The sequence below is a fragment of the Emys orbicularis genome, chromosome 5, assembly GCF_028017835.1.
Source record: "Emys orbicularis isolate rEmyOrb1 chromosome 5, rEmyOrb1.hap1, whole genome shotgun sequence".
In the NCBI taxonomy this organism is placed as follows: Eukaryota; Metazoa; Chordata; order Testudines; family Emydidae; genus Emys; species Emys orbicularis.
Genome location: NC_088687.1, coordinates 83,098,400 through 83,220,295, shown reverse-complemented (window position 1 = coordinate 83,220,295; position 121,896 = coordinate 83,098,400). Strand labels below are relative to the sequence as shown.

The window sequence follows — 121,896 nt, the reverse complement described above, 5'->3', positions numbered from 1 at the left end:
TTCTATGCCCTGGAACTGAAAGCTCTTTCTGTCTCTCTCTGCCTTTAACACACTAACATGCTGCTGCTCGCTGCCGCTGCTGGAGGGAAGTGAAAATGAAATCGACTTTTCCGAGAAATGATGAAAGCGGCTGTGTCTGCCAATGAAAGGCTGCGGTAAACTTCCGCACCTCTCCCATCTCAGCCCCCTCCCCCCCCTTTGCACAAACAGGCCGGGGAGGTGGGGGGAATTTCCAAGCCTCAGCTCCTCGCAGTTTCCTCTCCTTGTTTTGCTTTCGATCTGGACTCTTCTCAGCCAAAGCTGAGGGAGTAACTTTTAGTTTTGCTCCTGCGATTATTCAGCTGAGTGTTTTCATTTCCATTTTGCATCCCCTGGCAACAGCGTTAACCTTGAGGAATTATATAAATACCGCGCATAACACATTAAACAAGGTAATTTTTTTAACTACTACTGTCTCTGTATGTGGATTTACACAAATGTTTGGCAAACAGGAAGTGCCCGCTCTCAAATAATTAATATTGATTTAAAAATAAAAGGTCAGCGGTGTTTTGGATCATATGATTTTAGGTGAAGCTGCTGCTAGGGAAAGGAAGGTTAATTTCACTTTTGCATTTGAAAAGGCAGAGAAGGTGATCGACTGGAAGGAAGGACGTGTGTTTGTCTCGGACCGCGGCGAGACCGATTGTGTACAGATCGGCAGGGTTTTGGCTTTGAATTTATTTTGAGTCTAATGGGGGGAGATGATCAACAACGGAAACAAAGGAGGGAAGCATTTAATTCTCCCGCTGTGACGGATGGGAAAGCAAGCGAGCGAGCGAGCGAGAGTTGGACTGGGAAAAGAAACAGGCAAGAGGAGAAAAAAGACGCCAAACAACACAGAGGGACATACAAGCAGCAACTTCCACCCCCGCGGCGCGAGCCTGACACCCCGTAACTGCGGCACACGGAAAGTTAATGGAGTGGCGGAGCTGAGCGGGGTGGGGGGGGCTGCGGACATTTCCTGCAGGTGATCAGCGCCCCCCGGCCGCGGGGGATCCCGCTCGGTTCGGGGCTCGATGCTGGTGGCAGGGAAGCCGGGGTGAGACATGTACCGAGCGGGAGCAAGTGCTGCTAAGCAGCCGCGGAGGAGGGAGCCGGAGTCACAGCAAGGGCGCAGGGCAGCGGCTGCCCCCCGGGCTGTGCACGTTGGGCGGGGCAGGAGGGGCCGAGTAACCCCTTCCCCGCCCGGCCCTGGGAGCGAGCGGCAGACGGGGCCGGGCCGGGCCTGGGTTGGGAGCGGATCCCCGGATGTGCAGGGCTCGGCCGCGGCACTTGTTGCAGCCCGGGGGCCTTGGAGGGGGATGGGGGCGCAGTGAGTCCCGCGGGGCCGCTGCTCCCTGCGGAGGCCTGGCGGCTGCTGCAGGCCCGGGCTGGGGGCGCATGGGCAGAGCCCCCGGCCGGGCCTGCAGACGGGAGCTGCCTGGCGGGGACCGCGCTCCCCCCTGGGGCCCGGTGCTCAGGTCAGGGTTGGGTCGGCGGGTGCGCGTGGGGGGGAGGGTGTCACTCACCCCCCCACCCCCCAGTGTTGTTATACAAGCCCTAGCACTTCCTCCCCCCGGCCTTTCCCCCTCCCCCCGGCAGGCGGTGACGAAGCCGCCTCTCGTGCCCAATGGCGGGGCCGAGCCCGGGAGCCTCCCGCGCGCCCCTGGCTGCTGCGGGCGTTCGGACTCTGGCAGGCGGCGCGCGGGCCGGCGCAGCTCCCTGGGCAGCGACACGGGACAGGGTTCGCAGCGCGCCCCTCCTCCCACACCGCCGCCCAGCTGCTGCCTGGGTCTTTTCCCCCTTCCGCACCGCGAGGCCAGGCTCGGACTCCCTGTTGGTGCCTCAGCTGCGGAGATGCTGACCCTGGGTGTCCCCTACCCGCCAGCCGGGGGGAGAGAAGAGAGCGTGGGCACTGCTAGCCGTGTAGTTAGGGCCCAGCCCCCTTCCTGACTCGCTGCAGGCCGCGTGCTGTAGCCCTGGCCTGAGGGGCTTGTATTCCAGCGGCACCTGATCAGGGCTTCCTTCCTCCTCCGGGCATAGCCCAAAAACATAGGGGGAGAGTCCCCTCCCTGTTAGAAACGCACCTACGTGCACTGGGCCTAGAGCACCGTTGGCCCTGTCTGTGCTACCAGCCAAACAACCTTTACCCTCGAATAGCCCGGGCTGTACTAGCGGAAATGATCCAGTGGTGTTAGCAGTGTTGGGAGCCCTCTTGTGACTGTTGGTCTACAACTTGGGCCTATAACAGCTCTGCCTGGTGCATGTAAACTGCCATTTCCTACCACTGTTCTAGGCGTGGTTGTCAGTAGACCTGCCTTGAGCCATTTAGGTGATGTGGTGCTTAAAACAACCGTGGCAGATGGTGGGTGCCTATATACTAAGGCTCCCAACATTGGTATGTCTAGTGGGAAAGCTGTGAAAAATGCCGTTCAAGGCATTACTGCTAATAGCTATAGTTGTAGGAAGTCCCATCAAGGAAGACCTTGGAGAACCTGCATTATGCATTGAGTACAGAAATAGTGCTTGGTGGTATGCAGAACACAGAGAAATTCCTAGTTCATTCCCCAATGAGTTTAAAATCTAAGATGCTCATTGACAAGTATGGGTAATTTCCCCAGTATAAACAGAAGCAAAATGTCTTTGAGACATGGGTCTGTAGATGTGGCCAATTGCCTTATAAGATTTTTATATGAAAGTAATACACACCTTGAGAATCTTAAGATTTTTCTATAGCAGCTATTACTGTTTCAGAGTAGCAGCCGTGTTAGTCTGTATCCGCAAAAAGAACAGGAGTACTTGTGGCACCTAAGGGCTTGACTACATTCGGGACTTCACAGCGCTGCCGCTCTCGCAGCGCTGTATGTACTCCACCTCTGCGAGCAAGCGTGCAGCGCTGCAGGCACTGATTACCCTGGCGCTTTACAGCGCTGTACTTGCTGTGCTCAGGGGGGTGTTTTTTCACACCCCTGAGCGCAGCAAGTTGCAGCGCTGTACAGTGCCAGTGTAGCCAAAGCCTTAGAGACTAACACATTTATTTGAGCATAAGCTTTTGTGGGCTACAGCCCACTTCTTTGGATGCATAGAATGGCACATATATTGAGGAGATATATATACACACATACAGAGAGCATGAAAAGGTGGGAGTTGTCTTACCAACTCTGAGAGGCCAATTAAGTAAGAGAAAAAAGCTTTTGAAGTGATAATCAAGATAGCCCAGTACAGACAGTTTGATAAGAAGTGTGAGAATACTTACATGGGGAGATAGATTCAATGTTTGTAATGGCTCAACCATTCCCAGTCTCTGTTCAAGCCTAAGTTGATTGTATCTAGTTTGCATATCAATTCCAGCTCAGCAGTCTCTCGTTGGAGTCTGTTTTTGAAGCTTTTCTGTTGCAAAATTGCCACCTGTAGGTCTGTCATTGAATGACCAGACAGGTTAAAGTGTTCTCCTACTGGTTTTTGAATGTTCTGATTCCTGATGTCAGATTTGTGTCCATTAATTCTTTTGCGTAGAGACTGTCCGGTTTGGCCAATGTACATGGCAGAGGGGCAATACTGTGGTATTAAATGCTTGTAAAAGCAGCTCTAGATAATAACACTGGGTTTGTTTGTGTTTCTGTTGTATGTGTTGGAATTGTGGTCTAAATGGGACAGTGATATCCTGTAAAACATGACTGAAAAAGTATTTCTGTCATGTGCCCTTCATGCACTAAGGTACCAAGTTGATCCTAATAAATGCAGGGAGCCTTACTGAAGTCAGGGGGGCTCTGCATAGGCACAGAGTACCAGCTACATGGATCAGCTTGCAGGATTGGAGTCTTGTATTTTTAAAAAATATATTCCACACTTGCACTACTTGAAGTTTCATCTTTCAGCTGGTATTGATGTTTGAAATGTGTTATTTATATTGGTTGTCACTAAGCACATTCTGGGTGATGTGCTTAGGATCTGATTATTAATCAAAGTGAACAACATCAGGCTAAGGGCCATGTCCTGGACACTTTTCCCCAACAAAATTCCCTATGAAAACAATAGGAGTTTTGTTTGTGTACAGCATGCAGGATCAAATTCTCACTCAGATAGAGCAGTCTTACTGTTTTCAGTGTCAAAGTCTAGAACTTTGCGCTTAATTAGTATATGATTATAATTTATAACACAATTTGATGTGCAGAGATTTTTAGATTGCGGTCACTTAGATATAGTAGGAATTGTAAACTAGCACTCCAGTTTGTTGAGATGAAATATCAACTTCTATATTTAAACATACATTTAAAATAAATCTTTTAATAGTTTTGCATAGTTTACCTCTTGCAGTAAATGCTTAACCTAGTACTATGAAAAGAGAATTCACTACTGCACCAACATTTAAATTCACTGTAACTGGAAAAATGGTGACACAATTATGAAAGCAGCATAGTTAAGATTCAAAGTCTCTGTGAGACAGATCAACATTCTGAATGAGTCTAAATCTTTCCCTGCTGTCAGATGTTGCTTAGGGCATGAACAAGGCCTATCTATCCTGGGCTGCTCTTTGCATGTCCCTCTATGTGTTAAGTACCATAAGTTTGTCTTCTGAGTAATCTTCAGTGAAAGTATTCTTTTGATTGGCCCCATCTAAGTTATCATTAATTTATACTGGCATAAAACAGCAGAAGAGCTGAGTGTTCAGTCTGAGAGCAATGGTTTTCTTGATACAGTATTCACTTGCATTAGCAATGAATGTTGTACTCCACACTGCAATTTTGTAACCAGGAAACAAACTCACAAAATGGAAAATAAACAGTGTATTATTACCTTTTTCCTTCTTTGCTAATCAATATCCATATCCTTTAAACTTGCATATACATAGCTTTAAGCAAACCAGTAGTCCTATCAATGGCAATGGAACTACTCGTGTATAAAAGTAAGCACGTGTGTTAAGTGTTTCCAAGTGTTTCCCTGCTCTTGAGCTGTTTAGATCTTTAAACACAAAATTTTAAATTAGAGCTATAAAAGCATGGTGGTGTCTGCTTTGGTATAAATATTACAAATTGCTGGTGGTAGGCACCAGATTCACTAGTACATTTTAACTGCCTTGCACCACTTCAGTTATGTAAAGCTGCTGTTAGCCCAGATTAACTGATCATTGATAAGTTGCTTGAATGGCATAAGCAGTCAGGCCATATTGGTGAATCTGACCCATACTGTATTCTTTTTATCAAATATTGCAGAATATTTGATGAAAGCACATTTTGAATTCGCAGTTGTGTGTGTCCACAGTGGTGGCCTAATTCTGAGTTATGCTTATCTAGTCAGAGAGGAGAAACTTACTATGTGACTTATGTGTCCATTCAGAGCAGTTCAATTTCAAATTTTGAATACTAAATATTCACAGTGAACTGATAGTGAACAAGCCACTGACTAAGACTTTCTGATAACAAATAATTGTAAGAAAATCTTGGTAGACAATTCCTGTGCCGAAAATGAAGCAAAAAAAATAATTATTCGTTACCAGTTCCTTGTCCAACATTAGTATTGTAAATGAACAGGCATATGGCTCTTATTTGGTTCCTCTGACTGTAACTGTAAAGTTGAAGTTAGGGATTTAAGTACAGATTAGCATAATAAAAACTCAGTTCTTCAAAATCCTGTGACGACTGTAGATTTAAGGACATAAGAGTTATTTAAGGTAACCTGACCATGCAGTATTGAAGGTATACATACTGAGGCCCCAGTCCTGTAACCACTCGTGAACTTGACTTCAGTGGGACTATATACACATAACTAATGTTAAGCATGTGTGTAAATGCTTGCAGAATCCGGGTCTGAATCATGCTGACAAGAGGAGCAGGTAACAAATGATACATTGTATAGAATTTTCATTTAAAAAACCCCCAAACTTGCCAGATGTTCAGTGCATTAGAAGTTTATATTGGAAGAAGTAGTAATGGAAAGACTGTTGATTAGTTTAAAACCCCTTCTAGTACGTTTTGGGAAATTTACAAGTGAAAATAAATAAATTGGGAGTAATAAACCAGAATTGGTCTTTGTTAAATTGTGTGTTAATTATGCATGGATAAAATCATAGGCCAAATGAATAATCAAATTAATGAATTTACCCCACTGTTTCAAAAGTTTTATTGAATTATTAATTAGGATCCCTACTAAGTTGCTATGAATTGTTCTCCTGATAGATATTTTTACGCTAAACAAAGTGGGTGAAGTCACCCAAGAAGAGCTCTCTGGAGCCCGAAAGCTTATCTCTTTCACCAAGGGAAGTTGGAGCAATAACAGATATTACCTCACCCACCTTGTCTCTTTCATATCCTGGGATCAAGGCAGCTACAACAACACTACAAACAATATCAGAAAAACAGGAATTGACATTAAAAAAAAAAAAAAAAAAGCTAAGCAAACTTTTGGGGGAGAGTTGTGTGTGTGTTTGTGCACCTGTATAACATATATATAATCAGTTAATGATTTACACATAATAATTATACATTTAACACTTACATAGCACTTTTCCTTCATAGAGCTCAAAACACTTTTTTAATTCCTGTAACCTTTAAAAACAGGATGGGACTTTTCAGATGTAGCCTCTTGTAAATTATTGAAGTATTCTAGTTCTCTTACTGATCTAAAGAGAAACTATTACAGAAATTTTGAACTTTAAAGAAATGTTTGGGTTTTTTTTTAAACATAATGATAGTCAATTTTGTTTAAATTAGTGATCTACTGACATGTTTGTTTGTTTGTTCGGGGCTGGCTTGCAGCAAACAGAACACTCATTAGTTAGACATTTTAACTTGAAGTAGTTTGAATTCATGTATTAAAAAAAATCTCTTGCATGTGACATTGTTTCACTCAATGTAACATTATACAAAACTAAACTCTAATCATACATAATGTTTAAATTCAGTTGTTGCAGCATACTTCACCTGATTTTGTGGTGCAATTAGAAGAGCTAATTCACTATAAACATAGATTATTTCTTGCTACACGAGAAGAGCAGATTGCAGAGTTACAACTAGCACATCTGTTTTCAAGTAACCTTCAAAGGTTAGTTTGTGGATATCAGTGAATCCTGATGTCAGGGATGGAGTTAAATTTTAGAAGAGACGTGAAGTTTTAAATGTTACTGGTAACTGCAGTTAGACAGTAGGCTACTGTAAACAACCACCTACCTTCCTTTTGCTAGTAAATTAGAATTGTAGGAGTCTTTACATTTTCAGAGGTATTAAAGTTCATGTAAAACTAAAAGGATAAATAATTTCTTAGGGGATGTCCAAAGAAAGTTGCCGTTCAAAGATATTGGCCACATTCTGTTCTGTGGATATGTACACTGGCTTTCCATGACATTGAAGGGAGCATGTGTGCGCATGCAAGGGCAGATTTTGCTCCATTATATTCATATTGATATTGTACATTAATTGCAGACATTGTAGGCCCAGTTCTGATACCTGTATTCATGCTGTGTAACACTTTACTTCACAAGGAGTACCATGTGGCAGGGGAGAAATTAGGTGTCCAGCTAGTTTACAGAGTTTGGCTATGGCTACACTACAGCTTATGCCAGCATAATTTATGTCACTCAGGGATGTGAATAAACCATTCCCCTGAGTGACGTAAGTTACACCGACATAAGTGCTTATGTGCACAGCGCTGTGTTGGTGGGAGAGATTTTTCCCATCGACATAGCTTCTGCCATTCTCAGAGGTGGTTTTATTATGCTGACTGGAAAGCTCTCTCTCGTCAGCCTAGAGCAGGGGTCGGCAACCTTTCAGAAGTGGTGTGCCGAGTCTTCATTTATTCACTGTAATTTAAGGTTTCGTGTGCCAGTAATACATTTTAACGTTTCTAGAAGGTCTCTCTCTATAAGTCTATATTATATAACTAAACTATTGTTGTATGTAAAGTAAGCTGAGCAGGGCCGGCGGCCGGTATCCCAGGCTGGCAGCGGGCTGAGCGGCGCCGGCAGCAGAGTGCCACTAAAAATCAGCTCGCGTGCCGTGCCGCCTTTGGCACACGTGCCACAGGTTGCTGACCCCTGGCCTAGAGCGTCGTCACCAGACATGCTGCATTGGTGCAGCTACAGTGCTGTACATGTAGACATGGCCTTTAAAATTTTCCCTTCCTGCAGCAAACTTTGCCTGCATTGTGTAGGCTGGCAGGTCTTAGTTTCAAGATCACTTGTCAAATGGTGAGAATGAATGTTGTTTGAGCAGATGTGAATTCAAGTCTCTCTTAAAGGGACATTGTTGACCTAAATTTGACTTGAACATTAAATTTTGTAAAAACAATTTTTTTTTTTGTTTAAAGTCTCCACTCTTTTTCAAAAAAAAAAAAAAAAAATGTAAGAGAGAAAAGAAAACAAAAACAGATTCTAATAATAAACTTTCCCTGCAGTGTCAGAAATCCAAACATTGCAACATTAAAAACCTGAAAACAAAACTGACTATAAACAAAATTGAAACTAACTATAAATAAAACTGAAACCAACTCCATTGGCTTTTATTTTCCAGCTGACAGAAGTGAAAAAAAGAGAACACAGAGCATAAGTAGCACAAAGAAAATTGGGTTTAAAAATTGTAATTTTAAATAATTTAAGGTCATATTAGGTGAATAACTGTGAGTGTTTGCATATGATTTTTACGTGACAATGTCCCTTTACCCGAATACATGATAAAAGAATTAAAGGAGTTGTCATCTAAATAGTTTGGCCAGGACAAGTTCTCTCTCACCTGAAGGTATATGCAGTGACTCTAGAGTACTAAAAGAGAAGTTGTTGAGGTGTATGTACCAATTCACTTGTGGAGGTAACTTTTTGAAATGCTATGGAAAATGTTTATTGAGTAAAATGATAGTAGTCATGTCAGTCTGACGACAGTGAGCCATTCAGCTGTTTTGTATAACTAAAATTTATTCAAAATTATTGGCATGTTGAGAATGGAATAGTTAATAGGACTGGTAACAGGATATAGAATTTTTCACCTGTGGTCACTGATTCAGATCCAGGCCAGGTCAGTAGTAACAAGTGACATTTTTACATCTGATGGTGACTGCTAATTTCACTCAATTCCCTGTGGACAGGTGTTCACAATAGAAAACTCACCACACCACCACATCTGGAACTAATTAGCATGCTAGCTGGGGTCTCAACAAAGGGGCAAAGTGCTGAACGGACGTGAAGCCTGACTTAGTCTCCCCTCTAGAGATGAACCTTCCAAGTCTATGTTGAAGGACAGTGCGGGGAAGCTCACACAGTTTATGTTGGAGCTGTTCTATGGATAATCGGAAGACTTCTATTTCCAGGGATTTCAGACTGACATCTTTGAGATGCACTAAATTCAAACACCCCAAAATTAAATTCTTGGCATGCAAAGAATGTTCTGGAGAGTTGAGATTTGGAAGAAAGGTGGATGAAAAACTTTTTAGTTAGATTTTTTTCCTTATTAGATCATAAGTGAAATAAGTTTGGTGGTCTCTATCTAATTAAGTGGATATTTGCCACTTATAGACAATCTCTACTTAGGAAAGTCTCAGGATAGAAATAGCTGTCATGTTACAAGTTAGGCTGTGTCTATTGCTGTTAGTCTCTGAAGAACACCAAATTTGCTTAAAAAAAAATAACTTAAAAAATACAAACTGTAGGAGGATGTTCTTTATCAGTGGAAAGAGCCATTGCTGTTACAACAAGGAGGATTACATTATGAGGTCTGAGTAAGAGACAATATTGAGTATTTCTCATTTGGTGCTTCCTTTAATGCAAATCTTTAACTATATTCATGAAAAGAAGCAGTTTTCCTATAAATTTCTCAGTAATTTGAGTTAACCAGTAGCTTTGTAATAACTGCACTGGTTAAATCAGTCTTTTGTGTACACATCTGCTTCTTTCATGTGCTGTTTTTGCAATCATAAATAAGTCCATGCATCAGAAACATTTTCAGTTTACAGTCTGGGTGATTCAAAACATTCCAGGCCCCAATTATGGTATGATTCTGTGTTCATCTTTACTGCTTAGTTAGAATGCTAAGCTTAGAGGTGGAACTCAATGAGCAAGAATAAACATGTTCTTATCTTTAATAATGAAACTTCCAGACAGGTGTCAGGAAAATTACAGTGCTTTTCAGTTAAGTGAAGTGAACCCCAATCTCATGAGCGGATTGTGTTTGATACCCACCCATGTGGCCAGGCATTGGTGGTCTAAAGATAGGAATGCCTACCTTTGACAGTAGTATAGGTACAAGTTATTTATTAACTAGAATGGTAGACACAGCCCACACCCAGACAATAAAACGAAACCTTTAAGCAAACATTAGATTGTACTTTAGTATAGGGTGCAAACAGTCCTTGCTGTGTATTGCAGGGAAAGGTATGTTATGAAAACAAAGCAAAGCATGAAACGCAAGTGCTGTTTGAATGAGTTATATTCTTACATCAGGTTCAGTCCATGGCTAAATTACTTGAAAACTCCTCCTTCAACATACTCCATAGATTGCTTCCACTGAAACTGGCCTTTTCTCTCCTCCGGTATCTTCAGAAATGTAAACATAGCCTTCCTCATTCCCTCTGAGCTGCTACAACACCACTAAGGGGAGACTGAGATCATGGGTTTTTTTTTGTTTGTTTAAACCCTATTTTATCCTTGATAGTGTATTAAACATTGACAGTGTGGTTGGTGCTGGACAGGAGACCAAGACAGAAACAGTCCCTACAGTGAAGAGTTTCAGTCTAAAGCTGGGATCCTGCAAGTGCTTATGCATGTGATTAGTCCCAATGACTTCAGGGAGCCTATTCATGTGTATAAAGTTAAGCAGATGCATTGTTTCTGGAAAAGGGCCTGAAAAGCCAGTTACAGAGAAGACAGGATGTACTGGGATACAAGGGAGTAATTTAAAAAAGTTATTAATTCAGTTCTTGTGGGCAGCACAAAAGAAGCGATTCTTTAAAGGGATTTGAGCCATAACAAAATACTTCCTCATTTTCATCAGTCTGGGAAAATTCTTGCACAACAGCCATAAAATACGGTGTTCTCCGAATGTGTTGCCACTCTAAGAATATTTTCCTTAGGGTGTGGCTACACCGTGAAATTGACTGGCATAGCTTTAGCATCTTGAGAGGTGCTGAGCACTTGCAACTCAAATTGCATTTAACTGGAAGGATCAGGCAACGACTTTGGCCTGGTCTACACTAACCCCCCCACTTCGGACTAAGGTACGCAAATTCAGCTACGTTAATAACGTAGCTGAATTCGAAGTACCTTAGTCCGAAGTTACCGCGGTCCAGACGCGGCAGGAAGGCTCCCCCGTCGATGCTGCGTACTCCGCTCGCCGAGCTGGAGTACCAGCGATCGATCCGGGGCACTTCCGGGATCGATCCGGGATCGATTTATCGCGTCTTAACCAGACGCGATAAATCGAACTCAGAAAACCGATTGCTTACATCCGGACCCGGATGTAAGTGAAGACGTACCTTTTGAAACACCGTTTTCTAAAATGCCTAGAGATTGAGGGATAAGGTGGGTGAGGCGATATCTTTTATTGAACCAGCTTCCATTGGTCAGAGAGACAAGTTTTGAGCTTACACAGAGTGAGGGATGTAACATAATGTAGGAAAGAAAGGTAAAAATATTATTAAGGCACATAATTTTAGTAGCATGGTTCTTTGTTTTTGGGACCTGCTTCTGCTCCCAGTAACGTCAGTCATTAAACTCCTCTTTTGGGAAATTGAAAAGCTTGAGATTTTCCTCTTGATTGAACAAATTTTTCCCCTTGGTTTCTCCATGTCAGGGATGAAAGAAATTGCTTCTGCATATACTTACCAGTGGAAAATAATCTATACCCTCTTAACCCAGGCAAGACTGGGGATCAAGGACTTTAAGAACTCTCTTTCTTCTTTGTGCCTTGCTTGGATATGAATTCCCAAGGACTATCTTTGGGTTCAAGTCAAAAGGAGAGGATGGAGGTCTTGTTTATGCTATGAATCTATTTTCCCAAAACTTATGATCCTTTGGGCAATAGTGGTGAAATTTACCTGTGGTGCTGAGGGCCAGTGCAAGAACCAGTGTGTACAGGCTGCACAAAGAGGGCCCAATCTAGCAAAGTATTTAGGCATGTACTTAACTTCAAGCGTGTGCTTAAGTGCTTTGCAGGATTATGGCCAGAGAGGGGTTGGGAATGATGCTGCACTGGAATGCACCACAAGAAGGGTATTCTTGTCAGCCATGTATAGGCTGGCACAGAAGGCTGAAATGGGGATGGGCTTGGAGATCTGCAACTGCTGTGCAGGGGCTGTGGATGCTATCCCAATTCGGGGAAATGGAGTTCACCAAATCCTCTGCATCTCACCTGCATAGAGTCCAATGACTTGGGTTTTATGTAAGTGGAGTGCATGTTGTTCCAGGTTACTGTTTTCTTTGTTAGTTTGTTAGTATATCTTTAAAACCTCTATTGCTCCATGGTATTGATTTTATTCCCTCAAAAGGTTAGTAAACTACATTTCTACAAGTTAAATCCCTTCATTTTTCATTACACCTTATATCACAAATCAAGTTGAGACTGATATGATCTATAAATATAATGTAAATATTAAGGGTGAAATCCTGATTCTGTTGAAGTCAGTGGGAGTTTTGCCATTGACTTGGATGGGGCCAGGATTTCACCCTAAATAATTTAACATTTTAACAATGCATTTAAATGTGTATTGAGCCAGGTCTTCAGCAGATGTAAATTGGTGTAGCTCTGTTGAAGTCATTTGAGTTGTTGTTTCTGTATTATATATGATTTAATGCAAGTGAGATTATTTGTTTAGATAATTGGGAGAAGATGAGGTACGCTGCGTATTTAAAAATTGATCAATTTAATTATGTGAATGAGGTGTAGCTGTACTGTATTCACATAGTGTGGGTTTTTTTCAAGACAATTCTAAACTCTCTGTTAATCCAAGGGCGCTCTCTAATAATGCCTGAGATCACTGTAAAATAACAGCTCTGTCTTTGCTGCTGAGGGAAAATGAGACTTTGCATGGAAACCAAATGATAGTTTGTTTTGATGTTTAATGTCTGTATCCCAGCTAGGGAGTGTTAACATCCTTTAGGTGGAGCAGAGATGCTATTGGACTGATGAAATAGCCTCTCTATGTTGTGGGAGTCTATTGGTAGTCATTGTACAGTGTCTAGGACCTGTCTATCATGCAATCTGTAATGTGTGTGTTTCAATATAGGCATGGGATATTTCCTTCTTTGCCCCTTCACAGGTGTTTTTTATTGTTTAGTTTTTTTTGTTTTTTGTTTTGGAGGGAATGGGAGGGTTTGGGGGTTGGTTGTTTTTTTTTTTTTTTTACAAGAAGGGGAGGGGGTTTTCAAGCTACCTTTGCCTTTTGTGTGTGCATGTCTCTGTGTGTGTGAGAGAGAGCTTGAGGTTCACTTCTCTTTCATTTATTTTGTATTTCCAGCTTTGATATCCCTTAAAGTCTTGATGCCATCACTGTGCTGTTCTAAATCAGCCTGTACCTCTGCAGTGCTTTTCCCTTGATCAGTGGCAATCCTGTTGGAGTACTTCTGTTAGTATTTAACTTAGGACCAAAGGAAGCCGAGAGAACCTTTATAATTGTTTGGAAGACTGATTCTTTATTAAGGGTCAGAGTGTGCCTAACCCTAGGAGTTGTCAGGGGTCAGCCACCCTTCCCACCTGGTTGTATTAGGATTATCAGGATCTTGGGTTCTTGGGGCTGCTCCTCCCTGCAAGCAAGTGGAGTGGCAGATAAATGAGGAAGTAAGATGCACCGTTTTCTGGGCTGCAATGAATGATTTTTGTTGGTGATGCACACAAGGTAATATAATCCAGCTTCATTTTGCTGCTTCTGCAGTACTAACAAGAGTGAGAAGCAGGAAAAATATATTTGTATCACTGCAGTGAGGAGCTAGAACACTGACTACACACGGGGAGTGGCTCTGTAGAATGAGAAGATGCCACTTGTCAGGGTAGAATTGCACTTCAAACTAATAAGAACCCAAAGTGAGGGTTCCTTCCACCAGGAGTTATAAGGAAATCACCAAGGGATTAATGAAGTTTCCTCAGTGCGTTTTTGATAACATACCAATAATATTCCTCAATATGATGAGAGGCACCAGCAATGGTTGAGATTAACAGGCCAGATAACATAGCTCCTGCCTTCAATCTTGACCTCTGTTGTCCAACAATCCAAGGTCTTTTGCAGTAGATTGTTTACTCTCCTTAATCTTATCTCCAGTTTGACAGTCTCAGGAACTTCAGACAACTTCATTAGAAATCTTAACCCCTGCAACACTGAGAATGTGTACACCCACGTGCATACCAGATTTTGCTGCCACTTATTTGTCCCATGCTGCTGGTTCCACAATAGATCTTCTTTCAGTCTGTTTGCAGTGTTGTAGCTGTGTTGGTCCCAGGATATAAGCAAGACAAGGTGGGTGAGGTAATATCTTTTATTAGACCAACTTCTTTTGGTGGAATGTACAACCTTTCAAGCTACACAGAGCTCTTCTTTGGGTCTGGGGAAGGAAGCAGAGTATTGTCAGTTTGACCTTCTAGGATGGTTTTCTTTACCACTGAAGAACAGGTCAAGAATTGGTAGTAGAGGGGAGGCAGGTGAGAATGGGAGCACAGGCTTATACCTAAAGTTGATCTATGTATATTTTCATCTCTTTTGTTTATTCAAGAGAAAGTATGTAACTTGACTATTGCGCAAGATGCAACTTCTCTCTTCTTCGCTGGAGCACTAGTTATACAGGGGAGGTAGGGGGCTCCCTTTTTTAGAGGTTTTTAGGGTCAGGAAGATTCAAATGTCTTAATTCAGTGTACTTGAAAATTGAAGTTAAATGACAATGTGTGTAACAATTAAAATACTGATTTATATCTTTAAAATACCTCTAATCCAGGTCATTATAGTGGGTCATATTACCTGTGAAAAATCAAAATTTCATGGGCTAGAGCTTGTTTTGAAAGTATTTGCAAATACAATATACAAATATATTCATTTGAGGGGGTAGAAAGTATGTTGATGATGCCACAATCTTAGGCCCTGATCCTTAAAGGACTTGCGCTTGTACTTAATGTTACGCACTATAAGTGTCTCATTGACTTCAGTGGGACTATGTGCTGTATATAAAATTAAGCATGTGTATAAATCTTTGCAGGATACATGCCTGGTGATACATGTTTCCCTATCTAAGCAGGATCATATCTGTGATGTGATGTTTTAGGAACTGCCCCAGACTGGTAAGGGGTCCTGTCACTGCCTGCCCTGTAACCTTGGGGGCTTTTGTGCTGTGTGGCTGTGGTTCAATTGCCTGACATCAGTAGCCAGCCCACAAAATGTCTCTCACCAGCCTAATTACTCCTTGCAAGGTGATGCCAACAGCCTTCCAGTCCCAGGTCCCCCCAAATACAGCCTCCCCAAGTTCTTAATTACCAGACACCCAGAATGTTCCCCCTCTGGTTGGTCACAGCCCCCAAGGTGTAAAACCACCTTCCAGATACCAGCTTACTTTGGCACACTCCACACAGTTTGCGCATCTGAGACCTGCTTGGGGTAAAAAAAACACAACAAAAAATGTTTATTTAATAGAAAAACCACAAATTCAAAGATAAAATAGTGAGGGAAAGCACACAGGTTACACAGAAAAATATAAAAATGCAATCTTAACCTTTACACTTTAATAAAATCCCTTTTCTAATGTAAGTTACCTATTGCCTTGAGTTAGTTTCTCAGCATACTACAGGAGGGATCCAGCATTCATGAACAGTCATTTGCCATAAGACTGTCCCTCATGGTCTAGATAAAAAAACTTCAGGGCAAGTCTACACTACAAAATTAAGGCAACTTAAGTTATATGGACATATGGCCACCGCAGTAATTAAATCTTTTTTGTACATTCACACTAGCTCCTTCTGTTGGCCGAGCACATCTTCACGAGGAGCACTTGCACTGGCTGTCAGCGTGGGGTATTGTGGGGCACAGATAGCCAGAGCCCCCGGTGTGGGGCTCCACTGACACTGCGTTGACCTAACTACATTTACCTAAGTGCTATGCCTCTGGACCTAACTGTAGTGTAGACCAAGCTCAGCCCCGAACCTGTTTTTGAAAGACTTTTTCCTTTTTTTTCTTTTCTTTCAGTCGATGGAGACTTACGTTTATGTGGAGTGGGGAAATTCCCTTCTGACTTGATAGCCTGGATGTCTCAATGTCTTCCTATTAACTCTAATGGTCCATCATTGTCTTCCCCGGCGGGACAATGGATCGTTACTTGAAGCAAGTTTTGTGTAAATCCCTGTCTTGGGAGGTGCCTCTCCCCTCTTGACTGCTCACCCCCCTGCTGTGAGGTGTAGTGGATTTTTGAGTATAAATTCAGAGTACAATTTTCTATATATGCCTATACATGGATTCATAACCTGAGTCTGTATACATATCTCATAATGACTAATCAAATTCAGAACATTACATGCTTTCATAGAAGACCTTACTTGGTATAACAATAATATAGTATGCTAGGCAATCAGTTGGTTTAACTGCTCATTTTTGGGGTTTAAACATATTTTCCCTTTGGGGTGTCTGGAGTCGATTGTTACACACACACACACACACACACCCTCCCCCATGTGTCTGATGCTGAAGTTTTGGTCACTGACCATGATGTAAGCTTCACTTCTACTACACCCTCTTTTCTGGATAGGACATCATGCCTTGTTCTCCAACCCCTCAATATGTTTAATCTCCATATTATATGCCTGCAAAATTATACTCCATCATAGCAATCTGAAGTTTTTGTTCTGTGGAGCCATACTAATAGGGAATGATTTGTTAACACTCTGATCTGCCTATTGAAGAGGTAGGGTCTGGGTTGTTTTACAGCACATGCAATAGTATAACACTATTTTTCTATTAGAGTAATTCTGTTCAGTGGGAGACTGCATTTCTAAGCAAAAAACTATGAGCGTTTCTCGTTATCTTCCCATTTCCATTAACACAGCTCTGAGGCTGTGTTGGATGCATCAGTACACAATTTTTATTTATTTATTTATTTATTTATTTTTAAAACCTGGATTGGCCAAAACGGACGTCTTTGATAAAATTTCTTTTACTGTTATCAGAACCCTTTTGATAGGCATCTGACCAAGCCACTTTTTCTGGTTTTGTTTTCTGGTATAGTCTTGTGATAGGAGCAATGATGTCACTGGAACCGCCCACAAATTTTTGGTAATAGTTAACCAGACCTATAAATGATTGAACCTGTTTTTTCATTTTAAGGACAGGCCAATTCACAGTAGTTTCCTATTTCAGGGGATCTGGGTGGATTTGGCCTCCACCTATCCAATGACCCAGGTAAGAGGTATTTGCTGCCCAACTGTACACTTTGACACCTTGATTGTGAGACCTGCATCCCTGAGGCTTTTCCACACCCTTGCCACATGTGTTTTGTGTTACTCCCAGGTGTTGTTAAATATAGTAATATCATCTACAGTGGAGTGCAAACTCCTAGAACCCATGTAGCACCTGCTTGATCAGCTTCTAGAGTGTGGCTCCTGCATTTAATTATTCTGAAGGATAGTACCTTAAACTCAGAAAGTCCAAAATTGGTAACGAATGCAGGGTCCTAGAGCCTGGGCTCTGACCCAAGCCTGGAAGTCTACACAGCAATGAAACAGCCCCGCAGTTCCAGTCCAAGTTGACTGGGATGGGCCAGCCAGGAGTTTTTCTTTGCTGTATAGACATACTCTTAGGGGTCTTCCCCTGACTCTCAGACATTACATGTAGGAGAGGCAATGCTCTGTGGTCCTCATCTGTGTAGCATATTACATTTGCTATAAGCCTCTCTGTTATAGTAAATGTTCAGTCAGTTAATATGTACAGTTTGGGGTACACTCTGACTATAGGGTTTCTATACATTGCAAGCGTTTTCACTTAGGGTAGGGGTTCTCAAACTGGGGGTTGGAACCCCTCAGGGGGTCACAAGGCTGTTACCTGGGGGGTCATGAGCTGTCAGCCTCCACCCTAAACCCCGCTTTGCCTCCAGCATTTATAATGGTATTAAATATATAAAAAAGTGTTTTTAATTTATAAGGGGGGTCGCACTCAGAGGCTTGCTATGTGAAAAGGGTCACCAGTACAAAAGTTTGAGAACTACTGACTTAGGGCTTGTCTACACTTAAACTTTATAGTGCTCTACCTTGCTGGATCGGGGTGTGAAAAATCACCCCCCTGAGCGCAGCAAATCTGAGCGCTTTAAAGCGCTAGTGTAGACAGGCTCCGAGCGCTGGGAGCCGCGCTCTCAGCGCTTGGAGCTAATCCCCTCGTGGAGGTGGATTACCAGGAGCGCTGAGAGACCTCTCTCCCAGTGCTCGCGTGCGACCACACTCGCACTTCAAAGCGCTGCTGCGGGAGCGTTCCTGCGGCAGCACTTTGAAGTTTCCAGTGTAGACATACCCTTAGTCTCTCTATCTCCTCAGAGGACCCTCCTGGGAGTTCTGCATTTTATGCTTTATAGAGGGGCTAATACCAGAACCAAATCACCTGCATCAAAGGCTCTTTCACCTTGCTTTTTGTCATACCACCCTTTTTGTACAGCTTGGCTTTTTTCAAGATTATGCAGTACTAGCTCCATACTGGTTTTTAGCTCTGCCGTGAATTTAGATTCCAGTTCATTCACTTGTTCCCCTTCAGAGTCAGTGTTACCTTCCCACAAATTTCTGACCAGATCTAGGGGGCCTGTGACCTTCCTTCTGTATCGGAGGTTGAATGGGGAAAACCCTGTCAATTCTTGGGGTACCTTTCTGTAAGCAAACAATAGGGAAGGCAGTAGCACACCCCAGTCCTTTGCCTTCCTGTCTACAGATATTGTTAGCATGGATTTAAATGTCCCATGAAATCTTTCAATTAACCCATTTGTTTCTGGGTGATATGGGGCAGACTTTAATTTTCCACAGTTCAGAGAATATGTGGGCCATGAAATTTGACCCCCAATCTGGCAGTATTTCTGTTTGAAAATGCACCCTACTAATTATGGAAACAAGTGCACTTGCCAGTTTCTGCTTCTATATTAGCTAGGGCCACTGCCTCTGGGTATCTGCTGGTGCTTTTTGGATGGTTTAGGGCAGTGTTTTTTAACCAGAGGTACGTGAACCGCTGGGGGTACACAGAGGTTTTCCAGGGGGTACATCAACTCATCTAGATATTTCACCTACTTTTACAACATTCCGCATAAAAAGCACTAGCGAAGTCAATACAAACTAAAATTTCATACCAACAACAACTTGTTTATACTGCTCTATATACTATATGCTGAAATGTAAATACAATATTTATATTCCAATTGATTAATTTTATAATTCTATGGTAAAAATGAGAATGTGAGCTATATTTCAGTAATAGTGTGCTGTGACACTTTTTTGTATTTTTAGGTGTGATTTTTTTAAGCAAGTGTTTTTCAAGTGAGGTGAAACTTGGGGGTATGCGAGACAAATCAGACTCCTGAAAGGGGTATAGTAGTCTCGAAAGGCTGAGAGCCTCTGGCTTAGGGAGTGGACCAGTAATGTCCATACCAACCCTAAGGAATGCTTCTCCAATTACAGGTAATGGTTGCAATGAGGCTTTGCGGAGACCTAAAATCTTTTTCCACTTTTGGTACAAGTCACAAGACTGACAGTATTCCTTCTAGGTTTATACCAGGCCAATGAAAATTTTCCTGAAGCCTTTCAAATATCCTCTCTACCCCTAGATGTCCAGTGGCCAAAATGGATGAACATCCTGTGTACCTCCATGGGTTCAGACTGTATACCCCCCTCAGTGTCCTCAGCTCATCAGAGCTGTGTTAACTTGGGCAGGATGGGTTTGGGTTTGGGGCAATATCTCTCAATGTAAAGCTCAGTAGAGTTACACATACAACATTTTCTTGGGCCCCTGTCCTGGGTCAGGGGGTTGTAACTGGGATTACTGGGTGGGTGCCTGTTGGGATATATTTGGCCTCACTTCCCCACTCCTTGTTTTCATGAACAGTTTGGGGACTCACTTTTACACAGGGCCTTTGCCCTTCCCTTTGGGGCTTTCGTTCAATACCCATTCTGGCCCTGAGCATGCAAATCAACAGCCCAAGCAGCCACCTGCACTTTATCAGGAGACTTTTCCCATATGGCAGCTCTGATTTCATCTGAGAAAGCATTAAAGAAATGTTCTTGGGTAAACAAATCAAACAATTTCCCATAATCCCATTCTGCCCTTTTACATTTTACCCATTTTTTCATAAAATCACACATTTTATGCATAAACTCCTCATGACTGATATTATCATGCGTCTTTAGATTGGTAAACATGGTATGATTCTGGAGTAAGTTGAAACCTTGACAATATAGTTTCCTTATATTTATCATAGTTTGTGGCTCCCCCCTGGCCCATGCCAGTAAAGACTTGGAAAGCTATACCCGAAATTTTGGGAACCAGTACAGACATTCATTTCCCAATGGAGATGCCATTGCCCTGGCATATATTTCAAAAGCAGTAAAATATTCTATGCAGTTTGCAGTCATATATGCAGTTCTTAAAATGTGGACACAGTCTGTCCCAGCTGAGAGAGTTCGGGCAGGGATTGCCCATGGGTTGTGGAATACCTTTTTGCTGCTCCAGTACTCTGAGCTGCATTTCTTGTGTCTCCATTTTCCGCTTGTGTGCGCTCTCTTCTGCGTCAGTCACTGCCGTTTGTCACTGCTGGGCTGCTCCTCTGCCTCCTTGTTAGCCTTGGTTGTGTGGATTGATTCCATTTGCAGCTCCTCTGCCTTGTTGATGACTGCCTTCTCTTGGAGTCTGAGCCATCTGCACCTGGTACTCATATGCCTCCTTGTCCCTGTGGAGCTGCAATTTAATCAGCTGTACCTGAGCACCAATTCCTGCAGGAGATTAAGGTCTGGTTGGTGTCCCAACTAAGGTGACCAGATGTCCCGATTTTTATAGGGACAGTCCCGATTTTGGGGTATTTTTCTTATATATGCTCCTATTACCCTCCACCCCCGTCCCGATTTTTCATACTTGCTGTCTGGTCACCCTAGTCCCAACTCTGGTTCATCTCCATCTGTACCCTCCTCCTTCTGCTTAAAATGCTCAGTGAGCATGGTTCTCAGATCCTCTACTGATTTTCCCTTATGGGGTAAACTATATTGCAAACATAGTTGTTTTTTATCCATTGTGTCCAAGGAGACTCTCTGGCTCATTTCCCCCCTTTCCTGGTTATACTTCTCTTAACCCGAAATAAACAAAAGAAAATAATAAACTTTAAGCTTGTACTTTGCTCCCCCCACAATTGAATCCATTAGGGTCTGTTTAGCAAGTATTTGGAGTGTGAACCTCAGTTCGCTGATATTGGAGTGCAACTTCTGTAATGACTATGCGACTCTGTTTTGGGGACTAGTAAGGGGTTCTGTCACTGCCTGCTTTGTAACTTTGGGGGCCCTTGTGCTGTGCATATATATTTCAATTCCCTGACACCAGTAGCCAGCCTGCAAGCATAAGATCTCACCCTGACTCTCACCAGCCCAGTTACTCTTTGCAGGGTGACACCAACATCCCTTCCAGTCCTGAGGCTCCCCAGATCCATCCTTCCTGAATTCTTAATTTCCAAACATTTGGACAGTTCCCCTCTGGTTTGAGTGCCCCATTGATGGGACTACTTGCAGTACATAAAGTTTAGTATGTGTATAAATCTTTGCAGGACTGGGGTGTTTTCAGTAGACTGTTTTAAAAGATGCTTGGGACACATGTTTCTATATCTAAGCAGGATCAAGTCTGTGATCAAGGGGCAGAATTTTCATCCAAGCGATGGTCCTTAAAATAGGATCAGTGCTCCTTTCCACCTTGGAACAGTCCCAGAACAAGGACAAACACAGACCCAAATTCCCTGAATCCTATAATTAACAGTGTGGACTTATCTCAGCATATCTGTCTGGTCACACAGGGTGGTTTATATGCTTATGAAGGGAATCTACATCTTAAAATGAAGGAAGCACTAAAAAGAATATCAGCTAATAAAGTTATAAAATACATCTCACTCTTTTAATATATTTAGTTCTTTTTGTACGTGTGGAATCTGTGCAAGAAAAATATTTCTCCCACAAAGCTCTATACATCTTCCCTGAAGAGTAGGGTTTTTTCAAAGCTGTCCCTCCTTAACTACCTCTCTTGAACCATTTACAGTTTTTTCAGATATCAACAAGCTTTTTAAGGTGTGCCTACATATACAGCACTCCAGTAGCGCAGCCGCAGTGCTTAGTGAAGACGCTACCTGTGCTAAAGGGGTAGCTTCTCTTGTTGGTGTAGGACCGGTCCTCCACCTTTCGGAGAGGTGGTAGCTATGTTGACAGGAGGAGCCTTCTTGTCGACATAGCACTGTCTACACCATAAGTTCGCTCAGTATAACTGCATCACTCGGGGTGTGGATTTTCCACATCCCTGAGTGACGTAGTTATATCAACATAAGTTGGTTGTATAGACGAAGCCTAAATCAGCTAAATTTTGCACTGAGAGGAGTAGGTAGGAAACTTGCAAATTTTTTACCTTTAGAGAAATGCAGCAACTTAATCAAAGAACTAGAATCTCATCCAGTCCCCTGCACTCAGGGCAGAAGTAAGTATTATCTAGACCATCCTTGACAGGTGTTGTCTAACCTGTTCTTAAAAATCTCCAATGATGGAGATTCCACAACCTCCCTAGGCAATTTATTCCAGAGCTTAACTACCCTGTCAGGAAGTTTTTCCTAATGTCCAACCTAAACCTCCATTGCTGCAATTTAAGCCCATTGCTTCTTGTCCTATCCTCAGAGGTTAAGAAGAAGAATTCTTCTCCCGCCTCCTTGTACCAACCTTTTAGGTACTTGAAAACTGTTATCATTAATAAGTTAACCTGGGAGGACAAAAGAGAAGAGGTGTATCAATTGTGCCTTTCAATTATTGTTGCAGTGTTTCCAGTTAAATGCATCTTATCCAGTTGCTAACGAACAAAAAATGAAACTGACGGGATTGGAATATCTTGTATTGTTCTGACCTAATGTACGCTGTACTTTAGTTTCACTTTCTTTCTACTTCTGCTCTAGTTCTGATGTGGAGATCTTCAACCATAGAGGTCACACTTTCTGTATGGTGCTAATATTATTGAGTATGTGCTGGTCAACAGGTTGGTCTCTTGATTTTTCCACCAAGGTTTTAATCAAGAATGAAGGGAACCAACAAGTTCTCATTGGGCATGAGAGAGGAGATGTGAAAACATATTGAAAAGAACTCAGCCATCTTACCTTTTTATTGTTTAGTTTGTCTTTAAAGAGGGAGGTTTTCTCAGAAGAGCTAGAAAATAGTCCCATCACAGTTTTATCACCTGTTAAGGCCTTGCAGGAAGACCGGCCTTGCCCAGAAATATACCAGGCAAAATGAGTACAATGCTGTTGTCAACAGAGCTGCACTTTTTCAATGAAATCATAGGTACAACTGTCCCCAGAACTGTCTAGAGATAACCATGTTCTTAATGATCTTAGCATGACCGTGCAGGAAAATACAGCACTCATTTACACCTGCTGTCACTTACACCTTTGAAGCCACTTTGTGGTCACCGGAGAAAACTGTTTTCTTAAGCCCCGTCTATGTTAAAAAATGGACCCTGCTGTCATGTTTAACCAACGACCGGTTGTTGCTATTACGATTTCAGTGTGGACAGGAATTTCATTTTTTAAAAAAATCTGTGTTAGCAGAAACTGTGCTATAGACTGGCCTTCTATCAACAAACAATCTGATCCCACAGGCCTGACTCAAGCAAAACTACTGACGTCTTTGGCAATTTTGTCCGAGTCAGGCATGCAGGATTGGCTGTGTCAAGTGTGGACACGTGTGTCTAGCTGTAACTTTGTTTGACAGTTGTTTGAAAGACTGACTAGATTGTAAAGATCTAGCAGTATTGTCAAACTATATGAGCCTTCAAGAAATGGTCAAAATAATCAGTTTGTAAAGGAGGGGTCACACACTCTGTTGCTCATTGCATGTCATGGCCTGCTGCCATGGCTAATTATTTTAAATGAGCAAGTTAAATGTTTGTATTTTATTAACACCCATTAATATATTAAATTCTTGAATCTCACCAATGAGAAGACAAAAGACTAGCCTATTACTGAGTCCCTTTAGGGTAGAGTTGGGTGAGAGATGGAGGAGAAAAAAGAGAATTTTATTTTCAGAACCAGCAGCTTTAATTCACTTAGAAGAAGTGAGATATGGGTCAGAATTCTGGTTCTTTAAAACAGAAATTCTTGGATGGATTGGTTAGCAAAGGGAAGCACTTTTATAAAATTTAAGATCCCAAAAGATGGGCCAAATTCTTCTTTCACTTATACATGGGCTATCTCATTGGGGTCTGGGTAAAAAAACTGCTTTGTTGGGCCCCATGTACGCTACGAAGCTGACCTGTTGCTGACTGTGGTAGTCGGCAACGGCCTCCCCATTATAGGTGTAAACCAGAAAACAAACAATGTTTTCGACAGCATTTCAAAAAGTTTGGTTGAAACATGGGGCCATGTGAATGTGTACAGCATTTCCCTATCCTGTTGCAATGGGATGCTAAAGGTTAATATAGGCCGAGTTTGAGAGCATCATGTGTCTAACATTCCTGCTTCCAGTTGTCTACCTGAGCGTGTTAAGAACAAGATTGTACTCCAACTTGTCTCCCCCATAGCAGTGCCATGTGGTACCAACTGAGCCAACAAATTGGCCGGAAGCTTTTTCTTGCAGGTGGCTTGAGCTCTGAGGGGCCAAATGTACAAAGGTATTTAGGTGCCTAAGGATGCAGATAGGCACCTAGAGGGATTTTCAAAAGCACCCAAGAAAGTTAGATGCCTAACTCCCACTGACTTGAAGTGGAGCCAATGTGACTTGAAATCATTGGGAGTTAGGCACGTAGGTGCTTTTGTAAACCCCTCTTCATCTTTAGGTGCCTAAATACCTTTGTAAATTTGGCCCTGAGTCCTTAAATTTAGTGTAAAGTGTAAAACAGATCTCTTGTCTGCTCTATTTACAGTGCAAATACTAAACAAAGGCTGGGTAGTGGAGATGGTATGGGAAAGGCTAGAGTGAAAGAACTTGTCAGACTTAGTGTTACATAGGCCTCGTGTTAGTTCCTGGTTTTCATTTCTTTGTTTTGAAATTGATATATTCCAATGAGGCCAGGCTGGAGTTATGACAGGCAATAGTACTTCCCACTTCTATGCTGCTTTCATTGAAGGATTTCAAAGTTCTTTGCATGCTTTAATTACCTAAATGACACAAAGTGGCTTTCCCATTCTTTATTGATTGATTGGCTTTAAAGCGCTCCCATTGGAAGCTCTAGGCGCATGTACAAAAAAAAAAAAGTAATAAAACAAACGTACAGAGAGCCTTGGAGAAGAGATGAAGCTTTGCAGCGTGAACTAAAAGCCCCCAAATACAGGCTCCGACACTTATGGGGGAAGCAAATTGCAGAGTTATGGACCCTTCTCTAAAAACACCCTGCCTCCCTCAATGAGATGCCATGAAGTTACTTTGTCATCACGAAGAGAGTTACCTGTTGGAAGAGGAGGATGTGTCTAGTGTTCTATAATTTCTGGGATACAGAATTTATGTTAGGGATTTCCCACAAATTCCTACTATAGATTAATTACTTACTGGTAAGATTAAGTTTCTTACTGCATTGTTAATTTAGCTGAGTTGCACATCCTGTATATTTTTATGGTATGCACATGACATAAACAGAATTATTTCAAACTATACATTTAACAAGAAAAATAGGAACACAAAATATGACATTTTATGGCCTAGTTAACATTACAGTAGAAACTTAACTTTTACATTTCCTGATTTTGTTTTCCACTCTAACTATGTACCAGTACCAATGCCTTAGTGTAATTTTTCTATATTTAAATTATTTGTTACCTGAGCTAAATTAATCCTGTGTTAATACTGTACTTTTGTGTAAAGGAGTGGTGGACATGCAGCTGTTTTAGAAACCACAACATTCTGTCATATCAGATGTGGTCAGTGCTCTGGTTCTGAGAAAGAACTGCCTGGAGATGTTTCTGAAAATGTTACAGCTTTGTTTTCTATAGCAGAACTCTGAATATTGCCTCTGAGAGCATTGCCTGGGCTTGTATATATTTTGGTTAACAGAACTTTAATAGTGCCTGTGTTTGCTCCTCTGTGGAAATGTATCCCAGACAATGCCCACAATCTCCTCCAACTGGACATTATTTAGAGGGTTTTGGTATTTTGGTTTTTGTTTTGAAATAAATAGGCCTTAAATCCTCTCTCCTAAAGACCTTTGATCAGACTGAGTGGGTGTGGCCTTATATACGTGATACTGTATATGCTACCAACAGCAGATAGAGTTCTGCCTTAGAAGATCCCTAGTCTGGAGAAGAGGAGAGAGCACTGTACCTGGAGAGGAAAAGCAGGGAGACCCCTCTGGGGGCATCCATCTCCATGGGAGAAAAGAGAGATCCACACAACTTTGCACTTCCATCCCACACAAGACCAGCTTCTCTTGAGCAGTGGTGTTGGCAGCTGCATCTCTTCTCCTGGCTAGACCCAAAGTGGAGCTCACTGTATTACCAGGCCAAGGGCTGGGCACTTCAAGTGAAATTAGTTGCTGCTCCCTTGAGGATGCTGATGGGCTCCCTCCTCTTTGCCTCTTAACTAATTAGTTCCCCAAAAGTAGGCCTGCAATTTTTGTCCTGGATATTTTGGCTTTTACGCAAATATATACAATATGTCCTCTTGCTGAGCTTTAGTGCCCACGGTTGGAACATTGAGGGCTGCATTGCATCTTGCCAGGATATATTTACATAGTTTAAATGAAGAAATGCACCGAACCACAATATTTGCTTGTGCTTGTATCTTCCTTGACAGATTAATAGAAAATGCGGTTGGTTGAGTTCACCAGCAACAGAAATTTTCAGTTGCTCAACTTTTGTCCTGCTGCAGTTTTGGGGAGATGGTGTCTGTAAGGGGGCTACTTTTAAGGCTCTCCTGGGCTGCATCTTGTCCCTGATGTATAAACAAAACATGCAGTTGACTTGCGGGAAAGCTAGATATTGCATTTAGGGTTCAGTTCAAACAGTTCTGTCATTTCTGTCACAGAGGATTCAGTGAATCAGCCCTGAGCACAGCTTAAGATACGTACGTGGTGTTTCCTGGGTCTGAATTCTTCATGAACTCATAGATACTGTTCCTGTTCTGCAGACATTTCTCAAAGCACCATACCATGTGAGCAGGTGAACCTGCTTTGCTGTGACTCACATGCCAGCTTTGTTGGCAGGTCTCTGACACGAAGACTGAAACTTTGTACATGGATTCAGCTATGGTCAGTTTCTGGAGATTTGGTTATTTTTTTCATATATGAAGCTGGCGGGGCTAAGCAGTTATTAATTATCTGTTATTTTGAAGTTCTTAGTCATTTTAGTTAGTGACTGTAAAGAAGGCTGAGGTTGAAACATTTTGTGGCTTGCTCTACACAGCCCTTCCAAGGTAATAAAATGAGGCAGTATGTTTGCCAAGAGCTTAGGGTGATCATGCGTGTTATAAATTTGCCTTTCTGTTTGCTAAACATTTTAAAGAGCCATATTTTGCCCTCAGATTTTAAACATAATTCCCAAGTGGTTTCAGTAAACATATCTCCTTTGGGCAGTGAGAGGAAACCTTAATTGTTAGCCTGATATTTGTATAGGAAAATCCTATAGGAAAAAGAACAAACCCATTTACACTAATCTGATTGCTGTCCACTTTCAAATATATGGCTCTGGCCCCTTTAAAAGTGTGATGAAGTACAGAACAATAGCAGAGTGGGGAAGCTGGAAGTAATGCAAAGTTCTTTCCCTTTTGACATAAAGAGCAAACAGAGAAAGGGGAGGAATTTGGGGTGAAAAAAAACAAGTAAAAGTCTTTGAACATGGAAGTGATTGATTGCAGGCTCCTTAACAGTTTTAATGTGACAGTGGGGGGAGGGATAGCTCAGTGGCTTGAGCATTGGCCTGCTAAACCCAGGGTTGTGCATTCAATCCTTGAGGGGGCCACTTAGGGATCTGGGGCAAAATCAGTACTTGGTCCTGCTAGTGAAGGCAGGGGGCTGGACTCAATGACCTTTCAAGGTCCCCTCCAGTTCTAGGAGATAAGATATCTCCATTTATTTATTTATTTATTTATTTATATCTAATATCTAGATCTCATGGTCACTGACACCTCAGAAATGCCTGGGATAGGTTAAAGTTTTCTTTAGCAGGTTCAAGACTTTGTACTCTGGTGTGACTAATTTACAGGTACAAACAATGAAACAACATCAAGTTTGTGTGGTGTGTGAGAGAAGCAAGTTTGGGTCTAAACTAGCTACACTGAGATACAGGCAAGAGGCTTGAAGAGCACTGATTCCTATGTATTTTAAACTGTAAAATGGTTGCTAAAGAAATCAGGAGACCCAGCTTGCCCTCAGGTAGAGTGACAATTGCTTCCAGATGGTTGCCCAGTGAATTACAGTATTCTCCCATTTATACAAAACCCTATTATTCAAATCTCTTCCTTGTCCTCCATCATGAGATACTTGAGATACATGCTGTCTGCAGCATGTATCTCATGCAGGGGGACAAAGGAGGGATTTGGATAATGCAGAGGTTTGGATAATAGAGCAGAGAGCACTGGTGACAGCAGTGGAGGATGCCACCCTGCTGCTGAATGGCACCTGCGTGGCTGCAGGGCCGGTGACATCTGATCCCTGCAGGCACAAAGTACAGGGAAAGCTGTGGTCCTGGCAGGACAGAACAGAGTCCTGGCCAACTGTCTCTGCTCTGCCCTGTCAGGATTGCAGCCTTCCCCTGCACCTTGCGCCTGCGGGGATCGGGAATCACTGGCCCTGCAGCAGCGCCAGAAGCCCTCTGCAGTCCCACTGTCACAGGAGTGAGTGAGCAGGGTAGAACAGACATCCCCAGCCAGGACTGTGATGAAGAGCCCCCTTCCATGGGGGAGGCCACCCTGCAGCTGAATGGCTCCTGCCATCTTGATTATCTGAACTTCCAATTATTCAAATGAAATCCATATCCCCCATGCTAGTTGGATAATCGGGAGTACACTGTGCTACAACATAAAACATGTTAGGAGTCTCAGGGGGGGAGGGATAGCTCAGTGGTTTGAGCATTGGCCTGCTAAACCCAGGGTTGTGAGTTCAATCCTTGAGGGGGCCACTTAGGGATTTGGGGCAAAATCAGTACTTGGTCCTGCTAGTGAAGGTAGGGGGCTGGACTTGACTTGACTTGATGACCTTTCGGGGTCCCTTCCAGTTCTATGAGATAGGTATATCTTCATATTAAAAGTTCCTCGTGGACAGGTTTCCACACTACAGAAAGAGCCCTCTCAGAGGGATAGAGGACTGACTAAATAAGAGTTTGAATTGTTCGTTCAGTTTAGAGGTGATACTGCCACAAGATCAAAGTTGAGGCATGGGAAAGCTTCACTGCTGCTGTCTGGGCTGGACCTGATGGGTGGATAAACAGAACATCAGTCTCAAGGACTGTCAGGCAGATGCTGTTTACCAGCCCTGTGTTCACACACTTTTAAAATAAACAATTCAAATTAGCCTGTCATCGCTAAGAAAGAAAAATCTAATTTTCTGCCTAGGACACAGTTAAGTACCTGTAACACTGTCCCTCATTTTCTTCATCTTCTTCTATTAAGGTAACGATGCCTGTGGAAAGAATGCGGATGCGTCCATGGCTGGAAGACCAAATAAATTCAAACACAATACCAGGGTTAAAATGGCTAAATAAGGTAAGATTTGTACGTATTTGAAAACAGATCAACTGTAGCAGGGTCTGAGGTTTGGTTCCTTAGATCTAATTCTCATGGCTTCCTGTGAAACAAAGCAATGAGGGTAGACAGAGTTGAGCTGTTCTTGCTGAACCTGTTCTTCTGGCCCTGCATTCAGGATTTGAGGAGTTATTTTTGCTTATCAGATCAGTGACTCTTTTAAAAACCATTTTTCTTCCTCTGTCTTCTTTTGTGGGAGCAGGTGCTATGGAAACTCCATTGCTTTACGCTGGGAACAAAGTGCAGAGCCAAGCAGCTGCAGTGGGACTTGAGCAGAATGTTCTTCTGAATTGTAACAGTCTACTCTGCATTAACCCCTGAGCTGATATGCTGATCCCTGCTTGGAGCATGGATACTTACTTGATTTCATTGCTACGGGCCGTATGGTAGAACTTAGAAGGGTAATGGGTGTCTTTTCCCATATAAGTCCCGATCAGCATTCCGTACTTACCCAGAACTCTCAGTGGGAGGTTAAGATGTTCAGAGAATATAGGATCAAGCACGAGAACATTGGAGAAATGGTTTTCTTGAGCTAATTTTAAAAAAGTTCAAAATAAATGTAAGGCCTAAACAAACCCAAGTAAAATCACATGTATTCTTACCATGGAAAATATTAATTTATCTCACATAAAAGCGCGAGTCAGTTTTTTTCAGCCATGGTGTGCTAATTTGTCATTTAAAGGCATGGAAAATGCATGTTATTAAGGCATGTTCTGATGTATAGAAATGTAGGATTTGCCATTCAAGGTCAGACAGTGATCCAATTAGTTTGGAACTCTGTTTCCAGTAGTAACTTGTTGCTTATGTGATCTGCTTTTGAACTGATGTGTGATATTTAGCTTCTATTATTTTTATCATTGCTTGCATAACTGTAAAGGCTAGCGGTCACCAAATTATCAGGTACTTTTTAAAATTCATCCATAATATTTTGTCTCAATAGCCTCCTGCAGCATTGAATTTCACATGCTGTGACTTGATGTTGGGTAAATAAATATTTTCTTTTATCTGTCCCCAAATTAGCTTGAGAGTGCTAGTTCTTGTATTATGGGCCACAGTAAAAAGGAGGGACTGATCAGTTTTGAAAGTTCCCTTTGTAATTTGAATACTACGTTCAGGTCCCTATGGCATCTTCTCCTTTGCTGTCTGTAGTCAGTCATATGTCACTTCTTCCATACCTAGGATCATCTTCATTGCCCATTTCTGGAAATGTTCATTCTCCGCTGAATCTTTCTTAAAGCAAGGCTGTCCATACAGGGCACAGTACTCCAGATGCAGGCATACCACTGTTCAGCGGCGTATTATCGCCTAGGCCAACAAGGCCTAGGCCTAGGGCGGCAAATTTGCTCTTGCTCCCTCCCCAACTCCGCCCCTTCCCCAAATCCCCGGCCCGCCTCCTCCCCCAGGCATGCCACGCTTCCCTCCTTCCACCTCCCTCCCAGGCTTGCCGCGCTGGGAGGGAGGGAGAAGCGAGTTGCAGTGTGCTCGGAGGAGGCGGAGCAGAGGTGAGCTAGGGCCCACGGGCGCGGGGAGTAACGGGGGGCCGGGAACCGCTCCCCGGCCCGCCCCAGCTCACCTCTGCTCCACCGCCGCCGCCATCCCCCGAGCCTAGGGGCGGCAAATTTGTTAATCCGCCCCTGCCACTGTTCAACCCAGTGCTATTGTAGCATTTTCTATATTATGTTTCACACCCTTGTTTAATACACCAAAAAAACCTGTTTGCTCTGCACTGAGAAGACCTCTCTATTGAGCTAGTGGACTCCTTAGTGTGTTTGTTCAAACAATCCTGTGAATTCAGAGCCCATAAGCACATCAAGGTAGACTGTAAGGCACACTGTTGAGTTGTTTAATATTTGCAACTATTCTGCCTAGATCAAGGTGTTACAATGGTTATCTGCCCTTGCGCTTCTGGGCATAAGCAGGAGCCATAACGTATTCTTTGTTCCATTATATCATACTACACAACTGGGCAGGCCATGTCGTGCTAATAAAATATTTTGAATTTGGATTATTTTTTTAAAGCAGAAGGCATTGGCTGCTACCAGGAGCAGAATACCAGATTAAATGACCTACATCTTCAACGTTAAGTGCAAAGTGATGCACACTAGAGAAAATAATCCCAATTTTACATACACAATGTTGGGTTTAAATTAGCTGTTACTACTCGCTCAAGAAAGTAGTAGTTGGAGTCATAGTGGATAGTTCTCTGAATATATCTACTCAATGTGCAGCAGCAGTCAAAAAAGCCAACAATGTTAGGAACCTTTAGGAAAGGGATAGATAAAAAGACAGAAAATGTCATAATGCTACTACATAAATTCATGGTACGCTCAGACCTTGAATACTGCATTCAGTTCTAGTCACCACATCTCAAAAAAGATATATTAGAATTGGAAAAGGTACAGACAAGGGCAACAAAAATTATTAGGGGTATGGAACAGCTTCCATATAGGGAGAGATTAAAAAGACTGGGACTTTTCAGCTTGGAAAAGAGACAACTAAGGAGGATATGATAGAGGTCTATAAAATCATACATGGTATGGAGAAAGTGAATAGGAAAATATTATTTACTCCTTCACATAACACAAGACCTAAGGATCACCTGTTGAAATTAATAGGCAGCAGGTTTAAAACAAATAAAAGGAAGTACTTCTTCACATAACACACAGTCAACCTATGGAACTCATTGCCAGGGGATGTTGTGAAGGCCAAAAGTATAGCTGGGTTCAAAAAAGAATTGCTTAAGTTCATGGAGGATAGGTCCATCAATTGCGATTAGCCAAGATGATCAGGGATGTGACCCCATACTTCGGGTGTCCCTAAACTTCCAATTGTCAGAAGTTGGAACTGGACGACGGGGGATGGATCACTCGAAATTGCCCTGTTGTGCTCATTCCCTCTGAAGCACCTGGCACTGGCCACTGTCAGAAGACAGGATACTGGGCTAGATGGACCATTGGTCTGATCCAGTATGGCTGTTCTTACGGTCTTATGGCATCTGATCTTGCCCCAAAAATTCACATATCTTCATAGTTGCCTCTTACAATGTGAAATGGCTTCCTGAATCCACTTCAAAGTGTTTCTAATTGCAACTGATCACTCCAACAATGAGTCATTAAACCAAAAGTAATTCCTATCATTAAGTGTAAATCCTGACCTTAAACAAGGCAGCACATGCAATCTGTGATACATAAGGCAAAGATTTTTGGCATGGGTATTTTGATTAGAAATAAAGGACAGGACACGGGCAATAAACAATAAGTCATGGAAGTTCCAGCTTCGTGGTAGCGGGGCTGGAGTCCCAGACCCACTGCCTGGGGCTGAATTACTGGAATTTTCAAGAAGACAAAGAGGTCTCCTAAAATCACGGAATCTGTGACAGACTCGTAGCCTTAATGATACAGTATCATTTGCACCCACAGCTTTGTTTATAGACTAAACCAGGGATCTCAAACTCAAATGACCACGAGGGCCGCATGAGGACTAGTACATTGGCCCGAGGGCCGCATTACTGACACCTCCCTCCCGCCGCCCTCGGCCCCGCCCCACTCCACCCTTTCCATGAGGCCCCGCCCCTGCCCCACCTCTTCCCACCCCTTCCCTGCCCCCGTTCCAATCTCTTCCCCGAAATCCCCACCCCAACTCTGCCCCCTCCCTGTCCCCAGGGGGTGCAGGAGGGGTGTGGGGTGTGGCAGGGGCTCAGGGCAGGGAGTTGGGGTGTGGGGTGCAGGAGGGGCGAGGGGTGCGGCAGGGGGCTCAGGGCAGTGGGTTGGGGTGTGGGGTGCAGGAGGGGTGGGGGTGCGGCAGGGGGTCAGGGCAGGGTATCGGGATGCAGGAGGGGTGCGGCAGGGGGCTCAGGGCAGTGGGTTGGGGTGCAGGAGGGGTGCGGCGTTTGGCAGGGGGTTCAGGGCAGGGGGTCGGGGTGCAGGGTGCGGCAGGGGGCTCAGGGAAGGGGGTTGGGGTGCAGGAGGGGTGCAGGGTACAGCAGTGGGTTGGGGTGCAGGAGGGGTGTGGCAGGGGGTCGGGGTGCAGGAGGGGTGTGGGGTATGGCAGGGGGCTCAGGGCAGGGGGTTTGGCTGCAGGAGGGGTTTGGGGGGCGGGCTCAGGGCACCCTGTCCTGCCCTGCTCCCGCGCTGCTTCCCAGAGCGGCACGGGGGCAGGGCAGGCAGGCAGGGAGCCTGCCCTGCCCCCGGTGCGCGTTGTGGCGGAGCCGCTCTAGGTTAACGCTGTGGGAGGGCGGGGGGCCGCGAGGAGCTCGTGGCCCGCGTGTTTGAGACCCCTGCACTAAACCTATGGTTTGCCAATTGTAGAAGTTGTGGGGTTTAGGTGCTGGTTTTTTTTAACCATAGTTCTGCAATGGTTCATGGTAAAGAAAAGAATCTGCGTAGAATAAACAGTATACCTGCTATTACAATACACAGCTTTTAAGTTGTATTAAATGTAAAACCTTAAGTTCAGTATTGGGACTTTCATAGTTCACTTTCATGGGGAATATTGTCAGTTTTCATTCACAATATTATGTTGGCTAAATGGCATCTCAAGAAGTTACATTTTACTTACCTAAATGCTCCCTGCACTTTCAAATGGAGAAGTTTTTTCTTCACTTCCTGTCCTGTCCTGTCCTGCTGCATAAGGTTACTGTGCACTGTTAAATAGTTACTGTGTTCCACTCTAGAAGTGGCCACATTTCAGTGGTAGATGAAATGACTCCTGTGTACTGGACTTGAAAAATCCGTTTGCCGGCTCAGCCAGGGCAAGCAGAAATTTTGTCAGCGTGAGTGGCGGAAGGGTAGTGGTTGTTCACCCTTCTGTTGAGACAAAGTTGGGGTGTGTGACATGCAGAGCTGAGGGTGGGGTAGTGTCCCTAATGCAGCTGGAGAGAAGGGCTGCAATGACAGGCATGGGGCTGGGAGCAATCAGAGGACCTGTAACAAGAGCAGGAATTGAAGCACTTGGCTCTTTGCACATGTTTGGGACATTACCATCAAGACAGACACAGCCTATTTAAAACTCGCCCTGCAACTCTCTAGTTAGGAAAGAGCTGACTTCATGCTCTGTTGTTACCTGTTGTGACAACATAGCAAGAGAGCATTAAGTCTTCAAAGTTGTTTTCCTTTTCTAGTTTGTTGCCAGATTGCAAGCACTATTTCTACTTTTCCTTTGATGTCTCCAAGTGAATGTGGTGTTAGCAATTTTTATTACACTGCTTTACAGTAGAACCTCAGAGTTATGAACACCTTGGGAATGGAGGCAGTTCATAACTCTGAAATGTTCGTAACTTTGAACAAAATGTTATGGTTGTTCTTTCAAAAGTTTACAACTGAACATTGACTTAATGCAGCTTTGAAACTTTACTATGCAGAAGAAAAATGCTGCTTTTAACCATCTTGATTTAAGTGAAAGAAGCACAGAAACAGTTTCCTTACCTTGTCAAATCTTTTTTTTTAAACTTTCCCTTTATTTTTTTTAGTAATTTAAATTTAACACAGTACTGTACTTATTTGCCCCCTTTTTTTTTTTTGGTCTCTGCTGCTGCCTGATTGCACACTTCTGGTTCAAAATGTGGTGTGTGTGGTTGATCGGTCAGTTCGTAACTCTGGTGTTCATAACTCTGAGGTTCTACTGTAGTTAGTTAGTTTATGATTCACATATTTGTTCTACATTTTCTAAAGATTACAGTGAGCCTGATTCATTTATTCCCAATCAGATTCAGCATCCTGCATAAATGCCTGAAAGACAAAATACTGTGTGTACAGTACGTGAGTGAGCAGGGCTAATAATCTTTGGAATTTTCAACACAAATGAGAGAGCATCATCTTTTCCATGGAAGAGTTGCATTGAATTTTAATAGAAATTGCTGGGTTCTAAATTAACTGCAGTCATTCAGGGCATCATTTTGGAAAGCTCAATAAAAGCCTATGCACAGCATCTGTCAAAACAGAAGACAATGACAGGATGTATAAGGAGTAGGATGGAAAATAACATTGATGATATAATGCTATTATATAAATCAATGGTATGCTGTTACCTGAAATATTGTGTTCAGTTCTGGTCTTAAAAAATATGAAGCAGAAATACAAGTGATTCAGATTTGGGTGATGATAATTATTAGATGCAAGGGAGATTTCCATGTGAAAAGACAGAGAGAAGACTGCGACTGTCGAGAGGTGATTGGTAAGTGGGATCATAGATGGGTACAATATAACAAAGAGCATAGAGAACATAAACTGGGGGCTCTAGTTACACTTTTTCATACTGCAAGAACAAGGGGACTGTCCCAGGGTGACAGTGTTTGCTGAAGATATCACCTTCTTACCAGCCATTGATCCTGATGGGCAAGGTTTAAGTAGGTTCTGCTGATTCACTGAGGCAGGTGGTTCATTACCTCTCCCCAAGGCATCTCTGAGGGGTGTGAAAGTGGCTGTCCAGCAAGAGAGAAGATAGTATGGGCTGAGCAGTTCTCCAGTAGGACCTCTAGGTGCAGCCAAGCCTAAGGAAATGGCTCGTGATTGTTTGTTTTATGTCTTCGTTAATAAAGCAAACTCCAGGAAAGGGATAAAGTGAGTTTTTGACTCCACCCAATGTGGATTTTGCTTTAGAACAGATGGATGCGGCCACCTGTTCACAAGGGCTTTCAATGAAACTGAAAAGACACGTTTCACATTGAAAAAGGGTTATTTCTGGTATCCAACCTATATTTAACATATAGAACTTGTGGCCACTGATATCACTGTAGTCAGAAGTTTAGTAGGCTTCAAGAAAAGATTAGACGATTCTATGACTAATGAGAACATCTATGTTTATATTGGATAGGATTGATTTTTACCTTACATGATATAAATCCTCATGCTTCAGGCCACAAACTGACTGCAGTTAGGAAGAACCTTCCCCTGCAGGCAGACTGTTACATAACTGACAACTAAATGTTTTCTTGCACCTTTCTTTTAAGTTTGAAGTGTTAGGTACTGACTGCTGTTAGCAACAAAATCCTGGACAAATGGACCAGTGATCTTAGTCAGCAGGACAATTCCTATAGGGCTTTTATGAACCATCCTATAGAATGGAAGTAAATGTAAAATCACTGCTCATCAACTTTGCTGATGACACAAAGATTGATGGAATGGTAAATAATGAGGAGAACAGAGCAGTCAAACAAAGCAATCTGGATTGCTTGGTAAGGTAGCTGGGTCTGTTCAAACAAAATGTGTATTAATACAGCCAAGTGGAAAGTTATACACCTGGGAACAAGGAGTGCAGGCCATATCTACAGAATGGGGGGCTGTGTCCCGCAAAGCAGTGACCGTGGAAAGGATTCAGGAATCAGAGTTAGAGCCCTGTGAAATTCTTCTTGCTTTTTTTATATATATATATTTTTTGGGGGGGGGGAGAGGATTTTGTTTCATTTCATTTCATCTGTGGGGGTGGAGGAGTGGGTCTTGCCCCCCAGGGTGGGGGGTCTTTGCGGGATTGGGTCCTGCTCTGGGAGGGAGGTGGGAGTGGGAGGCACTTTGGATGGGGTCAGGCCCTAACTCGGAGGAGTGGGGGTGGTGGGAGTTGGAGGGGGGTTGCAGAGCGAGCCTGCCTTGCACTCACCCTGCAGTGACGGCTCCTACAGCTCCTGTCCCATGAGGCTGGGCCTGGCTCCTCACTCTCGGCACTGTGACCTGATGAGGGGGTGGCAGAGCAAGCCCATCCTGCAGCAGCAGCTCCAGTCCTGTGGAGCTGGGCCCAGACCTTCCCACACCAAGCATTGCAACTGGCTGTATGGGATGGCAGAGCCACTCAGGTTTGGCCCAGCTGGCCCTCCATTATGACAATGAGGTGGCTGGGCAAATCCTGAGTCGTGCTGCAACCCCATGTGCCAAGTTGCAACACTGCTCACCAAAACTGAGTGGTGCTGTGACCCCACATGCCAGGTTGCAATGCCCAGAGCAGGGAGCTGGGCCCGGTCCTGAGGATAGGAGTCATTGCTGCAGGGGAGTTTTTTGGTTTTTCTTCTTATACATTGATTTTCATTTCATGTCATGTTATTTCAAATTTTCCAAAACCAGGGGCTCTAGCCCTAGTGGACAAGCAACTCAATGTGAGCTTCCAGTGAGGAGATGTGGCACAAAGGGCTAATGCGATCCATGGATGTATAAACAGGGGAGTAGTAAGCAGGAATAGGGAGGTAGTTTTGCCGCTGTACACGGTCAGAGGAATTCAAATTGGAAATAAGACAAACACTTTCAACAATGACGGTGATTAACCACCGTTTCTTGATGTATTTAGATCAAGACTGAATGCCTTTCTGGAAGATATGCTTTAATCAAACACAGTTATTGTGTGCAATGCAGGAGTAACTGCAGGAAATGTAAGGACCTGTGTTATGCAGGAGGTCAGACTAACACAGGTGCTGGAGCTAGGGGTGCTGGGGGTGCGGCAGCACCCACAGGCTTGAAGTGGTTTCTATCATATACTGAGTTTATAGTTTGGCTCAATGGCTCTCAGCCTCCTGCTATACAAATTGTTTCAACACCCCTGCAGACTAGATGATCTAATGGTCCCTTCTGGCCTTAAAAGTCTATGTATCTATGAATATAAGCACTCTTAAATTCTATAAACGTTAATATAAAAACCTAGAGAACTTGATTAATTTTCTGTAGTACACCGTTTGTTTCATCCCTGTTAGATTGTATAAGACATTTCCGTAAAGTGTACTTACTGCCATCTTCAACATGCTCAAACATCTCTCAGGCTCAAACCCATCTTTTATTAATGTAGAAGGTGCACAGTAAATATTACGCAAAGAAAAGAAGAGGATAATTATATATTTAAACCAGCCTTGCAAAAATCCACTCACTCATCTGGGGCAAGTATTTTGTTAACGGGCAAGAAATATATTATTAGTATCTTCATTGTTGTTAAGTTAAAGGTAGGCTAATGGAATTTTATGCTTAGGCTGATAAATTTTCACAACAATTTTGAAATGATGTTTAGAAAATACATCTGGCCCCAAACTTTTATAGTGTTTTGCCTTTTTTCATTCTCCATTGGTTCTTTTGGTTTCAGTATTGCTTTGTTGATTCACTTGAGTATATTCCCTCTTGCTGCATGACCATCTCTCCCTTTGATACTCCTTAGTTCATGACACACACATTGTGTATTATCACAGGAGAAAAGGTTCAGGCAAGCATTGAGCTGGAGCTAGGGATTGCTAAATCATTGACTTGAACCATTACTGCTGTGTCTTGCATTGCAGTGCTGTTTGTGCTTCCTACCAGGATGGTGCTGGTTGGGAGCACGGATAGTGCTGACAGGCATTAAAGCTTTGGGCCTGTCCTTGCTGGGTTTGGATGCAGTGATGCTTTGGACCCGAGCACAGCAGGGGTGGGCAAAGAGCTTTCACCTTAGATATGATCAGTTATAGCTGTGGAAGGAGGAGAGCTTCTTTTCAGACTGATCACTGTTTTTCAGGGGAGAAAATAAGGAGGCAAAGGGAATAAATGAAAGGACATGGCCTATGTATAGAGAATGAGTGGGAAGAATGAGAGCGAGAAATGGACATCACATGTCAAACTTCTGCTTTTACCAAATTAAAGGGAAGAGAGAAAAAAATGAGATTAGAAGAATAAAAATGAACATAACTATATGGTCCTAACAAACAAGAGAGAGAAAAGTTTGAATGGAATCAGAAGCTGAAGTAAAAGGCAGAATCAGAAAAAGAAAATATCATTGAGAGATGAGAAAAGAAAAAAAGTAAAACTTTACTTTTATAGAGATATTCGTGTGAGAGAGAATACATATGGGACGTAGACTAGGAGGAGAGACAGATAGAGAAGGAAAAAAAGTGGCGCTGAAGGAAGAAGAGAAGACCACACACGAGCTACAGTTTGTTAATTTTTAGATTATTTCATAGAAATGTATATAATGCATTGATCACAATGTTCTTAGATGTAACCTTCAGAGCAGTAAAGAAAGAGTACATTCTTCTGTTCTATACTGAGATACTAAAATGATCCTTACTCCCTCCCCTTTTGCATCCTGCTTCCTTAATGACCTTTGATTCCTGCTGTGAAGGAGTCTTGTACATTTCACTGTGTTATTGTGTCTGATTTGCTTGCCTCACCCAATTGTAGATGTCATCATCTCCTACTGTGCTGGTGCCTCATAGGCTAAATTTTAAGCCCCTCACCCTCCTACAAATTTCTAATCGTAAAAAGAAAAAATTCTGCACTGCCAAAAGTGCCTTGATTTGAATATTTATAAATGTGTGGTGCAGCATGTGATATACATGTGTCATCTTGGAAACCTGCCCAATTTTTAGTCCATAAAGGGTAGGGTGACCAGATGTCCTGTTTTTAAAGGGACAGTCCCGTTTTTGGGGACTTTTTCTTATATAGGCGCCTATTACCCCCCATCCCATTTTTTCACAATTGCTGTCTGGTCACCCTAATAAAGGGGCATCTGAAGGTTTCACAGATTTATGGCTCTATCCTGCTCCCTCTGATGCCAGTGGATGTTTTGCCATTGACTTCAGCAATAGCAGGATTGGACCATAAAGGAGCAAATGAAACAAAACACTTGCAGATGCTGGAACTGTAGATGTGTTTTTAAATGAGTGGATTAAAGTCCTCAGAAAATCTGTGAGTCAATCAGTGTTTGTTTTTCTTTCCAGGAGAAGAAGATTTTTCAGATTCCCTGGATGCACGCTGCACGACATGGGTGGGATGTTGAAAAAGATGCTCCTTTATTTAGAAACTGGGCAATTCACACAGGTACTGGAACTCTCATTTCTGCGGACCAGATTTTGTTTGCCTTTGTGTTTCTCCCGGAGATTTTCCCTTTAATTTTGTTCGCTTTTGCAAATGCGGTGAATGAATGTAAGGACCTGAATCTGTGAGATGCTGAGTACCTCTTGCGACATCCTTGGTACTCTCCTAACTTTATTGAAGGGCCGTAACTTGCTTCCATTGAAGACAACAGTGAAACTTCATTGACCGAAATGGAAACAAAATTGGTTCAAAATCAATGGGAGTAGAGACGGCTCAGCAGCCCTTATGCTCTTAAATTTTAATACAGGTTTGAACCAGGCATAATAAAGGTAAGTGCTGTAAAAGCTTACTCGCACTACTCTAGCATTGCATCTGATCTGCAACACCCATACTATTCCAGCTCGGGGCCTTTCTTGAGAAGAAGCTGTCAATCATATAGTCTAGAGATGTGCATGAAAATGAGATCACCAAATGAGCCTTCTCTTGTAACCTAAACTGTGGTTTGAACTTGTGTCTCCAGAATCAAAAGGAGTGCACTGACACTAACTCATGGTGCTACTAGCTCTCCCTGGGCTTTGAAAAAATGTTTAATATGTACCTAACTTTCTTTATTTTCTTGCTTGTTAGGAAAATTTCAACCAGGAGTAGATAAACCTGATCCAAAGACATGGAAGGCAAACTTCCGATGCGCTATGAACTCCTTGCCTGATATAGAAGAAGTCAAAGACAAAAGTATAAAGAAAGGAAACAATGCCTTCAGGGTTTACAGGATGCTACCCGTATCCGAAAGGCCTTCCAAAAAAGGTAGACGAAGGGACCCATGAACATGAAATCAGTGTTAGGTACCTAGCTGGATCTTAATTTGATGATGGAGACTTCTACTCCAGTATCTGAGACCTGCAAAATATGGCTGTTGTACCTTGGCTTCTGTGAAGTCACATGTATTTATACAAAATATTTCCATGAACAATAGACAGACTGCATTCATTTAAAGGGATAATATACTTTTTTTTTGAAAGAGAGAGGATACACAGGATATGATGTTTGAAGATCAAGTGTCTGGTATAAATTGGTTTAGCTTCATTGAAGACAATGGAGCCATATCGATTAGCAGCTGCGGCTCTGACCCCAGATATCTAGTCTGTTTCATATTTGGAGCAAAAAGGAAACCGTTATGGTCAAGATGGGACATGGAAGTTCTGATTTTTTGCTACATTTTAAAGGGAAAAACCAATCTACTTCTACAATGTTACAATCATTTCATTTCTACTCCCAAAGAGAAACAAATTGACATTTCCCCCCATCCTATGAAGTGTCTGACTAAGTGTCCTACTGGGTGACACTTAGCACTGGAACAGGTATACATGCATAGGTTGGAGATCTGTGCTTTGTAGCAGATCCTTCCCTCCCCCCCTGCTCCCCCCCTTTGCCTGTACAAAAAAACTCTTTCTGAAAGAGGTGCAGATGTGGATTATTCAAGAAACATTAACTTAGGCACAGGTATCTACCACCTTATAGGACATGGGAAAGCCATGGAGAATGGCGCCTTCTTCTCACCCATGGTTCCACCTTCTAAAGCCTCCCATAGCCCAATCTCCATAGAGTGTCCACAGGGGAGAAGATAGCATAGAGGCATCTCCGCCCTCTCTTTAGGCCTTCTGGGAGATTTCTGTCTGATCAGGGTATCCTCCTTTCATGGAAGGAGATTAGGGAAATAGTGGATATGATTATAGTTAACAGAACTCATTCAGAATTAGGAGGCAGACATCTTGCTGCCTGCTGGCTAATTAGGTTAGGAAAAAACCCACTCTTGGTTGGATTCGGTGGCAGAAATATGGTACATCCAGACTGTAAATTAGCTAGGGTCTGTGTGGACACACCTTTTTCTGTGTTGTTTTTTTTAGTTCTGTTTTCTTCATAAATAGATAGTGGCTAGGAGTCTCAAAGAAAACAGAAAATACACTCCCTAGACCTAGTGCTCCTCTGCAGTCTGCTTCATATCCTACACCGTTCAGACCAGTTCCTGCCCCAGATGGCAGGTTCCCTGCCTGAGTCCTCTACTCCTATCTGCCACTAGGCATTTACAGCTCCTGTTGGCCACTCTGCCCCTAGAATCATAGAAGATTAGGGTTGGAAGAGACTTCAGGAGGTCATCTAGTCCAACCCCCTGCTCAAAGCAGGACCAACCCCAACTAAATCATCCCAGCCAGGGCTTTGTCAAGCTGGGCCTTAAAAACCTCTAAGGATGGAGATTCCACCACCTCCCTAGGTAGCCCATTCCAGTGCTTCACCACCCTCTTAGTGAAATAGTGTATCCTAATATTCAACCTAGACCTCCCCCACTGCAACTAGAGACCATTGCTTCTTGTTCTGTCATCTGCCACCACTGAGAACAGCCTAGCTCCATCCTCTTTGGAACCCCCCTTCAGGTAGTTGAAGGCTGCTATTAAATCCCCCCCACTCTTCTCTTCTCCAGACTAAATAACCGCAGTTCCCTCAGCCTCTCCTCGTAAGTCATGTGCCCCAGCCCTCTAATCATTTTCATTGCCCTCCGCTGGACTCTCTCCAATTTGTCCACATCCCTTCTGTAGTGGGGGGACCAAAACTGGACACAATACTCCAGTGCCAAATAGAAGGGAATAATCACTTCCCTTTATCTGCTGGCAATGCTCCTACTAATACAGCCCAATATGTCGTTGGCCTTCTTGGCAAGGAGGGCACACTGCTGACTCATATCCAGCTTCTCCTCTGCTGTAATCCCCAGGTCCCTCTCTCTTCTTCTCCACCCAATCAGAGATTCCCACACCAAACACTCCTTCCACTACTATCAAGCACAAGCCCTCCCCCTTTTTCCATTCCTCATGCTACCTGCAGCCAAACACACCCAGTGGTGGTTGAAAGGCAAGGAGTGGCTGAGGTGATGCTATACTTGGTAAGGTGAGTGTGACTGGAGGAGAAAGACAGGGAACCTGGCACTTATAGGGGAAGGACTAGACTGAGCTATGTATGGCAGATTGGGCACAGCAGATAATTGGTTTTAAAGTTACTGGGTGTCATCCGCCTATGATGCATTTTATAGACTCTGGCATACCTTGTTGCACTGAGTTACACTCCATTCAAATTTGTAAGGTTCTCTTCATAGCCATAAAGGCTAGAAACATAACTTGTCTTCAAAATGACAGCTGAGTTTCTGGAGCGCAGAGCTGATTCTGGAATACACAGGGTCTTGTCTGTAATTGCATAATGTGTTGCCACCTTCCTGCTCTGTCTCTTAAATAAACTGAGGCACAAATAGGGGCAAAAGAAATTGGCTGCAAGGATTTTTAATTCACAGTGATGCTCAATGTCCCAGTACAAGGGATGGCTGAATCTCATGGAGTTCAAGGTTTTGTGAATATGGTAATCTATTTGGATTCTCAAAACAAGTGTGATTTCACAAACCATTCTCATTCTAATTGAAATCCATGTGTTTTTTTCCAAGTGTGATTACATTCAAACAAACATGTTTTTCTAACTAAAGGGACCCTTGTACTACATATCAGGGGAAAAAAAGGCCAGTCATGGGTGCTGGAATTAGGGATGCTGGGGGTGCTGCTGCAGCACCCCCTGGCTTGAAGTGGTTTCCATCACATACAGGGTTTACAATTTGGTTCAGTGGCTCTCAGCACCCCCACTGTACAAATTGTTCCAGCACCCTGGGGCCATTTAATGCCTCCTGCCTACAAGCTAGGCTGAATGTGTGGGCGATCTGTGTATGGTGTACTGCATAGACTGTGTTTATTTTTAATTAGGAGTGTGCTTTCTCCCCCTCTGCTCCTTTTTTCAGTCCCTGTTTTTCAATCTGTCCTCTGTGTTCCATTTCCCCCCTGTTTTTCCACTGGATTTCCCCCCCCCCCTCTCTGCCCCATCAATGCTTCTTTTTTACAGTCTTTTCAAAGCAGACTATGTACCCAAAATATTGAAACTGAACTTTTTGGCCCCTCAGTGCTGAAGTATGTTCAAAATTAAGCATAATGAGTCCTCCCATCCCTACCAGATCCTGATGTTTTGAGGCACCTCGTGATATTTCCTAGTTTAGTTTTTTTTTTTTCCTGCCAAGGGGTAGGTGGGGGTTGATTGGTTGTTCATCTCACAATTGGTTGTAACAAAACTTCCTTCCTTCCATTGCTCCAGGAAAGAAACCAAAGACTGAGAAGGATGACAAATCCAAACAAATAAAGGTAAGAGTTAGCTGTTTCACAATGAGTGACACTCTAGCTTGTGTCAGTTATTCTGTTATAACTTTTCTTATACCCACTCTAAAATAATATCCGAGCTACTTGTAGTCCATTCTGCCATCTTTCTTTGCCTGTGATTTCTCGCCTAACGTCTTTAGAATGGCACACATTGCATTTCTTTAACATGAAGCTTGTTGCAACTGTGGCTGATGTGATCAGAGTCGCATTAGCTTTTGTGTTGCAGCTGGATATTGGAAAACAGTCAGCTTGTGGATATATTTAGCAAGTGTACATTTGTGTTGATAGAAATAAAATAACTATGTAGGGAATGGTCCTAGGCAACAACAATACCCTATGTAATTAATTCGTGTTGCTGTTGTGTTGGAAATGAGTTTGTATTTAGGTAAGAACGGTAGCTCTAATAGGGTTGCAGTCTGTGTTCATGACTCCTTTGCACATCCTGGAACTGAGCGCAGAGCTCCTGCCAAAACGTACTATGGGCCTGAACTTGCCAATCCTCACTAGCAAGTGTTGTGCTTCCTAGCTGGAGTAGTTCCATTGAAGTCATTAGAGAGACTCTGACGCATGCTCCAGAGTAAATGTTAGCAGGACTGGGCTGTAAGCCAGAAATAAATCCGAAATCTTGTTCAGAAAAAACAACTGAAAACAAAGTTTACCGTCTCAAATCATTAGCAGAACATGGGGCAAATCGTGCAACTTTTTCTCTGGCAAAGCTGTCATTGAAATCTGTGGCCACAATAACAGCTCCTTTGTAGTGTATGAGTTGTAGCAGTGTGCAGCAATGAGCCGCCCCTGACTTCCCTGCCACTCCCTATTAAAGAGAGACCAAATTCAGTCCTGACATTAGCAGGTTCAGCTGTCCCTGGGGTCAGTGGTAATTTCGTCTGCTTACACCAGAGGAGAATTTAGCGCCAGCTGTTGTGAAGTCAGTGGGAATTCTGCTTGAGTATGTACTGAAGGGTCTGGCCTTATATTTCTCCTAATTAAATTGAAATTTTTGAGAAGAAACTGTAGTTCTTATATATGTGTGAGCTATTCCACTTAGCAGGCTCTGCATGCCATGGCCCCCCTTAAGGACATGGAAAGGATTTTATGCATTGTGAACTCAAAGACCCTTTTTGAAATGCACCCTTGTTAAAACTGAGTTCAGGGAAAAATTCTCCTGATGCATCACAGAATCAAATTCTCCACAGTTGGACTATGGCTTTCAATGGAAGGAGGTGGCAAACAAAACCTGTGCTGGCATTTGTCTCATTTAATACATAAGTATACTTAATATTTCAAGATTTTACTTTATTGTATTTTTATTGAGTTTAAGATTGTTTTAAGACAGCACTATTTAACCCTGGTATCCAGATTACATAGCCACCAGTATTCATTTTAATGTAAGTGCCAATCATAATTAGCAGCCAGAGGGATGCAAATTGCCAGCAGAGAAACAATTCTCTACCCATACCTACTCAGATGGGTCCAGTCCTCTGAGCACTCATTACCAGAGTACTTCAAGTGAAGTCAGTGGGATTATTACTCATGGCATTATGCCTGGTAATAAGTGTTCGTAAGAGTAGGCCCCAAGTGTTGGGAGCAGCATCTTCCGGATATTATATCCTGTAACACTGGAACATGTAAGCTGTTTGTCCGTGCTTCCAGCCCACTCTCCCATACACCAATGAGCTTAGAACTCACCAGCCCCTATGAGCTGGAGCCAGGATGCTATCCCAGAGTATTCTGGTTTATTTCAATAATTGTGCATGTGCCGATTTTAGATTGTTTATGTTTTAAAATGATTGCAGTCTCTGTACTCAACAACTATTAGAATGTCATCAATTATTGCAGAAGTAATAGTGATTCTTAATTCAGACACTGCCACATAGGTAAAGGATGAACTAATTTACAAATATGTTGTTTGAAAATTGAAACACACTTACAATTTTCAAGTCTACAAAGGTGTTTTGTTGATGATTTGGATTCTTTATTTATTTTTATTTTATTTTAAACGAAAGCTTTGCACTTCACCTTTAAAACAGTGTTTCATTCTCATGAAGATTACTGGGAAACTTTTCCATGACATGATGCCTGTTAAAGTGCCTGAAATAATCCCGTGGTCTATACTTTACAGACGGAGAAGACTAAGGACTGGAAGCTGAGTGCTCAAAAGGAGTTAGGTGTTGTGACACAGTGCATAACTTTTAGATGCTCAGAAAATCACAGGGACAATGCTGCAATTTGCAAAGCCTGAGTTAGACATCTAGATTCCCTATACAATGAATAGGAAGAGATAGCACCTTAGAATGATATTCTCAAAAGCCAGTATGTAAGGCAGGGAGACACCTAAGCTAGACAATGGGAGAAGCAGACAAGAGAACTGAATACTAAGCGCTGCCCCCTTACAGAGATAGGTGCACAAAGATGCAAGGAGGTGCTGATCTCTGTTGCTGTTGCTCACCTTATAACTTTTGGCCCTATGGTAAAGCGCTCACCTGGAATGTGGGAAACCCAGGTTCATTTCCTCCCTCAGGCAGAGAGGGAGAGAGGAATTGAACAGGGGTCTCCTACCTCTCAGAAGAATATTCTGATGTGGGGGCTCCCTCAGTCTCTCCTGCTGAATCTGTCCCACTGTGGAAAACAGTGAAAGAGAAATTGGAGCAGGGGTGCTGGACCCAGGGTCTCCCATGTCCCAGGTGAGTGCCCTAACCACTGGACTGTAGAGCCATTCTCTCTCTTCTCCCCCCCCCCCCCCATGACTGTGGATAAATATTTAAATAGTCATTGGGCCAGCAAGATTGGGCTCCCAGCTCCAATCACAGTTTCATTATTTTTCCACACTGAAACAGCTTCATCAGGAGAGACTCAGCGAGCCCCCCATCAGAACATCCCATAGTGTGGTGGCTAGAGCACTCTCCTGAGAGGTAAGAGACCCCTGTTCAAATCCTCCCTCTTCCTCTCTGTGTGAGCGGGAAATTGAACCTGGGTCTCCTGCATCCCAGGTAACTGCTCTAACCATGGGGCTCTTCCTCCAAGTGGGCTTTGGTTGGGACCTGATCTGGAAGGCAGCCTCTGAGTATGCTTACCGGTCAGCTCCCACATGCAACTTAAGCATCCCAACACCTCTGTATCTCCTGGTTTGACAGTCGCTCTGGGGCTCAAGTGGGAAGTAGGCATCCAGACACCTAAGGTGAACCAGCAGTGCGAATGCCCAAAGGCAGAGACATTGGTCCTGAGGGAATTTTTACCCTGAAAATGTAGGCATTGAGTGTGTTTAGGTATCTACAGGGGTTAGGCAGGAGTCTTGTGCCTCACAGTGGAGCCAAAATTGGGACATAGATGCCTAATTCCTTTTGAGCAGCCGGCCCTAGATCCCCAGCTCTGACACCTTCTGTCTCTGCAGTTCTACGGTGCCAACGGCTGAAACAGCCCATCGTGTAACTTAGAGCAACCTAATTCAGTCTGCTTCAAGTTACACTGTCTGCTGCATTCCCATAGGGATTGCTCCACTGACTAAGTACCAGCTGGGACACAGTGTGCTCCCTTCCTGCCCCCAGCATGCCCCTCCTATCCCTGCCCCTGACAAACTCCTGCTGAAAATCTGCAGCTGCTTCCTTAAAGTGACTTTAAGATCCTTTTTGTACCAATGAGGTGCTGGTGCAGTGCAAAGTGGACTTAGTCAGGGCCAAGAATCTGGCCCTAACTTCAGTGTTATCTATTGCTGATTATTAGTATTAATATTGATAGTACACTGGTGCCCAATATTGGTAGCCCCCTTATGCTAGGCATTGTACAAACATGCAAATGTTTGTTTTGTGGCTGCAATGTTAGGGTCCCATTGGAAAACTACTGCCTAACTTTTACAAACACATGATAGGCAGAAAAGCATCTGCGATGGCAGAAAAGTACCACTTTTATAGTAACCACTTGCACAGTTTGTTCTGAAGATTTTGTCTTGGATCAGTTTTTGCTGAGTGGAGGCAGAATTTAAGGCAGAGAGAGAGAGGAATTGTCACAGTTCAGGGCAACTCCACCTGTATTTCCCCTCCATGGTCCACCAAGGGCACCCATTCTAGGCTTCTGGCTCCCAGCTATCACCTATCTTGGGTGGAGACTTGTGTCTCTCTCCCTCCTGACTGAGGGTTTTCTAGGCTGCACATTTCCCTGCCTACACTGTGATATCCCAAGCAAGCTAGACTGCCTAAACAGGCCAGTGTCTGTGTTTTGCTCTGTCTCCAGAGGTTATGACCAGGTAATTGCCCACAGTTTTAAGTTACCACACAGTCCTTTCTAAGCAGGCTACATTTATTCTTAAGGTGGAAGTATTACAGAAAAAAACATATTAAAACAATAAAAGAGCCTATACACATGCTAATAAGTTTACCAGAGATCACCCCTTTCTCTTCAGCAGGGCTTTGGTAGGAGTCAGTCCTACAAACCCCACCAAGGATTTTTTTCTGTGGTTACAAGTTCATATCTGCTTTAGCTCAGAACAAGCACACTGACACTGGGCAAATTAGCCTGTTTCTTTATATATAGTGTGGCCTTTGATCATCAGATTCTGAGAACAGGAGACCATGATCCCTTCCTGAGTGCGTAGCTTTAGAAAGCTGGGTTTTTGCATAAGTAGGGGGAAGGAATTTGCATTCACCTCCCTCTAGCTATTTCCCAGGAACTCCACTTTACATGTATTGTCCCAAAAGATCATTTTTGTCTGCCATATTGTTCAATATAGTAGTCTGATCATCCAAGCCCACAATAATACAGAACCTTTGCATTTAATACAGTGGACTCCAAAGATAATTAATTCAATAAGGGTTTTCAAGGATATTTCAGGAAATTGCCATATCTGTCACATCAATTTTAAAAAGCTCTTTAATGTATTTGAACAAACAATGGGACAAATTAATCCCCATTATAGCACCATTTACTTCCCGATTTACAGTAGGGATGGATTTGTCTCTATCTTTTAGACTCTTCCTATTTAGCATTTTTCAATTTATGGTACTTTATTCAGCTTCCACTGCTAATAAGAGAAAATTTGTTTTTCACTTTAATTTCCACAATCAATTCTGATTTTTAAAAAATCACAAAAAATTGGTGCATGTCCCCAGATAATTTGGGACCATTCTGATCTTTAGCTCTTGCTGTAAATTCATCCTGCTTGTGTCCATCTGACTCGGTTTTCAGACAGTAGGCCCTGTCCTGCCCACAGTGAAAACGAGAATTTTCCCATTGATTTCAGTAGGAGCAGCCACAGCCCTGCTGTAGTAAGAATAAATGGTGGTTTTATAACTTGTTTCATAGCTTATCAGGTATAGCGTATGGGAACTGTAACAGGGAAACACCCCACTGGAAACCTTCCCAAGACCAATAGATTATAACCTACCAGTGCATGTTCTCACATGCACACATAGTAAGTTATCCATTTAGAGAGATTTATACAGTTTACAACAAGGTAGCCAAGCTTTGAGACGGTCTGAGTACAAGTAGTACATGTTATATACATTATATAAGTAAAAACATTTGCCTCATAATGACATATATCCCCAGGTAACAGCCCCATATGCTTCATCTTCTCCACAGTTCCTGTGTGTGTGTGTGCGTGTGCATAGACCAAAGGCCTGATTCTCTTCTCACACTCATTTAAATTAGGAGTAACTTCACTGAGTTCAGTGGAGTCTTTCTGGTATTAAACCAGTGCATGTCAGAAGAGAGTCATGGCCGAAGTAACCTGGAACTTTTTGTAGTCCTAATTTTTCTTTGCTGTCCATGGATCCTTTATGAAGGACCAGTGAAAGTTATCAGAATTCATCCTTTCCAGTAGTGGACTGAAGACACTGATGCTTTGATTTATGGGACTCACACAACTGACATCACATATAAAGGGCCTGATTCTCATTTATGCTAAGGGCATTTTATACAGCTCTGGCAGAGTAAAGGGCCCTTCAGATGGGACTGAATTATATTGTCACTCACTTTAAGGCCCCATTGTAAAGTCAGAAAGGTGTAAACAAGAATCAGGACCAAAAATGGTAACTACTTGGTTGGTAGCACTGCAGCTATGACTGCCAAAAACTATCCAGTTAGAGCAAGCTCATTAGAAAAGGGACATCACACTGTCCCTACAGTCTCTCTGACACCATGTCACAGAGTTTATTGGATTTACAGAGTGAAGGGCTGGGAACAGAAAACTTGAAGCCCAGTTCACCTTTGCCCTACACCTTGCGTGTTCTTTTATACCCATGCAAAGTAAGTATAAAACACTACCAGATCTGAATGGTATCATGTTACACCTACTTTGCACGCAGTTTGCTCAGATGTAAATGATCACACAAGTTTCAGGGCAAAATTGAATCAGGCCCTTACTATTAATCCTGGCATTGTCAGTCCCAAATCAAATTATATCTTGTATGATTTATAGGCCTTGTCAGGCATCCAGCAGGGAGGAGGGCTGATCTTGCAGTTAATCCCTTGTTTTAAAAAAATGATGATGGTCTGTTAAAGAACTCCCAAGTTTTTGTAATAACTTCTACAGTATATTCAAAAGAGAGTTACATAGATTCCCCAGCTGACACGCAGCAAATGCATAGAGGTATATTGTGTATAGAACAGGGGTTGTTGTTTTCCCAACAGAATTGCCCTATGGCAACAGCTATGATGAGATCTAGAAGGTTTGATTTAGTATAAATGCTTTGTTTTGTTTTGGACTCTTGTGATAGAGAAAAATTAAGGATAGAATTTAGTAATTACTGTACAGACACCTCAGGCGTTCTTTCAGAAAGAATTCAGTGCTGCAGTATGTTTGGAAAGCACTGAGGATGAATATTTAATAAAATGCTGTTTTAAGGCAGTGTGTCAGCCTCATTACCCCCAATGTTAATCTTTTATAACAAATAGTGTATTAATTGATTTGTTCTTTGGAGGCTCGCTGTCAATGTAAAGAGTGACTTTTAACTTCAATTTAAATGGAGAAGGCATGGAAATGTAGTTATCTCTGGCCTCCTTTTGGAGAACATAAGTATTGATCTTCATCCTGCTTCTACCTGGGAGCAGTGGGTATGTGTCTGGCAGAAACTGATTTGCTATGTTGTGATCTTGGCACAAAGAGATGAATAGGGAATAAAGTCAAGGTTCCTAAAATAATCCAAAACTAAATCTGACACAACTCCACTGTTTTCATTCTAGCAAGAACCAGTTGAGTCATCTTTTGCAGTGACTAATGGAATAACTGAGGTCTCTTCTGACTACTTCCTACCCTCCACTATAAAAAGTGAAGTTGACAGTACTGTGAATATTGTAGGTAAGTGCTTCCAGTGCGTACTTCTCACAAGTAGTAAACCAGTATGCATGTGTCTTTAGACTTTAAACTCCAGTTCATGACATAGATGGTATCAGAATAGCACATATGACTGCATGAAGCTGACTCTAGCAACAGTATTTTACATTTTGGAGTATGCCAAAGTTATAAAACATGCTTCACAGGACCAGGTTTGTGATCTAAAGGTTTGCCACAAACCCAGAATGTGAGTTCAGGTCTCTAGCTCAATCCCTTGCTCCAAGGCTAGCAGGGGTTGGGAGCAACAAGCTCATCTTCTGAGGGGGAAAAAGGTATTTCTCATCACTTTGGTGACCCTTCCTGACATTAACCAACTCCAGAGAGAACCACATACAGCGTTCCACAGCCAAGTTGATATTTTATCCAGTGCACGGTGAGTAGTAACATTGGGGCATAGAAGTTGAAAGAGTTCTCATGATTCCAAGATGGCTTGAATGGCTTTTGACGGGTTGCCATTTTGGTGGTAATTTAAAAATATATATTAAAGGGTTAAATGTGATGTGACCCAGATTATTTTAATCAGCACTTCAGTAACGGAATGTACTGTTAACATCAAAATGTCAACAGCGAAGATGAATGAAAACTGCATTTAAAACTGGTGTGTTAGGAGTTAGCTGACAGAGTAAAATGTGAATAATTGGTTCTTAGCAATGTAAGTTGGGTTATGTTTTGACAGCTCTTTGGCTGTAGTTATTGTTAGAGTGAAATGAAATCCAATCACCACTTGGCCTAGAATGTCTTTTTTTCTGTACAAAGTGAAGTGTTTGAAAATACATTAATGTTCTCTTTGCAAAGATGATAGGTTTTAGTTGCAATGACTTGTTTTTTGTCACGTTTATTTTGCTGGCTAAGTTGTAGGCTTTTTCACTGAGAGACTTTTCTGGATGGAAAATTTATGGGTGCTTCTGCTCTCCAGGGAGCAGTACATTTAATTGCACTGTGTTTTTGTGAGCATGTTTAGATTTCTACTCCTTCTATTACAGAGGGTCTTAAAATTAGCCTTGGAGGAATTCCAGCACTGTAGTGAAACATTTTTCCCAAGTAAATCAGACCCAAGTGCAAAATTGAAATCTAAAATACCCAAAGGTTGATGTGGAGCCAGTGGGAAGAAACTTTATACATTTTTGCTTTATTTAGAAAACTATAAGTCAAACAATGGACAATTTAAACCCTTTTGGGGGCATATTGAGCCTGATTCCAATTAAGTCAAAAGAAAGACTGACTTCAATGGACTATGGATTTGGACTAGGTTTATAGAGCTCAATTCTGGGAGGTACTGAGTGCTTTCAACTTCCATTTAACTTCACTGGAAGTTAAATGCACACTGCATTGATAAGAGGTTCTCAGTAGTTCATAGGAAAAGGCTAGTAGATGACACTAATATTTATCAGTCTGGTCTATGTGCCATAATAAAAATAAGGAAAGTTCTTCTTCGAGTGCTTGCTCATATCAATTCCAATTAGGTGTACGTGTGCGTGTGCCTAATTGGAATGGATATGAGCAACACATCTCGAAGAACAACAGTTACAAAGGTGAATTACCATTTTTTACTCCGGCAAACAGAAGCGAATCCAAATGTTGTAGGGCTTTATTTTTGCCATTGTTGCCAGGTATACATCATTCATAGCAGGAATACCTAGGGCCAAATCCGGCTCCCTTCGCTCATGTGAGTAATCTTTATTTCACGAATAAAGCATTTGGGATTTGGTCTATAATTGAGAGCATCCTGTTTGTGTGAGTGTGCTTTCTAGTTTAATTATCTAGGCTGTGTAGTTCAGATAGGCAGCAGACAGGGAAATCCTTATTTACTACTCCAAGGAGTTTTTCAACACAAACAGCAAAAAAAAAAAAAAAAGGAGAGAGAGAGAGAGAATAGATTCATCCTGTGTGTGCTGGGGAGGGGAAGGGAAAGAGGGCGATGGTGCAGCTGAGGCTAAGCCCATGGCATTTTGTCCAAGCTACCAGTATTTTTGCTGATGAGCGCTGAATTTATCTCTCGGGGTTGGGTAAGAATTCTCCAGGTACTGAAGAGAAAGATAAGGCCATCAAGGCAGAGTGTTCTTAATAAGACAGCATTGCACAATACAGCGCTTTCACACTGATAATGAACATGGGATGCTTTTTCCCCCTCTCTGCTCTTATTGAGAGCTTGCTGCAGAACCAGGAGGAATGTTGTTTACAGTGGAAATAAGTATCTGGAGCAAAGTGGTAGGAATTCTAAACCAGGCTCCTTTTAAAGAGCCTAGTCAATGTCTGTTTAAAGTTATGTTTGCTGGGATTGCTTCATAAAATACTGGTTTGGGGAGGTTTCCAGTTTAGCTACTTGTCATTTTACAAATTTATATGCAACAAAATTATATGCAATTATTTTAACTGGGGAAACAATGCTTCTTTCCTTTTTCTTGTTTAACACTTTTGTTAATAAGAATAGCATCTGCAGTTATGTCACCTCTGAGAAGAATTACTAAATCTGTCATACATCAGTGTATAATCTTGGCGCCAGTTTGGGGCTAGAAAAAATGTCTCCCCTGCATCCCTCCTGTTACAATATTGTGTAATTTTCTACATGTGTTATGGTTACTTTTTAGCTTGTTTTGAAGCATCCGATATTGGCCATTGTCAGAGACAAAATTCAGACTACATGAACTATTGATCAGATCCAGTATGGCAATTCCTATTCCTTAAAATAGGCAAAGCAATCCATCATTTTATATCCTTCAGTCTAACAGTATATCACTCTGAACCAAATCCCGCAGCGCACATTCCCACAAAACTCCCATTGAAATCCAGGAGACTTTTGCCTGAGTAAGGAGTTTTGACCCGCTATGTTCAAATGAAAGTAGAACATAATTTTCTCTTTTGACTTTGATTATTGTGAATTCTGAGGAACACTCATGAGACTAGGTCTAACCCTGAGCTTTTTATCACCTGCTGGTTATTTTAGATTTATATTTGTGTACAACTTCTGCTTAGCAAATGTATTTCACATCAGTGCTGGAATCCCTGTTAATTTTAAAAACCTTTCCTAGTGTAGCGGGGAGCAGACCACATACTGTGGATATGCTCTCTATAATATAATGCCCCCTCCATTTACTAGACAGAGAATGCATTTTATTAATGTAATTGTTTTATGATTATATTGTTGAGATAAAGAAGTTGAACAAGGAGGAAGTATTTGTCTGTCTGTCTGGGTTGAACACATGACTGGAAGTTCAGGGTTTTCTTCCTGGCTTTTACCTTTGTTTCACTGTCAGTTAACCTCTGGGTGCCTTAGTTTACTCATCTGTAAAACAGGTGTAAAAATATTAAGTTGTCTCACAGCTGTGTTGTGTGGCTTACCTAATGTCTGTAAAGTGTTTTGGGATCCTTGGATGAAGAACTTGCAGAATATTACAGGCTGCCTCAACTTTGTAGAGAAAAAAAATGGAGCTTTTTCTAACCAAAGTGTGGAGTAGCATTTACCTGCCGAAGTGGGAAACTCCTTTGTTAATATTTAACCAAATTGCAGTGCAGAGATCATGAAATACATTTCAGTCACAGACCCTGGTGCTTAGAGGCTAACAGCTCAACATTGCTTTTTACATATGGTAGCTGGTATTGCAGGGGATGGCAAGAAGTCCCTGCTTCATGCCTGTCTCTAGGAGAAACTCGGCCAGATTCATTCCCTGTTTAAAACCACTGAAGTCAGTAGAATTACCCAGGGATTAATTTGGGCCACTGTCTGTAAATGAGTTTTGAACCACTGTGCCTTACAGTACCTGATGTGTATCAGGGCATCCAAAGTCCACAAAGCATTGGCAACTTGCCAGGCGCTGCATCTGACGTACATTAAGAGGGATGTATTGCAGTTACCCATCATCATTAATACAGAAGTGTAGCCTACAGTAATCACTGATTCTAGCAAGTAATGTTCTGATAAAGATGGAGCCCTGTATACTCTGGTAAGGCCTCATTTCTGTTTTAAAGATTAGCATAGATACAGGCTGCATTGTGGAACTGTGGGCTACCTCTGGCTGGGAGCCATACTTACTGATCTGCTTAAGCATTTCCAGTGGTGGCAACTGGAAAGGAAGGCGGCAGCTTTGAAGGTGTTAGAGACTGAAAACGTCAACCAAAATTTCCTTAGAAGGCTTGCTAGAAACAGTCAGGCATGGAGTGAGAAGACCACAATTTAGCTATTAACGCAGGGGTGGGCAAACTTTTTGGCCCGAGGGCCACATCTGGGAATAGAAATTGTATGGTGGGCCATGAATGCTCCAAAATTGGGGTTGGGGTGCAGGAGGGGGTGAGGGCTCTGCCTGGGGGTGCGGGCTCTGCGGTGGGGCCAGAAATGAGGAGTTCACGGTGCGGGAGGGGGCTCCGGGCTGGGGTGGGGGAGTAGGGTGCGGAAAGGGGTGCAGGCTCTGACTAGGGGTGCGGGCTCTGGGGTGGGGCTGGGGATGAGGGGTTTGGGGTGCAGGAGGGTGCTCTGGGCTGGGATCTAGGCGTTTGGCGGGTGGGAGGGGGATCAGGGCAGGGGGTTGGGGCATGGGGAGAGGCTCAGGGAGTGCAGGCTCCAAGCAGCGCTTACCTCAAGCGGCTCCCAGAAGCAGTGGCATGTCCCTTCTCCATCTCCTATGCGGAGGTGCAGCCTGGCCACTCTGCACGCTGCCCCGTCTGTAGACACCGCCCCTGCAGCTCCCATTGGAGCGCCGGAGGGGGCCATTGGAGCATGTAGGAGCCGGGGGGGGGAGGGGCGGGGTGCAGGACCATGCCGCAGCAGCTGGGAGCTGTGTGGTGTGGCCCCTGACCCTGTGCCCTGGCTGGAGTGCCAGAGCGCGGCTATGCTGCGGCTTATGGGAGTCACGTGGAGTGGTCCTCAACCCTGCTCCCTGGTTGGAACGTTGGAGCGGGGCAAGCCCCAGACCCCACTCCCCAGCGGGAGCTCACGGGCCGGCTTAAAACAGCTCACGGGCCAGATCCAGCCCATGGGCCATAGTTTGCCCACCCCAGTACTAATGCAACAGTTCAATGTGTCTGACAAATCAGGGAGTCTTGCAATAACCTATCTCTTTCTTCTCCTATGGAGTTGTAGGACAACCCCATCTTGATGGCAGTACTGAGGAGCAGGTGATAGTTGCCAATCCTCCTGATGTTTGCCAAGTAGTAGAGGTGACAACAGAGTGTGATGAGCAGCCCCTCAGCATGAGTCAGCTGTACCCTCTGCAGATCTCCCCAGTCTCCTCCTATGCAGGTAAGTCATTCCTCAAAAGAACTTTCACAAGATTCAGGAGAGCTAACAGGGTAGCGCTGGAATGTTACATAGGCCTAAGCAATTAGGCAGATACCACAGTTGGGGAGGTGGTGGATGGTTTCTTTGCTTTGTACCAATGGTCCCCAACCTTTTTCGTCTGGCGGGCGCCAGACGACGAGCCACGGAGGACCGTGGCGGCGGATGAGCATCCGCCGAAATGCCGCTGACAAGCGGCAATGTCAGTAGGCGTTGCCGCCGAAATGCCGCCAACAAGCAGCAGCATCCACAGGCGTCGCCGCCGAAAATCGGCGGCATTTCGGTGGCGATGCCTCTGGATGACGTTGCTTGTCGGCGGTATTTTGGCGGATGCTCGTATGCTGGCCAGTACGCGGGCGCACTTAGATGGCGGGGACCCCTGCTTTGTACCATAGGGTACTTGACAGAGATTCTGAAACACTTATACTTCGCTGGTCATTTTTTTGGACCTGAGTTCTAATACTTCCAAGTATCTTCGCTAATTTCACACTGGGAAGCCAGAAAGCAACATCTATTTTAGGAGGGAAACATAAGTGCCAATTAAGTAAACCTTTGTAGGTGCAAAATCAGTTAGGGATGCACATCTTTTATTAGAGAGACCGTGTCAATTTAAAACAGAGGTCGGCAACCTTTCAGAAGTGGTGTGCCGAGTCCTCATTTAATCACTCTAATTTAAGGTTTCGTGTGCCAATAATACATTTTAATCTTTTTAGAAGGTCTTTTTCTATAAGTCTATAATATATACCTAAACTATTGTTGTATGTAAAGTAAATAAGGTTTTTAAAATGTTTAAGAAACTTCATTTAAAATTAAATTAAAATGCAGAGCCCCTTGGATCGGTGGCCAGGACCCGGGCAGTGTGAGTGCCACTGAAAATCAGCTCGCGTGCCGCCTTTGGCACACGTGCCATAGGTTGCCTACCCCGACTTAAAATGATGGGCCACTTCACCTTGAATGGTCCCTTAGAATAAGTGCTAACTACTGATGCTAAACTATCTGTTTGACCTTGTATTTAGCTATGACTCTGAGTTCCTTTCCCAGACCTGAGGAAGAGCTCTGTGTAAATTGAAAACTTGTCTCTCTCACCAACAGAAGTTCATCCAATAAAAGATATTACCTCACCCACCTTGTCTCCTAATGCTGCAAACAAATTTATTTCTCTATAACACCTTTGATTATAAAAGGTGAAAGAGTTAAAAATCCAGTGTTTCTGCCACTATTTATACTGGTGGTTTGGGGTTTTTTTTGGTATTTCTCTCAGCTTCAACTGAAAATCAATGAAGTTAGTTTCACTTTGTTGACATTTTAGTATTGCTTTCAGATTCTTAGTGCTGCAGTTTTGGGGCTTTAAATGCTGATGGAGAAGGTTTGTTTAAAAACAACTGTTTTCATTGGATATTTTCAATATGAAAACATTTCTACATTTTATAAAAGCTTGTTTTTACAATATGTAAACACTGGCCCAAATTTAAGTTGACAGTGTTATTTTACTATTACTGCCTCATGGCACTGATGTTGATTTTAGAGTTATCACATTTGCTCTTCATCCCACGATTTCCCTTGATTAGTCGCTATCATTGGTTTACAGATGAATCCTATTTTAAGAGGCTTGGGAAGCATAATGGCCTGTTTTCTCTTCCCCTTCTCTCCCTGCACAGCCTTGTTTTTTCATATTGTATCTCCCACTATCCACTCCAGTTTTCTTTAACATTTATCATACTGTAAAGCAAGAAAGTTGTATGTACAGTATATTTTGTCCATTTACTAATTGTCCCATGGATTGTCCCATGTAATAATTACAGGGAACAAAGAGCCAGATACTGCTAGCCTTACTCATGTGAATAGAAGCTTGTTCCACAAGTGGCTTCAATGGAACAATTCCTGGAGAAAGGTGCTATTTAACATGAGAAAGGCTAGCAGAACCTATCCCTGAATAGTCTAAACTACATTTCATTATTACTTATTTTTAATCAACCAAAATATTAAAATGTAGTTATCAGTAATCATTTAAAAATGTACAGTTTGTTGTTCAATCTGAAGGCACATTTGAAAGCTTTAGTTTCCTAGGTGCCTAAAGTAAATACTAGACTAAGGAAATCTATTAGATAAAGTATTTCATAGTCTCTTTGGGTGTGCATGGAGATACATTGCCAACATTCCACTAGTGCTCTTGCTCAGTGGGTCTAAAGTTATAGTTCGTGGAGCCTCAGAACAGATAGAGAGGGTGGAGACTTGGGAGATGGGCCACAGAACTGAGCACTATAGATACTTTGACACTGAGACCCACATCCGCAAAGGTATTTGGGTGCTTAACTCCCATTGAAATCAATGGGATTTAGGCACCGATATAACTTTAAAGATCTGGGCCTAAACTCTTTGGGGTGGGGACTGTCTCTTTGCTATATGTTTGCACAGTGTCTAGCACAAAGGAGCTGGGGCCTCTATGCACTTCAGCTGATGATAATGTCACTGTGCAAGTGTGGAATTGGGAGTTTCAGAGGGGAGGCTGTCTCTGTTGCAGAGGTCTGCAGAATGGCAAAGCTGGACAATTATTGATCTAAACATACTTGAAAGGTGGCAACAGTCTGAGACACAACATGTCCTTCATTTTTGCACTGTTGTCAACGAGCTTACAAGCCTTCGGAGGGCACGGGTAGAAACAGAAATGTTTGTCCTTTTAAACAGTCATTAATATTACATTGGTCTGGGTGTGACTCATTACTCTCTCTGTGGCTTTATCTTTCAACCATTAGGCAAATTAGTTCCAGACATATTTTTATAGAAAATATTTTTATCTTAATGTCAGGGTGAATAGCATCATGTTCTCTTGGAATCACCTCCAGCATTGGTCTGTCACATGCTGATATATGATCATCATGGCCACTGTGGTTAGTCTGTAATGGCCAGAGCTTCAGAGGGGCTTTGGGAAGAGGATGTTATAAAATGTATTACTAATGGAAGATCGGGCCTTAGAAACGTTTGTCTGTCAAATGCTTCTTGCACAACTCTCCCAGTATAACTGAACATGACAAAAATGCTTCTCTTAACCTCAGCCAAAGAATAAATAATTTGAGTACATAGAAAATATATGGAACTAGATCTTTGGATGTGCAGCATCTGCTTTGCACCACTCCGTTGTCATGAAGCAGCCCAATAGCCAGCATAGCTGACCATGGGAGGATCACGCACGTGTAGGCATATCCTCCAGTGTTCGTGTAATGGCTTTTATGCTACCCTCCCTGGCACAGCATTCGGGGCATGCATAGGGAAAATGAGGCACAGTTGTGGTGTCCCTATGCATTGCTGATTCTCCACTGTTGTACTGGCATTGTGGGTGTCTTCAGGATGCTCTAACTCCATGCTCGGGGATCAGCCTGGTTCACAGTTAGTTCAGGCTTGGCTAAGCACAAAGGTAATGTAATGCCACCTTTCTATTTCATGAGTGCATTTCGTGGCAGCAGACAAGGATCTGGTCCAGGACTTTTTTTAAGCATACAAATGATTCACAGGATAGGAGGATAGGAATCCTGTAGGTTTTATGTAAGCACTGCCACCAGTCCTGAAATTCATAGGATAATCTCACTTCACACTTTGCACTGTGCAAATCCAAATGGTACAACCATTCAAGAGACCCAGGTTTGTTTTGGACCTTGCAATAGCATGGTGTGGCAGAGTAATGCACAAAGGATGCATCAGGCACCTCCCATGTGTAATATTGCATGGTGTGAGAAGGCCACCTCATTATGCAGTGACTTACCATGATAACAATTATTTTATCATTGCTACCAAAAAGTGGTCTGAAGTACACAAAAATGTTTTCTTGCAAAAACCCATCTACCTCCTTTTTGAAGCTGTTCAAGCTAACACCTATTATTGCGCTCACTTGCTAGCCTCATTCTTTGCTGACCTCATCTTGTTGACAATAATTCAAATAGTCTTGCAGCCTCTCTTTCCTTTAGAATTTTGTGCATCCCAGTTACCTTCTGCCTTTGCCAGTGCTGAAACCATCTCTTGCTCAGACTTTGATAATATATAAACAAGAAGGACTGATTCCTTCTTGTTTGCATTACAAAATTCTTTATTACCACACATTTCTGTACATTGGAGTATCTGTTTCGTGTCTGCATGTGAATTCCTTCTATCCATGTCATTCTCAAATTGTGCCCCTCGTCTTCTACACAGATTGCTTGTAGTTTGGCGTAATTGGAAGAAACACCTTGTGGCAACTCTGTTTATCCAGGTCAGCACATGTGAAGCTGTGCAAAGTCCTAATCTTTATCAGAATAACTATTCAGCTGTTTTTATATAACTCCCACATGTGGATAGGTTATGCTGCAATAAAGTGACATTTCCAGAATGCAATGATCCCATCTATTTGCTTAGCACTGTATGTGACACAGAGGAGGGTCTATGGCCCACTCACCTCCATTCGGTTAAGTGTGTGCATTTGGGTTAGGAGACAGGAATACAGATGTGATGAGAAGTGTGGAGGTGGAGGCACTGTGTGTGTGTGTGTGTGTGTGTGTGGGGAGATAAGAGGCATGTCAGGGTACAGTGCTCAGGGGAAGTATGGGAGGGGTATATGTGTGTGAAGGTGCAGTGGTTGGTGGGATTATGGCAGGTGTGTGTGTGTGTGTGTAGGTGCAATGGTTAGGGGGCGAGGAGAGGGTGTGTGTGCACGCTTGTGTATAGAGGTGCAATGCTTGGGGGAGCTGATGGTGGGTGTGTGTATGTGGAGGTGCAGTGATCAAGAGGATGATCATAGATAGGGGCAAGGAAGGTACAGTGGTTGTGGGGATCAAAAGGGACGTGTGTGGAGATTCAGTGATGGAGGGGCTCGGGGTGGGATATTAAGGGCAAGAGAAGGATGAAATAAAAGTAAATGAGAACAAATTCTATAGTAGCAGTAACAAAACATGTTACAGAAGACTAGTCCTTGAGGCTGAAAGTTTAGATAGAAATTATCAAATGAAAGCATTTTTATCTCTCTTTGGGTGCGGTTGTGAATAGTGTTGCTTTGATAAAGCAAAGGAAAGGGCTTTGACTGCAACATTTTAGCCATGCCATAAAATGGTATTCTAGGTAGCAAACACGGTGGCGAAGGAAAAATAAAGTCTCTCCTTTTGCCCGTAAGGTTAAGCTCCTTGTGCATCTGCTTCTCTTTAACATTTCCTACACCTAGTGTAGTCTGTTTCCTTGTTTTAAGTGCACAGGTTTGTTTATCATGTTAATCTTTTTGTTTTTCTCTGTTCAGGCGCTCACAGGTTCAGCAAGCTGCTTTTTATATAGGCCTCATGTTACAAGTCTGGAGTCAATTCATGCATGACAGGGAATGAAGGCTCTTGTACTGTTTATTTAATTTATTTATTTATGTGTTTCTTTTAATCTTTTCTAGCTCTAGAAGAGGTTATAGTGACCTGTTTCTTAGCAGTGGATATTGTCTGTTTAGATGGATTTTGATACTTCAGGTAGAATGATGCCCACTTTCATTTTTACTTCCATTTTGTCCAACAGAAAGTGAAACGACAGACAGCATTCCCAGTGATGAAGAAAATGCAGAGGTAAGCACTTGGTTTTATAGTGCTCAGGAGAAATTCTTCAAGTACTAGTGACACATATTGTGGAGTTTCTTTCCCATTGTCCACATCAAAATACATTTCTACTCGGACAGTATTAATTTTGTATGGAGACGAATGTTCAGATGCTTGTAGAATGAAGTTGATGCCTGTTTTAAAAACAAAAAACAAAACAAAAAACAACTTCATGATCTCTCAAATTAGAAGTAAACTAATTTGTATAGGAAAATCAAATATGTGCTTTGGAGAGATGTCAACTGTGGAAACAAACAAACAAATTTATTTATACAGAATAAAGCAACGGAGGGGCTTTGTGCATGCATGCGTGTTATGGCTCAGTGCTTTCTGGGTAGCTTAGTATTTTATCTTGGTTATGAGCAGCCTTGTTTGGATTTTCTTGTATGTTGTCTGGGCTCACACAATAGCAGGAAATGGTGATCTTAATGATGGAGAGACTCTTGCAAATGTGGTGCACGTGAGCTTTCCTGACGAGTCTGTTCTCATGCTTTGAATGAAAAGAAATCAAAGGAAATAATATATAACCACCAAATGTTGTGTGGAGCTATTGCTTGTGACCTAACAGAACCCATGGAACAATTTTTCATTTCCAGCTTCTAATTTTGCACCTGCTGAATAGATGCATGCCATCTATTTGTGCATGTAAATCTCAGCTTTATATATGTAGATCATGTAATTGGACATAAAAATACATATGTATATTAGAGATGAGGCTAATTTGGCTTCAGGATTCCAGCTTCATATTCATGAAAGACTTCCCTGCAAGGACCTTTTCTTGCTCGGTTTAAAACAAAAAAAAAAGTTGGAATCCCTTTGGCGGGAGAATTCTGTTATGAAGTAAAAAATGAGCAGCAACATTAACTCTGCTCTCAGTGTACATACTTTAACGTTAAATAAGCTCTTCATCTCTCATCCTCCTGAAGAGGGAGGGGAGCTTGGGGGAAGAACTTACCCAGCTAATGACATTTAATACCATAAAAAGAAGTGAAAATTCTCTAAGGATGTAAAAATAGCACCTTGCAGGGTAGTGTGCTGGAGTACGGCTGAGCTGCTACTTGCTGCCAGAAGGAGGGTTGGCTTTAGTAGGGCCTGAATAAGGAAAGTGACCCTAAAACATTGCTGATCCTGTGGGCCATATTTTCCATCCTGCTGCTGCAGGCAGAGGAGAACAAAACTCAGCAGACTCCCCTAGGACAGTCTGAACAACCTGGGAATGAGAAATGCCTCTACTAGCTTCCCAGTGCGGGGCTTAGCACTAGTTCTATAGTAAGATTACCCTGCTCCCCGGTCTCATAGAATTCCCTTCCTGGGTGTGCACTGATGTTCTGCATGCATTAGGGGATGGAGCAGATGCTCTCTGTGGCATGATCGCCTAGAGGCCGCGTAGATATCAGAGTGGATAGCCCATGAAAGAATAATGCTAGCAGCTTTAACAGCTGCTGGATTCTGTTCTGTGCTGGCTAAGGAAAGATATCTATGTTTAGGCACTTGACTTCTGTGGGTGACCAAACTTCCCCTGGATTCAGGTGCTGAAACCCTTGCCCATTCCAAGGAGGGGGGAACCCCCTGATCGACCAAATGGGAGAAATTTTGCACTTTGAAGCTCAGAGTTCCTTGTCCCCGTGCCCATTTTTCCAGAATAACTGAGAATATGGCCTTTGTTTTCCATCAGCAGGGTAAGTTATGCAGAGGAACATCTAGACTTAAGAGAGTGGGATTCTGGAGGGAGAAGAAATCACAAGGTCACACATAAAAGGCTAGAAGCACAGGTTTTAATGGCCATTCCTTAGTACGTGGTCCTTTATTAGGCTACAACACTGTAATGCAATTTAGGGCATGACTGAGAGAAGAGAGCAGCCTCTGTATCAGTTATATTAGCAGGAGTAGTTATAAAATCACATTCACTGACGGTCTTTTTCTTTTCAGGGTCGGCTTCAGTGGCAAAAGAAAAACATTGAAGGCAAACAGTATCTGAGCAATCTTGGTATGAGGAACACTTCTCATATTCTTCCCAGTATGGCTACCTTTGTGACTTCCAACAAGCCTGACCTCCAGGTCACCATCAAAGAAGAAAGCTCCCCACTGCCTTACAACAGCTCCTGGCCCCCCTTCCCAGCTATCCCTCTCCCACAAGTAGTGTCTTCAGCTTCTGCCAGCAGCAGCAGGCCAGACCATGAGACACGGGCTAGTGTCATCAAGAAAACATCAGACATCACCCAGTCGAGAGTCAAGAGCTGCTAAGCCTCTGACTGTGTCTCTTTAGTTTTGGTTTGTTTTTGTATTTTATGTTTCTCTAGAAGAGGTGCAACTCTGACGCACATTAGACAAATCTAAGGGAAAGCCTTGACAATATAGAACATTGCTGTGTCCGACTCCAGTACTGGAGCTTTTTAACTCAGGACTCCAGCCATCAGTATGTATACCTGAAACCAGATGGATTTCCAAGGTTACTGCATAGGAAAAACAGAACTTTGGCCCACTTATATAAGTTCCAGTACTTCATAAGAGGACCAACAACCACAGGGGAAGTGGTATTGCTGCACTTCTTGCAGTCAAGGCTGTGATGGAACTGAAAGCCTCAGAATGGAAGAGAAAATGTGAACTAGCTGGAATTTTTTTTTTAAATAAAAAAATCTATTGTGAATATGTACATAGTGCAGTACTAGCAATGTTGCAGTCTGCTTCTGCACCTTATTAAAAAGCACTTACGAAAAGGCCTTTTATTACCTTGCTCTAATTAATGGCACATTCAAAGCCCCCTCCCATCTTTATTCTTTTCCAAGGCTATTCTTGCTAACAAGTCTTGAGAAGTAGGGGAAAGAAAAGGAAGGTAAACCTTCCTATATGGATTTCACACATTGTAAGACTGCTTTTCTCGTGTTTGTTTCTAATCTGCTATGCTTGAATGCCGCGTGGTACAATAGGAAGAAAAATATTACAGAGATATTATGCAAATTCCCAGATTTCAAGAAGAAAAAAAGTAATCTAATTCTAACCAGAGCAAGTTTTTTTATTTTTTATACAGGGGAATATTTTATTCAAAGTAAAATTCTAAAGTGAATATAATTGTTTTTTTAATCTTTTCTACAGCAAATTTATAATTTTAAGATTCAGTTCTTGGTGGGTTATCAGCAGTTATTACATCCTTGTGGCACATTTTTTTAATTTTGTAAAGGTGAAATAGCTTTTATGAGCTCATGTAGCAATCAAATTATCCTGTGGATTGATAATAAATATGATATAGAGTTAAATTTTTAATAATCCTCTTGTTTGTCATTTTTTAATCTTATCCACACAGCTTAGGCTTTTGGTATGAAAGATGAAGGTGAAGAGGGTCACCTCTCATCATGGAAAACTGGGATTAGCCTTTGCTTTAGAATCGAGAACTATCTTGTACATTGTGAATGAAATGGGAAGTACTGTGAGACAACTGCAGCACAGCACAGATAGAAAGAGGAACTCAGACTTAAAGGCAATATGGTCCAATGGTCAGGGCACCGGACTGGTAATCAGGAGACCAGGGCTCTGTTCCCAACTCTGCTACTGTCCTGTTGTGTGTCTCTGACTCTGTTTCCCTGTCTATAAAATGGGAATAGTGATATTTTTTTTAAGTCCTCTGAGTAGTAATAATAATTATTATTAGTGGACTGAACACAGGATTGGCAGCCATGTAACCGCCATGCTGACTTCTGATCCAGGTCATTAGGAAAAGGAGGTTTGGATAGTGGGGGTTCTGATCTGTAGGATTCTGCTATATCAGTAACTCAATGCCACGTCACACCCTCAGTTCTTAGCACCACTTTCAGTGCTGCTTACAAATCCATGGCACAACACAGCTGATGCTCTAATGAGTGATCTTGGTAAAGAACTTATTTTGCCTCAGTAAACCCAGATGAGGAGTTGGAGGAGGGTTATAGAAAAGATAATGCAGCTCAAGGCTTTTCTGAGATAGCTTTGTAGGACCTCCCCTTGCGTGATTTCAGCAGCACAGAAAAAGTTCTCTTTGGAGTCCAAGGAAGAGAGGGCAATGGTGCTGTAAATAGTGGGGGAGATCCAAATCCAGAAGGCTCCCTCCATGCATGGATCTAGGAAAATGGACATGGGTCTCCATTTTTACTAAGGCCCAGAGCCACAAAGCTGCTTAGGCACTTACATGTGGGGTTTAGTCACCTACATCCCAGTTGCAGCCATCACTGTGCTCCAGAAAAACCTCTGTACAGCTGCTACCTCACCCTGTAGGTGCCTAAATTTTCACTGTAAAAGTTCCTTAGATACCTACGGTTCTGCCTGTGGGCATGAGCGCTGCTGCCTTACGCTAGGCATCCAGATGCCTATCTCCCCCCCAGGGCCGGCTCTGGCTTTTTTGCCGCCCCAGAAAAAATGCCTCGGCCCGCCCCCCCGCCCCCCCCACGGGGGGGGGGCGGCGAGCCCCGGCGGGGGCTCCGCTCTCCCCCCGGCGGCCAGGGGCAGGGCGGCGAGCCCCGGCGGGGGCTCGGCTCTCCCTCCGGCGGCCAGAGCGCCGGGGGCAGGACGGCGAGAGGGCGGCGAGCCCCGGCGGCCAGAGCGCAGGGCGGCGAGCCCTAGCAGGGGCTCGCCGCTCTCCCCGCCGGGGGGAGGGCGCAGGGGGGGAGGGCGGCCAGAGCGCCGGGGGGAGGGTGGCGAGCCCGGCTGTGGCCCCGCCCTCCCCGGCGGCCCGAGCGCCGCGCCGCCCCCCTCCAGGTGCCGCCCCAAGCACCAGCTTGGTTGCCTGGTGCCTGGAGCCGGCCCTGCTCCCCCCTAAGCCACAGCACAATCCTGAAATTGGGCTGCCAGGCAGGGCAATGCCCATGCCACCTGCAGAACTTGATCCAGTAGGCATGCCCAGAGCATGGCAATGCCCAACTGCCTTTGTGGTTCTGGGCCTAAGTCAGTCACTTCTCAGGGGAAATTCCCATTGAAGTGAAGCAGCTGAGATTGTGTTTCTTTGATTTTTGGAAAAGATTAAGAATAACCAAAAAAACCACCTCACCCTGAATCAGAGGCAAGTTCCCCCTCTCACCAAACCCAAGTTTCTTTAGCAAGTGGGAAAAGGGACAATTAACCAGATTTTGTTTTTAAAAGGAAGGCATGTGATGACTCGCTTGTTAGAGTAATTCTACTTCCCTGCTGCTCTGGTTGCAAACACAGAGCACGAGGGGAGGGGGAAAATTATGGCAGTATCTTGACTTTAGCCAGCAAAACTATTTCTCAAATTAAATTACATTTCCTAATAAGCAGAACATGTATGGAAACCTAATGCACAGCGTAACCAGCTGAGGGAGAGGAGGCTAACTGTCCACAGATGGAGTAATAAACAGGGTTTTGTATGGCACCTTCAGGCCTTCATCCAGGGCAGCTAAAATCAGTGCCACCTGATTGTCACTTAGTTTTACAGCTGGGTTAAAGAAGGCAAAAGGGTTTGTTTTGAGCTGTTGAAGTGACTTACCTGTGATCATATGGTGTGCTAGATTCAGCCCTGGCATAACACAACTGATGGAACAAGTTGCACAGAGCTGAATATGTCCAGGTGTGTATTGGTCATTCAGGTCAGATTCCAGATGCTGCTGAGTCCCAGGCCTTTGCACTAAGCACTAGCCCAGAGGGTCCCAAACTTTTTTCTCTCAGGCCCACCTGTGCAGCTGCAATAGGCACCGTGGCCCACTATTAACACACATCTGTCAGGGAGAGGGGTCCCATGGGGCATGCGCGGCCCATCGCCTCAGCAGGGATCAGAGCCAGCAAGCGGACGAAGGGGCCAGGCAGGTGCCACAGCCAGCCCCTGCTGACATCCTCCACCTCAGCAACCCACTGAGTGCCTTGCACCTGGCAGCCCTGCCCTAGTCACCCACCCACCACCCTGGCACGTCTCACAGGCACCCACCTGCCTGAGAATGAGGGAAGGGCTTGAGGTCCGCCAGTGCTGGGCAGAGCTAGGCACTCTGGCTGGGCCTGACCGTTACCTTGATGGTCCCAATCACAGCGTTGTAGACTCCAGGCCATGAGCGGTGGGTATCGCAGGCCAGGAGAAGCTAAGCCTCCCCGAAAAGCCACGTGTGACCCCACCCATGCTCTGCCCCGAGGCCCCCTCCTCCTTCCCGCGCTTTCCCCTGTGGCCCCAGCCCAGGCTGCTCCTTTTCCCAGAAGCAGGCTGGGGCTGGGGCTAGGGTGGGCCAGCCTTTGACCCGGGACTTTGGGCGGCTGGAGCCAGTGCTTGGGCTGCCCGGTGCTGGGGCCGCCTGGTGCTCATGCCGGCCGGAGGGGCCTGGGGATGGGGTGAGGGGGCCAGTGGCTGCGGCTCTGGCAGTGGCAGGCGGGGGCGGTGCCTTGGGCAGAAGGTATGGGGGCTAGCTTCCCCTTCATGCACTGCCCTTACTACAGGCAGAAACAGCAAAACCACCGAGACCTGGTCCCTAGGGCAGCGGTGGGCAAACTTTTTGGCCCAAGGGCCACATCTGGGAATAGAAATTGTATGGCGGGCCGTGAATGCTCACAAAATTGGGGCTGGGGTGCAGGCTCTGGGGCGGGGTCAGAAATGAGGAGTTCAGGGTATGGGAGGGGGCTCTGGGGTGGGGGGTGAGGGTTCTGGCTGGGGGTGTGGGCTCTGGGGTGGGGATGGGGATGAGGGGGTTGGGGTGTAGGATGGTGGTCTGGGCTGGGATCAAGGGGTTCGGTAGGAGCTCAGGGGGCTGGGGCATGAGGAGAGGTTCAAGGATATAGGCGCTGGGCAGCGCTTACCTCAAATGGCTCCCGGAAGCAGCGGCATGTCCTGTCTCGAGCTCCTATGCAGAGGCACAGCCAGGCGGCTCTGCACGCTGCCCCATCCACAGGCACCGCCCCCGCAGCTCCCATTGGAGCACGGGAGGGGCCATTGCAGTGCGTAGGAGCTGGAGTGGGGCCATGTCGCGGCTTCCGGAAGCTGTGTGAAGCGCCCGCTCCCCCCCCCCCCGACCCTGCTCCCTGGCTGCAGCGCTGGAGTGGGGGCCATGTGGCTGCTTCTGGGAACCACATGGAGTGGCCCCCAATTCTGCTCCAGGCCATGAGCGGTGGGTATCGCAGACCGATGAGGGGCAAGCCCCAGATCCCACACCCCAGGGGAAGCTCGAGGGCCGGCTTAAAACGGCCCGTGGGCCGTAGTTTGCCCACCCCGCCCTAGGGCATGGCAGCTCAGTGCAGGACCGGCTGGAGGGTTACCATACTTCAAGTTCCCAAATAGAGGCCACTGCTGGAGGCAAAGGGCGGGGCCGCTAGATGGGGGTGCTGGAGGGTGTGTGTCCCTTGGGAGGTGGTATTTGGGGGGGTGCTGGAGGAAGCATTTGGGCCTCATTCTCAAGGGGGTGGGCAATGTCGCTCCCTGTCCTGGTAGCAGGATAGCTAGCACATTCCCAGGACGCAGCACCAGCCCATTAGTCAGTGCCTCCCTACAGGGATCTCCCCCTGCCCAGGGTGGGGAGCTGGGACCTGGCCTTGTCATTTCTTCCGGCCAAGTTCTGGGGCCCCACAGCGAGGCAGGTGGCCTGGCTGAGAGGCGCTTGGTGGCTCTGCTTATGGCCACAAACCCTCCAGCCTCCTCCAGCTGCTGTGTCTCGGGGCCAGCCACGTCTCCTCGCCCACCACTCAGCAGCTCCGCTTTGCCCTCTACCGCCTACCGCTGGTACTGGGCTCCTCCAGCCCTGGGTGGGGACCAGCACTGGCCACCACTACACCAAAGTATACAGGGGGGTTTCAGGTATTGCATTCCCAAAAATCTGGGTAACATCGTCAAATCACGTTAGGCACTTCCGTCCCATTTTCACTCCACTTAGGAGTCCAAGGTAAAGGCTGCAATAGAAGTGTTTCCCCAGTGTACGAGTCCCAGCAAGGCACTCCTGGTGGATGCTGTTTATACTGGCAAAGCTGTGCTTTGTAGCCGTTTAGTAAAACCACCCCCACCCTGCAAGTGAAACAAACTATACTGGTAAACATGCAGTGCAGGGTGTGCTGTATAGCTGCCGCTACACAAGGCGCATGTGTTAGCTCAGCTAGAGTCATCAGAGATCACACCCCAGCTGTCTGGCAGAAGGCTACAGTGTGGATGTGGCCTCAGTCTCACTGATGGGCAGTGGGACTTTGCATGCCAGTTTTGAAAATGAGCCTTAAGCCCATCTCCTCAAAGATATGTAGGTGATTGACTTCAACGCGAGTTACTCACCAAAATACAATTGAGGATCTGCGCCAAAGTTACTTAGGTGCTTTTAAAAAAATGTTTCATTCATCAATAAAGCACCTGATAAGACTTTTCATAGTCCAGTCCATAACTCAGGTAATAAATAATTTATGCTGTCCAGCTGCTATATCCTAATTATTTTCATTGTGGCTTTTGGATTATTAGGCTGCATGATAAAGTGCTGCCCCCTGAAGCATTTCCATGTTCCCGCTGGAGTTTCCCTGAAGCACTACTATGTGGGGCTTGTAGGCTGTTTTTTTGTATTGCTTGCAGGAGAAAAAAAACAATGACCATTTGAGCAAATGTGTAAAGGTGGTTGCCTTCTCTGTAGTAATATTAACATGTGCAAGATTTTTTTTTCAGTCAACAATGCTGAAAATAGCTATTGAGAGGAAGGAAACTGCAGGGGCCAACAGCTAGTTCTAGCACCGAAAGCATTTTGTCCAGGAACTTGCTTGTTGTATGTAGATTAAGCTGCTCACAGTAGTGCACCATTTGAGTTTCACCCAGCTTGACAAGCAGATGTAACTGATAACCATCCCAGTCATTCTGATATGCTGCAGCTTTAAATAAATCAGTCATGTCTGAGGCAATTTCTTTCAGGTTGAATCTGTTGAGTAGTTTATGATACTTAGGCCCTTTGGGCCAATTCCACTCTCAGTTAAACTAAATAATTCAGCTGTAGTTTAAGTACTATAGAGTTAAATGCTGTTAGCGCAGTATTTAGCTCACTAACTAATTTGACTGTGGTTCAAATTCTCTCCTGGTGGGAAGTGGTGGAACTCTATTGACAGTGGAGGTTGGCCCTTTATCTTCCTTTTTTAAATGTCCTTTGTGCTTCTATACAGAACAGGCTTGGTTTAGGGACATTGCTGCTTTTTTTTTATATTACAGTTATTCCCACCCCATTGATGGTTTTAGACATTCTAAGGATTTCTCACCATGTTACATTAATTTCCATTGTTTATCTGATGTATGCTTTATATTTGTCATCGTCTATGTTATACAATGAGTTAGATCATTTACATACACACACACATTTTAAAAAATATGTTTGGGTACATTTCTCCAGAGAAACTGTTCTTTGGCTATGGTTAATTTTACAGTAGCTGTCTTACTGCTTGCTGGGTGGAATTTGCCAGGATTATCCAACAGCAACTTTATTAACTCCATATAAGCATTTGCAGGTGAAACTTAACACAGCAGCAGGAAACTGGTTGGGTGCTAAGAACAGTTGCTCCAGCACTTGCTGCTTTTACATGTGCTTCAATTTAAAGATGTTATCTCCTTCAGTCAGTTTTTCTAGTTTCAGTTTTCAGTAGTAGTTTTGCTCACATGCCCCACTGTTCTTTTAAAACTTAAAAAAAAAATCCTACAGTTACTTTTAAAATAAATTATTTTGCTCTTGTCACGTATCTGCAACAGAAACAACACGAACGGCTCTGACACAGCTGCAGCAATTTGAATACTTTCCCATTCAGGAAATATGATTCTCTATCAGGGCAGGAAAATGTTAGATCCTTTTTGGACTGATAAATATTGGGCCAAATTCATTCTTGGTGCAAACCACACCATTCAATGGCATTAAAACATATTTACTTCCGTGTCTGTGCTGGAGCCAGCCTATTTCCGTAGGATGTACTGGACCAAATTCATCCGTGGTGTAACTCCACTGACTTTTGTGTAACCTTACAACTAATACACTAATTTTTTTCAGTCACAGGAAGTAGCACTGCTGGTAAATTACCTCCCCAACATCCTCAGATGTCTTAATTACAAGCCCCTGAAGTATGCATATAAAAAATAGCCATCCAGGAGTCATTTGTACCTTGGTTTATTTGCTTTGCACCAGAAAGCAGCTAATGTATGGTATGATTTGAGAACGGAGGGATCCATACATTGCTATATCATTAGCACAGATAGGAATCTTTTCCACATTCATTTTTGGTTTCCATCACGTTTTGCTTCCTCCTTGTTGACTAACCATCTTTGACAAGTTTTTTTTTTTTAAAACCAGTTCTACCTTCCACACTGTCACACTAATGCTGCCTTAAGACCACTGCATAAATCAAGGGCCTGATTCTGTGTTCAGCGACAAGTCTGCATCTCCTGCTGAAGCTACAGCGATTTGTACCCATTCATCCATCGGAAGAACTGGGCCCACTGGCACGTCCAGAATTCCAATGTAGCATTTGTATTACAGTGATACGCAGAAGCCTCAGTCAGCATCGAGGCCTCATTTGCTGGATGATATACAAGATTCAGTCCTTACCTTTTAGATTAACATCCTGTAGTTTAACATCTCGATGTGGGCAAATCCTGTAGTAATGCAGTGGCCTAACCAGGAAGGCAGGAACAATTTAGACACCTGAGTAAATCATGAAAGCTGAGATGGCCCAACATTTTGCAATGAGGTAAAATGAGTGAGTGTTTTTGCCTCAGTTTGGTGTGTTCAGGAGGAGTATGCGAGGGGGAGAATTTATGTGGGGAGTTGAGGCCTAAAAGGCTCTATGACCTGTAGAAAAAGTAGATTATTTGAGGGTACAAGGAAAATAAATTAATCCAACAATGTTGTAAGTGAGGAGTAGGGAGCCTAAATCATTGATACAAACTAGAGTAGCCCCTTTGCCCCCCAAGACACAGTCCAGTGTCCACACAGTACATAGAATATAATCCACAAATCAGATATATGATTCTAATGCCATTTGTTCTATACTGCAGATTTTCAAGGTGAAGAAGAATGGGCCTTACTTGGGCTATTGCCTATGAAAATTGCAACGGTCCTTTCTCTATCTGAAATTTACACTTTTCATTTACCAAAACATTCTCTGCCCCATTGGTTTCAGTTTTCAGGTGGATCCTTGTATACAAATTGCTGGCATTAGAACATGTAGTATTCAAGGAATGTATTACTCAAGCCAAACCTTTTGCACATGAAGATTACTTGTCATACAGAAAAGTAGGAGTTGATAATTTACCAACTGGCTGTTGCCAAAGCACAACTAGGAAGCCACCAGCTGTGTGTGAACGGAAGTTTTACAGTCATGCCGTTCCCTGATAGGAAATTTCTGAGAAAGCTTTGTATTTTCTTTAGTTGTTAACTGTCAGAATTCTGTGGTCCAGCATTCTAGTCTTCTCCTAAATAACCAGGAATAATATGCAAAACATTGGTATTCTTTGGAGAGACATGGAGAGAGGGAACTTGGAACTAATATAGTGTAGTAATACTTACATTACTTAGCTACTGGTTTGTGCTACTTCAGCAACACAAAATAGCCCTACAGCCAGCTTAACCAGCATCCTGAGGAATCCCCCTGCACTAAGGAATTCAGTAGTGCTATAGAGCAGAGGTTCTCAAACTGTGGTCTGTGGACCACCAGTGGTCCGCAAGCTCCATTCAGGTGGTCCACGGATAGTTCCCTCTAAGGTGCGTGCCTGGGCGGTTGCACATGAGAGAATGAAGGGCCACTCACCTAATTAATGGAGCCATGCAGGCCTGGACCTTGGAGAAGATGCACACATAAGGTGAGGTGGTGGCCTTGAGGGGAATAAGGGTAGGTGGGAGGGGGCAGTGGGGTGAGAAGAGGGGGTGGGGGGAATTTGGGATGTGCAGGTTTGCGGCGGCCAGAGAAAGAGGCAACTTTCCCCAGCTCCAGGGCTGCGGCTGCCGGAGAGAGATGGCCCTCCTTCCCAGCCTCAGCTCTGTCGCTGCTGTGGCGGGGGAGAGACCCCCCTCCTTCCCAGCCCCAGCTCGGGGGCTGCCACGGCCTGGGGCAGAGGGCACATCCATTGCATTAGAAAGGTAAGACTACTGATATTAAAATATGAGTTGTGTGCTTTTATTTGTAAAACAAAAAACCTTAATTATTATTAAGTTTTTTATATATATATAGCGCTTTTATCCAAAGCGCTTTACAATAGTTAGCTAACGGTACAAACAACATTTGGAAAGATCATTTAGTGGTCCGCTGAGACCCTCCGCAATTTTCAAGTGGCCTGCGGGAAAAAAAAGTTTGAGAGCCACTGCTGTAGAGCCTTCTACACTAGACCCTGGCTGGCCCCCAATGTAAGGGGCATGCCCAGCTGTCAGAATGGCCGCTTGGGGGCAAAGAGCATCCAATGTAAGTTAGCATACCTGAGACTCCCCTACTCTGTGCCAACGGAGAGGGCCTGCACAATCTGACTCCAGTTCAGCCAGATGGAAGGACCTGGCCTCAAGGCTCTGAACTAGATTTGGAGCCAAATCCTGAGCAGCCTCCATGCTCAAAGAAGTCAGTGGAAGTCAAGGATGCTCAGATCTCCAAGGAGACCATGCAGAACAGGCTCCTTAATCTCTGTTTAACACTCACATATATACATTACCAGATATGCACAACATAGCGTATTCTATTCCTAATGTAAATCTTTGCAAGGGGGAGGATTAACCAATTTTTAAGATGTCTCACCCTTTAACTCTGTTTTCCTGCAAGGTCCCCACTGCTACAACTCATGCAGTTTGAGACATCTTGAACTTTGTAGAGGCACACAGTTTTCACAGCTTCCTTTCACATTTGCTAAGCTTAACTTCCAGGAAAATTAAAATATTCCTGCATTCTTTGAGTACAGATTGAAAAATCTATTATAAAACAGTTTAGAAAACCCAGTAAATTATGACCTGGCCAATCCTTTAGGGATTAGTGCAGCAGTGCAGAACACTAGAGACCCAGGTTTGAGTCCCAGCCCCACTCTCCCTCATTTATGCTGATAGAGACTGGGAGTAGTTCATAGGGAGCATGCTCTGCCCCAAGGGAAGGTGTGTGTCACATTACTCAAGAGCACCTCCTCTGGCCAGTTAAGGGATGGCAATGGAAGAACTCTGAACAGATTGCCCAGACATCCTCATCCTGAAGGCTTGTGATGTAAAGCACAGCAGGGGTGGTGCAAGACACTCCATACTTCCACCACTAGTTTGGAAATTTAAGATAAGGAAGTTACCAAATTCACAGGGTTTTTGTGATGATTAATTCACCAAAGGTATAGAACTCTGAGATCCTTGGATGACACACTGTGCACATACAAGGTATTATTGTAATATATCACCAACTCTGCCTCATGTGGCCAATGAGTCAGTCCTGAATGGATTTAATTGCTATAATCCCAGTGGGCTATCAGTTATACAGATTTATGTAATTTCAGACCTCACATTGACAGGGACAAAAAAAGGATGTTACTGACAGCATAGAACTACACTTAAACCCAGGCTGGGGCACACACAGGAATCACACTGATTTAACTAAATGGATATCTAAATCAATTTTGCTGAATCAGTGCAGTCCCTTGTGTGGACACTCATTACATTGGTTTAAGCATGGTTACTATCAAGTGAAGGTAATTCAATGTAAGGCACTCTGAGGGTATGTCTACACTGCACACTCTCTTATGGTGACGTGTAGAGTACATGCACTGCACGCCCCCCCAGCAGGGGTATAAATAGCAGTGTAGATGGTGAGGCATTGCTTAGCCGCATACAGACATGCCAGAAACTTAGGGTATGTATCCTACTTGTCTTTTGCCATGCCCAAGCAGTGCATCCCCCATTTACACTGCTATTTTTAGCATTGTAATGTCCTGCTTCCTCCATGCTGACATAGCCTTTCCCTGCTCCCTCCCCCTTTCAGAGCCTTTCACTGCTGCTTGTAGCTACACATCACAGTGTAGATGCAGCCTGCTTTTCACTGAAGCGTGTAGCTACACATACCCTACATGCAGCCGCCAGTGTAGACAAGGCCTTAAACTGATTTAAGGAGTACCCCCACAAGGGAATTGCACTGATGATTTTAGAAACCCATTTAGTTAATTTCTGTGTATAGACAAGCCCTTATTATTTGTAGATTTTCATTTTAATCCTCCTCCATCCCTCATCAAAGGGCTGCTTTATAATTATTAGTACTCTTGAGACTCCTATTCTTTTCTCTGCCAATACACGTAAATCATGAGCTGGAAGTCAGCTCAGTTTAAAAAAAAAAATTCAGGCTGGGGTCACTTCAGGTAAAAACTACCAGATATGCATTGATTTCCCTTCCCTGAGCAATAACAAAAACAAAACGTTAGCCATTCACCAGGAAACTGCATCGACTGCCAGACGCACATTGTGTGTTAGCCATTGCAAGATGTAAACAGAACAGTTTTTATGCTCCAGCACAGCACAAGGTGACATGTCACATGACTGAATGCAAGTGTCTGACCTTTTGATGGGCTTCCTCCACTGTTAGAAGGACTTGCAAGGGAAACCATAGGCTTTCTTGACTACAACTTGCTATTTGTTTTTTTCCCTTGTTTACATTAACTCTAAGAGACGTTAGTAGGAAATACCATGATATTCATAAGCCTGAGCCAAAAAATAAAAATCTACCCCTCGTTCCAAAATGAACTCATTCCTCTCTATTCCTCTGTATTAGGAAACCAATTTTAAATGAGGATTTAAAACAGAGTTTCCATAAACACAGGCCCCAATTAAGGAAAGAACTTAAAGTATAAAATGGGACTATTCATGTATTTAAAGTTACACATGTATTTAAAGCACCTTCCTGAACTGGGACTTCAGTTGTGCAGGCCAGATTGAATGGCGCACAACACTGCTCACACAGAAACCGACTGAAGATTAACCTGAACTTGAGCCACCTAATTCTGACACTTATTTTAACCAAAAGTGTTACCAAAGTTTAATAAGTCACAGTTGGTTCTCTGCTGCTGGCCTCCCCCTCCCTAGCCTCCCCATTCCCACTACTGAGTGCCTTCAACAGCTTCCTCTCACCTTCTGCAGGATCCTCAGTATATTTCAACACCATGCCCAGAAGGCCAAGAAGGTTTAAATAAATACAAAATGAATATGATACATAATACAAACTAAAGAGCTCTGGGAAAATTAACAGAATTAAACAGAGTGTTTTCAAAGATCATTTTAATGCCTTTTTTGGGTACAGTCATAACAGACTATTGACCTAGGGCCCAAGCCTACTAAGGGCTGAATGCTTTCACCTCCCACTGGCATCAAAGGGAGTTGTGTAGGCTCAGCATCTGCCAGGGCTGCACCCAGAATGAAGCAATGTTCTGATGACGCGTATACAAGTGTCATGAGTAGAGATGGGCTGAAGTTGCAAAGATTGCTCTGTGGCGGAACTTTGCCAACGTTCAGGGATGTTGGAATCTTTTGGGTTCAACAACAAAAATGCTTTGCATCTATGTGGTGCTTTGCAGGTCAAAGACAATGACTGAGTCACTCTCAAATCATCCCTGGGAGCAGTGGTGCAAATAAGCCGATACAGTCAGGTACACCATACCAGTAAGACATTTCTTGCTGGTACGCCATACCGGAAAGACACGTTTTCAAGAATTAATTGTAGAGCCTTGCACAGATACAAATTTATACCTACAGATGCGTATATCCGCGGATAGAAATCGGTATCCGCTGAACCGCAGGGCTCTCCGGAAACTGGAGCGGCGAAAGGAGCAGAATGTGGGGCCGCCATTCCCAGGAGCCAGCGCCCCGTGCTGGCAGCTCCTCCAGCATGGCTGTATCTCCCCCAAAACCTCCACGCAGCTGCGTCTTCTGTCTGGGATCTGTACAGCCCCACCGGAGGACAGGACTGGGGGCGAGGCTCGGGGCGGGGCACCTGGGAATGGAGGCCCCACGTTCTGCTCCTTTCGCCTCTGCAGTTCCCGGGAGAGCCCTGTGGTTCCGCAGATACTGATTTATTTCTGTGGAAATCCGCATCCATAGGTATAAATTTGTATCTGCGCTGGGCTCTAGTCACGGAACATTTTTTGTGAGGGGTGGGGTGAGATTGAGGGATTGGTACCATACCGCTAAGAGTTAAAATCTACTTGCACCACTGCCTGGGAGGTAGGTAAAGTAATAGTGTCCCCATTTTACCTTTAACAAAATCCATACACATGTAGAAACTGAGGCAGAGAGGTGAAGTGACTTGCCCAAGGCTACATAGCAAGTCAGTGGCATTTCTGGGAAGCGGCTGAAGGAGCTCCATGAGACCTTTAGATCAGAAGAGCACAAAGCCAAATAGGTAGTAGCCATAATCATCATCCATTGACTTCAGTGGGAGAAGGAATGAGTCCTTAAACAGCATTAATGAACTAAGAATCAGAAGTAGGCTAGCTCAATATAGCAACAGGGCTACTGCACTGTGGTAGCACACTATTCACTATCCCTGCCTGCAGAGGCTGAGTATGCTGCCGCCACAGTGCTTCCACTCATTTATAAAAAATGGGCCAGTCGAAGTGCCCAGATCCCGACTGTACATTTGTGGACCTTCAGTAGGCCATGCACAGTGGTGACTGGTGTGTTTCCATCTGGTGTAGAAAACAAATCAAAATACTCAGGCTTAAAATTCTTCTGTACCTGGGAGTACTTACATTAATTTCACTTACCCACACAAGCTATTTTACGTGTATCACACATTAAATTGATGTTTACTGGTCACTAAGGATAAGATAGGGCTGTGTACGGCAAAACATTCAGTAGACTTTGAACTCAAATTACCACTGTGTACCACTTAACCATGGAATCCACTAAATCTCATTTGAAATACTGTATTGGATTAAACACAATTAGCCCACTGTACTTTTCCATTAACTCTAGAATCATTAGTGAGGCCACAGCCATCTAGAAGAAAACTTCTCTAGGCTTAATTCCAGTGTATTTTTTTTTAAAGAATCTCTGAAGAAAAAGAGTTGGATGTGCATAATATGCCTTTTCCTTGCCCACTCTCAGAAATTTTAGAATTGCTTAGAGTGGAAGGTGTTGACCTTGTGGCTAAATGCTCCTTAGAGGTCAATTCAGAGAGCTTGAATCAGTTACTAAGATTGCATAATGGCAAGTTATTGTCTAGTAAATTAAACGAGTTGGACAGTCTCACATTCTACTCTCTGGGTGATGTTACATAGATTTTCTGAATTTACTGGACCAAATTCATCCTTAGTGTAACATCACTGATGCCAGTGAAGTTAGACCAGTGGGGAACTAATCCACCAGTCACTCACAGTCTGTATATATCAGATTTTCCATATTGTATGAGATGCTCAAATGCTTGATCAAAAAATTGTTTTCTCTGCATGCCATAGGAAGAACCAGGGATATATTCTTCATGCTACAGTATTTCCTTTGAAAGGTCTAATTACTAGAAGGAGGAAGCATAGCCCAGTGGTTAGGCCACTAGCCCAGGACTTGGGAGACAGTGGTTTAATTTCCTGTTCTACCAGACTTCCTGTGTGACCTTGTATAAATTAATCATTTAGGATCTCTGTGTCTCAGTTCTATATTTGTAAAATGGGGATAATAGCACTTCCTTCCCGCACTGGAGTGTTGTGAGAATAACTGCCTTAAAGACTGTGAGGCAATCAGATACTATGGTAATGTTGGGGGCACAGACCTACTGAAGATAGACAGACTCTGCTAGGGAGGCAGCATGGTCTAATGCAGTGGTCCCCAAACTTTTTATGTCATGCCCCCGCTTATCTGTAATAGAATCTGTCCACACTCCCTGGGAGATGCGGTTGGGAGATGGGGCCAGAGCCACGGCAGGGGGCTGGCATGGGAACGGAGCCACGGCTGGGGACCAGGAATGGGAGCAGGCATGGAGTTGCGGCCAGGGCTACGGCTGGGGCTGGAACAGGCCTGGGCGGCAGGGGCGACGGAACGGGGGAGGGGCGATGGGCCCTGGGGCCCATGGCCTCATCACTTTTAAAAGTGAGAGGGCTATGCCTCCCACTTTTTACCGGCTGTAAGGGCAAACAACAGGGGAGTGGGGGTGGAGAGGAGTGAGCAGAAGGGCGAGGCCTGGGGGGAAGCAGCGACGTGCGGGGCGGGGCCCTGGTTCGGGTGCCTGTGGCCCTCCAATTTTTAGGGAGCTTCTGCTACTCCTGCTGGGGGGACACCCCCTCTCTGCCCCTATGGGGGTTGGCCTGGGCCTCACTGTGTGTCCCCCCTTCATGGGGCATGCCCCACAGTTTTGGGACCACTGGTCTGACAGTAACAGTACAGGATTGGGAGTCAGGAGCCTTGGCTCTGTACCTACGTCACTTCATCTTTCTGTGCCGCAGTTTCCCCATCTATAAAAATGCATGCTTTGAGATCCCTGGCTGTAAAAGCACTATAAGTGCAAATTATTGGCATTAGAAATATATGCTCATATTTTCAGAAATGTGCACATATCATTTGCATGAACAACAACAATTGCATGCAAAATCTTAAGAACTGCATTAGCCTCGCATGTGAATAATTACACACACACACACAAAAGAAATCATTCTCAATTTTAGAGGCGAGGTTGAGGCCCTTTGAAAATTTGGGCTAACGGGTCACTAGGTTACTAAATGGAGACATATGCTTGTACCATATTTGCACTACTAGTTCTGTGTGGTAATGGTATTGAGTGATTAAAAATAGAAGCCAGCCAAAACATGACGCATTAGATGCACACGGGCTTGTACAAAACACGATAAAAGAAAAATTTCAAGTGCAAGGGTGCCTGCCTACAAAATTGAATCTTAGATGTCAATAAGTGATTGACATTTGTGTGCTTTACACAACTTGCTTTGTTAGTCACACTGTTCCCGAGTTGCTATAGTAACTACTTACTTGGCTGCCTTGCCATAGTAACTGTCATTATCTCCTAGTACCTGTGTGACCTCTGATTTACAGAACAATTTTTAAAGGAACAATGAGTACAAATGTCTCATACATTCGTATGTTCTACTCTGTAGAAGAACATGCTTTATGTAACAACCAGACCTATTTTTTTGTGTTTTTAAAAAGCTCTGATTTCAAACCATTGTTTGGTTTTCCTTTAAATTAACTACATTCCCTGTTTTAGGGAAGAAACAAGTTATATGAAAATTTACACAAAGGGTTGAATACAGTTTGATGATCAAGTGAAATGCCATATGGGTAGGGGAGTGGTAAAGTAGGATGTCTTGTGTTATATCTGTAGGTCTATATTTTGTTACTTCAGAATGCCACACTCAACAGCGGCTGTTGTGTACTGAGCCCTATTGAAAATTTGGCCTCAGATGGCAAGGTACCTACAAGTAATGTTACATTTCCTAGGAGGTGATTAGAAGATCAGACAGACATAAAAGCTATCCAGTGAAGTGACTATATGTATGCTGGGTATTCTCACAATTTATTGTTGACATTTAACTCAGGAATGGTATGCTGAAGAGTAACACCCTCTTTTATATTTTCTATTAAATGAACAGCAAAGATAAAAAGCAGGAAGTGACAACCCAGCTGATCTGAAAACAAGTAACACTCAGGGCCCATATATAGCACTTTCCCCCTCCAACGTTCTTGCAAACATTAGCTATGGTACTCAGACACAATGTTTGAGAAGTGGTCATGAATTCTGGCTGCCTCATTTTTTGGATATTGAAGATGTCTCAGATTGGGCGCTCAAAAATGAAGGCATCCAAGAACAGTGATCCTTTTTGAAAATTTGGGCTTTAATGTCCAGGCTCCATTTCATTCTAGTAGAAGAAAGAGCTGGGAGGTTCTAAATAGCCATGCTGAGTGGTAATGAAAAGTTTTCCCCTATTTCAAGTAGCCTCTGGCACAGATATGCATAGGGATTCACCACGTTTGAAAAAATACAGAAATTTGTCCTGATAATTTTCTTAATTGTTCCCAGCCTTTTCAATATGGGTGTGCAGGTGATAGGATTTTTCTGGAGATTTACATTATCTCATTATTTTGCCAGTTTCTTTACCACACCCTGATGTTCTTGGCTGATATACTGTTTCATTAGATGGAATTATAAAATTGGGCAGATTGAGAGTGTGGCCTCTATTACTTTGCTTGCTTGTGAGAATATTTTCCAAGAAATCTATAGGCCAGATTCCCCTTCCAGAGGAAATTCTTCACTGACATAAACCTGGTGGAGGCAGCTCATGCATCAGCCAGCTCTTGCCAGGGGGAGGAAAGGGGGGAAGGAGGAGAAGCGTGCTGGAGATCCACTCTTTTATGCCAGTCCTCCATTGGCATAAGTTCCCTTAGGAATCTTTGGTCCCTCACCTGCTCTGCTGCAATGAGCAGAGTAAGGATCCAAGGGAGAACTGAGCTCAATAGTCGTGGAGTGGAACTAGGCCTCAGAAAATATCTTGGGTTACTATTGTATTTTTAAATTCTGGCATGATATGAATCCAGAGCTCATCAATTTGAGGATAGGCTGAGGTTTAAATTGATGTTACAACTCTTGCAGCGGCTTGACTGCAGTGAAATAACTTTCAAATATGTCAGAGCATAACATGTAACCAATATGGTAGCTGCAGGTCTCCTGGTGACACTGCTTGGTGGAGCTGGATAGGGCAGCGTTTAGTAGACTAGAATATTGCCTAAAGATCTGCAACCACCTCTGTGGAAATTGATGTCTGGCCCATATATCTGTGATGAAATAAGCAGTGCCAGCTCTGTTAGTTTTTGTTGCTTGAAAATCAGGTAACAATTTCCACCTCACAGAGCTTGCAGTCTCCATAGGCAACATGAATTGAGGTGATTGAGCAGTCACTAAACATCCTGAAGCCCTGGCTGACCACTTGTTTACATCCCAAGTCCATTGCACCATGCTTGTACTGTGTGTAGAACAAGACAACTTTAGCTTGCTTAAGATCATACATTCTTCTTCTCTACAAGGCTGTATAGAAGTATCTATACATTTCATAGGAAGAGATCAGACTGCACAGGAATTCTACACTACTTTTAGAGGCATAATTCATGGAGTCCGTGCTCTTTGATGCTGCCATTTCATTGTGTTATTTGTTTGGAGCAGGCATGTGCATTCCTTCTGCAGAAGTTTCTGATAGTTCTCATTGCAGTGCCTCTTTGGACATGACAAAGAAAAAACCTGTCTTCCGATGCCTCACTCAAGAGATTGGGGCCCACCAGAGAGGGGAAAATAGGAAAAGAAACAGGAACTTCTTTGTGAAACAAAATCACCACAGAACTGAGAGAAGAAGTGAAATTAAGGTAAAAATGGCTGCTTTTAGGAAAGTTTGTAAACATGCTGCTCTTGTAGCTTAGCAGTTCCCAAACTGTGGTCAATGGAGAGCTGGCTGGATTGATTGTGCTGGTTTCAACTCCTTGTTTCCAGCTGCTAAACTGCATTGAACATTAGCTAAAAATCACATTAAATATTTCTCTGTTACTTTTTCATACAGAGGGTAGGAGTCAATGAGGGAATGTCTTGATTAAAATGTAGTCCACACTAGGAAAAGGTTTGAGAATACTAGAGCCTGAGTGCTCTGACTCTTGCTACTAGTAAAACATTGCATGAATGCAGCTGCAACCTTAGAATGCCTGCTATTATTAACATAATAAGTCAGATACTTGTCTCAGCATGGAATAAAATAACACCTGGACTATTACTCTGTGTACCTGAGAGTTCAGAAGCAGAAACAAGCATATTTGTAAAGGCAGCAGGAGAGAAATACACAGATAAAAATCAATAATGGCAAAATTCATCATTATGTATTAAAACTGTGCATTGAAATTTCTCTAAAACACGTGCTGCCATAGTAACAGTGGGCCAGATTTACAAAAGGTAAATAAGAACATAACATAAGAATGTAAGTGTGATGCTTGAAGATCATGCCAAGGCCCCTAGCTCTCAGCTGAACATTGACAGATACATAGCTGGAACCTGTGTGTTAGCATTGTTCAAATAGGTATTAGAGTTACAGGTATTAGAGTTTTATATCTAGACTTTATTAAATGCTTATAAATTGATGCATGCAGTAAATCTCATATATAATACTTGTATCCCATGTTATGGGGTAGTATCTCAGTGTTTGCTCTGTAACTGTAAATCACCAGACAGGAGGGAAGCATTAACAAGTGTGAAATATTAATTTCCAATAGGAAGTGTTATCTTTTGCCTAACAAAAGAAGGTCCATTCACAGAAGACGAACCATTGTGGAACATCAGAAGAGAAAAGGCTTTGTGGATTGCTCCCTCTCCCCTACTCCACGAAGAGGAGATGTGCACCTGAATTCTTCCCAACAGCTGAATTTACAAGTAGAAGCAGAAGGGGGAAAGGAATCAAAAGCCCTAACAACAAGGAACTGTATCTTTTATGCTGCTTGGACTCTGAGGGAAAAGGATTATTAACAAAAGCAAAAGATAAGCAAAAAATCCCCAGTGCTTAGCCTGGGTTAGCTCTAAAGGACATCTAGAGCTTGTTCCTTTTAGAAACTTCTATTGCCCTTTGAAACTTACGACTGTAACTTGTTTGTGTGTGTGTGTGTATATATATATATACACACACACACACATATATACACACACACACACACCCCTGCTTTAACCTTGTAAATAAGAGTTATTTCCTTTTCCTAGTTAATAAATCTTTAGATAGTTTATTATAGGATTGGCTACAAGCATTGTCTTTGGTGTGAGATGCAAGGTGCAATTGACTTGCGGTAAGTGACTGGTCCTTTGGGACTGGGAATAACCTGAATATTGTTGTTGATTTTTGGTATAAGGGACCATTTATCACAAAGGCAGGCTTAGCTGGGTGACAAGATAGATTGGAGTACCCCAGGGGATTGTCTGTGACTTCATGGTTAGGCTGTTATACTGCTTGAGGAGAATTCACTTGATACTTGGTGGGGAAAAGCTAAGTATAGAACTCACAGCCAGTTTGGGGTTTGTGCCCTGCTTTTTAACAGTCTGCCCTGAGGTTGGTACTCATGCTCTTTAGCCAATGCAGGACAGCTTGGTAATCAGAACAGCCATACCGGGTCAGATCAATGGTCCACATAGACAAGTGTCCTGTCTTCCAACAGTGGCCGGTGCCAGATGCATCAGAGGGAATGAACAGAACAATTACTGAGTGATCTATCACATCCTCCAGTCCCAGCTTCTGGCAGTCAGAGGTTTAGGGACACCAAGAGCATGCAATTGCATCACTGACCATCATGGTTAATGGACCTATGCTCCATGGACCTATGCTTCATGAATTTATCTAATTTTTTTTAACCCAATTACATTTTTGGCCTTCACAACATCCCCTGGCAATGAGTTCCACAAGTTGACAGTGCATTGTGTGAAGTAGTACTTCCTTTTGTTTCTTTTAAACCTGCTGCCTATTAATTTCAGTGGGTGATCCCTGATCTTTGTGTTATGTGAACAGGTAAACAAACACTTCCCTATTAACTTTCTCCACACCATTCATGCTTTTATTGATCTCTATCATGTCCCCCCCTTAGTTGTGTCTTTTCAAAGCTGAACAATTCCAGTCTTTTTAATCTCTCCTCCTATGGAAGCTGTTCCATACCCCTAATCAGTTTTGTTGCCCTTCTCTGTACCTTTTCCAATTCTAATATATCTTTTTTGAGATGGGGTGACCAGAACTTCATGCAGTATTCAAGGTGTGAGCGTACCCTGCATTTTTGTAGTGGTGTTATGATATTTTTTTTCTTATTCTCTTTCCTACTGGTTCCTAACATTCTGTTAGTTTTTTTGACTGCCGCTGCACATTGAGTAGATGTTTTCAGAGAACTATCGACAATGACGCCAAGATCTCTTTCTTGAGTGAATCTGCTGTGAAAACTTGAACTATATATTTAAAGTTACTTAGGAAATTAGATGAAAGCCATAATATGCCCCACAACTTCCATAAGAGAGAATCTTAATCTGTCCCCATAATATCAGAGAGTAACATGTCTCCTAACAGAAATGCAATGAATATACATCATCTCTTGATAGACTGGCGGATGTAATGCAGATCCTTATATCACAGGCTTGGTAACCTTCTCATCCTTTGGGTAATATTTTGCATCTATTGCCCTCAGAAGTAGGCAGTATTATATTCCTTGACCAAAGCTATGTTAAGGGGGAGTTAAGGTTAACAATACATGTAAGTAACCCAGGAGTAAAAGACATTACAGGGATGTTGTAATTATCTAAAAACTGAAGCACTATACAACACAGGAATATTAGAATTCTTTTAAGTTTAACCTGAAATCTGAATATTTCATGGTAGGGTGCAATGGGTTGCTCTACTCACCTCTGGATGGCACCTCCTTGTGGCTCCATCTGGAGAATTAGGCCAATACCCCTTCTGTCAGTTTCTCCTCTGAGGCCCCTCTCTTTTCCTCAGGAGGTGCAGTATCGGCTTTGTGACTCAGCCCCCTGGTTAGGTAACTATCATGGTTTCCCCTTCCAGGGGGGAGTGTATCACAACAAGGTTCCTACTCTCCAGCAGTCTCAGACAGTCTTCTGCTTCACTGCCTCTTAGGGCTTGTCTACACTACACAAGTAAGCCGCCTTTATCTAATTCAACCTTGAGCCTCTGAATTCATTAAGTCGATTGTGCATGGCCACACCATGCTCATCGTCTCGATGGTGTGCATCCTCACTAGCAGTGCCTGCATCGATGCACAAAGCAGTGCATCGTGGGTAGCTATCCCAAAGTGTAACTTGCCGCAGTGTGTTTTGGGAAGTTTGTGCAATGCCTCATGGGACCAAAACATTGTTGCAGGGGAGAATGGGAACATTGCATAGGCATCCCATGATGCACTGTGCTCCCTCCCTCATATCAATGGCAAACAACCCAGTGGTTTTCGTGCCTTAAAACTGCTGCGCGTACACCATAACCCCAGAAGCATGGAGCCTGCTCAGTCGTGCACTCTTGCTGTGAGCATCTCAAACACCTCGCGCCTTCTCCTGCAGTATTTCCAGAGCTGAAGTAGGGTCAGCCGTGTGGAACATAGCGATGTCCTGCAAGCAGCCCTGCTGAAAGCCATTGAAAAGAAACAATTCACAGTTGCTGCTGGCAGTCACAGAGCAGCTGCACTCTGTTGAGCGCCATTTCTGGTCCCGTGAAAATAGCACTGACTGGTGGGACCGCATTGTTTTGCAGGTATGGGATGACGAGCAGTGACTGCAGAACTTTCGAATATGGAAGGCCACCTTCCAGGAACTTTGTGCAGAGCTTTCCCCTGCCCTGCAGTTCAGCAACACAAAAATGAAAGCTGCTCTGACAGTGGAGTAGCAAGTGGCGATCGCTATTTGGAAGCTTGCAATGCCAGTCAGTTACCAGTCAGTGCGGAATCAATTTGGAGTAGGTAAATCAAGCGTGGGAGCTGCTGTGCTCCAAGTGTGCAGGGCCATTAATTGACTTCTGCTATGAAGGGTAGTCAACCCAAAACCAAATTTTTTCTAATTTTTTGGAATTGCCAGCAAATCAGAAAATCCATTATTGTCTCAGCTCTACAGTCATCTCCATTCATTGACCAGCAAGGCTAAAAAAATGGTCCCATAATTTTCTTAATCAAGGAAGCTGTTACATAGGCACAACACTATTTCTGCACAAATCCTCTAATTATCACTGGTTCTGTATTAAGTGAGATCAACTGTAACAACTTGTTAAAGAAACAAAGACAGGTTTAAAATACACACATCTTCTGTCCACTTAAGTGACACAATGTCAAGAACTCTTTTAGAGCCCCACCAAATGCAAGATACACCAAAATATAACACACAGCTGACAACCTGCCTGTGAAAGAAATGGCACTGTTCAATTAATGCACTGTGCCACACACCAAACTATGGCCCCAGCCTGCAAATCACTCCAGCATGTACTTTACTTAATACGACTACTCAAAGTTAAGCATGAGCTTAAAGTCCTTTGCTTATAGGAACAGATCTATTAAAGAAAATAGATCAGATGCTGATCTCAGTTATACTGGTGTTAATCTGGTGTGACTCCACTGACATCAAGAGTAACTCTGGATTTATATGCTTGTAACTGAGATCAGAATCTGGCTCAGTATAGCTTTGTGTAAGATGGTTATAAGTTCAATTTCTAGTGGGAATTTTTCATCATATATTGAAGAATGTCATGCACATGGTCACCAGTTAACAATAACCATATATTTGAAACAGAAATACATACTGCATTATGTACTAATTACATACTGGAATACATCTGAAACATTAAACTAATAAATCAGATATACATGAAACATATCACACACACAGTATGTAGTAAATCAAACTAAATTTTAAAAATTGCAGTATAATACAAAGCAGGAAAATTCAGATTTAGGAGACCTAATTCACCCAGTTGAAACTTAGAGTATGGTAGATCAACCCCCTTTGAGGGTCCCTCTCTGAAAATACACCAGACCGTCTGTCTCTTGGCAGCATTTTGTACAGTCATATGCGGGAATTAGAGTAGATGTCTCAAGTGTACTTTCTTGGGCCTCAGTCATAACGCTAGCTAAAAAATATTAGCTTGCTTCATAGCCAATACATCTGTATATGTATTAGTGCACTAGTGTATTAAATGCCTGTCCTTCAAACATTTATGCATGGGAGTAACTTTACAAATGTGAGTAGTCCAGTTTGTTTCAATGGGACTCGGGCAAGTAAAGTAACTCCTGCTAATGAAGGCTTAGAGGGGCAGGTCCTTGTAGAGGAATGGCCCAAACTACTATATCTCACAATACCAATAATGTAGTATGTGGGGCTATAGTGTAGAATACTGCTGTATTTTTTTTTTTAATAAGTGCAAACATGGGGGGGGAGGGGGGCTGAGATCCATTCTCCCCATGGTCATTATTTCTTTAAGTTGTACATGGGAAAATACCACACTGGGCTGCATTTCAAAACACAACACCGCTTTTCAATTAAGAGAAAGGGTCAGATTCTAAGTCCTTCCTATTGTCTCAGCTTAAGAAAAATGAAAGAGTCCATTTGCTGAAGGTGAAGAAATAGCTTCAGATGCTAATATGCCTGGTACATTTAGCTTTCTGAATATCAAGACCAATAGCATCTTACAATGTTTTATAAAGTTCTGATATATTTTGGTGTTTTCCTTTAGAGGCCAATTACTTTTGATAAATGTTAGTTAAAAATAGATCTTTCTTTTTTGACCCATCTCTGTGGTGTTCTCTTTTGTGGACCTGCTATACATGTCCTGGTCTAACTGAGCTGTACCTTAAGCCAACTTTATGCATTCCAGGGGGCCCAGAATGGCTCTAGACATAAATCAGAGCAGCTTCAGAATTTACAAGCTGGGGATCACTGCTACAAAAAGAAACCCTTTTTCTGTAGCCAACCCCGCTGTACTAGGAGCTGAAATGGTGATGTGCTGAATCTGTGCATTTGCGGCTGTCTCTGGCCTCCAGTAATTTTTAGGGCTGTGCTGGTTGGGTGCAGGCCTCTCTGGCAGGAGGATACGGTGTGGACAGTGTGGTGTTCAGTGATCACTCAGTGCAAGAACACTGCTTTATTCCAAGTCCAGTTCTAACTGGCTGTGCATAAGAACAAGCGCTTCTGCCCATGCACTCTGTTGGGGAAGTTCAGCCCTTAAAGGCACAATTACCTGTACCACACAAGGCCTAGCTGTGCCACAGCTAGGCCTTGTGTTGCTCCAGGCTCCAAGCAGACTTTCTATCACTGGGACTGTGCCAAGGTCTGTGTTGGCAGAATGAGTCTAAGCCCCTTGGACATGTTTAAGCACAGCTTTGCACAGCTGTCTAGAATTTATCAGTCCAGGCACAAATCCCTACTCACTGGCCCTTTGCTACAATAATTGCTGGTGAGGGAAAGGTAACGATATTTTACTTGTCCCTCAAGAAAATTACTTGCCTTGACAATAGTTGGTTTAAACAATACATATGTTGGGCTGTGTGTGTGGTCTGGTGAGACAGCAATTAATACGGCTGTTTGTTAGGCTGAAAGAAACAGACCTGGATGTCAGAGGCATATGAGTGGAGAACTCCTCCTGTAGCTAACATGCCCTTGTCTTTGGAACTGGTTCCTCTGGGCAGTGTGTCAGAGCCCTGTGTTCTTTAGGAGTGGCTCTGGGTGCAGTGAGTTGTTCAGAGGGCTTTTTATTTGGTTCGGAGCTCAGAAGTTTCTGAAGTGCATATTTGTTTGTGTTTTAATCTCTGCCACTGCAGTGCTGGGCTGCCACAGTGACAGACACTAGAGAGATTAACAAATAAATAATGCATCTTGTCAGAGCCATAAAAGTGACAAGCTGAGACAGAGGAATAAGAATTTGTTTAGGCTGCTAAACTAGAACTATTTTTAATCACCTATTTTCTTTTTTCCAAACAGGGATATTTTCCCATTTCTTCTAGATTCCCTCTGTGACAGGTTGGATCACAGAAACCATCTTGGGAACTGATGTGCCAAGACTACTTCTGCCCCTGCTTTCCCTGCCAGCTTGGGACTCCAGCACCCTGTCTTGCTGAGCCAGACGTGCCTGTCTGCTCCAACACAGACCCAGGGTCTGAACCACGTGCCCCAAAGCTGCAGACTTAACTGAAAGCAACTTAAGTGTTCCTGTCTATAACACTCAGATGCCCAACTCCCAATGGGATCCAAACCCCAAATAAATCCGTTTTACCCTGTATAAAGCTTATTGTTCGCCCTCTATAACACTGATCGAGAGATATGCACAGCTGTTTGCTCCCCCCAGGTATTAATACAATCTCTGAGTTAATTAATAAGTAAAAAGTGATTTTATTAAGTACAGAAAGCAGGATTTAAGTGGTTCCAAGTAATAGCAGACAGAATAAAGTGAATTACCAAGCAAAATAAAATAGAACATGCAAGTCTATGTCTAAGAAAACTGAATACAGATGAAACCTCACCCTTAGAGGAATTCCAGTAAGCTTCCTTTTACAGACTAGTCTCCTTCTAGTCTGGGTCCAGCAATCACTCACACCCCCTGTAGGTATTGTCCTTTGTTCCAGTTTCTTTCAGGTATCCTTGAGGGTGGAGAGGCTCTCTCTTTAGCCAGCTGAAGACCAAATGGAGGGGTCTCCCACAGGGCTTAAATAGACTTTCTCTTGTGGGTAGAGGTGCCCCTCCTCTCTCCTATGCAAAGTCCAGCTCCAAGATGGAGTTTTGGAATCAAATGGGTAAGTCACATGTCCACGCATAACTCAGTTTTTACAGGCAGCAGCCATTGCTTACCTGCTACCTTGAACATCCTCATGTAGACTTCTTATGTGGATTGGAGCCTCCGAAGATCCATTTTCCCTTGAGTGCTTCTTGATTGGGCACTTAATTTGCACATTCCTTTCTCAAGAAGCTGACCAAATGCTTTACAAAGGCTACTTGAAAGTCAAGCCAGTACACTGCCAATATTCATAACTTCAAATACAAAAATGATACATGCATACAAATAGGATTAATAGATTCAGTAGATCATAACCTTTACAGAGATATGTTACATGACATATGTAGTATAAAACATATTCTAGTTATGTCATCTATACATTCATAAGCATATTTCTATAAAGCCTTATGGGGGGCACCGTCACACCCTCCTTATCGCACCCAATCTCCTTAGAGAGCTAGAACAGAGATTATTTTTTAAAAATTAGAAGGTATCTGTGTAACATAGGTTACCAAGGGAGGTTTTGGAATCCCCATCACTAGAGGTTTTTAAGAACAGGTTAGACAAACACCTGTCAGGAATGGTCTACGTATACTTAATTCTGCCTCAGCACCGGGGGCAGACTAGATGACCTCTTAGTGTCCCTTCCAGCCCTCCATTTCTATGATTCTATAAACAGCTCTCAATAAAATTGTCCAATAATCTCACCTAAGTGTTGCACGAACCACATCAGGATAGGGCCCTGAACGTTTCAGGAAAGAAAGACAATTGGTACAGGATAAACACTAGGCTGCTCTGCACTGAATTACACTGGTTCTCCTACTAGGTCAGTAGACCTTCTTGACTGAATTATAGCTTTAAATTTCATAGGGGATCATTCATCTAATGGTATACAGACTTTATTGTTGATAACTAGGTGAGGGCTTATGACCCTTAAAACTGATGAACTGGGAATAGACTACTAGTAAGGCTTGAACAGCTAGTCCTGGAAGTAAGGTCCCGATCCTGTAATGCGTTGAGCACTCTCAATTCCTTCAAAAGTTAATGGTTTATGAGGGCACCCACCACCTTTATGGAGGCAATGGGCTTGGACCTAACTGTATCAAACTGAGCATTTATCCGGATCATATACAATGTCAAAAACCTGCTCTGTCTGTGGTGGAGCGTGGCACTTTATTTGGCATCATGCTGCACACAGGTTCAGAGACTTTTCCATCTGCCTGGAGACGTTACTGTGACTGGTTCCTGGAAACTCTGACTCTTATCTTCTTGCAGCAAGCGATGCTGTGCATTGAGTCACAGGTGCTACCAACAGGACATGAGGTATTATATGAACCTATCTCCTAGAGCAGTTTACAAAGAAAATAATTAAAGAAATTAAACACTATAATGCAGGAGTTAACAACAACTTATCCTGCAGTTTGAGAACCTTTGTGGGGTTTTATGTTTAGTTGGGTATGGGGGGAGCAGAGATTAGTTTATATCTAGAGGCACATCTGGGACTTGTAAGCAACAATGCGTGTGTATGTCCGTGACAGTGGCAGCAGCAGAGGGTGAAATGTCAAAGCGGAACTTTCCAGCTGAAACCTTCAGTCCGTCACACAGCTGTAGTGTATGAAAGGGGAATGAGCTTCAGTATTAACCAGAGCTGTTGGCAGCTGGGCTAGAACACTGGCTTGCATTTCTTTTTATTCCATTCTACAGTGTATTTAAATCAAGACAAGTGCTTTTTCTCCTTTAACCCTGGCCAGCCTCCTCTTGTTTAAGAAAGCATCTAAATCAGATGCAAGAGGAATAAGTCACCCTCCTTCTCCAGACAGAACTCTTCAGACTTTTTCAGTAATTTTACAGTTGATATAAAATGTTGCAACCATGTTTCAAGTGTAAGGAGGATGTGGGGGTGCAGGTAGGAGCAGGGTGCCCTCAAACCTAACTGCACTACCTCAGAAATAAACTCAGTATGTGTCCAAATAGATATCTTTGCAAATTTGCCAATTTCTAGCCACAGATTTTTCACTGACAACCTGTCCCTTTATCCCAACCAAAACCCATGCAAGGATCAGGGCTGAGGTACATGCATAGAAACCACTTGCCCACATCCTATTTTGCCCTCCCTATCCCATGTGGTCTACTGGGATGTGCTGTGGAATCCTACATCCAGGAGTCCATTCAAAATTTCCAAAAGCCCCTTCAGTTTAGTGAAGACAGTTAGCCTCCATAACCTATGTGGTATTCCTTCTCTCTCCAGAAAATTTCTTCAGATCCAGGCCTGTAAACAAACCCTTCTAGGCTAGGGTCTCATGTCGTTTTTAGACCAGGCAGAAAAGTAATTCTAGCAGCAAAAATCCCTTTCCAATCCATCTAAAAGTGATTCTATCAAACAGTTCTTGGCAAAAATGTGTTTTCTTCTCCCCATTGGTCTGATGGGGTTCTCACATCTCTCCTCACAGTCTATAGAGATCAGTCCTTCTGTGTATATAACTAGCAACATGTACCCCCAGGGCAGGTAATAACGTCACTCACTGATTAAATGGAGCGTTTGGTTTCAGCTCACTTCTTAGAAAGTATAAATCAGTGCCGTAAAACATTCTGCAAAGTCACTGCATGTATTAGACAGTGAAGAGCTGATTCTAGATAGTGACCCGGAAAACTTCAGTTTGGTTGTTTGACATCCAGGACTGAACTACACATAATATAGAATCAGGTGCAGTCCTAAATCCAAAAGGCCAGCCCTGTACTAAACATAGAGACTGTAGCATTCTCCTCTCAATGCCGGGGCTGGTATCAGTCTGACCTTTCTTCCGTTACTGTCCTTGGCTGGTCCCCATTAGACTGCATGAACTTTCAGTTCAAGCAAACAGGAACCATGATGCAACTTAGTCACATATTACATTAGGCAACACTGCAAGTTTAAAAATAGCTTTCCTCATTGGAGTACAAAGTACTCATACTCCCAGGAGGGGGCGAGGGGAACAGTAGGCAGAGGCTCCACCAAGCTGTTTGTATGATCCTAAATACAATGCTCAGGGTCAGACAACACCCAAGTATTGGAGGAAACTGATTCAGAGACCAACTCTGATCTCATCTTCGCTGGCTTGGTGCCAGGATAACACCACTATTAACTTAAATGGATTAACTCTTGATTTACACTTGTGTCAGCTAACTCAGAATCAAACCCTGAATAGCACATATTAAATTATTTAAAACCCATATTCAGAAACAGCAGAGCCCTGCTAATTGGCACTAATGACTGGAAGACCCACTGCGAGTAACTGGATTTTGTGAATCAGCAAAGCAAAGAAAGACTAAAAAACAAGGATATTGCCTGACAAGATGTGAATTGGATATTGGTTTTAATTAGTGACGACAGACAGTTCACAAGATACCAGTAACTAAGCGTACTCCCATATATTTAGTAAAAATAATAGTCTTAGTAATATGACTCTGCACAGCAGCTGCTATTAAAACTTTGCTGAGGTATAGCTGAAAAGAGGTTGAATTCTCTAGAAATGCAAGATTTTGCTTCCTCACTGCAGTGCCATGAACTGTGTCACCTAGCTTGGATTTTGACAAGAGTGCTGGAGCAATTTGTACAGTGGGGGTGCTGAGAGCCATTGAACCAAGCTATAAACTCTGTATATGATGGAAACCACTTCAAGCCAAGGGGTGTGGCAGCACCCCCAACACCCCTAGTTCAAGCCCCTATGGATTTTGAAGCATTTGACTAGATACATTATGCATACGGGACTGTGTTTTAAACTGGTGCTCTCTACTGATTTTCAGCATGTATTTATTAATTTTACTTATTACTTTACTTCCATGTGGCTTTAGTCTGCTGTTGGGGAATTTCACACAGAGTGTCTCAGAGAGATGAAATAATCTTTAGCCTCCAAGAAAAGGTGGGAAAGAAATAGGGGAGCCTACCCTGCTCCAAACTCTATCAAAGAGGGTCTGGACTAAGGGGTCTTTTCACTGTCAGGGCTGCAGGCGTATTGCAGTATCAGAAAAATCGGTCTAATGATACAGACAAGAACTGAGTTTTAAAGGTTAAAGGCTGCCCCATATAACTGAATTTACCAGCTGTTGACAAGCACAGCACTGTCAAAGTTGATGGATTCCACAAGTTCTTCAAATGACTTATGTCCATAGTGAGGTGTGAGAAGGACTGCAAAAAGGGAAACAGATGCAGCCATGTTGTCGGGCTTTGTGTTTTTATAGAATCATAGACTTTAAGGTCAGAAAGGACCATTATGATCATCTAGCCTGACCTCCTGCACAATGCAGGCCACAGAATCTCACCCACCCACTCCTGTATCAAACCTGTGTCTGAGCCATTGAAGTCCTCAAATCATGGTTTAAAGACTTCAAGGTGCAGAGAATCTTCCAGCAAGTGACCCATGCCCCACGCTGCAGAGGAAGGCGAAACCCCCAGGGCTTCTGCCAAATATGGCACTCAGATAAACCCTGAGCATGTGGGCAAGACTCACCAGCCAGACACCCAGGAAAGAATTCTCTGTAGTAACTCAGATCCCACCCCATCTAACATCCCATCACAAGCCATTGGACATATTTACCGCTAGTAGTCAAAGACAAATTAATTGCCAAAATTAGGCTATCCCATTATACCATCCCCTCCATAAACTTATCAAGCTTAGTCTTGAAGCCAGATATATCTTTTGCCCCCCCTACTCCCCTTGGAAGGCTGTTTCAGAACTTCACTCCTCTGATGGTTAGAAACCTTCGTCTAATTTCAAGTCTAAACTTCCTAATGTCCAGTTTATATCCATTTGTTCTGGTGTCCACATTGGTACTGAGCTTAAATAATTCCTCTCCCTCCCTGGTATTTATTCCTCTGATATATTTATAGAGAGCAATCATATCTCCCCTCAGCCTTCTTTTGGTTAGGCTAAACAAGCCAAGCTCTTTGAGTCTCCTTTCATATGACAGGTTTTCCATTCCTCAGATCATCCTAGTAGCCCTTCTCCGAACCTGTTCCAGTTTGAATTCATCCTTCTTAAACATGGGAGACCAGAACTGCACACAGTATTCCAGATGAGGTCTCACCAGTGCCTTGTATAACGGTACTAACACCTCCCTATCGCTACTGGAAATACCTCGCCTGATGCATCCCAAGACCACATTAGCTTTTTTCACGGCCATATCACATTGGCGGCTCATAGTCATCCTGCGATCAACCAATACTCCGAGGTCCTTCTCCTCCTCTGTTACTTCCAACTGATGCCTCCCCAGCTTATAACAATAGTTCTTGTTATTAATCCCTAAATGCATGACCTTGCACCTTTCACTATTAAATTTCATCCTATTACTATTACTCCAGTTTACAAGGTCATCCAGATCTTCCTGTATGATATCCCGGTCCTTCTCTGTATTGGCAATACCTCCCAGCTTTGTGTCATCCGCAAACTTTATTAGCACATTCCCACTTTTTGTGCCAAGGTCAGTAATAAAAAGATTAAATAAGATTGGTCCCAAAACTGATCCCTGAGGAACTCCACTAGTAACCTCCCTCCAGCATGACAATTCACCTTTCTCCACACCCAAACCTATTCATCCTTCCTAATGCTTCAGGGCAAACCCAAATCTTCCCAGATAACTAGCAAGCAATGAGCTGGGTTATGCAAGTGTAATGCATTGGGTTACATAATTGGTAACATCAACCCTAATCCACAGCAAGAAAAAAAAAATTCATTTCCTGTGATGCTTCTAACCAGTCATTACTTGGTCCAATGTCTGTCTGTTGTTTGCTCTGCTTAGAATGTATTTCCTGAGTAGAGGGCCCATTTCTCCTCTAGTCTGTATAATACCAATCACAGTCTTAGTGCTTAAAAACAGTGCCAAGGAGTTAATTCTAGTACATTGGAGTACACTAGTGAGAATGGAGGAGCAGTTTACACACGTGACATGGAGTTAGAGTGGGTGTGATTAGCCACTTTTACAGAAAAACCAAACAATTCAGGAGGATCTCTTATGTTTGGCATCTTCTAGAGCAACGGTTCTCAAACTGTGGGTCCGGATGGGATCACCAGGGCTAGCCTTAAACTTGCTGGGGCCCACGACCGAAGCCTGAGACCCACTGCCTGGAGCTGAAGCCAAAGCCTAAGGGCTTCAGCCCTGGGTGGCAAGACTCGGGCTTTGGCCCTCCCGCCCAGGCGGTGGGGCTTTGGCCTCCCCCCACCAGGGGCTCAGGCTTCGCCCCCCCCTTGGGGTAGTAATTTTTATTGTCAGAAGGGGGTTGCAGTGCATTGAGTTTGTGAACCCTGTCTTAGAGTGACCAGGCTTCCTTAGCCTTTATTTTATCAAAGGATTTCTCTGCAAAACTGATAACATTTCTTTATCTAAATTAAAGTCACTATTTCAATGCATATTATTAAGAAAAATGAATACATTTCAAACACTAATTGTCATGAGATCATTAAGTTTGATCTTGACCTACCTAATGGCTTATTAATGCATTTCAAAAGCAATTTTCAGCGGAGAGATCGCAATTTGAATTGAACATCAGCTCCCAGAATGTTCGATGAGCACATCCCCAGCACACGGCTATCCCATTTATCGCTGTGATTCACCAACACAGGAGACTTTGCAGAGGGCTTACAGAACATTATGGTCCAGTGCAAAGGTTGTTTATAGAAACCAAAGAAGAACCAACCATGTCATACCCCCTTCCTCCCACCATACATGTGCTAAATTATAACTGGCACAAAAGAGAAAGTTTGATGTTTACACTTAACCTCAATGTCACTTTCATTTACAGAGCTAAAAACAGGAGGTAACAAAAATAGATTACAAGGCTTGGGCACAGGTTCAAGTTGTTAATGATGTAAGTGCAAAAGTTCACTTGAAGTTACAGCATAATTCCTGACTGCTCTAACATACATTTTACCTTTCTTATATTCTTTTAATAATAATACGTCTGTTCTTTTTCATGTGATTTTAGTACTGATGAAGGGAGCAACATGACAGCCTGACATCCTTCTTTAGTTGTAGACCCACCAACATCAGACATGCCAAAGTTTGAAATTCAGGTTAAAGTAAATCTTATATATAGATCTTGAAATGGTCCCTATATATATATATATATATAGAGAGAGAGAGAGAGAGAGAGAGAGAGAAGGAAGGGACCATTTCAAGATTTCCTTTACTAGTTTTGTCCTCTGTTTCCCTAAGATGGGACAAAGGCCAGTGTCATGATTTGAGATTCTGAAGGGTCCAGGGTAGGAGTTTACAAACAAGAAGGAACTGGGCACAATATCTAGCAAACTCCAATCTGAATTGCAGTAAGGTGTGAAGGCTTGTGTGTTGCCAAACCAGGAAAGTGTGCAGTGTGGGTGGGAGTAGAGGAGTGGTCACATGGGAAAGTGGCAAACCTTTGTCTCCCAGGCTTGGGATAGTGGCCTGGAATACAGAGATAGTTTAGGGCACCTGCTTCTTCCTCATGTCATATGTCACCACCCATACTGCAGAAGGAATTGGAGTCATAGGCTGGTGATGTGATGCAAACATGATTCCTTTACAACATAAGAGTCTGTTGAAGAGGGTGGGTGGGACTTGGCTCAGCACATGTGAACAGGGTAATTTTGAATGACTTGGATCTGTACCTGAACCATTCACCTAGTCTTAGGTGGGATCCAACAGGCATAAAAGTCCATGACTATTGATTTCAATGCATTAGGGAATTGCAATACACCACAACAATGTGCAAAATAAATGGTCATGCCACAAAGCTCAGGAATAGCATGAAAGGTGATTATCATAGGTCAGCTAAAGTGAATTCACAAGTTTCAGGTTTGGTTTAATGGCTGTAAGACACCTAGCTCAGGTAGGCTAGGATTTCTGTCAGAGCTACTCTCTGGACCCTAGTAAAAAATGGAAAACCATCTAAGGCCTCACTGATATACCAGGAACAAAGTGTAGAATTATGTACAAAAGTAACTGCATTCAAAAATAAAACAATATAAAATTTTAGAGCCTGCAAGCCCACTCATTCCTACTTGTTCACCAATCACTGAGACAAATAAGTTTGTTTACATTTGCAGGAGTGTAACCATGTGGACTCACCCCTGCGGCGTCTCCTGCTGGCGTCCTTCCGGGAATTAGCTCTGCCAGCCTTGGAGCAGGTTGGTATCCCGCAGTCGCTTGGCCCCCGTGTCCTTCCCTGGACTCCGGTGCCCCTTTATCTGGGGTGCTGCCCCCTGGCAGTACACCCCTCAGTCTCGGGGTCTCCCCTCCCCGGGGAACCCCCACCCCCTATCCCCACCTTGCCTCAGTTGTAGGCTATTGCCAGTCACCAAGTCGCCCCCGCGCCCTGGGGCAGACTGCAGTGAAAGCCACTCATCATAGGCAAGGCTGGGTCTGGACCTGCTGCCTCTACCTATTGCTGGGCTGCCCCTTTGCAACCCCAGTACTTGTCTTAGGCCCTCAGCTAGGCCTGCAGCCTGGGGGTTTTCCAGGCTGGAGCTCCCCAGCTCCTCTAGCCCTTCCCCAGCCCTGCTCCACTCCCAGTACCCTGCTCGGCTCCCTAGCAGCCAGGCCCTTCTCTCTCTACAAGCAGAGAAAGACTGTTTGGGCTTCTGGCTCACAGCCTCTTATAGGGTCCAGCTGGGCCTGATTGGGGAAGGCAGTAACAGCTGGGGCCACGCCCCAATCAGCCCAGGCTTTCCTTCACAGCCTCAGCCCTCTCCCAGGGCTGGCTTTAACCCTTCCAGGGCTGGAGCGGGTGACCACCCCGCTACAAGGAGATAATGCTGCCTGCTTCTTGTTTACAATGTCACCTGAAAGTGAGAACAGGTGTTCTCATGGCACTGTTGTAGCCGGCATCGCAAGATATTTACGTGCCAGATGCACTAAAGATTCATATGTCCCTTCATGCTTCAACCACCATTCCAGAGGACACGCGTCCATGCTGATGATGGGTTTTGCTCACTGCTCTACAGCCAAAATGCTTCTGAAATAAATGTAGTCAAACTTTACTAATTCTGGGTCACAGAGAACGAAAATGATGCTTAAAATTGTTGATTGGCTCTAATTTTCAAGATATGCTATTTGGTCAGTATATACGACCCTTGACTTGGGAATGGTGGAGGATAAGTGAGTTATAAAGGGAAGGGATCTCAATTTAAACCAGAAATGACTAAAATACATCTTTGACTGGATCTATGAATAAATCTATGACTGGGTTTGGACAGTACTTGCTTTTTAGGCAAAACAATGAATGATGCAATCTGAAGCTGGTATTGCGTCATACATGATATGAATTGCATCATGTTATTCCTAGAAGTCATGGATGATGCAATCATAATGAAGCTTACATCACTCTGCCGAACAAATTGCCCTATATCAGCTCTAGAAATCATACAGTGTCGTGCTCTCTTATTTGTCAGTGTTTGATTTTGCAAAGGGACACATTTCTGTTTAGCCAAAGTGAGCAGAGATGCCTCGTACTTGTGTGAACAGTGCAGATAACTTCTGCTATGTTTGTGATGAAGTGACTTTTGCATCACAAAAGCGCAGTATAACCACTATGGTTAAGAAAGCCTATCACCTTTATTTTGGCTGCAAAATTGGAGATCAGGACAAGAGGTGGGCCCCACACATATGCTGCAACACTTGTGCAACAAATCTTCGCCAGTGGTTGAACAGGAAAAGGAAATCTATGCCTTTTGCAGTGCCAATGATTTGGAGAGAGTCAACAGATCATACCAGCAATTGTTACTTCTGCATGGTGCCTCCAGTTGGGAAAGGTGTGTCAAAGAAGAAAAAGTGGACTGTGCATTATCCAAACAGTCCATCAGCTATACGCCCAGTACCCCACGGAGAAGGACTGCCGGTTCCTGATGCACCAGAATCATTCTCACTTGAGTCAGACGAGGAAGAGGATGAAACTTCTGGTCCTGAACCATCAATGTCACAGGACCCACATTTTCTCCCATCCTCCTCCTCTGAACCATACCTCATAACACAAGGTGAACTGAATGACCTTGTCAGGGATTTGGAACTACCCAAGAGTAAGGCAGACCTGTTGGGCTCCAGACTACAGCAGTGGAATCTCCTGGCAGGTGATGTTAGGGTACACAAAGTACTGCTGTTTTCTCTGCGAATGGGATAGTCGTGCAAGAGATTCCCACTACATCAAGAAAGATTGGCCACTCCGACAGTCATTGGAGCCTGGGAGGAAAAGTGTTCAGCATCCACCACTTGTTGAATCAAGGAAGATTTTGTTACCACCCTTACACATCAAGCTGGGTCTGATGAAGAACTTTGTCAAGGCCATTGACAACACACAAGCAGCTTTCAAGTACCTCCGTGGAAAATTTCCAAGGTTAAGTGAAGCTAAGATAAAGGAAGGTGTCTTTGTTGGTCCTCAGATTCGTGAACTTCTTCGAGATGATGCATTTGACCATGCACTGCGTGGCAAGGAAAAGACGGCATGGAAAGCCTTCCAGTTAGTGGCAATAAATTTTCTCGGAAACAACAAGGCAGACAACTACAGGTTGTTGGTGGAAAACCTCCCCAAAAGCCTTGGTTGCAACATGTCACTAAAGATACATTTTTTGCACTCTCATCTAGATTTTTTTCCACCGAACTGTGGAGCAGTGAGCGACAAGCACGGCGAGCGATTTCACCAGGACATTGCAACAATGGAGAAACGCTATCAGGGCAAATGGAGCCCATCAATGCTTGCAGACTATTGCTGGACAGTGACAAGAGATGCTCCATTTAATGAATACAAGAGACAAGCCAAGAAGCGCCGAGTAGACACTGTATTATATGTACATAATAGTTTTTTGCCTTTTGTTTCATAATACATTTTATTTATATAACCCTTTCGCTGATTTTTAAAGTGTTACATAAACAGGACAGGTGAAATATTATCATGTAAAGCAACCATAAACACATGAAAAGACCTAGGTTTACAATTTATGATTAAAAAACTCTACTATCTACACAATATACATAGACATAAAATGTAAAAACTTAAATATCTTAGAAACAGTAGCCAATCAGTTGTTTTAATTGTCATATTTGAATTCAGCACATCAAAATACATAATAAATAGCACATTTTATCTCTGAAGCAGACGACTTCTCAAAAATTGTAGACCAGTGTAACAAACCAAAGCAGTGTGGACCGATGCATGTTCATTTTCATCATCTGAGTCAGATGCCACCAGCAGAAGGTTGATTTTCTTTTTTGGTGGTTCGGGTTCTGTAGTTTCTGCATCAGAGTGTTGCTCTTTTAAGACTTTTGAAAACATGATCCATGCCTGATCCCTCTCAGATTTTGGAAGGCACTTCAGATTCTTAAACCTTGGGTTGAGTGCTGTAGCTATCTTTAGAAGTCTCACACTGGTATCTTCTTTGCGTTTTGTCAAATCTGCGGTGAAGGTGTTCTTAAAATGAACATGCTGGGTCATCATCTGAGACTACTACAACATGAAATATATAGCAGAATGCGAGTAAAACAGAAGAGGAGACATAAAATTCTCCCCCAAGGAGTTCAGTCACAAATTTAATTAACACGTTATTTTTTTAATGAGCGTCATCAGCATGGAAGCATGTCCTCTGGAATGGTGGCTGAAGCATGAAGGGGCATACGAATGTTTAGCATATCTGGCACATAAATACCTTGCAATGCCGGCTACAAAATTGCCGTGTGAACGCCTGTTCTCACTTTCTGGTGACATTGTAAATAAGAAGAAGGGAGCATTATCTCCTATAAATGTAAACAAACTTGTTTGTCTGAGTGATTGGCTGAACAAGAAGTAGGACTGAGTGGACTTGTAGGCTCTAAAGTTTCCAATTGTTTTGTTTTGGAGTGCAGTTATGTAACAAAAAAAAAATCTACATTTGTAAGTTACACTTTCATGATAAAGAGATTGCACTATTGTCTTGTATGAGGTGAACTGAAAAAAACTATTTCTTTTGTTTATCATTTTTACAGTGCAAATATTTGTAATAAAAATAATAAAATAAATTGAGCACTCTACACTTTGTATTCTGTGTTGTAATTTAAATCAATATATTTGAAAATGTAGAAAAACATCCAAAAATATTTAATCAATTTTAATTGGTATTCTATTGTTTAACAGTGCGATTAAAACTGCGATTAATCACAATTAATTTTTTAATCGGGATTAATTTTTTTGAGTTAATTGCGTGACTTAACTGCAATTAATCGGCAGCCCTAACATGAATACATGTTTCTGACTCTTTCCTTTTCAGCCAACAAATTTTACTCACACAAATGCTTGCAAAAAGCGAGCTCACAAATATCGAAGAAATTCAGATCAATGTTTGCAAATACATTTTTGCACTGTTAACCTAGCTCTTCTCCTAACTGCAAGATTTATTCCACTGTAGAATACCCCCCCAAGGTAAGCAGTGGAAACCCTCTGTTCTGAATCATTTAAAACTGGACAATGCACTAAAGAACCACCTGTATTTTGTAATCCTGCCGGCTTCCTCAATGAGGGGACTAGATTATCTAATAGGCCTTTTGCATCTGTAATTTCTCAGTTTCTAACATTAGTCTCTGTGTCTAAGGCTAATTAGCCTTGTTGAAAAAGGTCATAACATTGAAGATTTAAACACATCCAAAGGATTTCAAATATTTACAACTTTCTTAACAGAGCCTTTTGTATGGCTGGGAGTCTGCATGTGGTTCCCTACTAGATGCTGCATTTCCTGTGACATTCCTGTCCTGGATCTAAAAGCAGAAGAGCTGCTTGCTGGCAAGATGGGCTTCCTGCAAGGTCAAGAGTGAGCCTTCACTGCAGTGCTTTCCTCACTAACCACTGCCCTGAGGTTTGTTTGTGCTCACCCTTTGTAGCCATGACAACAGTTGTTGGGTAATGAACTGTTGCTAGGATCCCACCCAGGAGCAAGACCCTCCCCCCAAAAGCTATGATGTCATATCATCAAAATGCAAGCTCCCCCCCCCACACTTTTTAAATACTGAGCTACTTCATGTTAGTTCCTAGAATAGAAATCTTCTGTCACATCCTGACTCTGATGACCAGACCCCAGTAGTAACCCTGCAGCCTCCCCCACATAATTAAAGGGTCACTCATTGCCCTTTAGAATCTCACTAACCATAGAGTGTGTATTGTTTGTGCTGTTCTTTTTAATACTTTTTTAAATGATATGCAAGAGCAAAAAATAGTATCAATAATTCACCCAACCGGTTTATATGGAAGTTATCCAAACAATGAAGTAAGGATAACTAAACAACTATGCCAACACAACAGAACAGGTCTATGAGCCTATACATATTTAAAGCAAACAACATTTTGAAAGGTCTCATTAAAACACAGAAAAATCCTCTGCTGTGAATGGGAGATATTTTTAAAACTGCCTAAGCCACAAATGTGGAAATGTTCTGACATCACCAACGCTACTTAGATCTTAATATGACAAACAACAGAAGTAATTCTGTACTTGATTGCACTGGCCTAAAATTTAGGGTAAACTTCCACTCAGTTACTGTGCATTTACTCAGGTGTAAATGAGAGCAGAATTTGGCCCATAATTTTAAAGTGACCAACATCCAGGTGATCAAACATCAAACTTCTACCTGTCTTCTGCATGTGTAGCTCTTTGAAAGGTAAATCTGAAGGGTCTGATCCTAAAAGTGCTCTGTGTGTGGAACTGCCACTGCCTTCAATGGCAGCTTTTGTAGGATTGGGTCCGGGAAACTTGAATAATAAATTGAGAGAAGTTAAAAAAAAAAAAAATAGAAATCAAAAGTTTGGAATGCAGGAAAGAGGGTGGAGTGTGATCAGAGCTGGTTCAAGCAAATCTGGGACTCGCTAAGTCCCTGGCTTCAGTGCCCAAAACTGAATACACAATCAGTTGCACACATAGAAAATGGGAAATGACTGCCTAGGAAGCAGTACTGCGGAAAAGATTCTGGGGATAGTGGATCATAAGCTAAATATGAGTCAACTGTGTAACGCTGCGGAAAAAAAATAAAAATAAAAAAGCAAGCATCATTCTGGGATGTATTAGCAGGAGAGCTGTAAGCAACACACGAGAAGTAATTCTTCCGTTCTGCTCCACACTCATTAGGCCTCAACTGGAGTATTGTGTCCAGTTCTGCAATCCACATTTCAGGAAAGATGTGGACAAATTGGAGAAAGTCCAGAGAAGAGCAACACAAATGATTAAAGGTCTAGAAAACATGACTCTGTGAGGGAAGATTGAAAAAATTGGATTTATTTAGTCTGGAGAAGACCGAAGGGGGACATGATAACAGTTTTCAAGTACATAAAAGGATGTTAAAAGGAGGAGGAAGAAAAATTGTTCTCCCTAACCTCTGAGGATTGGACAAGAAGCAAAGGGGCTTAAATTGCAGCAAGGGAGATTTAGGTTGGACATTAGGAAAAACTTCTAACTGTCAGGGTGGTTAAGCACTGGAATAAATTGCCTAGGGAGGTTGTGGAATCTCCACCATTGGAGATTTTTAAGAGCAGGTTCGACAAACACCTGTCAGGGATGGTATAGATAATACTTACTTCTGCCATGCGTGCAGGGGACTGGACTAAAAGACCTCTCAAGGTCCCTTCCAGTCCTATGATTCTATAATCTTGTCTTCCCCACCCTAAATTTCTTTGTCATGCCAACCAAATTAGGTGGGGGCATGGGACATATGTATTGCATAGAGAACTGGTGAGAGTTTGTGGAGAGTTGGCAGGGACAGTGGATGGGAATTTTCTCCTAAACAAGAAGAGAGAAAAATACATTAGGCCCTAAGGTCAAAAGTAGTAGGAAAAATTCTAATTCCCCAGGTAGTTCCTTTTATCCCCACAGAGCTCTTGATCAATATAAGGCAGCTCAGACTCCACATCACAATTAACAGGAACAAGTACTAGTCTGTCCCTGGTGAGGTTGAGCAGCCTGCAGCCTCAGGCTTGGTGGCATGGTCTTACCCAGCCTTGACAGTGATATTCAGGAAGGAAAAGGACTGTTGAAATTCACCTCTGTGCGGGGCTGGTCAGCTTCCAGCTCCAGCTAATATCACAAGAATGGAACTTCAGAAGGTAAGTGTATGAAATTCCATTTCTTTTGCCTTATGCAAAATTCATAAAACTGCATAATGACTTTATTTTAAAATATGAGCTCTTAACCTCCGTTCTGTAATAATCAGCACTTTGTCATTACAATGCAGACTGCAGAACCGCCATTTAGTTGCAACAACTAAAAGAAGAGAGTTTGCTTTTTTTTTTTTTTTTTTTTAAGTGTTTGTATTTCAAAGACTGGAACATCAAATACTTGTGCAAAATCCAGGAAAACTAGTTCAGCAACATTAAAGATTTGCATAACAACTCACCTTCCTTTTGGGGTCAGGTCTGCAAGCATAGTTGAAAAGGTGCCCAATCAATTTGTTAATGGATTTGCATAAAGCTGTTAATGGGGTTTGTGCGAAGCAACTGAAGGCCTGTTTGAACAATGCTGACATCTAGTGTCTGGAACCTCAATCTGGATGATGCAAAAAGGCCAGATGGTTCATTTCTTCCATCATGTTAAAGGTGACCTGCACATCAAAAGTGAAAATTCCTTGTCCTGAGCTAAGTAAGTTGCTTGTTCTGAGTAACCCCACTAACCAGGCTCTGGACCTGATCCTTAAAGAGACTGAAGCCATTGGGAGTCTTTCCATTAATTACAATGGGCTTTGGATCAAGCTTTAAGAGGGGCATAAGAAACTAAATACTTTGTAGGTTTTGAAAAGTCACAAATAGTTTTTCTATCTGTTTCTGGGGTTCCGGTCCCAGGGCAACCCCTAGGCTAGGCCCCAATACTCACAGGTCTCTGCTCTGGGATAGTCAGGTGGTTTCCCAGGCCACTCATAAGAGGCTCAGCCCTCCAGCTGAGCCCCAGATCGTCCATCCCTCCCAGGGTTGTCAGTGAACAGAAAAGGGGAAATTAACACAACTGAATTATCCTACCACTCTGGTAAAGCTCTCTTCCTCCAGAAAGCCCTTGTTGAGTTGTGCTCCCACCTAAGGTCAGACAAATGTAGAGGAATAGCTCTGGGCCCTCCCTTGCTTCAGGAAGGTGTTCCTGCCTTCAGCCAAACATCTCTCCCAGAGAGCTGAAGACTTTCTCTACGACCAAATACGCTAGGCTTCTCGCTTTAAGCTCCTCCTTCCGGGTCTGACATCTCTTATAAGTGTGGTAGGGCAGGGCCACCTGTGCCCACATCAGTCTGTAACCCTATGTTGCCCAGTGTTGGCACACCATCCTTGTCAGCTGTCAGGAATACACAGATTGGTTCTGGCAAAATGAAAAAAATCTCAACACTCACCCAGCCACATTCACTCCATATTTTGGAGTTACCTAAGATCTTTCCCTTTCCTTTCCATCCTGCCTTATAAGATGAGGTGTGCAGGGTGCACCAGAGTTTTACCCAGTATTGCAATACAGAGTGCACAGCGTGATTCTGGGAAGGTTTCAAGCTTGTGAGATCCCCCTCCCTGTCCTATGAATTTAATGGCTGTAGCCAGGCCCCTGTTCCAGCCTCCTCAGCACAAAAAAACAGAGGTTCTTTTGATGCAAAAGGAAAATAAAAACCCTTTGTCACAAAAAGACCTTGTTTATTTGTTCAAGTCAACAAAACAAACCCAAGTTCTGGCACTGAGGGCTCCCAGTGCCTCTGAGCTGCTTACTCACAGTTCAAAACGGTAAAGAAACAAAAGTACCCACACAGCAGAAGGGCTTAAGGAGTCAGTTCAGCCACTTCAACAGACCAGATCACTAGTTTCCCTCAGGCAACCCCTCCCCTTCACTGATAATTGGATGCTACTGTCCTTCTTTCACTTCCTAAACTAAAAAGGGACTCCTCTGGGTCTGAACTCGCATCATCCTGACAAGATGCTGCTTCATTCTGCTAGAAGGAGTGGGATGAGATGGCTCCTTTGGGCTCCTGAGGGGCATGAACCATGCATTGCAGCAGCTCTCCTGGGGAAGGAAAGGCAATTTCTAAAGTGACCATAGCTCCTAGTGTTTGGCAATTCACTCCGTTTTGTGGCCTGGTTTGGGGCTCCCAGTGAGGTTGGCTAAACTGAGACAACTCCTGGTTTTGCTCAGCCACAAAACATATGGAACATATGACTGGATGACAGCCCTACCCCTGCCAATGGGGCAAACCTCTCTCTACCACTCGCATGATCCAAGACCTATATATACACATGTTGTCATGTGGGAAAGGACCATGCACTTTCCTTTGAAATCCTTGCTGCTTCTAGAAGAAGAGGGAAGGGCCTGTGCAATCCTTTAGAAGTTCTTGTTCCCATGTGAGTGGGGGAGGGGAGTAACCAAAGGAAGTGGGGAGTTTGTGGGGTGATGTCTAAGGGTAGCTACTGCAGGCTATTCATTTTTGTGTTTCAGAGCATAACCTGAACACCAGTCGGGATCAAGAAGGAATCCCCATCCAACTTCTCTTATATAGAGTTACATAATTAAGAGCATTATGGGAGTTTATATCATCTTCCAAAGTATCTGGTATTGGTCAGGGTCAGAGACAGGATACCAGACAAGATGAACCATCAGTTAACACCACCACACTATGAGAAACAAAGTTCCTATGCTATATAGTTCTGTGAGATTATTAATATTCTTTAACTCAGTTGGATCACCTTCCCATTCCTCTCCAATAGCCACTGACTTGTGGGCACTGGTAGAATAGTAAGAAACATCAAATATGAAGCCTTGAAAATACCGCACATAATCATGCTCAGTGATGACTGGACAGGGCGAAGTGGACAGAAAAGGTTAATTCATTGTCCTGACAATGACTACGATTGTGATGGAATTAGAAAAGAACTTCCATGAGGTTTACAGTCTCAAGGCTGATTTTAGGCTGGCTCTAGTAGCTGCAGGCCTAATGCTTGCAATGGCAACTGTAGTTTGAAGACTATGAAACTAACGGAAACTGTTTCAAGAAGACGAGATAGCACATAATGTACTTTGATTTCTTCAGCTTAAAAAAAAAAGACAGAGAAAAGCTTTTAACTACAAGAGTCTTCCACAGGAGCTTGGAAAACAGCTTACTATGCCAGTACTTTAACAATATAGTACCATCTAGTGGGCATTTTCCTTCTTGTTACATACTGTATTTGAAATGCTATCATGTTACACCCACACACTGCTGAAAGCTTGTCTGATATATTGTGCAAACTGACAGAAAAGCACTCACAGTTCTGGTAATAAATGAACTGCTTTTTCAGGTAAAGAAGAACAAAAATGATGAGTATAAGCTAAGGCCAGTCAATCCCTCTCGTCATATATTTTCCTCCCATGTTTAAATTGTGAACAAGACTGGAAGAGGTTTTAAGAGTTAAAGAGAGCAATTACAGAATACAAAGCCAGATGTAGGTTCAGCTGGTTTGGAGTCAGGTAGAAGTTGTCAGAAGACCTAGAATTGTGTGTAAATAACCTCAGTGCTCTATTTCCTTGTACTGAAGAATATAGACTATCATCATCTATCATTTACATTAGCACCTGTGGGCTCCAACCCAGCTCATGGGCCCTTCGTGATAGGCACTGTAAAAACATAAAGTAAGACATGCTTCCTGCCCCAAAGAGCTTACAATCTAAATAGACAAGACAGGCACAGGGTGAGGGGGGAAACAGAGGTATAGAGTGGTGAAGCCACACAACCGATTAAATAAACCCAGGTCTCCAGACCCTTATGTTATCCCCTTGAAGACTATGCTGCGCCCTTATTAATGGTCCAAAACCTTGTAATAGCATTGTTATAAACTACAATACTTTGGGTCACTACTGAAGAAAACAATAGTGTTTATTTTTTTGCCAAGGATGACCTAGCTGGGGCCAATTTCTGCATTCCTTTCTCATTAAAAACTCCTCTTGCTTGAGTAAGGAATGCAGGCTCAGGCACCTGAGTTGCATGTTCCACCTACTTCTGCCCCTTCCCCCCCCCCGCCACACATACAGTGGATTAAATGGTCTTGTTTGTCCTTAGTTCCCGATTCTCTGAGCTGAGTGCAGTGGTCACCAGGGCTGGCTCCAGCTTTTTTGCCGCCCCAAGCGGTGAAGAAGAAAAAAGAAAAGAAGAAAAAGACAAACCCGATTGAGCTGCTGCCGACATGCCGCCGAAGAGGAACAGAGGGACTGAAGGACCCGCCACCGAATTGCCATCGAAGACCCGGACGTGCCGCCCCAGCAACGGACGGACTGCCTTTCTCTTGGCCGCCCTACGCACCTGCTTCCTTTGCTGGTGCCTGGAGCCGGCCCTGGTGGTCACTAGCATGTTAGGGAAATAAAACCAGAGAAAACAGGCTCCCCTGATTAACCATATTTCCCAGAAAAAGAGCCCAATTTTCAATTTTTTCTTTTGTCACCTGCTAAATACATAGTCACAGTGTCAGGATGTAGAAGAAATAGCTTCTTTGTGGGGGTGGTGACTGTGATAAGCTACACAGCAAATGCTTTACTGCCATTTTTGCTGACAGCAGGGCAGCCACCACCCAGAGCTCCACATGGTATGAGTTTTCTTTGAATCACAAGGTGGCATGAAAAAGTAAAATTTTCTGAAAAGAGAGAAGAATCCCAACTCCATTTAAAAAATATCAGAACAGGGCATTAGACATGCCAGCAAATCCAACAAAAGTGGTTTCTTACTAACAACAGGGCAGGAGGCTATTGGTCCTGGAGGTTTTGGCAGCGTGTCCATTTCTGGCAACTGACGACTCAGTGAGACAAGAAGACTCCTTTCCTGCTGAGGAAAGGATCAGCAGATGAGTTGTATTAGCAGGGAAAGTGACAAAATATTCAGAATAGCTTGTTATTACAATTAAATAGTTTAAACAGACAACTTCATAGGCGTCTGAATGGCTCAGGAAACTGGAAATGGGATAACGTCTCATGCTTTTGACTTTTCAGACACAGATTCATGTCCAGCTGGGATCGGAAGTGACCGACAAACAGTTGTTCCCACGTGAAGGCTAATTAGCAGCCTCCAAAATAGCTAGTGGCCTCAGACCAGTTCCCACTGGCCAAGTACCCTTTACATTAGCACCACATGCTTGTGCTCCCCCATCTGTCCGTCTCCATCTGTTGTCTCTTGTGTTATGTTTAGACTGCAAGCTCTTTGGGGCAGGGACCAGCTTTTTGTTGTATTTGTATGCAATGCACAATGGGGTTCAGGTCCAGGACTGGGGCGCCTAGGCACTACAATAATACAAATAAATAATAACCATAAGAAGTCTGGAGCTCAGATCTTGGGTAGTAGAGGAGCATCTTCAAAAAATTGAGAGGGGATAGGTTAAATGTGGCAGAATTCTTAAGAGCTTAATATTTCCTACGAATATTCACAACTCATTTTGTTAATCTATGTACATTCAGGATCTGGGGGTGGGGCGTTTCTTTTACAACATACTCATTCTTCCACAACTTGGAGTCAACTGTGAGAACCCAAGGTAGGTGAAAATTAACTTTCTGAAGTTATGTAGTCAGTGAGGGTAGCAGCAATATAAAAAATTCACATATGTAGCCCATGTTTCCCTAGAAACAAGGTGAGAATAAATTCAGCAACGCATGAACCTTTCTGCACAGTAAAGGCCCTGGGCTATAAATCTTTGGATCAGAGAGTAGAAGAAGTGCTAAAGGGTAGTGCTTGGTTCACAGTTGGGCTGGTGTTCTGTTACATTCAGATAGCAAAGATTGCAGAATAATAATTGCAGAATAACCATCATTTTACCAGGTCTTTCCTGGGGAACAGTTTTTTGGGGTCTGGTGAAGGTGAATGGAATTGAATGTGTTTCAGGTTCAAGCAGATTGTCCTCAAGGTTTGCTTTTTAGGTTTGATTGTTTTAGTGTTAAAAATTATTGTTTAGGAAAATATGAAAGTCTTAGCTGGGATTTTAATTATTCAAGGGCCTGATCTTGGCTGTCCTCACTTTCAGTTGCATGACAAGGAATGGGGTGGGGTGGGGGTAGGGAGAACAGTATGTTTTTAGTGTAAGTCTGTTGTTAATACTATGTGGTTTATGATTTTGCATTGTCATTGTTGCTGTTCTCCAGTTTTCAATTTTGAAAGAAGAAGAAAAATATTTTTTAACAACTAATACCCATAAAGTTTAGGATAGGCACAAATGCACAGTAAATGAAATAAATAAATATTTCGAAGTGGCCACAGTCAAATTTATTTGTTAGCTTTTCCCCCGCTAATTAATTCATATTTTGGAAAAAGACTGAGCTTGATAAGTTTATGGAGGAGATGGTATGATGGGATAGCCTACAATGGCACGTAGCCAATCTGCGAATGCTAGCAGCAAATATCTCCTGGCTGGTGATGGGACACTGGGTGGGGAGGGCTCTGAGTTACTACAGATAATTCTTTCCCAAGTGTCTGGCTGGTGGGTCTTGCCCACATGCTCAGTGTCTAATTTATCACCATATTTGGGATTGGGAAGGAATTTCCCCCCAGGTCAGATTGGCAGAGACCTTGGGGACTTTTCGCTTCCCTCTGCAGCATTGGGCACACGGGTCACTTGCAGGTTTAAACTAGTGTAAACGGTGGATTCTCTGTAAGTTTCAGTCTTTAAATCATGATTTGAGGACTTCAGTAACTCAGCCAGAGGTTAGGGGTCTATTACAGGAGTGAGTGGGTGAGGTTCTGTGGCCTGCGTTGTGCAGGAGGTCAGACTAGATTATCATGATGGTCCCTTCTGACCTTAAAGTCTATGAGTATCAGGATAATAAGGACAAAATCCTCAGTACTGAAGAAAACTACTAATTTAATCAAGGCAATTATGCACACCCCTTCACAGGCAAAGATGGGCGGGATGGGCCAAGCTCAAAGAATATTATAGAGTGAACCATCCTGCTTGGTTAAGAGCAGTATGCCCACATTCTTAAACACATGACTGCTCAAAGCCTAATTAGAATGATTTTAAAATTAAGACTATGCTTACAAGAGAGACCTACAATTATCATACAGTACCCTATTAGCTGATCTGGGTATTCAGTGGTGCAAGTATAGAACGGTGGTGTTGCTATGCTCTTCTATCCTTGCCTCTTTTGGAGTAGGATGGTGTGGTAACTTGCTGGTTACAGACCTGATCCAAGATCCATCAAAGTCAATGGAAAGATTCCCATTGACTTCAGTGGGTTTTAGATCAGATCCTAGAAGGGCATTAAGCATTTGCAGTGCATGAATATCTCCTCCAGGCCTTCAGCTCTAATGTCAGTTCACTTACTGTCTTTTAGATCTAAAAATTGCCCTATAGATATTCAATCGTCTGTAGCAATCTGAAGCATTTTCTTTAAATATTTACTTTTCAAAAGGTTAAGGTGAGCATTCTAATTATGGTTCCATTTTCAAATGATCCATTCCCCCTCCTAAAATCCATACTTCACCTCTACAGCAGCATTAAATGAAGTTAGTTACACAGTCAGGTAGTCACACACAACAGCATTTAACTAATATTTCAAACTGAAAATATTGCTATGCTGGAAAGTGTTAATCAAGCATGCCTTGATCTATAGATCAGTTAGGGTTAGGTTAAAGTCAGTGGATGTACTATGCACCCTTCATTCAGGATAAGTTGAAGAAGCAATTAAATGACTCTTTATGTAGTGAGAGCTGAAACAATGAAAAGCTACCACCCAAGGCACTGGCCAGCATGGCAAGGCCTGAACAGATGCTAAGCCATGTGGGCAAAGGGTTTTCCCTGGGGCTTGCAATCAGTCACTTGGGTTGGAGCATTGATTGGCTGCAGCTGCGTGTCTCTGAGTCTGAGAGAGGCAGAAAGTGCCCAGAAAGCCAGCAGACAGCAATAGAAGCTGTGGTGAGCATGGCTCTGGGAGACAACCATGAGACAAAGTTTCTTTTGGGAACAGTTTTTGCTGAAAAGGCTAAATGAGAGTCAACGGTGTAGCACTGTTGCTAAAAAAACAACAACCCACACATCATTCTCAGATGTATTAGCAGGAGTGCTGTTAGCAAGACATGAGAAGTAATTCTTCTACTCTACTCTGCTCTGATTAGACCTCAATTGGAGTTTTATGTCCAGTTTTGGATGCCGCATTTCAGGAACGATGTGGACAAATTGGAGAAAGTCCAGAGAAGAGCAACAAAAATGATTAAAGGTCTACAAAACATGACCTCTGAGGGAAGATTGAAAAAATTGGGTTTGGTTAGCCTGGAGCAGGGCCGACGAGATGGGGGGGAAGCTGGTACAAATTACCAGGGCCCGGCGGTCCGGAAGGGGGCCCGGGGCCCGGGGCCTGGCTTCCCCCCCCTCTCGTCAGCCCTTTTTAGCTGGTCCGCCCTTGCTGGGGGGCCCCAAAAAATTCCGGGCCCGGCTTCCCCAGCTTCCCCCACCTCTCGTCGGCCCTGTTTAGCCAGTCCGCCCTTGCTGGGGGGCCCAAAAATTTTTTTTCACCGGGGCCCGAACCTGCTCTCGGCAGCCCTGGCCTGGAGAAGAGAAGACTGAGGGGGGACATGAAAACAGTTTTCAAGTACATAAAGGTTGTTACAAGGAAGAGGGAGAAAAATTGTTCTCCTTAACCTCTGAGGATAGAACAAGAAGCAATGGGCTTAAATTGCAGCAAGGGAGGTTTAGGTTGGACATTAGGAAAAACTTCCTAACTGTCAGAGTGGTTAAGCACTGCACTCGCCTAGGGAGGTTGTGGAATCTCCATCATTGGAAATTTTTAAGAGCAAGTTAAACAAATACCTGTCAGGGATGGTCTAGATAATACTTAGTCCTGCCATGAGTGCAGGGGACTGGACTAGATGACCTCTTGAGGTCCCTTCCAGTCCTACAATTCTATGATTTCTTGGGGCACTATAAATCGTGGAAGTCAGATCCAAGATACATTTTAGGGCTTCTGTGGTCGGTGGGGTAACTAATGGTGTAGAATATTGAGGTGAGGTATTTCATGATTATTTTCTACCCCTTCCTGTGGTTTCTTAAAAAAAAATCTCACTTCCAGACTGAAAGAATTACTGACAACAGATTCCAACTCAAGGCTCTGGTAGCAATAATAGAGTTTGTATCATACTATTGTATGCTAGAGTTTCCCATGCCATCTGGGGGCTTGACGCAGACAGTGTGTTTACAAATGAATGTGACCCAAACAACTCAGCATTGCTTGGCAGGGATGAAATCTAGTGCCAAATTCTGTCTCTGCCAAGCTAGACTGCTTGGCGCCAGTCCCACTCTTAAGGGGAATTGTCTGCAGAAATACAATTTAATATTGTATAGTGTCACACTTACAGGGCCAGCTGTACCATTGACTTCTCTACTGCAGTGGAATCTCATGATTCTCCCATCCTTTAGACAGGTGCCTGGGCTACAGTACCCTGTGTATCAAGTGTGCTTACCCAGCAGGTCCAACTGGGTTTGGTACCTTGTGGTTCTTCTCTTTGGGAGTCTGTGATCAGTGGATTACAGTGATCCATGACAGCCTTCTTAAACCAAAGTATTATTTATTTAACCATAGGAACAAATCATTTTCAGAGAAAACAATCCCAAAACACCAAAAAGATATATATATATCTTATCTAAAGTTTAATCATCCTCCTGAGGGGAACCTAAATAGAGCTAGCTTCTCCCCAGATCCCCACACAACACGCTCTAGCATCTCCTTAGCGCAAAAACCTGTCCCTCACGAGAGAGAGAGAGAGAGAGAGAGAGAGAGAGACAGACTTTAAATCAGGTGTCCCCAAACTGTGGGGGGCGCCCCCTAGGGGGGCACACAGGAACATTCAGAGGGGCGTGGTAGGGACCAGGGCAGCCCTCACGGAGGATGGGGCAGGAGTGCTACCCAGCCCTGCTCCACCCCCAACACTGCTCCGGCCCTGTCCTGGCTCCCAGCCACAGCTCTACTCCTGGTCCCAGCCCCAGTCTCGCCCCCAGCCTTGGCCCCCGACCGCAGCCTGGCTGAAGCTTCTGCTCCCAGCCCTGGCTCCAGCCCTGCCCTCAGCCCCCAGCTACGGCTCCTCTCCCGGCCCCCCCAGCTGCAGCCCAGCCTTGGTCCTTTACCCGTCTGCGTCTCACCCACCAGAGCCATGGCCCTGTTCCTGGCCCCGGCTTCCTGGGGGTGGGGCAGAGTCAGGGGTAAGGGTATGTGTGACCATGAAAAGTTTGGGGACCACTGGTTTAAATCTTGCTACAGTTCCCTTTGATGTCCTCCCACCCAGCAGGGGGGCCAAGGCAGGACATCAAAGTGAATGGCTCTTGGATTGTCTCTCAAGTGGTTTCTGAGACGTATATATTTGGATCCGCTTCTCCCTTCCTGGGTGCTGTCCTGACAATCCTATTGAATGACCTCAATATACACATACAGTAAACATCAGAATCACCTGGTCAAGATGCAATATTCATAAATTATTGCAGGCAACTCCAAATCTGTCACATACCATCTGTTACATATTGTAAAATGATTAATACACCCATTAAAATGCTCTCTGTGGGCACTAGTTCCATAGAGCTATCAGCTTATCTGACCCAACAGTGATAGAGTTAGCTACAGGTGGCTGCTAATTTAGATTTTTGGCAGTGAAAACCTGGCCAGTCAGGAGTGAGATGTAATTGTTTTATTAGCTGGATAAAGAGTCATATAGACATGTGAGCAGAGAGTTCCCAATGGGTTCTGAAGACAATAAGGAGCTCCACAGATGTGGTTGACAGCTGGGTTTCAGCCATCCAGTGGGGTAAAGGGAATCCAATACCCTACAGTCCACCATGCTGTCTGTCAGCTTGATTACACTGCTGCATTCCCTTTCCCTGGAAACCCCAACAGCAGCCTTGCACCTGTGGGAACCCTCAACAAGACACTGCCAGTTTCCAGTGTTGCCAACTCTTGTGATTTTTTCACATGCCTCATGATTGTTAGTGTCTTTCTTAAAGCCCCAGCTGCTGAAATTGTGGTATTTTATAAGAATCTCAGTTTTCACTTAAAAAAAGAAAAGAAGTTTCTAGCCCTCAGGGTTGCAAAGAAAAAAACTTGAAAATGTGAAGCATGTGCAGCCTAGAGGCTCAAAAACCAGAAGGCAACTTAAAACCAACATCTTTTTTGAAAAATCTCATGATTTTTAGGAGCCAAACTCATGATTTTTGAACATTTGAGGTTGGCAATACCGCGTTTCACTGGCATCCCCCTTTACCGCAGACCTGTGAAGTCTCTCCCTGTTTTGGGCATACTTTGATGGGTTCCCCAGCACTGCTTCATTCTCCTGAGAGCTGCAGAGCTGGGAGAGAAGCGCTGTAGGGAGTGTCTTCATTCTGGCTCTCCTCCAGATAGAGAGTGGAACTAGAGAGATCCTGCTGTGGGAGGACTGTAACCATAGAGACCCCACCTAGAGCATAGACCCCAACCTGGCACAGTGGGAGCAACACTGGGCAGATTGATATTGCTGTCACCAGGTCTCTGTGTCTTTGGGTGTCTTGAGTACCATGCTCTAAGGTCAGGGTGGGGAGATGATTTAAGTGGGAGGGTCAGCAGTCAGCATAGGAACTAGAGATGGGGGGTGGTATGGAGGAAACTAAACCAGGGCGATGGGAGTAATTCAAGTGGGGGAGCAAGGCAGAGTGGGGGACAGTATAGGGCGTGGGAAAGTCAGAAAGAGGAAGTGAGGCAAGGGGAGTGTATTTGAAGAGGTTGGGGAACCAGAGACAGAAGGAATGGCACATGTGAGGAACTTGAGGGGGAAGTCAAGGATGGGGGAGGTTGGAAGGGAAATTCTAGTGCAGAAATTATAGGTTTGCCAAGGAGAACATAATGGTTTGACAGTGAGGAAGTGCCAGGGATTGAAGGATTTGACTGAGGGGAATATGTGTAAATGAGACAATGTATATTTGTTGAGTATACAAATCAGGGCATTGAATCATTTGTATAAAACCTCCTTCTTTCTGAACTCGCAGCTTAGCAGATGTGCTTTACTGCATGCGTGAGCCCACTCAGTTTCCCCATAATTGCCTCAAACCTTTCTGTGGTTCCTCTCCTCCCCTCTCTCTCTCTTCCATCTAGTCTGAACTCACACCTCACATTTCCTCTCCTTTTCTCCCCCATCCCCCCAATAGAAATCCCAATCTCACTGAGCTCCCAGATAGCTCTTCAATGCAGAATTATGGAAGAACACTTGGAGGTTTCTTCCCACTAGCAAGAACCGCCTTTCTGCCTCTTAGGTAGAGTGGCCAGACAGCAAGTGTGAAAAATCGGGGCAGGGGGTGGGGGTAATAGGACCCTATATAAGAAAAAGACCCCCAAATCAGGACTGTCCCTATAAAATCGGGACATCTGGTCACCCTACTCTTAGGACTGAGTTATTGGTAAGTCTGTAGTAGCACTGGAAGCCACAACTTATGAACTGCTGCTTTTACTTACTTGCACCTTATGTAGTCATTACAGCTTTGAAAAGTGAGTGCAAAGAGGTGTAAAATGCAAATCAGAAAGCAAGCATTTTACCCTCACTTTGCACAGATGTAAATGACTAACCAGAGCAAAAAAGTGGAGAATCAAGCCCTGAGGGATGTAAAATGCACAGATGATAATTCTGATCTAGTGATTTGCACTTCTTCAGTATTTCAGAAACTTCCCACTGCATGTCCTATATATCTGATTGTATCGCATTCTGGATTTTGTTTAAGCTTAACTGCACATTCACATAGAATCATACATGTCATACTGACACCTCTGGGTGGGTTGTCAGCCGTGGGGCTCAATACCTGAACATCTACTGTCTGAGCTAAAACACCCAGGCCGCTTAGCCAAGACTGCAGCAAGTTCCTCCATTTCTAGTTGGCCACTAGAGGGGGACAGAGTGCCACGCTGAGCAAGCATCAAGGCATGGCTTGCATTCTTCCCCCTCAGGGAAGTGCATCTGGAGCTTCATGGGCTTCCCTGTATGGCCACCGCTTGAAATGCTAACACTCCGGTATGGGTGGTCAGCAATGGGGATCAAATACCTGGATCTTAATACCTGCAAAATGAGCCATCCATGTGGCAGGAGTGCAGCCAACCCCCCAGTTCCAAGTATTAACTGTCCAGCTTCTGGAGGCCCAGAACTCACAGTCACAAAGCAATCCTCACCCACCTAAAACCCACTCAGGGGATATAACAGGGTGCTCCTTCATGCCTGTCTTCTTGCTCCACAGAAACTGCGCAGACTCCACTAATTGTGCATTCACAGTGCCATTTATTTTGAGTTCCCTCCCCCAGTACCACTACAGCCCCAGTGAAACAGTCTATTTACAATATCTTCTGTATTTTTGTCCCTCTCCTCAGGACCTGAGGGGGAGCAGAGGCCGCTGTTCCCTGAGGTCTCTGTGCGTATGTCAGTACTGTAATTAGACACCCGCAGCTGGCCTGTGGCAGCTGACTTGGGCTTGCAGGGCTTAGGCTAAGGGGATGTTTAATAGCGGTGTAGACATTCCAGCTCAGGCTGCAGCCCAAGCTTTGGGACCCTCCCACCTTGCAGGGTCCTAGATCGCAGGCTCCAGCCTGAGCATCTATACTGCAATTAAACAGCCCCTTAGCCCTCTTCAGAGGAGCTGCTGGACTCCTTCTGTGTATGTTTGCCCCCAGGCTGGTTTTCCATCTTCCACCCTCAGAAGTCACACTTCATGGGTGGGGGTTGCCACCCATAACTCTGTTTCTGCCCATAGGCCCGCACACCATGGGCAGCCTATTCCTCACTTTTTTTACCCTCTCCTTCTTCAGCGTGGGGTAGGGCCTGTTGCTGTGCCTCCTTTTCCTCCTCCACTAGGGGCTCAAGCTCCCCCAACCCCATGGACTGGTGCTGGGATTCCTCCTCCCACTGTTCTGATGGTGAGGTTCCCTGGAACTGTCTGATTTCCAACAGCAAGCTAGAGGTGCCATTTACCTCTACCTCTCATTCTAAGCTGTCTTTTTCCTCCCTTCCCTTTCCTAGGGAGGTCCCATTTTCCTCCTGGCTTGTGTCCTTGTGTACCAGGTTCTCTGGTTTTTCAATGGCAAGTCCATTTGCTCCATTTCTTGTTAATTTTGCTTCATGCCATGGGGGACTCTGGACCCACAATTTTCTTTTATAAGAGAAGGGGCTCCAGGCTGTCCCTATAACAGGATGAGGCAGTCCATGCTGATTGGGCTGCAAGTGGCCCGTGAGCCGCAGGTTGAGAACCACTGCTCTAGGGGTATTTCTGCCATTGGGAAGTCTCTTCTCGCCATGAATACATTCTAGTTTACAGATCCCACCTGCAGCATCCAATGGGGCTGAGCAGCATATACCTCCAGACCAGTGTGCATTTTGAACCAGTGCTCACCAGTTCCTTCTGATGCCTCCTCCCCACATTTACAGGGATAGAGGTGTTTTCTTTTCCTGCCTGTCTCTGATAGTTTTAGTCTACGCACAAAATTCTGTGAACCCACTTTCCCTTATGGGGCAGTCTGGCTTTATATGCCCCGACCGCCCATACCAATAGCAAATTACTCCCTGGTTCCCTGAAGGAGTTCCCCTCGTCTCCTCCTTTTTCTTTTCATTTGTCATGGGTGTCTCAAAATTGCCTCCCTTATTCTCAAAGTCTGGTCCCTGAAGCAGCTGGAATTCTTTCCTGGGAAAGTCTGCATCCACAAACTCTTCTGCAACCTCTATAGCTTCCTTTAGGGTCACTGCTTTGGGCCTCAGGACCCAAACACGTGCACTTTCAGGGAGGCTCTGGAGAAATTGCTCCAGTATTATCATA

The 121,896-nt window shown here is 43.5% G+C and overlaps 1 protein-coding gene across 5 annotated transcripts; it reads left to right on the top strand.

Annotated features, from left to right (window-relative positions):
- Positions 1-349: 349 nt before the first annotated feature.
- Positions 350-66,302, top strand: IRF2 (interferon regulatory factor 2). Of its 5 annotated transcripts, none has more exons than XM_065405335.1 (9): positions 350-431; positions 29,745-29,837; positions 40,531-40,630; positions 41,255-41,431; positions 44,801-44,847; positions 52,039-52,153; positions 57,258-57,422; positions 62,973-63,019; positions 64,979-66,302. In XM_065405335.1, exons 2-9 carry the CDS (start codon positions 29,751-29,753, stop codon positions 65,291-65,293), a joined length of 1,053 nt encoding a protein of 350 aa, XP_065261407.1. In that variant the 5' UTR covers positions 350-431; positions 29,745-29,750; the 3' UTR covers positions 65,294-66,302. The 5 variants fall into 5 exon arrangements, with proteins under 5 accessions (XP_065261407.1, XP_065261410.1, XP_065261409.1 ...); XM_065405338.1 differs by lacking the exon at positions 350-431 and adding an exon at positions 438-1,006; XM_065405337.1 differs by lacking the exon at positions 350-431 and adding an exon at positions 1,019-1,078.
- Positions 66,303-121,896: the final 55,594 nt, after the last annotated feature.

Coding starts and splice junctions, on each gene's coding strand:
- IRF2 (XM_065405333.1), top strand. Junction 57,423..62,972: donor CCCAGTCTCCTCCTATGCAG/GTAAGTCATTCC, acceptor TTTGTCCAACAG/AAAGTGAAACGACAGACAGC. Junction 63,020..64,978: donor GTGATGAAGAAAATGCAGAG/GTAAGCACTTGG, acceptor TTTTCTTTTCAG/GGTCGGCTTCAGTGGCAAAA.